The sequence below is a fragment of the Chiloscyllium plagiosum genome, unplaced genomic scaffold (genome assembly GCF_037043375.1).
Source record: "Chiloscyllium plagiosum isolate Xiang-an unplaced genomic scaffold, Cpla_swu_hap1 HiC_scaffold_3, whole genome shotgun sequence".
NCBI classification, from domain to species: Eukaryota; Metazoa; Chordata; class Chondrichthyes; order Orectolobiformes; family Hemiscylliidae; genus Chiloscyllium; species Chiloscyllium plagiosum.
Genome location: NW_028270141.1, coordinates 157,972,373 through 158,116,551, shown reverse-complemented (window position 1 = coordinate 158,116,551; position 144,179 = coordinate 157,972,373). Strand labels below are relative to the sequence as shown.

The 144,179-nt window shown below is 45.2% G+C and overlaps 1 long non-coding RNA gene across 1 annotated transcript; it reads right to left on the bottom strand.

Moving 5' to 3' along the window:
* Nucleotides 1-55,029: 55,029 nt before the first annotated feature.
* LOC148151793 (uncharacterized) lies at nt 55,030-128,310 on the bottom strand. Its single transcript, XR_015752034.1, has 3 exons — nt 128,217-128,310; nt 109,535-109,689; nt 55,030-55,156 (listed from the first exon to the last, which is right to left on the bottom strand). It is a non-coding gene; the product is annotated as an uncharacterized LOC148151793 (long non-coding RNA).
* Nucleotides 128,311-144,179: the final 15,869 nt, after the last annotated feature.

Sequence of the window (144,179 nt, the reverse complement as noted above, 5' to 3'; positions counted from 1 at the left end):
CTAAACACTTCACAATCAACTAACCAACTAAGTTTTTTGTGTTGTCTGCAAATTTCCATATCATACCTCCCACATTTATGTAAGAATCATTAAATTATACAACAAACAGCAATAGACCAAATACTGATTGCTGAGGAATGCTACTGGAAACTGCTTTCTGTTTGTAAAATCATCAATCAATTGTCCTCCTTTGTTTTCTGTCACTGAGTCAGTTTTTCATCCAACTCTGCTACATTCCCCTGTATTCCACACTTTTATGCTTTTGACCAGTGTCATGTGAAACATTGTCAAAAGGTCTTGCTAAGAATCCATGTAGATAACAACCACTGCACTACCTTCATCAATTCTTCAACTTGTTACTGTCACAAAAAAATCACTGAAGTTAGTAAGGCATGATTTTCCCTGTTTTCAGGTCTCAATCCTTTGCTAGTTTTAGTGAGGATTGGAAAATGATCCTCTGAGCATCTGTAATTTCATCCTGAGGTTCCTGAAATACCTGGGATACGAGCCTTGGTAATTTATCCACATTCAAACTTGTCAGTCCCTCCAGAACTCATCATGCACTGTTTATTGCATCTAATAATTGATATTCTTTATCTTAATGTGTCTGTATTATCACTCTCCTTTGTGAAGACAAAGTGTTTAATGAGAACCCTGCTCATGTTTTCCTTATCCACCTTTGTTCAAGGTACACAATTGATTCATCATCTTTGGGCCATGAGTGTTATCGTAAAGCTGAGCAATTATTACCCATCCTTAATTGCCCTTGAATTGAGTGTCTCACTCAGCATTTTCAGAGGTCAGTTTGAGTTAGCCACATTCCTGTGGATATGCAGTCACATGTAGGCCAGACAGAGTAGGAATGGCAGATTTTCTTCACTAAAGGGCATTAGTGGTTCAGATGGGTAACAATTAATGATAGTTTCATGGTCACCATCACCGAGGCATGATTTATAAATCTAAATAGCCAGAGCATTAGGTTGAGCCTCTGGATTACTATCTTTGAGGAGAAAGTGAGGTCTGCAGATGCTGGAGATCAGAGGTGAAAATGTGTTGCTGGAAAAGCGCAGCAGGTCAGGCAGCATCCAGGGAACAGGAGAATCGACGTTTCGGGCATAAGCCCTTCTTCAGGAATGAGGAAAGTGTGTCCAGCAGGCTAAGATAAAAGGTAGGGAGGAGGGACTTGGGGGAGGGGCGTCGGAAATGCGATAGGCGGAAAGAGGTCAAGGTGAGGGTGATAGGTTAGACTGGGGTGGGGGCGGAGAGGTCAGGAAGAAGATTGCAGGTTAGGAAGGCGGTGCTGAGTTCGATGGATTTGATTGAGACAAGGTGGGGGGAGGGGAAATGAGGAAACTGGTGAAATCCGAGTTCATCCCTTGTGGTTGGAGGGTTCCTAGTCAGTGTGAATTCTGCCAGCACTCTCTCAAATCATTCTCTGGCCTGGTGTGGGTTCATTCTGGCTGACAGTCACAAAAACAGAAAGAAGCCATCCGGCCTATCAAGTACTTGCTGGATCTGTGGACAAATTCAAGCTGTCCTATTACCAGGGATCATACACGATTATTTCAGTCAAGTGTTGGTGAAATCACAGGCAGTCAACAATATCAAAGGCTCCTGGTTCCATGTCAAAAACATCTGCATTTTAAAAATGTATTTAGAGAATGTGGGGGTTGCTGGCATTATGCCCATTCCTAATTGTCCTGGCGAAGGTGGTAATAAGCTGCTTTCCTGAACTGTACTCTTTCAGATGTGGATACACCCACTGTGTTGATAAGGAGGAGGGAGTTCCAGAACTTTGACCCAGAGTCACTGAATGAATGGTGATATGTTCCCAAATCAGGAAAGCTTGTGGTTTGAAGGAGGACTTGAGGTGGTGGTGATCCCATGTGCCTGCTGCCCTTGTCCTTTTCAAACAATAGTGTTTGTAGGTTTGAAGGGAGCTTGCTGAGTTACTTCAGTGGGTGAAAACAAGGACTGCAGATGCTGGAAACCAGAGTCTAGATTAGAGTGGTGCTGGAAAAGCACAGCGGTTCAGGCAACATCCAAGGAGCAGGAAAATTGATGTTTCGGGCAAAAGCCCTTCAGGAATGGAGGCAGGGGGCCTGAAGGGTGGAGAGATAAGTGAGGGTGGGGGTAGGGAGAAAGTAGCATAGAGTATAATAGGTGAGTGGGGGAGGAGATGAAGGTGATAGGTTGGGGGGGAGGGTGGAGTGGATAGGTGGAATAGAAGATAGGCAGGTAAGACAAGTCATGGGGACAGAGTTGAGCGGAAGTTTGGAACCAGGGTGACGTGGGGGAAGGGGGAATGAGGAAACTGTTGAAGTCCACATTGATGCCCTGGGGTTGAAGTGTTCCGAGGCGGAAGATGAGGTGTTCTTCCTCCAGGTATCTGGTGGTGAGGGAGCGGCGGTGAAGGAGGCCCAGAACCTCCATGTCCTCGGGAGAGTGGGAGGGGGAGTTGAAATGTTGGACCATGGGGCAGTGTGGTTGATGTTCCCTAAAGCGCTCTGCTCGGAGGCGTCCAGTCTCCCCAATGGAGAGGAAACTGCATGTGGAGCAACTGATACAATAAATGATTTTGGTGGATGTGCAGGTGAAACTTTGGATGTGAAAGGCTCCTTTAGGGCCTTGGATGGAGGTGAGGGAGGAGGTGTGGGTGCAGGTTTTGCAATTCCTGTGGTGGCAGGGGAAGGTGCCAGGATGGGAGGGTGGGTTGTAGGGGGGATGTGGACATGACCAGGTAGTCATGGAGGGAATGGTCTTTGCAGAAAGCGGAAAGGGGTGGGGAAGGTGAAACATCACCCTGGTGGTGGGGTGTGTTTGGAGGTGGCGGAAATGTCGGCAGATGATTTGGTTTATGCGAAAGATGGAAGGTGAGCATCAGGCGTGTTCTGTCCTTGTTACGGTTGGAGGCGTGGGGTCTGAGAGCGGAGGTGCGGGATGTGGACGAGCTGTGTTGGAGGGCATCTTTAACCATGTGGGAAGGGAAATTGCGGTCTCTGAAGGAGGCCATCTGGTATGTTCTGTGGTGGAACTGGTCCTCCTGGGAGCAGATGAGGTGGAGGAATTGGGAATACAGGATGGCATTTTTGCAGGAGGTATGGTGGGAAGAGGTGTAATCCAGGTAGCTGTGGGAGTCGGGGGGTTTGTAAAAAATGTCAGTGTCAAGTCGGTCGTCATTAATGGAGATGGAGAGGTCCAGGAAGGGGAGGGAGGCGTCAGAGATGGTTCAGGTAAATCTAAGGTCAGGGTGGAATGTGTTGAAGTTAATGAATTGCTGAACCTCCTTGCGGGAGCATGAGGTGGCACCAATGCAGTCATCAATGTAGGGAATACATTGACAGGGAATACTTGCGGACACAGAGATGGGTTCAAGTGCGTATACTTCAACGCAAGGAGTATCAGAAATAAGGTCGGTGAACTTAAGGCGTGGATAGGTACCTGGGACTACGATATTGTGGCCATCACGGAAACGTGGATAGAAGAGGGACAGGAATGGTTGTTGGAGGTTCCTGGTTACAGATGTTTCAGTAGAATTAGGGAGGGTGGTAAAAAAGGAGGAGGGGGGTGGCGTTGCTAATTAAAAATGGTATAACAGCTGCAGAAAGGCAGTTCGAGGGGGATCTGCCTTAAGAGATAGTATGGGCTGAAGTCAGAAATAGGAAAGGTGCAGTCACCTTGTTGGGTGTTTACTATAGGCCCCCCAATAGCAGCAGAGATGTGGAGAAACAGATTGGGAAACAGATTTTGGAAAGGTGCAGAAGCCACAGGGTAGTAGTCATGGGCGATTTCAACTTCCCAAATATTGATTGGAAGCTCTTTAGATCAAGTAGATTGGATGGGGCGGTGTTTGTGCAGTGTATCCAGGAAGCTTTTCTAACACAGTATGTAGATTGTCCAACCAGAGGGGAGGCCATTTTGGATTTGGTACTCGGTAATGAACCGGGACAAGTGATGGGCTTGTTAGTGGGTAAACATTTCGGTGATGGTGACCACAATTCTGTGACTTTCACCTTGGTTATGGAGAGAGATAGGTGCGTGCAACAGGGTAGGTTTTACAATTGGGGGAAGGGTAATTACGATGCTGTTATACAGGATCTGAGGAGCATAAGTTGGGAGCATAGGCTGTCGGGGAAGGATGTCGTGGAAATGTGGAACTTTTTCAAGGAACAGATACGATGTGTCCTTGATATGTATGTACCGGTCAGGCAGGAAAGAAATGGTCGTGTGAGGGAACCTTGGTTGACGAGGGAGGTTGAATGTCTTGTAAAGAGGAAGAAGGAGGCTTACATAAGGTTGAGGAAACAGGGTTCAGACAGAGCAGTGGAGGGATACAGGATAGCCAGAAGGGATCTGAAGAAAGGGATTAGGAGAGCCAAGAGAGGGCATGAAAAATCTTTGGCGGATAGGATCAAGGATAACCCAAAGGCATTTTATGCGTATGTGAGAAACCTGAGAATGACGAGAACGAGGGTAGGTCCAATCAAGGACAGTAGTGGGAGACTGTGTATTGAGTCGGAAGAGATAGGAGAGGTCTTGAATGAGTACTTTTCTTCAGTATTTACGAATGAGAGGAACCGTATTGTTGAAGAGGAGAGTGTGAAACGGACTGGTAAGCTAGAGGAGATACATGTTAGGAAGGAAGATGTGTTGGACATTTTGAACAACTTGAGGATAGACAAGTCCCCCGGGCCTGATGGGATATATCCTAGGATTATGTAGGAAGCAAGAGAGGAAATTGCAGTACCGTTGGCAATGATCTTTTCATCTTCACTGTCAACGGGGGTGGTACCAGGGGACTGGAGAGTGGCGAATGTTGTGCCCCTGTTCAAAAAAGGGAATAGGGATAACACCGGGAATTACAGGCCAGTTAGTCTTACTTCGGTGGTAGGTAAAGTAATGGAAAAGGTACTGAGGGATAGGATTTATGAGTATCTGGAAAGGCACTGCTTGATTAGGGACAGCCAACATGGATTTGTGAAGGGTAGGTCTTGCCTTACAAGTCTGATTGAATTCTTTGAGGAGGTGACCAAGCATGTGGATGAGGGTAGAGCAGTGGATGTAGTATACATGGATTTTAGTAAGGCATTTGATAAGGTTCCCCATGGTAGGCTTATGCGGAAAGTCAGGAGGCATGGGATAGAGGGAAATTTGGCCAATTGGATAGAAAACTGGCTAACCGGTCGAAGTCAGAGAGTGGTGGTAGATGGTAAGTATTCAGCCTGGAGCCCAGTTACAAGTGGAGTTCCGCAGGGATCAGTTCTGGGTCCTCTGCTGTTCGTAATTTTTATTAATGACTTGGATGAGGGAGTCGAAGGGTGGGTCAGTAAATTTGCAGATGATATGAAGATTGGTGGAGTTGTGGATAGTGAGGAGGGCTCTTGTCTGCTGCAAAGGGACTTGGATATGATGCAGAGCTGGGCTGAGGAGTGGCAGATGGAGTTCAACCCTGCCAAGTGTGAGGTTGTCCATTTTGGAAAGACAAATAAGAATGCGGAATACAGGGTTAACGGTAGGGTTCTTAGTGAGGTGGAGGAACAGAGGGATCTTGGGGTCTATGTTCATGGGTCTTTGAAAGTTGCCACTCAGGTGGATAGAGCTTGTAAAAAGGCCTATGGTGTATTAGCGTTCATTAGCAGAGGGATTGAATTCAAGAGTCGTGAAGTGATGTTGCAATTGTACAGGACTTTGGTTAGGCCACATTTGGAGTACTGTGTGCAGTTCTGGTCGCCTCACTTTAGGAAGGATGTGGAAGCTTTGGAGAGGGTGCAGAGAAGATTTACCAGGATGTTGCCTGGAATGGAGAATAGGTTGAGAGTGCTAGGTCTTTTCTCGTTGGAACGGCGAAGGATGAGGGGTGACTTGATAGAGGTTTATAAGATGATCAGAGGAATAGATAGAGTAGACAGTCAGAAACCTTTTCCCCGGGTACAACAAAGTGTTACAAGGGGACATAAATTTAAGGTAAAGGGTGGAAGATATAGGGGAGATGTCAGGGGTGGGTTCTTTACCCAGAGAGTGGTGGGGGCATGGAATGCGCTGCCTGTGGGAGTGGTAGAGTCAGAATCTTTGGTGACCTTTAAGTGGCAATTGGATGGGTACATGGATGGGTGCTTAAGCTAGGACAAATGTTCGGCACAACATCGTGGGCCGAAGGGCCTGTTCTGTGCTGTATTGTTCTATGTTCTATGTTCTATGTAGTGGAGGAAGAGGTGGGGAGTGGTGCCAGTGTAATTATGGAAGATCGACTGTTCTACGTAGCCGACAAAGACAGGCATAGCTGGGGCCCATACGCATGCCCATGGTTACCCCTTTGGTCTGGTGGAAGTGGGAGGATTCGAAGGAGAAATTAAGGGTGAGGGCCAGTTTGGCCAAACGAATGAGTGTGTCAGTGGAAGGGTACTATTGGGGACATCGGGAGAGGAAGAAACAGAGGGCTTGGAAGCCCTGGTCATGGCAGATGGAGGTCTCACCCCATAATTCTGAGCCTCTGATCATTGCCTGTAGTCGCAGTATTTAGGTGGCCAGTGCAGTTCAGTTTCTGATCAATGAATACTCTGAGGATGTTAATGAGAGAGATTCTACAATCATAATATCAATCAAAATCAAGGGAAAGGTAGTTAGATTCTCTCTTGTTGGAAACAGTCATTGCCTTGCAGGTTTGTAATGAAATGCTTCTTGCCACTTATTGGCCCAAGTCTGGATTTTGACAAGATTTTGCTGTATACAGACACAGATCCCTTCAGTACCTGAATCATCATGTTGATGAACATTTGATTAGTGAACATTCCCATTTCTCACTTCATGATAGAATTAAGCTCATTGATGAAGCAGCTGAAGATGGTTAAGCATAAGCCATTAATTACCCTTCAGAATTTCTTCAGCGATAACATTGAACTGAAATGATTGTCCTCCAACAACCACAACCTTTGCTATATCTAACTCCAACCACAGAAGAGGAACTCGAATGCTGAATCAGCACTTGGTGCCACACTCAGTTAAATGTTGCACTGGTGCCTATGAAAACCATTCTATGGTATAATGTCCTGGTCATACCATTTCTCACTGTGCATCACACAACTTTGTGAAAAGGGCCAGTCTCCCTCAGATGCCCCTGAAGTGTAAGGTATTTTGAGGGTTTGAGCAACAGGTAAACCTGGCTATTTCATGCTGCTACTATGAAGTGGTGTTTGCCACTAACACAGGTAATGTTGTAAATGAATTTCAGTGCTGATGTGAGGACAAGTAGGAATTCCATTCACCTCAAAGACTGGTAGATCATATGAATATTACGATCCATTTTACACAGACAAAGTACTTACTGTGAGAAAGTGAGGATGGCAGATGCTGGAGATCAGAGCCCCATGCCTGATGAAAGGCTCATGCCTGAAATTCTGCCTGAGCTGCTGTGCTTTTCCAGCACTCCACTCTCGACAAAGCACTGACTGTGTACCTAACCAGCCCCTAATTACATAACTCATAGTGTCCAATATTAGATGTCACCCAGTGTGTGCTAAGAATTATGTTGACTACCAAAGGATTTTCAGTTGGACTTCCAGTGTGGTGCACATGTATGTACTGGAAGCTTCTGATATTAATACATAGGGCCCGTTCATTACAGATAGGAAAAACATTGCCACAAAACAGGTGACAACCATTCTCTGGTTCATTGGTCAAGACTTGCCCTGAGTAATCAGAAACAACTTATCTCGGTTAAAATTTAAACAACGTTTGGTAGGTAACTGTCAATCATCATCTAATTGGTGCATTCCACATGGCAATGCCTATATCAGTCAGAACCAATTATAAGTCTTCTCATACAGTATAAAATATAATTTTTTTTATATATGGGCATTTCTTGCACACTGTCCTTGAAATAACTGCACAGAGGCCGAAATCCTATCACCAAGTCACCCTTTATTTACACATGCACAGTACATGGTTTCTGACCAGCTAGCTCAGAGCCAGTCCAAGAGTAAGGAGACTCTCTGAGACTCCTGTTTTTTTTTAAATGTTATTAAACAATGCAGTTTACATAGCAATTAACATTAACAGCTGTATATAAAGAAATAGCAATTTTACAAGGGAGTGGAGCTGCAAAGCCAGGCTCCAAACATCACTGGATTAGAGTGGTGCTGGAAAAGCACAGCAGTTCAGACAGCATCCGAGGAGCAGGAAAATCGATGTTTTGAGCAAAAGCCCTTCATCAGGAATAGAGGCAGTGTGGAGGACGTGGAGGTCCTGGGCCTCCTTCACTGCCGCTCCCTCACCACCCGACGCCTGGAGGAAGAATGCCTCATCTTCTGCCTCGGAACACTTCAACCCCAGGGCATCAATGTGGACTTCACCAGTTTCCTCATTTCCCCTTCCCCCACCTCACCCCAGCTCCAACCTTCCAACTCAGCAATGCCCTCATGACCTGTCCTACCTGCCTATCTTCTTTTCCACCTACCCACTCCACCCTCCTCTCTGACCTATCACCTTCATCCCCACCCCATTCACCTAATGTACTCTTTGCTACCCTCCCCCCACCCTCCTCTCTGACCTATTGCCTCCATCCCCTCCCCCACTCACCTATTGTACTCTATGCTACTTTCTCCCCACCTCCACCCTCCTCTCATTTATCTCTCCACCCTGCAGGCACCCTGCCTCTATTCCTGATGAAGGGCTTTTGCCCAAAACATTGATTTTCCTGCTCCTCGAATATTGCCTGAACTGCTGTGCTTTTCCAGCACTCTAATTGAGAATCTGGTTTCCAGCATCGGCAGTCCTTGTTTTTACCTATCCAAACATCACTGTTCAACCAGTTTTCAGGGAAATGAGGACAAACCTCAACTCCCACTTTCAGTCATCACAAAACAGTAATACATATAAGCCAGTCCAATTAGATTTTAAAAAGTGCATAGAAATGTTCTTGTATATATCAATCAGCCAGAGCCCTCTGATTGGCCCAGGTTAACAACCCCAATCAAGGGTCAATGAGATCCATTAGGCCACGGTTTCAATCACTACAGTTCTGTTGAGTGCAAGATGTAAAAAAAACAAAGTCTGTCTATTTTCAGCATTTGTGATGACCCTATTCAGGGAAATAGCTATATCATATTTTGTTAAGATCCCTTTCAGTCCAGTGTGAAACTAGGAAAATTCGGAATAGGGGCATAATTAGTTTTCTTGAGTATGAAGTAATTAAACTTATCAGACACGCTGATGTGTGATGTTGCTATGGAATGGAAGTTAAAACGCAATAAATCAAGATCTAAAAAAAAATCAACAGCTAAAAGAAGAATGGTTTACAACTGGTCCCCAACCTGCATTCAGAACAGATCCTGGTGAGAAGCAGGGAGAAGATTGTGAGAATAGAGCAGTTGCTGTGCAATTGATGTGTGTCAGAGAGTCATAGAGACATACAGCACGGAAACAGACCCTTCAGTCCAACTGGTCCATGCCAACCAGATATCCTAAATTAATCTAGTCCCATTTGCCACTATTTGGCCCATATCCCTCCAAACCTTTACTATTCATATATCCATCCAGATGCCTTTTAAATATTGCAATTGTACCAGCCTTCAAGACTTCCTCTGACAGCATATTCCATACACGCACCATCCTCCACACGAAAAAGTTGCCATTTAGGTCCCTTTTAAATCTTTCCCCTCTCACCTTAAACCTATGCCCTCTAGTTTTGGATTCCCCCATCCCAGGTAAAAGACTTTGTTTATTTACCCTATCCATGCCCCTAATGATTTTATAAACCTTTATAAGGTCATCCCTCAGCCTCCGACACTCCAGGGAAAATAGCCATAGGGTGGCACGGTGGCTCAGTGGTTAGCACTGCTGCCTCACAGCACCAGGGTCCCAGGTTCAGTTCCAACCTCAGGTGACTGTCTATGTGGAGTTTGCACATTCTCCTGTGTCTGTGTGGGTTTCCTCCAGGTGCTCCGGTTTCCTTCCACAGTCCAAAGATGCGCAGGTCAGGTGAATTGGCTGTGCTAAATTGCCCATAGTGTTAGGTGCATTAGTTAGAGGGGAAGTGAGTCTGCGTGGGTTACTCGTCAGTGTGGACTAGTTGGGCTGAAGAGCATGTTTCCACACTGTAGGAAATCTAATCTATATAGTCTGTTTACAATCTAATCTAATCTATTCAGTCTCTCCCTATACCCCAAACCTTTCAACCCAGGCAACATCCTTTTAAATCCTTTTTTTTAATCCTTTCAAGTTTAGGGTTAGGGTAAGAGAACTAAAGACTGAGAGACAATATCTTTGGGGAATCTGTGCCAAGAACACAGCCATGAACATAGCTAAAAAGGTGCTGCTGGAGTGTGTTGTTTAGTGTCAACTACTTCTGGTAAATTTGGATGGAAGAGCCAAAATCATTGAATGCAAAATGAAGATCCTACATACTGGTGGTTGAGTTGGAAGGTCTATGAGATGCTAAATATGTGTGAGGATTAACACAAGTGATTGTAATTATGTAAACTATTAGTGTGATATTGGCAGACTGTTATCTCCCACGCACTCTAACCACTCTTCTTTTGAACTTCCTGCACTCTGTTCTCTCTGGTCTAATTGTAAGATTATCATCAAGCCTGGTGTGTTATATCACAACCACCATTACTGAAGGTCCTGTATTATTCAGTTGTTTTTCAGTAAGATCCTTTGTCATGATGTCAGGGAAACCATTCTATGGTCTTGCAGATATAGCAGTCAGTTAGAGAACCGGAGTTACAGTGCTGTCACGTCAACTTTAGTCCTTGTACAAGTACAGCACTTCAATGAGCACTAAGCTGTGAAATCACTCCTTTAAGTTCTTAAGCTGGCTTCAATTTTTCCATCTGATGTCATTTCTGTCATCATATGGAGCTAACTAGTCCTGCATTAAACTTCACTGAACAGCTCAATAATTCTGGGATTCTTTTTGTAAAATGAATCAATTATTTCTTTCTCTCAGGTGGAGGTGCTGATAGTGTGCAAAGAAGAGGCACACCCACACATAATGTTCACAATTTTTCTGCTCTTCAAGCTACAATAAAACTGTACAGCAGGAAGAATAAGGCTCAAAGAGGAACCATTCTCACAAAATAGTGTTCATCAAACAACATTATGTTGTTCAGAAGAAGACCATACATCATAGACCTCATTCACACATAGACTGCACAGGTAGCAATATGAGTTTTAGATTAGATTACAGTGTGGAAACAGGCCCTTCGGCCCAACAAGTCCACTCCGACCCGCCGAAGCGAAACCCACCCATACCCCTACATTTACCCCTTACCTAACACTACGGGCAATTTAGTATGGCCAATTCTCCTGACCCTGCACATCTTTGGATGGTGGGAGGAAACCGGAGCACCCGGAGGAAACCCACGCAGACACGGGGAGTTATTCTGATTCATTCCTAATGAAATGAACTATTGCAATGAATATTTACAGCACAGAAATAAACCATTTAGCCAAATTCATTGAAAGATCAAAATTCTGTGGTTGCTAAAGATCTAAAATAAAAAGAAAATTACTGGAAATACTCAGCAGCTTAGTTGCTTAGCTTTGGAGAAAGAATCAGAATTAACTTCTTAGGTCTGTGAACTTTCTACAGATGCCTCACAGTGCCAGAGACTCAGGTTCAATTCCCGCCTCAGGCAACAATCTGTGTGGAGTTTGCACATTCTCCCCGTGTCTGTGTGGGTTTCCTCCGGATGCTCCAGTTTCCTCCCACAGTCCAAAAATGTGCAGGTTAGGTGAAATGGCCATGCTAAATTGCCTATAGTGTTAGGTGAAGGGATAAATGTAGGGGAATGTGTTTGGGTGGGTTGCTCTTTGGAGGGTCCGTGTGGATTTGTATGGCCGAAGGGCCTGTTTCCACACTGTAAGTAATCTAATCTAATCTAATCTAATCTAATCTGTAAACTGAGAAATGTAGAAATGTAATAGGTTTTCAGCTCGGGTAGGGTGAAACAATGCCAAAAGGAAGATGTGGGACACAGTGGAGAGATTGGAAAACACAAGAGTTGACCTTCCAAGGCTGAGAACAATGATGATAAGAGAAGAAAAGGAACAGCCTCAGCAGAGGAACGGAGATTCCAGGCAGCCACAGAGTGAGACATATCCTACTTTCAACAGCAGTCACCATTTTGTACTGTCTTTTGTTCTCCCTGCTTGGGAGCCTGGCATTACTCAAATGCCCACTGATGGCTTGCAGCAATCCGTGGCCTGCCAGGTCTGAGCCCTCAGGGCCATGACTCCTAACCCCCACAGAGGTGGTTTCATCTTTTCCAACTGTGCAGTTAGCTGAGGAAGAACATTAATTTTACAATGGGAATTAGGAGGAGTCAGATTGCCAACTGGAAACTCTGCTATTTGGGGCAAGGAGGCAATGCAGCCTGAAGCTATGAAGCTGGGGTGGGGGGAATGCTGGCCTGAGGATGATTCTGGAATCTGGTGGAAGCCTGGATGCTGTGGGAGTTGCTGGGTTGGGGAAGTGGGGCCAAGGCTTGGGGATTGGGAGTGGGCCTGGATTGAGGGTGAGGAAGGGCAGGGAAAGTGGGGCCAAGGCCTGAAGACTTGGAGCAGAGTGGAAATGGGGAGAGCATGAGTGATCTCAGACTAAGCCCCATGCTCTGCAACTGGATCCTCAGTTTCCTGACCCACAGGCCACAACCAGTGAAGACTGGGGACAATATTTCATTGTCACTAACACTCAACACTGGAGCCCCCGAAGGGTGCGTACTCAGCCCCCCTATTGTACTCACTGTATACCCATGACTGTGTCACCAAATACTAGATGAATGACATTTACAAGTTCGCTGATGACATCACCATAGTTGGTCGAATCTCAGATGGCGATGAAACAGATTACAGACGGGAGGTGGAAGACCTGGAAAAACGGTGCACTGAGAATAACCTAGCTCTCAATGCCGGTTAAACCAAGGAACTCATTATTGACTTTCGGCAGGATGTTACTCATGCCCCCTACACATTAACAGCACAGTAGTGGAACGAGTGGAGAGGGTCAAGCTTCTGGGAGTGGTCATCCACAACCAGCTTTCTTGGACTCTTCATGTGGACGCACTGGTTACAAAGGCCCAACAACGTCTCTTCTTTCTCAGGCAGCTGAGGAAATTTGGCATGACAGCGAATACCTTGCCAACATTTATAGGTGCGCCATCGAGAGCATTCTGTCTGGATGTATCATGTTCTGGTATGGTAACTGTACCATTCAAGATCAGAGACTGTTACAGAGAGTGGTGAACTCGGCCCCGACAGTCACAAAGGCCAACCTCCCATCTATAGAATCCATCTACCAGGCCCGCTGTCAAGGAAAGGCCGCCGGCTTTCTCAAAGATCCATCCCATCCTTGCAATGTTTTTCTACAACCTCTACCATTGGGGAGAAGGTACAGAAGCCTGAACATGTATCTGCTGGTTTCAAAACAGTTTCTACTGTTGTTAGAATATTGAGTGGACTCACAAACTCTTAACACTCGCCTGTATTTTTGTTTTTGCCGCAGTTTACCTATTATTTACTTATCTGTGCTACTTAACTCTGTGATCTGCCTGCACTGCTTGTAAGACAAAGCTTTTCACTGTGCCTCAGTACACGTGACAATAAATTCAATTCAATTCAACATTTCTTCTGTACTCATGGTAACTGGTTACAATGATGTGACTCAGAATATCAAGCTTGTTTTCAGTATTCTGCTGATTTCACAGATGTCAGTTTTGCAATAATACTTCCAACAAAATATCTCCATGTGAAAAACCACATCGTGTTTGAATGATGCATATTTATGTCACATCTTTAATTTAAGGAAAGGCATTTCAGAGAGGCATCATAAAATAATGTATAATACCAAGCCACAAAAGGAGCCATATGTCAGATAACAAAGACTTAATCATACAGGCATGAGCAATGAGCATCTTTGAGGTCCCCTCTCATTCTTTTCTGCTCTAAAGAAAACAACCTCAACTTACCCAGTCTCTCTTCTGCACTCCCTCCAGTGTAATCACATCCTTCCTACAGCGTGCATGCAGTACTCCAGCTGCGACCTAACCAAAGCCCTGACCAGCTCCAACATAACCTCTCGGCTCTTACAATCTATGTCACAACTGATAAAGGCAAGTGTCCTGTGTGCCTTCTTAACTATGCCATTAAACTAGCCTGTTCAGGATGTGTGGATATGCACCCCATAATTCATCTGGGTTTCCTTGTATCCTGCCATTCATTGAATTACTCTCTTGTTACTTCTTCCAAGATGTGTCACAACAGTTTTCAGGGGTAAATTTTATCTGCCACTGATCTGCCCATTGGACCAAACCATCTACATCCTCTTGTAACCTAAGACCTTCTTCCTTAATGTCAACCACCTGGCCAATCTTTGTATCACTCATAACCTTACTTATCATCCCCCCAACATTTTCTCCTATTTTGTTTATATATGTATATTATGATCAATAAGGGACCCAGAACTGATCAATACGGTATGTCACTGGACACCAGCCCAGTCAGACAAATGGCCTTTTACCATCATTCTCTGCCTCCTACCATGAAGCCAATTTTGGATCCAACTGCCAAGTTACCCTGGATTCCATGTGCTTATATCTTCATTATCAGGCTCCCATGTGGGATTGTGTTGAAGGCTTTGCTGAAGTCCACATAAACTACAGCAATCACACGACCATCTTCTCCACACCTGGTCACTTCCTCAAAAAATTCAATCAAATTTGTTAGGCGTGACCTCCATCTAACAAAACCATGCCAACTATTCCTGCTCAAACCTTGCCTCTCCAAATAGGAATTAATTCTATATTTAAGAATTATCTCCAAGAGTTTCCCTCCCACTGATGTGAGATTCACCCGTCTGCAATTCTTGGTTTATCTCTACCATCCCTCTTGAAAAGTGGAACCACATTAGCTGTTGTCTAGCTGTCTGGCACCCAGACAAGAGAGGAAATACAAACTTGGGTCAGCGCCTATGTAGTTTGTTCTCTCATCTCCCACAGCAGCCCGTAAGTCAACTGATCCAGACCTGGGGATTTGTCCTCTTGAAAGTCCACCAAAAGTTTTGTTGGGTAAGTCCATGACCAGAGGTGGCACGGGATGGCTGCCCATGAATTTTTTGTTAGAGACAAAAAAAACTACAGATGCTGGAATTCAAGATGGACAAGCAGGAGGTTGGAAGAACACAGCAAGCCAGGCAGCATCAGGAGGTGGAGAAGTCAATGTTTTGGGTGTAACCCTTCTTCAGGACTGAGGGTGGGTGTAAGGGGATCTGCAGGTAAAGGGGGTGGCAGGGTGGTGAAGTCAGAATAGGTGAAGACAGGCGGAGAATACGACCTGGTTTGACAGTGGGAGGAATGAATCCAGTTGGTGGCTGGAAGGAAGGGTTGGTCAGAGGAATGGAAGGGAGAGGGTTGGGCTGGGAAGGAGTCGAGAGATGGGATGGGAGGTTATTTGAAATTGGAGAACCCACTATTGAGTCTTCCGTGCTGGAAGCTGTCCAGGAGGAAGATGAGGTGTTGCTCCTCCAATTTGCGGTTTGGTTCATTGTGGCAATGAAGGAGGCCAAGAATGGTCATGTTGGAAAGGGAGTGGGAAGGAGAATTAAAATGGGCGGTGACTGAGAGGTCTGGTTGGCCCCTGTGAGCCCGGCTGAGATGCTCGGTAAACCATTCCCTAAGTTTACGTTCGATCTCCCTGACGTCGAGAAGACCACATCGGGAGTACCTGATGCAGTAAACGAGGTTGGAGGAGAGGCAGGTGAACGTCTGTCTCACATGAAAGGACTGTTTGGGGCCCTGGATGGAGGTGAGGAGGTGGTGTACTGGCAAGTTTTGCATCTTTTCCGGTTGCAGGGGAAGGTACCTAGGGGTTCAGGGGTGTTGGTTGTTGCCAATCCCTGGTTCGTATCACTCTCCCCACCTAAACTCAGGGCATGTTTCGCCAAACTTCTCAACTGGGCCCGCAGGGGCTGACCTGACCTCCAGTCACTGCCTATTTTAATTCCCCTTCCCTCTCCCTTTCTGACATGACCATCTTTGGTCTCCTCCACTGCCACAATGAACCAAACCAGAAATTGGAGAAAGAACACCTATTTTTCCTCCTGGGCAAGCTACATCCCAGAGGACTTAACAGTGAGTTCTCCAATTTCAAATAACCTCCCTTCCCAGCCCCTCCCCTGCCCTTCTCATCAACTCTTCCACAGCCATCAATCAGATTCATTCCTCTCGTCGACCAACCAGGTCATACCCTCCACTTGTGTTCATCTATCCCCACCTCACCACCCTGTCCTCATCACCCCCTTTATCTGCAGTTCCCCTTACATCCACCCCCCCCCAGCCTGAAGAAGGCTTATACCCAAAATGTTGACTCCTCCACCTCCTGATGCTGCCTAGATTGCTGTGTTTTTCCAGCCTCCTGCTTGTCTACCATGGATTTTTGGTTGGCAGGGTATGGCAGAAGAGATATTTGGCAGCAGTAACTGAATTGGCTTGCTGGGTTCAGAATTAAAGTGAAATCATAAGTTAGGACAACGGTAGCTTTGAGAAGAAAATAAACCTAAGATAGAACAAAGGATGTTACAAATTAAAATACAACAAGTTCTGCACAAACTCACAGCAGCAGATTTCTGTAAGACGCAGTCTGATAATAGATGTTTGGGAACAGGCAGCTTGACATTTGTAGTTTAGCAAGAATTAAAAGAAAAGTATGATTCCACAACAATAGAGACTGGTGTCAATAAACAACCTTGCAGGAACGTTTTTCTCCAACAGCAGGAGATAGAACAACAAAAGGGTATAAACCAGATACCTCATAATGCTACCAAGAGACAAATAAACGTGACAAATAAACATAGCAAGGGGAGGCAGAAACAATTGTTAAACAGGGTCACTATGATCTCAAGAGAATAAACAATGGCTGCTTCGAGCCGATCGAACAGCCTAAAAAAAAATCTGAGTAAGCTTCTTTTAATGACGTAATGAAGCTACAAAAGTGTTTGGATTTTGTTCCTATCATTGGGGTTGGAATAGGTGCCACATGAAGCGTATTTAAAATAAATTATAAAGTCCTTCCTGTTATAAAATTTCTGTTATAAACCATCTTTACAGCATGCAAAATAAAAGCTGTAAAAAGCAGCTGCTAGACTGAGGGGCTGAGTTTCTTTGATTTTTCCAAGTCAGGCATGAGGAAAGCTAAACTGCTCCTGAAATTGTTAGTTTTGTCACAGAATCAGAATATTCAACGTAACTATGTATACCTTAATAAATAAGTTTATGTTAGAGCTGATATTACAAATATTGTAACAGTTGGTAGAAATTAACATCCTTTTTAATCTTTGGTACTAAGGTCAGCAAACAATATGAATTGTATGACCAAATTTGAAAAGTCATTAGTAGTAAACTGAAATGATGCAGCTGGCAAGTGTCCAGGAAGGGACATATCAATCAGTGTTAAAATGTAAATTAATGGGGTATGTTGTAAGATCCCAAGGCCTGATGATGACAATGTCTGGTAAACATCATAAGATCATGGGGCACCTAACAAGAGAAGCGATTGCATGTTATTCTCTGATTACAACTGGATAAACAAGAATAAAACTCGGTGAGAACTATCCCATCCAGCTTGGCAACAGTGGAGAGGCATTGTCTGCAGATACTGTGGCTAACCTGTGATGTAAGGTGTGTGATTTATATATACAAATATACTATTTATTTCTGAGTTTAATTTTTTGAATTTTGAATGAGTGGCAAATGGAATTTCTGTGTCTCTGAAGAGGTTTAATGATTAGTCAGTATTTCTGTAGTCATGGTGGTGTCATTTAGAAAAATGTCTGAGAGAAATGGAAACAAAGACAGAAATTGCTGGAAAAACTCAGCAGGTCTGGCAGCATCTGTGGAGAGAAATCAGAGCTAGTGTTTCAGGTACAGTGACCCTTCCTCACAACACTGAGAGAAATGGTTTTGGAGACCAATCGGAGACTGTTTACATTAGGAAAGTTTACCTGAATAATGTAAACAATGTAGTGCATTAAGCTTTCAGATAGAAACTTATAGAATTTTTTTTCAGGCTGAAGGGAAACACCCTTGGAAAAGAACGTGGAAAAGAGCTTATTGGGTAGTTTTGCAGAACGTTTTAATTGAAGTTGATATGTAAAGCAATTGCTCTTAAGAAAGGGAGAAGATAGATTAGATTTTAGCTCAGTATAAGGAGTTTCGTTTATAAATTCAGAAGTGTTTGGTTAAAATCCTGAAGGGGTTTTGTGAAGCTAATGTCATGAAGTTGTAGGTGTACTGTATCTTTTAAGAGAGAGTGAAAACTGGCAAGGACTTAATAAGCAGAGAGTGTGCTGAAAGGTTTTAAAATACAACATATGGTTGTGAAACAAATAGCTGGCACTGAGTTGTTATGGTACATAACAAATTCAAATTTGGCCAGTTTAAATTATGCCCCAAGATACCAAAATCCATTCTCATTTGAATTTTACTGTTTTGACGACATCAAACCAATGTGACAATCCGATGTTTTGGTGTATAAAAATCAGGTATTTTAAACAGTTAGCCAGAGCAGCAAAGGGCATCAACAAACACAGACTGTCCACAGAACTGTTCTCTGAAATGTACAAAGATGAACGAAGAACAAAGAAAATTACAGCCTCTGTCTAAATCTGTCACCTATTTTCCAAGGATCTGTAGCCTTCTGCTCCAGGCCCATTTATGTATCTCTATAGATCCATCTTAAATGACGCTATAGTACCCACTTCTACCACCGTCACTGGCAATGTATTCCAGGCACCCACCACTCTCTGCCTAAAGAACTTTACATTATAATCTCCCCTAAACTTCTTCCCTCTCACCTTGAACTCGTGACCGCTAGTAATTGAATTCCCCACTCTGGGAAAAGGCTTCTTGCTATCTGTCGATACCTCTCATGATTTTGTAATCTCAATTATGTCCCCCCTCAACCTCCGCTTTCTAATAAAAATAATCCTAATCTACTCAACCTCCCTTCATAGCTAGCGGCCTCCATAACAGGCAACATCTTTGTGAACCTCCTCTGCACCCTTTCCAAAGCATCCATTTGGTAATGTGGCAACCAGAACTGTATACAGTATTCCAAGTGTGGCCAAACCAAAGTCCTATACAACTGTAACATGATCTGTAACATGGTCTGCGAACTCTTGTACTCAGTACCCCGTTAAATGAAGGAAAGCATGCCATATGCCTTCTTGACCACTCTATCAACCAGCTTTGCCCACCTTCAGGCTACAATGGACCTGAAAACCCAGATCTCTCTGTACATCAATTTTCCCCAGGACTTTCCATTTACTGTATAGTTCGGTCTGGAATTGCATCTTCTAAAATGCATCACCTCGCATTTGCCGGGATTGAACTCCATCTGCCATGTCTCTGCCCAACTTTCCAATGTATCTACATCCTGCTGTATTGTCTGACAGTCCCCTTCACTATCTGCTACTCCACCAATCTTAATATCATCTGCAAGCTTGCTAATGAGGCAACCTACACCTACCTCCAAATCATTTATGTTAATCACACACAACAGTGGTCCCTGCACGGATCCCTGTGGGACAAACATTGTTCACAGGTCTCCATCTTCCACTACTACTCTCTGAAACTTGCTGCCCAACCAGTTCTCTATCAATCTAACCAGTACACCTTGGACCCCATACAACTTCACCTTCTCCATCAGCCTACCATGGGGAACTTTATCAAATGCCTTACTGAAGTCCATGTATATGACATCTACAGCCCTTCCCTTATCAACCAACTTTGTCACCTCTTCAAAGAATTAAACTTCAAAAAAATGTAACTGTTCATATGAAATCTATGGAGCAGAAGACCGAAGAAAAGACCCGGAAAAATCTAGAGAAAGGTACAGAGGAGAATCAACACAGCTGATTGGTTTTGAAATTTGAATTATTTTGTAAAATGTAATTGGGGGGATGGGGGGGCGGGGGTTTATTGGATCAGTATAGTGTTGTAGAGTGGGAGGTAGATAAATTAATCAGAAGGAGGTTTATAGTGTGGATAGTTGTTTAATTTTTTTTCTTGGAGTTAAAGGATAAATTGTTAATTTTTTTCTTTAAATAGTGGGATTTGGTAAGTCTTTGTAACTCATACTTTTATAGATTACAAGGCGAGGTGAGCTTTTCTGTGTGTCTGGTTTAAATTAACAGAAGGGTTTACCCCTGTCATAACGGTTTGGAGGCTCACATCCGTGATTTGAACAGGCTTACATAGATACAGTCTGAGATTTGGACAGATTTGAATAGATTTGGGGTACAAAGAAAACCACTTGTAGGTTAGTATCCAAGATCTTTAAGTAAAACGTGAGTGAGACAATTTGTTTAATTTCGGTGACTTGTGGTTAGTTAAATTAAAAGTGAGAGAAATGGCTCTGAATATTGCGAAAGAGGTTCTGGGGTTTGAAGATGATTCCCAAATTTGCCAAGAAAGTTTAGAAAAGAAAGTAAAGACCATTCTCTTAGAATTGGCAATGAGGTTAGAATTGGGTTTAACCAAGGACAAAAGTAAAGCTGAAATTGTAAGGGAATTACTCAAACACTTAGGTGTGTCAGAGAAACAAACAATTACAGTAGAGTTAGAAAAACTTAAATTATAATTGAGGAAAATGGAGTTGGAAGATAAACAGAAAGAGTAGAGAGAAAGGAAAGAGAGAGGGAGAGAGGAAGAGAAAGACAGGGAAGAGAGAGAGGAAAAGAGAGATAAGGTTCTTAAATGAGCAAAGACAGAAAAATAGAGAAGATAGAGAGAGGAAAAAGAAAGAGAGAGAAGGTTCTTAGCTGAGTAAAACGAGAGAAAAAGAGAGACATAGAAGAAAGAGAAAGAGAAAAAGAGCGAATTTGAACTTGGAAAGTTACGACTTAATCAGCAAAGTCAGGTTAACAGGATGGAGATTAAAAGAGAAGGTATTGATATGTACAAGTATGTCAAAACTCTCTCACAGTTTGATGAGAAACATGTCGAAGCCTTCTTTATTTCATTTGAAAAACTAGCTAGGCAGATGGAGTGGTCCAGGGTTTAGATCAGAGTGGTGCTGGAAAAGCACAGCAGGTCAGGCAGCATCCAAGCAGCAAGAAAATCGACGTTTCAGGCAAAAGCCCTTCACCAGGAATAGAGGCAGGAAGCCTCCAGGGTGGAGAGATAAATGGGGGGGTGGGGCTGGGGAGAAGGTAGCAAAGAATACAATAGATGGATGGGGTGAGGGATGGAGGTGATAGCTTAGAGAGGAGGGTGGGGAAGGTAGCAAAAAGTACAATAGGTGAATTGGGGTGGGGATGGAGGTGATAGGTCAGGGGGGAGGAGGGAGTGGAGAGGTAGGAAGGGAGATTGGCAGGTAGGACAGGTCATGAGGGCGGAGGTCCTCCTGGGAGCAGGTACAGCGGAGGTGGAGGAATTGGGAATGTGGTCTCCACCATACCTGCTCCCAGGAGGACCAGTTCCACCACAGAACACACCAGGTGGCCTCCTTCTTTAGAGACCACAATTTCCCTTCTCATGTGGTTAAAGAAGCCCTCCAACGCCTCTCATCCAAATCCCGCACCTCCGCCCTCAAACCCCACCCCTCCAACCGTAACAAGGATAGAACCCTCCTGGTCCTCACCTTCCAACCTACCAACCTTCGCATTAACTGCATCATCTGCCGACATTTCCACCACCTCCAAACGGACTCCACCACCAGGGATATATTTCCCTCCCCACCCTTTTCTGCTTTCCACAAAGACCGTTCCCTCCGTGACTACCTGGTCAGGTCCACGCCCTCCAATAACCCACCCTCCCGTCCTGGCACCTTCCCCAGCCACCACAGGAATTGCAAAACCTGCGCCCACACCTCCTCCCTCACCACCATCCAAGGCTCCAAAGGAGCCTTCCACATCCATCAAAGTTTTACCTGCACATCCACCAATGTCATTTATTGTATCCGTTGCTCCCGATGCGGTCTCCTCTACATTGGGGAAACGGGATGCCTCTTCGCACAGCGATTCAAGGAACATCTCCGGGACACCCGCACCAATCAACCCCACCGCCCTGTGGCCCAACATTTCAACTCCCCCTCCCACTCTGCCGAGGACATGCAGGTCCTGGGCCTCCTCCACCACCGCTCCCTCACCACCCGATGCCTGGAGGAAGAACGCCTCATCTTCCGCCTCGGAACACTTCAACCCCAGGGCATCAATGTGGACTTCAACAGTTTCCTCTTTTCCCCTTCCCCCACCTCACCCCAGTTCCAACCTTCCAGCTCTCACTGTCCTCATGACCTGTCCTACCTCCCTTCCCACCTATCCTCTCCACCCTCCCCCGACCTATCGCCACTATCCCCACCCCATTCACCTATTGTACTCTTTGCTACCTTCCGCCACCCTCTTCCCTGACCTATCACCTCTATCCCCACCCCATTCACCTATTGTACTCTTTGCTACCTTCCGCCACCCTCTTCCCTGACCTATCACCTCTATCCCAACCCCATTCACCTATTGTACTCTTTGCTACCTTCCCCCACCCTCCTCTCTGACCTATCACCTCCATCCATCTATTGTACTCTTTGCTACCTTCTCCCCAGCTCCACCCCCCCCTCCCCCATTTATCTCTCCACCCTGGAGGCTTCCTGCCTCTGTTCCTGATGAAGGGCTTTTGCCCAAAACGTTGATTTTCCTGCTCTTCGGATGCTGCCTGACCTGCTGTGCTTTTCCAGAACCACTCTGATCTAAACTCTGGTTTCCAGCATCTGCAGTCCTCACTTTTGCCTAGATGGAGTGGTCTGAGAACTTGTGGATAACACTAATTCAGACTAAACTGGTAGGCAGGGCTAATGAGATATTTGCAGCGCTGTCAGATGAGGGGTGCAGACATTATGAAGAGATCAAACAGGCTATTTTAAGCACTTATGAATTGGTACCAGAAGTGTATTGACAGCGGTTCAGAAACATACAGAAGTAACCAAATCAGACTTATGCTGAGTTCAAAAAAAATAATCATAGTCATTTTGATAGATGGATGTGGGCCTTAAAAATAGATAAGACCTATGAGGCTCTAAGAGAGATTATTCTGCTGGAGGAGTTCAAAAACTCACTTCCAGGGATGATAAGAATCCACGTGGATGAATAGAAAATTCAGGAAGTGAGAAGACAGCAGAGTTAGCAGATGAATACTCATTGGTGCATAAGACAAGCTTCCGGCAAGAATTTCATCCTGTGAGGGATAGAAGTTGGGAGAAGGGGAGATCCTGCACGATGAAAAAAAGAGTAGGGAACACTGGTAAGTGTTTACCACAGGTTAAAAAAGAAGCCCAAGAGGGTGGAATGGAGGTGAAAGGCCTCAGGTTTTTCCGCTGTGGTAAAGTGGGACACGTAAAGTCATAGTGCTGATATTTTAAAAAAGGCACAGTGGGAAAACATATCATAAAAGAAGCTAAGCCAGTGGCATTAGTGAAAGTCGTAAAAGAAGCCCCAAGAAAAGTTGAGGAGCTGCAGGAGAGTGCACAGCGTATGCAGAGGCTGGGTATGGAGTAAGTGCCTGATCTCTATAAAGAATTTGCCTTTGTGGGTAAAGTTTACTCAGAATGAACAATTTTGCGAAGTCAGAGGCCATGGGTGGTCTCCTGAGCGTGTCTGATTCTGAAGACGGATCTCAATTCCCCTTTAGATGGTCACAGGAGGGCTTTCTCTACTTAGGTATATTTATTATTCCCATTTTTGATCAACCATTTAAAGCCAATTTTTCCCATTTATTCGACAGAATCAAGCAGGACCTTCATAGATAGAAGGTGCTTCTGATCTCTTGGTTCGGTCAGATAGCCCTCATTAAAATGAACATTCTGCACTACCTGCTGTATCCTATGTGAATGATTCCTCTGGTTTTTACTAAGCAAATATTTAGAAGATTGAATGGCTGATTCAGTGCTTTCATCTGGTATCGCAAGCACCCCCTAATTAAATTGACTAAATTGCAGTTCCCTTACAGACTGGGAGAAGTGGGCCTCCCAGATATCAGAAACTAACAGTTAAGCTCATTGCTATCTTATGTGAGTGGTTGGGCCCGGGGTGGGGAACCTTCACTCACTTTGGTTGGACATCGAAGTATCTCAGGCAAGATGCCCCCTTCTTAACCTGCTGTTCTTAAACAAAATGAGAACAGTTAAAGTATATTGCCATAGTCCAATATCATCAATACCGTCAAGGCGTGGAGGGCAATGTGTCAGGGTGAGAGCAATATTGCCAAAACATCATTTTTGACACCCATAGTGGGTATGCTGAGCTTTCAGCCAGGGATGATGGATTCTGGGTTTAAACAATGGGCAGTTTGGGGCGTGTCTTGCCTGGCTTATTTATTCAAAGGAGACATACTGATGTCTTTTGACCAGTTATCTCAGAAATATGAATTGCCAAGCAGGGACCTCTTTTGTTTCTTTCAAATTAGAAATTTGACACAAAAAGAGATCACACACTGCTAACTGATCATTATCGGTCCGACATGGAGAAGAGTGCTGAGGGTACATTATCTGTTAGCAACGCTTATCATGTATTGGGAGAGAGTCCCTCAAATGAGACCGAATGGCTCTGTAAGATATGGGAGAGGGAGTTGGGCATTGAGATCTTTTCTGAAATATGGGAGGATATCTGGGAAAATGCAAGAAGGATCTCGATTTGCAATGGGACACATGCCTTGCAATTGAAATTTCTCCACAGGGTCCATCTGGCCCCAGACCACCTCACTAAATTTAAAGTGGGAGCATCTCCAATGTGTCCTAAATGTAAAGTGAGCATAGGCTTCCTTAATCATTGTCTTTGGTCCTGCCACAGACTGCAGGCATACTGGAGCACTGTGGCAGGTAAAATAGAGAAGGCCTTGGGGACAGAGGTGGAGATGGGCTCGGTGTTTCTTCTTCTTCGCTTTGTTAATTTACTTTCATTAGATGAACACAAACAAAGGCTTTTCAATATCCTCACTTTTTGTGCCAGAAAGGACATTCTATGAGGGTGGGTATCAGAAAATCCCCCAGGGCTGAACAGCTGGCGTAAGCTGGTCATGGAGCATACCCCCTTGGACTTTCTTACGAGTATGAGCCATAGAGTTATAGAGATGTACAGCATGGAAACAGATCCTTCAGTCCAACCCGTCCATGCCCACCCAATCTAGTCCCACCTGCCAGCACCCGGCCCATATCCCTCCAAACCCTTCCTATTCAGATATCCATCCAAATGCCTCTTAAATGTTGCAATTGTACCAGCCTCCACCACATCCTCGGCAGCTCATTCCATACACGTACCACCCTCTGCGTGATAAAGTTGCCCCTTAGGTCTCTTTTATATCTTTCCTCTCTCACCCTAAACCTATGCCCTCTAGTTCTGGACTCCCTGACCACAGGGAAAAGACTTTGTCTATTTATCCTATCCATGCCTCTCATAATTTTGTAAACCTCTATAAGGTCACCCCTCAGCCTCCGATGCTCCAGGGAAAACAGCCCCAGCCTGTTCAGCCTCTCCCTGTCACTCAGATCCTCCAACCATGGCAACATCCTTGTAAATCTTTTATGAACCCTTTCAAGTTTCACAACATCCTTCCGTTAGGAAGGAGACCAGAATTGCACGCAATATTCCAACAGTGGCCTAACCAATGACCTCCCAATTCCTATACTCAATACTCTGCCCAATAAAGGAAAGCATACCAAATGCCTTCTTCACTATCCTAGCTACCTGCAACTCCACTTTCAAGGAGCTATGAACCTGCACTCCAAGGTCTCTTTGTTCAGCAACACTAACTAGGACCTTACCATTAAATGTATAAGTCCTGCTAAGATTTGCTTTCCCAAAATGCAGCACCTCGCATTTATCTGAATTAAACTCCATCTGCCACTTCTCAGCCCATTGGTCCATCTGGTCCAGATCCTGTTGTAATCTGAGGTAACCCTCTTCGCTGTCCACCACACCTTCAATTTTGGTGTCATCTGCACCATAAAAAGGAGAATTTCGATAAGATGTGGCAGCCCTTTCTGGACTACCTGGGGACAGATTTGTCTGCCATATTAGTAAGAGCCTTTATGTAGCCATGGCAATTCTATGTAACTACAAACATATGAATATGTATAAACCTATGTGCTTGATGATCGAGGGCTATTGTTTTGTTTTGCTGAGCTGTGTTATGGTTATTATCATTATTATTATTAAGATTTTCCTTTTTAAGCTTAGTTAATAGTTATTATTTATTTATGTAATTAGCAGGTTTGTTTTTTAATATTGGTTTGAATTGTTTGGTTTTGTACTTGTTGTAAGATTCAAAAGAAAAAATGTTTCTTTTTTTAAAAATATTTGAAAAATGTTTGATCTATTAAGCCAGGTTTTAGTCTGGGATTTGATTTGTCAAATAATAACATCAACTGGGATTATAATAAACATGTTACTTTTTATTTATTTATTCTTCTATGGGATGTGGGCATTGAACCCGAGTCCATTTCAGTGGGCAATAGAGAGTGAACCACATTGCTATGGATCAGGAATTGTGTACAGGCGAGACCAGGAAAGGATGACAGATTTTCTTAATTGAAGAGAACCACATGGGCTTTTAAAACAACTGACAATAGCTATATAGCCACCCATAGACCAGCTACAAATTTAGTTTCAAATACTATTGTGCAGAAATTTTGCCATGTACTACAGTGGGTTTCAAACCCAAGTCCACAGAACATTATCCTGGATATCTGCATTTCTAGCCCAGTGACATGATCATTAAACCAACACATCTCCACTGCAGACATGTTGAGATGGATGAGCAGGAATATCTATTCAAAGTTTGTGAGAAGATTTGTAGCTCGGGTGCTCGTTGCTGTGGTTCTGTTCGCCGAGCTGGAAGTTTTTGTTGCAAACGTTTCGTCCCCTGTCTAGGTGACATCCTCAGTGCTTGGGAGCCTCCTGTGAAGTGCTTCTGTGGTGTTTCCTCCGGCATTTATAGTGGCCTGTCCCTCTGATGTCTCCTCTATACCTTTTTCCTAATACCTTAAAACTAGGACACTTTGTACCTAGGGATCTATGTACTTGCACACCAAGATCCCTCTGTTCTTCCATACTGCCAAGAATCCTGTCTTTAATCCTATATTCAGTATTCGAGCTTGACCTTCCAAAATGCATCACTTCACATTTATCCAGGTTGAACTCCAGCTGCCATTTCTCAGCCCAGCTCTGCATCCTGTCAATGTCGTGCTGCAGCCTGTAATAGCCCTCGATACTATCAATGGCACCTCCAACCTTTGTGTCATCTGCAAATTTACTAACCCGCCCCTCAACCTCCTCATCCAAGTCATTTATAAAAACTACAAAGAGCAGAGGCCCAAGAACAGAGCTCTGCGGGACCCCACTCAACACTGACCTCCAGGCAGAATACTTTCCATCTACAACCACTCTCTGCCTTCTGTCAGCCAGCCAATTCTGCATCAAGATAGCCAAATCTCCCTGTATCCCATACTTCCTGACATTAATGAATGAGCCTACCATGGGGAACCTTACCAAGTACCTTGCTAAAGTCCATATACACAACATCCACTGCTCGGCCTTCAACGACCTGTCTCGTCACCTCCTCAAAGAACTCAATAAGATTTGTGAGGAATGACCTGCCCCTCACAAAGTCACGCTGACTGCCTTTAATCACGCTATGCTTTTCCAAATAGTCATAAATCCTATCCCTCAGAATTCTTTCCAAAACCTTGCTGACCACAGACATAAAACTGACTGGTCCCCTAAAACCCTATTCCCCTTCTTGAAAAGAGGAACAACATTCACCTCCCTCCAATCCTCCGGTATGACTCCCAGGCAATAAGTTCAAGGGCGTTGGAAAGGTGGTGATGGAGAGATAGATTGCAAGGCCCATGGGGTCACAGGTTAGCTTTTTGATGAAAGATGCCATGACAGCAAAGGAAAGAGGAACAACACTTTACACTATCAACTATCAGGGAGCAAAGGAGACAAAGTTGGATCGTCAGTAGCTTTTGTGGAACATGGATCAAGGAAACAGAAGGTGGGTCTCATTAACATGATGAACTCAGGGACTGGATAAGGACAGATAAACAAATATAAACTGGAATAGAAAGCCGATTCAGGAAGGGGATTTTGAAGGATATTTGGATGGGCTATTGGAAGAGAAGAAAGGATAGAGGCAATTGATTATATGACCATAGGGAGCAGAGATGGTGGGCGGCACGGTGGCACAGTGGTTAGCACTGCTGCCTCACAGTGCCAGAGACCCGGGTTCAATTCCTGACTCAGGCGACTGACTGTGTGGAGTTTGCACATTCTCCCCGTGTCTGCGTGGGTTTCCTCCGGGTGCTCCGGTTTCCTCCCACAGTCCAAAGATGTGCAGGTCAGGTGAATTGGCCATGCTAAATTGCCCGTAGTGTTGTTAAAAGGGGTAAATGTAGAGGTATGGGTGGGTTGCGCTTCGGCGGGTCGGTGTGGACTTGTTGGGCCAAAGGGCCTGTTTCACACTGTAAGTAATCTAATCTAATCTAAAGATTAGGATCATACCAGGCAGAACAGCCAAGGTGAGAGAGATAATTATTTTGTTGGGACTCAGATATCAAAAGTAAGATGAAAACAGAAAATAAGGAATGTTTATCTATTACAATTTCTTTCATACTTTGGGGGCCTGAAGAGGATACTCATAAGTCAATGTATTGCAACTTCACAGGTCCAACAGTGACAAAGAGATTGGAGCAGACATTTCCTGAGTGCCAGTAAACAGATATTTACTAAACAGCTCTTTTACAATGAGGTGTTACCAGTGTTGCTGTTTGCCCTCTGTGAATTAATTTCTTTCTCTCCCTCTCTTTCTGCAAGGGTTCAGGCCTGATGTCCATGGCTGGAGTGGAAGGAGCTGATCTGTTGTTAATGTTTCTGGCCTGGAAGCAAGAGTTGGGGGGAAGCGAGGCTGGGCACCTCTGGAATGTTCTGAGATAATGTTTCTAAGGGACCTGTGTGTGGCTCCTCCTCTGTCTGGGTGCTTGCGCATCCTGTCATTCTGAGAGGAAAGGGCACAGGAAGGAGGGTTAAAGTTCCAATGGATGGAGTGTACATTTAGGCAGAAATCCACAGACACTGACTGTGCAGGACCTCCATGGTGGTGCCAGCCTGTCTGTGGTCACATGCATGCCAAACCAACATGGAATTAAGAACTTTGGTGAATCCTCAATCCTTTGATCCAGTTTGGTGACTGACTATGATAAGCCTGCCTGATGTTGCTGAGCCTCCCTGTGGTTTTTGACAAAGTCATTAGTGTTGTTGAACAGAGAGATTTAGGGGTTCAGGTACATAGTTCTTTGAATGTTGTGTCACAGGTAGACCGAGTGGTTAAGAAGACATTTAGTACGTTTGCCTTCATTGTTCAGACCATTAAACTGTAATGTTGAGGTTGTACATGATGTTGGTGAGGCCATTTTTGCAGTACTGTGTACATTTCTGGTTGCCCAGCTTTAGGAAGGATATTATTAAATAGGAGAGAGTTCAGAAAAGATTTACCAGGATGTTACTGGAGGTGGAGGATTTGAATCATAGGAAAAGGCTTGTTAGGGTGGGACTTTTTTTTCACTGCAGTGTAGGATGTTGAGGGGTGACCTTACAAAATTTCATAAAGTCATGAGGGGCATAGATAAGGTGCATAGCAAAGGTCATCTCCCTATAGTTGGTGGGGGAGGGGTCAAAACTAGAAGGCATATTTTTAAGGTGAGGCGAGAAAAAATTAAAACGGGCCTCAGAGACAGCTTTTTCACACAGAGGGTTGCTTGTATGTGGAATGAACTGCCAGAGGAAGCGGTGGATGCAGATCAGATACAACATTTAAAAGACATTTGGACAGGAAAATGAAGAGGAAAGGTTTAGATTAGATTACCTACAGTGTGGAAACAGGCCCTTCGGCCCAACCAGTCCACACCAACCCTCCAAAGAGTAACCTACCCAGACTCATTTCCCTCTAACTATGCATCTAACACTATGGACAATTTAGCATGGCCAATTCACCTGACCTACACAACTTTGGACTGTGGGAGGAAACCCACGCAGACACGGGGAGAATGTACAAACTCCACACAGACCTGAGGCTGAGAATCAAATCTGGGAACCTGGTGCTGTGAGGCAGCAGTGCTAACCACTGAGCCACCGTGCCACAGGTATGGAAGAGTTTTCTTTTGAGGAGAGGTTATGTAGATTGTGCCTGTACTCACTAGAATATAGTGGAGTGAGAGGTGTTCCTACTAAAGCATAGAAGATTCTTAGGGGATTTGACAGGGATATGGGCCAAATGCAGGCAAGTGGGACTAGTTTAGTTTGGTCGGTATGGGCGAGTTAGACCGAAGGGTCTGTTTTCATGTTGTATGACTCTATGACTCAATAATAGTTGAGACCATTTCCTAGCGAGGGCTGAGCTAGTTCCTGGTTTCTGGCAGTCCACTCACTGGAGAGTCTATTCTGTAGTACTAATGTCACTATGCAACTAATGCAGAACATCTAGTGTTCTGAGGGCATGCGTTCAAATCCCATTATGGCAGATGGAGGAGTTTGAATTTTAAAAATCTTGTCTAGTGATGACCATGTAACCATTGCCAATTGTTGTAAAACCTCACCTGGTTCACTAAAGTTCTTTATGGTTACAAATCTGCTGCTGCTACCTGGTCTGGCCTAAATGTGATTCCTGACCAAAGCAACGTGGTTGACTGTTAAGTGACCTCTAAAATGGCCTAGAATGCCACTAAATCCTCAGCCATGCCCATATCTCCTGAGTGAATAATTTTATAAAAAGCAAGCTGGGATGGTTCTACCCTGACCAACTGCAGAGGAGTCAGTTCTGTGCTCACCAGACTGTGCTCCCAAGTATAAGCTAGATGGAGAACGCATTGAGATGAAATAGTCTGAGTTAGTGGAGGGTGCAGGTGAAAGTCGTGTTGGTGTATCCTCTGAGGGTTGAGTGGTTTCTTCCTCAGGGATGGGGCCAAATATGGATGGAACAGGATTCCTTCTCCACTAGTATTCAAAAACTGAGAATTACCTGTGAAATGGGGGTAAAAAGTTCAAGTAAGAGTGAGTTGGTACTGGTCTTAATGGGAGAGCGACTAGCACAGCACAGTACAGCACAATGAAGCTCACCAGTTGGTTGCTCATGGAGATCTCCATGACCCACTTCTCTGAATGACTGCAGCATTTTCTCCTGATACAAGGTGAAGAGCTTACTGTCTACCGCCGCTTCACCTGTTGTGGCCCTCTCAGCCCAGTTTTGAGAGAGTTTTTCCTGCAATCTGACAAAAGGAGGGATTGAGAATGATGGGAGCAGCATTAGTCGTGATGCAGGGACAAAAGCATGATGGAATGCCCTGACTGAATGAGTGAATAGAACACACAGAGGCTAGAAAGGATTGGAGTCATGTGGGAGGAAGAGGTGAGTAAAGAGCCATTCAGTGAACATGCTGCATGCTGCAGTCAGAGTTGCCGTCCACAAGCCTTGGTGGGAGGTGAATGCTACAACAGACTTAAAGTGAGTAATTAGAGTGTGAGGAAGAAGGTGGTGGCGCCACTTACCCCTGTGGAGCACTGAAGGTCACTAAACTTCTTTCAAAAATGCTCGCCATTTCTTTTCACTCAGGATACTTCACTGACTCAAGTAACTACCTGCATCCAGCCTGGCTCTGCCTGGTATCTTGGCCTCCTTTGGTGGTCTAGAGAAAACAGTATTGCCCTTCTCTTGATAACTCCATCCAACAGCATCTCTCGGTCCGTCACAGTGAAACAGGATGCTAGCTTCCATTTCAGCACCAATTGCTGAGTTCAAATGGTGCATAATCCCATTGTAAGGGTCAGTTCCAGGCTTGCAGCACCTGAAGTGCTATGGGGCTAGGTTTAAATATGTATCAATGTTGCAAAATCCCAACAGTGACAAATATTTCTGCACTCCGAGTCCATAATGCATAATCTGGGCACCAAAGTGGCCAGTTGAATAATGAATGAGCTGAAGAGCAGACAATTACATGAGAGAAGTTTACACTCACTCCAGCAGCTTACATGCCATGAATCCCTCCCCAAATAAACAAGAAAATTCAGACTAAAGGAGAGAAAATCTGCTGAATTCAGTTAGAGATTGGAATCATTAAGGCCAAGAAGTTATTTGTGCAGTGGCTGAAGGTAGCAGCAGTGAAGATGCAGTGATGAAGTGTAATCATATCTGGGAGGATGGTTGATAACAATGATTTTGAAAGAGAGGTCAGATGCAAGATTAGATGCTCAAAGTACAGCGAAAGGGATAAAAAAATTTCTGTTACCTTGGATACGTAGGATGCACTAATTGTCCAGTATTGTTTGTACGATTTGGCTCTGGTTGCAGAAACAACTTGCAGATCATACGGATTATAACGAGCTTTTGGGTCATCCTGAGCTCTTAATAGACAGTACAGAAAGTCTCCTCGGTCATTCGCTGGAATTGTGGCATCCTGCAGTGAAAAGTTAGACATCACTATATTTAGCAGTATATTGTGTAAATGTATACAGATGTGAACATATACATGCATATGTAAGGTCAAGAAAGCTAAAATCGGTCAGGGCCCATGAGGGATATGAGAAAAGCAGGAAAGAACGTAAACAGGAGATTAGGAGAGAAAGGAGGGGCCATGAAATGTTCTTGGCAAGTAGAGTGAAAGAAAATCCCAAGGCATTTTAAACAGAAATTAAAAATAAGAGGATAACTATGGAGAGGGTAAGACCACTCAAGGATAAAGGAGGGAGCTTGTGGTTGGAAATAGAGGATATGGACAAGATCCTAAATGAGTGTTTTGCATCAGTACCCCAGACCCCAGTAGGACCTACCCCAGGTTTTTGAGAGAGGTAAGAAAGGACATAGGTGGCACCTTGAGCAAGATCTTTGTACCCTAAATGCCCACTGAAGAGGGCCCTGTTGACTGGCAAACAGCTAAATTTGTTCCTCTGTTCAAGAAGGAAAATACAGAAATAACCCAGGAAATTATGGACTAGTAAATCTCACATCTGTGGTTGGGAAGATATCGGAGAGAATTCTTAGGGATAGGATTTATACGCATTTGCAAAAGCATGACTTAATTAGGGGCAAACCACATAACTTTGTTTTTTTTTTGGTTTGATTTTTATTGTGACGTGTACTCAAGTAAAGTACAGGAGTACAGTTAAAAGCATTGCTCATTAAGTTTGTAATTTCAACCAAACATGTTGGAGTATAACCTGGCATCATGTAACTTCTGACTGGAAGAAAAGGCTCCACAGAAATTCCTATCCTCAATGATGGGGAAACCTAGCACATTTGTGCAAAACATAAGGCTAAAGTATTCACAACAATCTTCAGCCAGAAGTGCTGAGTGGATGTTCCATCTTGGCCTACTCCAGAAGTCCCCAGCATCACAGAAGCCAGTTGTTAGCCAATTAAATTCACTCCATGCGATATCAAGAAATGATTGGAAACACTGGATCTTGCTAAGACTATGGACCCTGACAACATTCAGGCAATAGGATTGAAAACTTGTGCTCCGTAACTTGCAGCATCCCTTACCAAGATGTTTCAGTACAACTACAAAACTGGCATCTTCCTGACATGTGTAAATTTCCCAGTTCTGTCCCATATACAAAAAGCATGATTAGTGTACATAGTGAGCACAGATCGATGGGCCACAGGATCTCTTCTGTGCCATATCCTCTACGACTGTATGATTTGTGACTCAACGGGAAGTGAAGCAGCCCATGTCCAAGTGCAGCAAGACCTGGACAATATCCAGGCTTCAGGAGAAAGTGAGGACTGCAGATGTTGGAGATGAGAGTCAAAAAGGCTTCAGCTGACAAGTGGCAAGTAACAAGTTGGGTCACACAAATGCTCAGGAATTACCATCTCCAACCAAAGACAATCTAACCACCGCGCCTTGACATTCAATGGTGTTAGCATCACTGAATCCCACACCATCAATATCCTGGGAGTTGATCAGAAACTGAACTGGATTAGCCATGTAAATACAGTGGCTACAAACATAGGTCATAAATGAGGAATACTGCAGCAAATAATCCACCTCCTGACTCCCGTAAGACTGTCCATCATCTACTCAGCACAAGGAAGGAATATGATGGAATACTCCCCACTTGCCTGGATGGGTGCAGCCCACTTGATTTGGCATCACATTCACCAAAGCAATTCCTTCTGCTATCAATCGCAGCAGTGTGTACCATCTGTCAGGAACACCTCTGAAAGGCTCCTTAGACAGTACCTTTCAGACCCACAATCACTGCCATCTGAAAGGACAAGGGCAACAGATCCATGGAAATGTTACCCTCTGCAAGTTCCCCTCCAAGCCACTCACCATCCTGACTTGCATGCCACCTTTAAACAATTGTGAACCAGTTGTCATGAGATTCTTGTATGTTACTGACTTAGCCCCAGGTTGGATTTCATTGCAAACTATTCCATATAAACAAATATTTATGACCTGCAAGTGTATTACAAGTACAAAGTTGAAACTTTATTGCTGGAACAGCACAGCAGGTCAGGCAGCATCCAGGGAACAGGAGATTCGACGTTTCGGGCACAGGCCCTTCTTCAGGAATGAGCAGAGAGTGTGCAGCAGGAGAAGATAAAAGGTAGGGAGGAGGGACTTGGAGGAGGGGAGTTGGAAATGTGATAGGTGGAAAGAGGTCAAGGTGAGGGTGATAGGTCGGAGTAGGGTGGAGGCGGAGAGGTCAAGAAGAAGACTGCAGGTCAGGAAGGCGGTGCCGCCTTCCTGACCTGCAGTCTTCTTCTTGACCTCTCCGCCTCCACCCTACTCCGACCTATCACCCTCACCTTGACCTCTTTCCACCTATCACATTTCCAACTCCCCTCCTCCAAGTCCCTCCTCCCTACCTTTTATCTTCTCCTGCTGAACACTCTCTGCTCATTCCTGAAGAAGGGCCTGTGCCCGAAACGTCGAATCTCCTGTTCCCTGGATGCTGCCTGACCTGCTGTGCTGTTCCAGCAATAAAGTTTCAACTTTGATCTCCAGCATCTGCAGACCTCACTTTCTCCTATTACAAGTACAACCCCACCACAGACCAGTGCATATTCCAATACACTGTAAACATGCACTGGCTCTAATTTACATCCCAACCTACTTGGAAGTGTACCATCTCAATGCTTCAGCCATCCTTGGAATGCAGGCATGGGCAAAAACTGGGCCTAATCAATCCTAGTGTATGTCAATTTCCATGAAAATTCATCTGACAATCAACCCATCTCATATCCAATCATTTAATCTCATAGAAACAGGAGTAGGCCATTCAGCTCATTGAGCCTGATCAAACAATATTATCCAAGCTAAGGCAAGAAACCCAAAACTGCACACAGTCCTCCATGTCTCATCTACTAATGCACATATCCTGTCAACCTGATCTTGTGTCTGACTGACCATCAGAACTCACATCTAGCTGATCATCAACAGCACAACCAACCAACTTACCAAGTGTGCATGAAGGACGGTGCGATAGTTTGGAATGTTAATTTTCATTCATAAAGCAAGAAGTGACAAATATAGAAGTTCGACTGCTCCTCATTCTTTACACAGATTTCAGGATTTTATATCAGTTTTCACATTCCAGCTACATGAGATTTGCAGTAATGTTTGACTCAACTCACTAACGGAAGGTCAGTGTAAAGTTCAGTGCAATTTTTTGGTAATGTTTTTTCAGGAATTATACTGTAGCTTCCACCGCCCTCAGCTTTTATGCAAATTTACTGCATTGAATTTCCTAAAGATTGGTTGCCATGGCAAGCCTGTTCTGGTAACGATGCGGGAAAATGGCCTTGTTCAAGCAATGTATTTTCTCCAACAGAATGGCAAAGAACACTGAATGGGATATACAATAGCAGCAAGCATGGATTTATTTTCAAACTAAACTTCAAGTCTCATTTGCAATTAGATGCAATTAATTTGCAATTACATTCGAATAACATTCTACATATCGCAGCATCAATAGATCATCCGATCGCATACATCACTGACCATTATCAAATTTTGTGTCCAGATAACTAACAGATCACATGTCTAAATGCCCATCTCATCTCATGTAAAACTGATCATCAGATCTCATCTAAACTGACCACTACACTCATCAGATCTCACGGCCAACAGAGCATGAGTGCTCACATCTGACTGGCTATCAATTCTCATGCCTGACATTGACCAGATATCGTTTCTGATTATCACTTCTCAAGTCTCACTGGTCATCAGATTTGATTTTAGACAAATCATCACCCTAATGTCCTACTCACCATTTGATCTCTCCATCTGTCTGACTGGCCATGACAAACTGCATATTACACAGCCAATCAAATCTTATATCTCATTGACCACCAGCTCTCACGGCCAATTGGCAATCAAAGCACACATCTAGCTGACCATCAGAGCACAGGTCCAAGTAACCATTACTCTTATGTCTGGCTGGCCATCACTCCCATGTCCGACTTACCATCACGCTCATGTCCCACTTACCATTACGCTCATGTCTGACCGATCATCACCCCCATGTCCAAATGACTATCATTCTCATGTCCAACTTATCATTATCCTCATGTCTGACTGACCATCACTCTCATGTCCAACGAACTATCACTCTTATGTCTGCCTGACTATCACACACATGTCTAACTATCACACTCATGTCTGACCATCACACTCATGTCTGACAACCAGTTTAATGTCTGACTGACCATCACGCTCATGTTCCACATACCATCACTCTCATGTCTGACTTACCATCACTCTCAATTCTGACTGACCATCACTGTCATGTCTGACTAACAGTCTCATGTCCAACTTACCATCACACTCATCTCAGACGGACTATCACACTTATGTCTGACTGACTATCACACTCATGTCTGGGATAGTGTAGGGGGATGGGCTTAGATTAGTTCACAGGTCGGTGCAACAACGAGGGCTGAAGGGCCTGTTCTGTGCTGTATTGTTCTATGTTCTATGACCATCACTCTCAGGTCTGACTGACCATCACTCTCATGTCTGACTGACCATAAATCTCATGTCCAACTGGCCATCACTCTCATGTCTGACCGACCATTACTCTCATGTCCAATGAACTATCACTCTCATGTCAAACTGACTATCACACTCATGTCCCACGTACTATCACTCTCATGTCTGATTGACCATCACTCTCCTGTCCGACTATCACTCTCATGTCTATCACTCTCCTGTCCGACTGACTGTCACTCTCATGTCTGACTGTCTATCACACTCATTTTTGCCTGACTATCACACACGTCTAACTACCACACTCAGGTCTGACTGACCATCACTCTCATGTCTGACTGACCATTACGCTCATGTCCAATGAACTATCACACACATGTCAAACTGACTATCACACTAATGTCCCACTTACTATCACTCTCATGTCTGATTGACCATCACTCTCCTGTCCGACTGACTGTCACTCTCATGTCTGACTGTCTATCACACTCATGTCTAACTATCACTCTTATGTCTGACTATCACACTCATGTCTGACTGACCATCACTCTTATGTCCGACTGACTATCACACTCATGGCTGAGTGTCACACTCATGTCTGACTAACACTCTCATGTCTGACTAGTCTGTCTGACCATGACGCTCATATCCGACTGACTATCACTCTCACATCTAATTGACTATCAGATTCATGTCTATCATTCTCATGTCTGACTGACCATCAATCTCATGTCCGACTGACTAACGCTCTCATGTCTGACTATCACTCTCATGTCTGACTAGTCTGACTGACCATCACGCTCATATCCGACTGACTATCACTCTCACATCTAACTAACTATCAGATTCATGTCTATCATTCTCATGTTTGACCATCACTCTCATGTCTAACTGACCATAACTTACATGTCTGACTGACCATAACGTACATGTCTGACTGACCATCACTCATGTCTGACTGACCATGACTCTCATTTCCAACTGACCATCACTCTCATGTCTGACTGACCATAACATACATATCTGACTGGCCAACTTTTTCATGTCTGACTGACCATCACTCTCATGTCTGACTGACCATGACTCTTCTTTCTGTCTGACCATCACTCTCATGTCTGACTGATCATCGCTTCGTGTCCGACTGTCCACAAACTCATTTCCAACTAGCCATCACTCTCATGTCCGATTATCACTCTCATGTCTGATTATCACACTCATGTCTGACTGACCATCACTCTCATGACCCACTTACCATCACGCTCATATCCGATTGACTATTACTCTCACATTTAACTATCAGATTCATGTCTAACTATCATTCTCATGTCTGACTGACCATCACTCTCATGTCTGACTGACCATCAATCACATGTCTACCTGACTGACCATCACTCTCATGTCCAACTATCACTCTCATGTCTAATTATCACACTCATATCTGACTGACTATCACACTCATGTCCCACTTACCATCACTCGCATGTCTGACTGACCATCACTCTCATGTCTGATTGACCATCACTCTCATGTCTGACTGAGCAGCAGGTCCCATATCCAACTGACCATCAAATCCCATGCCAGTCTGTCCATCACATCCCAGATCTGACTGACCATCGCTGACAGGTCTGACTGACCATCTCTCTTGTCCAACTGACCATCACACTCATTTCTGACCTACCATCACCCTCATGTCTGACTGACCATCATTCTTATGTCTGACTGACCATCGCTCTTATGTCTGACTGCCCATACTCTCATTTCCGACTTACCATCACTTTCACATCTGACTGACCATCACTCTCCTTTCTGACTGACCATCACTCTCATGTCTGACTGACCATAACTTACATGTCTGACTGACCATAACGTACATGTCTGACTGACCATCACTCTCATGTCCGACTGATCATTGCTTCGTGTCCGATTGTCCACACACTCATGTCCGACTTGCCATCGCTCTCATGTCCAACTGACCATCGCTCTTATGTCTGTCTGACCATCACTCTCACTTCAGACTGACCATCACTCTCATGTCTGACTGACCATCGCTCTCATGTCCGACTGACCATCACTCTCATGTCTGACTGATCATCGCTTCATGTCCGACTGTCCACACACTCATTTCCAACTTGCTATCACTCTCATGTCTGACTGACCATCGCTCTCAGGTCTGTCTGACCATCGCTCTCATGTCTGACTGACCATCGCTTTCATGTCCGACTGACGATCACTCTCATGTCTGACTGAACACGCCCTTCATGCCCCATTGGCCATAGATCTCATGTCTGACTGAACATCGCCCTTCATGCCCCACTGGCCATCAGATCTCATGTCTGACTGAACATCGCCCATCATGCTCCACTGGCCATCAGATCTCATATCTGACTGAACATCGCCCTTCATGCCCCACTGACGATCAGATCTCATGTCCCACTTACCATCACTCGCATGTCTGACTGACCATCACTCTCATGTCTGATTGACCATCACTCTCATGTCTGATTGACCATCACTCTCATGTCTGACTGAGCAGCAGGTCCCATATCCAACTGACCATATGACGATCAGATCTCATATCTGACTGAACATCGCCCTTCATGCCCCATCATGCTCCACTGGCCATCAGATCTCATATCTGACTGAACATCGCCCTTCATGCCCCACTGACGATCAGATCTCATGTCCCACTTACCATCACTCGCATGTCTGATTGACCATCACTCTCATGTCTGATTGACCATCACTCTCATGTCTGACTGAGCAGCAGGTCCCATATCCAACTGACCATATGACGATCAGATCTCATATCTGACTGAGCATCGCCCTTCATGCCCCATCATGCTCCACTGGCCATCAGATCTCATATCTGACTGAACATCGCCCTTCATGCCCCACTGACGATCAGATCTCATGTCCCACTTACCATCACTCGCATGTCTGACTGACCATCACTCTCATGTCTGATTGACCATCACTCTCATGTCTGACTGAGCAGCAGGTCCCATATCCAACTGACCATATGACGATCAGATCTCATATCTGACTGAACATCGCCCTTCATGCCCCACTGACCATCAGATCTCATATCTGACTGAACATCGCCCTTCATGCCCCACTGACGATCAGATCTCATGTCTGACTGAACATCGCCCTTCATGCCCCACTGGCCATCAGATCTCATATCTGACTGAACATCGCCCTTCATGCCCCACTGGCCATCAGATCTCATATCTGACTGAACGTTGCCATTCATGCCCCACTGGCCATCAGATCTCATATCTGACTGAACGTTGCCATTCATGCCCCACTGGCCATCAGATCTCATATCTGACTGAACATCGCCCTTCATGCCCCATTGGCCATTAGATCTCATGACTGAGTGAAAATCGGCCATCATGCCGCACTGACCATCAGATCTCATATCTGACTGAACGTTGCCCTTCATGCCCTACTGGCCATCAGACCTCATATCTGACTGAACGTTGCTCTTCATGCCCCAATTGCCATCGGATCTCATGTCTGACTGAAAATCGCCCCTCATGCCCAACTGACCATCAGATCTCATGTCTGACTGACACTCAGATGTCTTGTCCAACTGACTAGGACTCTCATTTCTTACTGATCACCAGATGACCATCACACTTACCCCTGATTGACCATCAAATCTCATGTCTGAGTGATTACCAGCTCCTATGTTCAACTGATCATCAGTTTCCATATTCAACTAGCTATCAACCCTCACCTGTGACTGACCATCAGATCTCTTGTCTGACTGCCCAACACTTGCACATAGGACTATTAGGCCTCACTTCTAATTGACAATCAGATCACAGCTCCAACTGACCATAAACAGATCACATGTCTGACTAACCATCAGATCACATATCCAATTAACCATAAACAGATCACGTGTTATGGACTAGGCCAGAGCACTCAAAACATTCTTAAGCAGGCAGCCCAGACCATACCTTTGCAATTTGTTTCAGTAATTGTACAGTGAAAGGTACCCAGAGTAAGTTAAGAAAGTAAGGTCTGCAGATGCTGGAGATCAAAGTTGAAACTTTATTGCTGGAACAGCACAGCAGGTCAGGCAGCATCCAGGGAACAGGAGATTCGACGTTTCGGGCACAGGCCTGTGCCCGAAACGTCGAATCTCCTGTTCCCTGGATGCTGCCTGACCTGCTGTGCTGTTCCAGCAATAAAGTTTCAACCCAGAGTAAGTTAGCAAGGCTGACTACCAGTTTTTAAAATAGATAAAAATTTATTCACAAAATTAGACAAGGAAACATGAAAAACAGTATAAAAAACCCCGACAGAACTCAGTCTATCCAAACTAGACATAATTATGCTGTTCCCAATATACACAACAGTCCCAATAAGGAAACTCCTTGTAACACAGTTAAAAAAAAGGAACAGATACTAACTTGAAGTTAGAAGGGCAGAAAGAGAGAGAGATTCCACACAGCTCACTGTTGAACTCCTAACTAGTTCTGGACTGAACTGCTCAGATAGAGAGCTGACCACTCCTCTTTCATTATACAGATCACTTCTAAAACATGACCACTTTGGTCTGACATCTCATCTGTTTACAAGCAAACAAAAAGGCCTCTCAATACCCTTTAATCTCTGTACCATTCCAGTCTAATCAGCACCAGGAGCAGTTTATGACTCCTCTGGAAAAAAACAAGGGCACATTATCCTTGAGAAAAGGAACAGCTTTTAGAAAAAAAGGACCAGCTTTGTTACACCTCCCCTCTTAAAAGAAACCCATCAATACTAAAAGATGGCTTCATTTTTAAAACCCTTCAAAAACAAACTGGTTAGTAGTCCAAAACACACACATACATTATACTAACTGTACACATGCAAACATGCACAACTACATACAAATTCAGGCTGTAGTACACCCAGCACCGAACACCTCTGAATCTCATTCGAATCTCAATGATGAATCAGCATTCACGTTTTTGTGACCTGCCACATGCACAATTGTCAAACTGAATGGCTGCAACAACAATCTCCATCTAAACAGTCTGGCATTTTTGTCTGTAAATTTTTCCACAATTGTCAATGGGTTGTGATCAATGTATACAATTGTCTCAGATGCATTGCTAGTAATATAAACACTGAAATGTTGTAATGTCAACGCCATGCTTAAAGTCTTTTTCTCCACCGTTGAATATTTCATGTTGGTGAACCTTTAACTTTCTAAAAAAAATGCCCATTGGATCTTTCTATCCCTTCATCATCCTCCTTCAGGAGTACAGCACCGACACCCACATCACTGGCATCGATAGTCACCTTGAAAGACTTTGTTTAATCTGGTGTGGCTAATACTGGGGCAGTGGTTAATACAGTTTTTAGGCTGTCAAATGCCTTTTGAGAGTTCGCTGTCCACTGAAACCTCTTGCCCTTTTTTAACAATTTGGTGAGTGGAGCAGCCGCACTGCTAAAGTTCGGCACAAACTTTCAGTAAAATCTACTCCAACCCTGTAACCATAGTACTGCTTTTCTCATCTACGGTGTGGGAAATTCCCCAATTACATTTGATTTCACACCCCATGGGGCCATTTGTCTATGTCCAATAACATGGTCCAGGAAGGTGACTTGGGCTTTGGCAAATTCACTTTTAGCTAGCTTTACCGCCAAGCCTGCCTTCCGAAGTAAATCAAACAAGTCTGATAAATGCTGTAAATGTTCCTTCTATGAGTGACTAAAAATTACCAGGTCATAATTTACACCACACAGTTGGGTAATCTGGCAATGACCTTATTAGTCCGTATTTGAAATGTGGCTGGAGCAGTTTTCATACCAAATGGCATAACTTTGAACTGATATAGTCCATTTGGTATGATGAAAGCTGAAATTGCCTTTGCTGTCTCCGACAGAGGGACTTGCCAGTAGCCTCTGAGCAAGTCCCACTGAGAAATGTAAGTTGCTTGTCCCACTTTTTCGACACAGTCCTCCAACCGTGGAATTGGATATGCATCAGTCTTTGTAACGGTGTTGACGTTGTGATAATCCACACATAATTACTGGGTACCATCTGGCTTTGGCACCATGACTATGGGTGAGCTCCAGTCACTGTAACTCACTTCGATTATGCCATTTTGGAGCATGCGCTCTATCTCCTTCTGAACCTGTGCCAACTTTAGAGGGTTAAGCCCATGAGGATGTTGCTTAATCAGAACAACATCTCCTATTTCTACATCATGCACAATTAGATTAGTACTTCCCAGTTTATTTCTGCATATCTCCCCATGTGATAGAAATAACTCTTTCAGGTCATTTCAATTTTCTTGTGTAAGGTAACTCAATACTTTATCCCAATCTTTGACAACTTCCTCATTGTCCAATTTGATTTGAGGAATGTCCGACTCAGAATCCTCTAAACTTGATTCTTCCTTCTGTGTTGTAATCATTAACACCTTCTCCTCTTGCTTTCCTTCCCTATCAAAATACCTTTTGAGCATATTTACATGACACACTCTGTGAGATTTCTTCCTGTCTGGAGTCCTTATCAAATAGTTCATCTCACTCAATTTCTTCTCAATTTGATAAGGTCCACTAAACCTTGCTTTTAAAGGCTAATCTGTTACTGAAAGTAACACCAATACCTTTTGAGTGTGTATTGTAGGGTCTGCAGCTGCCAGGTTTGTTTACACACTGTCTGTGGGCAGCTGCAGCCTGTTTGAATTCTGCAGCAGGTGGATTGATACAGTCACTTTAGCCAAGGCTAGCTTCCATTTTCTGGACTCAAAGTCAAGTTCAATGACTTTAGGGCTTGAGCTCTCCCATGTCCTTACCCCAACACCTCCAAACCAGGCTTTGTTAACACAGTCTGTTATTACACACAATCCATTGTTAGACACCAACAGTCCCCATTAACAGTTATTCACCTTCCTAGCAAGATCATTTTCCACTGTCCAACTGTTCTGCTCTTTCTGGGCTCTATCCCCACCTATTGTTTACTCTTTACCCCTCCCCCCCACCCTATCTTTTGCATATAAACTGACACTTTCCTAGTGACCATCAGTTCAACCTAAAACCTGTGATAAGTTATCCTTATGATCTTCACTAAGATCTACCTTTCCCCTTCCACGGGAGGATTTCTCTTTGCCCCCAATTTCTATCCCTCAGGGACTGAAATTGATTCTGGAAACCAAACCATGTTTTATGGACAAGCTCATAATCATCAGCCACCTCAGCTGTTAACCTTGCTGTTTTAACTCTCTGCTCTTCCACATGAGTTCCACTACTTCAGGCAGTGAAGTTTTGAATTCCTCCAAAATAATTCCTCATTCTCTCAGCGGAGCAGGTAAGGGCTGTTTGGCAGTGGCTGCTTGAAGGCTCGGTGACGTTTGTTTAACGGTTTAAATTTGAAAGTTTTTTTTTTAAAAAACGCGGAGCGGACCCGGAAGCTGGTGTAGCACAAGCTTACCTGGGTAGGTTTTTTTTCCCTATAAAAGCGCGCAGGAAAGGAACCCGAGGCACTACAGAGGTAGTGCATCCCACCCGCCCTCCTCCTCTAACCTAATAATAAGACCCGTTGTGGTTAGTAGATAAGTGCTGCATTTTGCTTGTTCTATTCTTTAGACCGAGTTTTTTTTTATAAAAGGTTACTTTTAGAGGGATGGCAGTGAAGGCAGTGCAATGTTCCTCTTGCAAAATGTTTGAGGTGAGGGATGCCATGGTCGTCCCTGCTGATTACACTTGCAGGAAGTGCACCCATCTCCAGCTCCTCCAAGACCGTGTTAGGGAACTGGAGCTGGAGTTGGATGAACTTAGGATCATTCGGGAGGCAGAGGGGGTCATAGATAGGAGCTTTAGGGAAGTAGTAACTCCAAAGATTGCAGACAGATGGGTGACAGTGAGGGGGACTGGGAGGAAGCAGCCAGTTCAGGGACCCCCTGCGGCCGTTCCCCTCAAGAACAAGTGTACCGTTTTGGATACTTGTGGGGGGGACGACTTACCAGGGGTAAGCAATGGGGTTCAGGCCTCTGGCAGGGAGCATGTCCCCGTTGCTCAGAAGAGAAGGGTGGAGAAAAGCAGAGCACCTTGTCTGTGTGGGTTTCCTCCGGGTGCTCCGGTTTCCTCCCACAATCCAAAGATGTGCAGGTCAGGTGAATTGGCCATGCTAAATTGCCCATAGTGTTAGGTAAGGGGTAAATGTAGGGGTATGGGTGGGTTGTGCTTCGGCGGGTCGGTGTGGACTTGTTGGGCTGAAGGGCCTGTTTCCACGCTGTAATGTAATCTAATCTAATCTAATCTAATAGTTATTGGGGACTCAATAGTTCGGGGCACAGATAGGTGGTTTTGTGGGGGCGAGAGAGACTCACGTTTGGTATGTTGCCTCCCAGGTGCAAGGGTACATGACTTCTCTGATCATGTTTCCCGGGTCCTTAAAGGGGAGGGGGAGTAGCCCGAAGTCGTGGTCCACTTTGGCACCAACGACATAGGTAGGAAGAGGGCTGAGGATGATAGGCAGGCTTTCAGGGAGCTAGGTTGGAAGCTCAGAGTTAGAACAAACAGAGTTGTTGTCTCTGGTTTGTAACCCGTGCCACGTGATAGAGAGTCGAGGAATAGGGAGAGAGAACAGTTAAATGCATGGCTACAGGGATGGTGCAGGAGGGAGGGATTCTGGTATCTGGATAACTGGGGTTCTTTCTGGGGAAGGTGGGACCTCTATAAACAGGATGGTCTACACCTGAACCTGAGGGGCACCAGTATCCTTGGAGGGAGGTATGCTAGTGCTCTTGGGGGGGGTTTAAATTAACACTGCAGGAGTTAGACTGTAGCTTTAGGGTGCAGGACCTGGAGTGTAGGGAGGTTAGGAACATGGCATCAATCTCAAAGGAGGGTGCCTGTAAACAGGAAAGTGGCTTGAAGTGTGTATACTTCAATGCAAGAAGTATACGAAATAAGGTAGGTGAACTTGCAGCGTGGGTTGGTACCTGGGATTTCGATGTTGTGGCTATTACGGAGACATGGGTAGAACAGGGACAAGATTGGCTGTTGCAGGTTCCAGGGTTTAAATGTTTTAGTAGGGTCAGAGGTGGGGGTAAAAGAGGGGGAGGTGTGGCATTGCTTGTCAAAGATAGTATTGCAGCGGTGGAAAGGACAATGGATGAAGACTCGCCATCTGAGGTAGTTTGGGCTGAGGTTAGGAATAGGAAAGGTGAGGTCACCCTGTTAGGAGTTTTCTACAGGCCTCCTAATAGTCCTAGAGACATAGAAGAAAGGATTGCGAGGATGATTCAGGAGAAGAGTGAAAGTAATAGGGTGGTTGTTATGGGGGTCTTTAACTTTCCAGATATTGACTGGGAAAGCTACAGCTCCGAGTTCGTTAGATGGGTCGGTGTTTGTCCAATGTGTGCAGGAGGGCTTCCTGACACAGTATGTAGACAGGCCAACAAGAGGTGAGGCCATACTGGATTTGGTTCTGGGTAACGAACCAGGCCAGGTGTTAGAATTGGAGTTAGGTGAGCACTTTGGGGACAGTGACCACAATTCGGTGACTTTTACTCTAGTGATGGAGAAGGATAAGTGTGCACTGCAGGGCAAGAGTTATAGCTGGGGGCAGGGAAATTATGATGCGGTGAAGCACGACTTAGGATGCGTGGCTTGGAAAAGTAGGCTTCAAGGGAAGGGCGCAATTGATATGTGGAGCTTGTTCAAGGAGCAACTATTGAGTGTCCTTGATAAGTATGTACCTGTCAGGCAGGGAGGAAAGGGTCATGTGAGGGAGCAGTGGTTTAATAAGGAATTGGAATCCCTTGTTAAAGGGAAGAGGGCGGCCTATGTAAAGATGAGGCGTGAAGGTTCAATTGGGGCGATTGAGAGTTATAAGGTAGCCAGGAAGGATCTGAAGAGAGAGCTAAGAGCAGCAAGGAGGGGACATGAAAAGTCCTTAGTTGGTAGGATTAGGGAAAACCCAAAGGCTTTCTATAGGTATGTCGGGAATAAAAGAATGACTAGGGTAGGAATAGGTCCAGTCAAGGATAGTAGTGGGAAGTTGCGTGTGGAGGCTGAAGAGATTGGGGAGACACTGAATGAATACTTTTCGTCAGTATTCACTCAGGAACAGGACATTGTTGCCGATGTGAATACTGAGTCACAATTAATTAGAATGGACGGCTTTGAGGTATGTAGGGAAGAGGTGTTGGAAATTCTGGAAAGGGTGAAAATAGATAAGTCCCCTGGGCCTGATGGCATTTATCCTAGGATTCTCTGGGAAGCAAGGGAGGAGATTGCAGAGCCATTGGCCTTGATGTTTATGTCCTCGTTGTCTACAGGAATAGTGCCAGAAGACTGGAGGATAGCAAATGTGGTTCCCTTGTTCAAGAAGGGGAGTAGGGATAACCCTAGTAACTATAGGCTGGTGAGTCTCACTTCTGTTGTGGGCAAAGTCTTAGAGAGAATTGTAAGGGATAGGATTTATGAACATCTGGATAGGAATAATGTGATCAAGGATAGTCAGCATGGTTTTGTGAAGGGCAGGTCGTGCCTCACAAACCTTATTGAATTCTTTGAGAAGGTGACTAAGGAGGTGGATGAGGGTAAAGCAGTAGATGTGGTGTATATGGATTTTAGTAAGGCGTTTGATAAGGTTCCCCATGGTAGGCTGCTGCAAAAAATAAGGAGGTATGGCATTGAGGGTGAGTTGGAGGTTTGGATTAGGAATTGGCTGGCTGGAAGAAGACAGAGGGTAGTAGCTGATGGTAAAGATTCATCTTGGAGTGCAGTTACTAGCGGTGTTCCGCAAGGATCTGTTTTGGGACCATTGCTGTTTGTCATTTTTATAAATGACCTGGAGGAGGGGCTAGAAGGTTGGGTGAGCAAGTTTGCGGATGATACGAAACTTAGTGGAGTTGTTGACAGTGAGGAAGGATGTATCAGGTTACAGCGGGATATAGATAAGTTGCAGAGCTGGGCAAAAAGGTGGCAAATGGAGTTCAATGTAGGTAAGTGTGAGGTGATTCACTTCGGTAAGAGTAACAAAAAGATGGGGTACTGGGCTAATGGTCAGATACTTGGTAGTGTGGATGAGCAGAGGGATCTTGGTGTCCATGTACACAGATCTCTGAAAGTTGCCACCCAGGTAAATAGTGCGGTGAAGAAGGCATATGGTGTACTGGCTTTTATTGGTAGAGGAATTGAGTTCCGGAGTCCTGAGGTCATGTTGCAGTTGTGTAAGACTCTGGTGCGGCCGCATCTGGAGTATTGTGTGCAGTTTTGGTCACCATACTATAGGAAGGATGTGGAGGCACTGGAACGGGTGCAGAGGAGGTTTACCAGGATGTTGCCTGGTATGGTAGGAAGATCGTATGAGGAAAGGCTGAGGCACTTGGAGCTGTTTTCATTGGAGAAAAGAAGGTTTAGGGGTGACTTGATAGAGGTGTACAAGTGATTAGGGGTTTAGATAGAGTTGACCATGAGAACGTTTTTCCACGTATGGAGTCAGCTATTACGAGGGGGCATAGCTTTAAATTAAGGGGTGGTAGGTATAGGACAGATGTTAGGGGTAGATTCTTTACTCAGCGAGTCGTGAGTTCATGGAATGCCATGCCAGTAGCAGTGGTGGACTCTCCCTCTTTATGGGCATTTAAACGGGCATTGGATAGGCATATGGAGGATAGTGGGCTAGTGTAGGTTAGGTGGGCTTGGATCGGCGCAACATCGAGGGCCAAAAGGCCTGTACTGCGCTGTATTTTTTCTATGTTTCTATGTTCTAATTACCTCTCTAAGGGCATCACAGGTTTGCTCAATTTTTAAAGCTCTTATCCATCTATCAAAATTACTCTTTTTGATCCTTTCAAACTCAATATAAGTTCAATTAGATTCCTGTAACAGTGTCTATAGGCTTCTGGTACAAGCTCAAATGCACCTAAAATGGCTTTTTTCACCTCCTCATTATCCCCAGATACCTCCTCTGAGAGGGATGCGAATACCTCACTCGCCTTACCGACAAGTTTCATTTGGATCAACAAAACACACATTGCTACTGGTCACTGCACTTGTTTAGCCACCTTTTCAAATGAGATGAAAAAGGCTTCTACGTTCTTCTCATCAAATTTAGGTAATGCTTGAACATACTTAAATAGTTTCTCACTAGGCTTCTGACTACCAGGGGCTTGCTCATCATCACTCTCTTCCTCACTAAGCCCACCCTGAGCCTTTATCTCCAGCCTTTTATGCTGACTTTCCTTAAGTGTCAATTTTTGAAGTTCAAAAGCTCTCTCTTTTTTTCTTTCTCCTCTGCTGCTGTCTCCTTTTGTCTCAGTTCTGCTGCTCTCTCTTTTTCTCTCTGTTTTGCTTTTAATCGTAACTCAAACTGTTTCATTTCTGCTGCCCTTTCCTTACCTCTCGCCTCTAACTCAAGTTGCTTCATTTGCAATTGAATTCTTGCCATCTCTATAGATTCTGATGATTTCTCCAACAAGTTTAATTGCTGAGCTGCTGCTGTAATTACCTCTCCTTTCCTCACAGAAGCAGGCAGTTCCAATTCCAGCTTCTCTGCCAATTCCTGCAGTTTGGTCTTATTCACCTTTTGCAAAACTTCCAAAGTCACCGCATCCACTTCCAGAAAACGTTTGGCGACTGAAAGAGCCATTACTATCCCAAGCTTTGTCTACCCAACCAAACCAATGCCCGAAAGAAAGACACTAGCACCTACCACTCACTGTTTAAAATCCCGCAAAAAGCCCCAAATCTGTTATGGACTAAGTCAGGCCACTCAAAACATTCTTGAGCAGATAACCCAGACCATAACTTTGCAATTTGTTTCAAAAAGTGTACAGTGAAAATTACCCGACGTAAGTTAGCGAGGTTAACTGACAGGTTTTAAAACAGACAAAAATGTATTCACAATGAAACACAATGAACAGAAAAATGAACCCCTACAGAACTCAGTCTATCCAAACGAGATTTAATTATGCTGTTCCAAATATACACAACAGTCCCAATAAGCAAACCCCCTTAAAACATAGTAGAAAAAAGGAACAAATACTTACAGGTTGAAGTTAGAAGTGCAGAAAGAGTTTCCACACAGCTCACTGTTGAACTCCTAACTAGTCTGGACTGAACTGCTCATCTAGAGAGCTGACCACTCCATTATACAGGTCACTTCTAAAACATGACCACTTTGGCCTGACGTTTCATCTGTTTACATATAAACAAAAAGGTCTCTCAATACCCTTTAATCTCTATACCAAACCAGTCTAATCGGATCCAAAAACAGTTTACGACCCCGCTGGGAAAAAAACAAGGACACATTATCCTTGAGGAACGGAACAGCTTTTAGAAAAAAGGGACCAGCATTGTGACACATGTCTTACTAACCAGCAGATCACATACCCAACTGACCATAAACCGATCACATGTCTTACTACCCAGCAGATCACATATCCAACTGACCATAAACCGTTCGCATCTCTTACTAACCAGCAGATCACATATCCAACTGACCATAAACCGATCGCATGTCTTACTAACCAGCAGATCACATATACAACTGACCATAAACAGATCGCATGTCTTACTAACCAGCAAATCACATACCCAACTGACCATAAACTGATCGCATGTCTTACTAACCAGCAGATCACATATCCAACTGACCATAAACTGATCGCGCCTTACGAACCATCAGATCCCATATCCATAAATACCATGAAAAATAGGAACAGGAATAGGCCCCTTGGCCCACTCAGTTTCCCTCACCACTCAAAAAAATCATGGTTGATCTAACATTGCTCACATCCACTTCCCTATGATAACCTTTGATTCCCTTGCTGATCAAAAATCTATTTATCTCAGCCTTAAATATACACAAAAACTCTGTCTACACAGCTTTCTGTGGCAAAGTGTTCCAAAGACACACAATTCTCTGAGAGAAGAAACTCCTCCCCATCTCAGTCTTAAATTGACATCCCTGAACATGAAGCACCCATGAGCCCATGAGCCCAGCCTGGAGCCCAGTTACAAGTGGAGTTCCGCAGGGATCAGTTCTGGGTCCTCTGCTGTTCGTAATTTTTATTAATGACTTGGATGAGGGAGTCGAAGGGTGGGTCAGTAAATTTGCAGATCATACGAAGATTGGTGGAGTTGTGGATAGTGAGGAGGGTTCTTGTCGGCTGCAAAGGGACTTGGATATGATGCAGAGCTGGGCTGAGGAGTGGCAGATGGAGTTCAACCCTGCCAAGTGTGAGGTTGTCCATTTTGGAAAGACAAATAAGAATGCGGAATACAGGGTTAACGGTAGGGTTCTTAATGAGGTGGAGGAACAGAGGGATCTTGGGGTCTATGTTCATAGATCTTTGAAAGTTGCCACTCAGGTGGATAGAGCTTGTAAGAAGGCCTATGGTGTATTAGCGTTCATTAGCAGAGGGATTGAATTCAAGAGTCGTGAAGTGATGTTGCAACTGTACAGGACTTTGGTTAGGCCACATTTGGAGAACTGTGTGCAGTTCTGGTCGCCTCACTTTAGGAAAGATGTGGAAGCTTTAGAGAGGGTGCAGAGAAGATTTACCAGGATGTTGCCTGGAATGGAGAATAGGTCGTACGAGGATAGGTTGAGAGTGCTAGGCCTTTTCTCGTTGGAACGGCGAAGGATGAGGGGTGACTTGATAGAGGTTTATAAGATGATCAGAGGAATAGATAGAGTAGACAGTCAGAAACTTTTTCCCCAGGTGCAACAGAGTGTTACAAGGGGACATAAATTTAAGGTGAAGGGTGGAAGGTATAGGGGAGATGTCAGGGGTGGGTTCTTTACCCAGAGAGTGGTGGGGGCATGGAATGCGCTGCCTGTGGGAGTGGTAGAGTCAGAATCTTTGGTGACCTTTAAGCAGCAATTGGATAGGTACATGGATAGGTGCTTAAGCTAGGACAAATGTTCGGCACAACATCGTGGGCCGAAGGGCCTGTTCTGTGCTGTATTGTTCTATGTTCTATGTTCTATGAACAGATCCCAAATCTCATGGGCTATCAGATCATACATCTGACTGCTCGTGGACAGATCCCAAGTCTCATGGATGATCAGATCACATATCTGACTGCCCATGAACAGATCACATGTCTCACTAAGCCATCAACCTCATGTCCAACTAATTGCCACTCTAATATCTAACTGGCCAGCTGATCACATGCCCCACTGAAAATCAGATTTCAAGCCTCACTAGCAATTAGATCTCAGGACCAATCAATCATCTGATCTTGTGCTGATTAACTATCACCATCCTCATGTGCAACTAACCATCAGATCCCTTACCCAGCTGATAATCAGATCAAATCTCATATCTAATGACCATGTGTTACAGACCATGCCAGACCACCTCAAATCATTTCAAGAAGGTAGCCCTGAGCCTAACTTTGCTAGTTGTTTTAAGCAGGTGTCAGTGGGTATTCTAGGAGTGATGCAGCTGGTTGAACCATGTAGTTTTAAACAATACAAAATTTATTTACAAGATTGCTGAATACAACATGAACAACAGAAAACAGGATACTGAATAACTTAACCTCTCCGAAAACCCAACAGATCATCCCAGCTTAATAATGCTGTTCCAAATACTTGCAACAATCCCCATAAATTCCACTTGGTACAAAAGGTAAAATCAAACACACATTCTTGCAGGACAGAAGTCAGAGAGACAATACCAGCTTGGACCTGCTTCTTTGGGTCAGGCAGCTCTTTTTTTCACGCACTACTGCTAAAAACAAATCAAACCAGAGAAAAGCTGAGCTGGGAGAACTGGCCACACCCCTTTCATTGTGCAAGTGGTTTTCATAAAACTTGAAAGATTTTTGCCTGAGGCAGTATCTGTTAGCTATTATCAACTTGGTAAAAACAATGACTGCAGATGCTGGAAACCAGATTTTGGATTAGTGGTGCTGGAAGAGCACAGCAGTTCAGGCAGCATCCGAGGAGCAGCAAAATCGACGTTTCGGGCAAAAGCCCTTCATCAGGAATAAAGGCAGAGAACCTGAAGTGTGGAGAGATAAGCTAGAGGAGGGGAAAACTCTTCACCTCCAGACTTTTCAGAGTCTGTGTCGGTTATGACCTCTCTGAAAAAAAACCAAGGACTGCATAACCTTGTTAAAGGAATGGCTTTGTCAACCATCAGATCTCATGTCTGAGTGACCATCAGCAGATCTTTTTTCTGATGGTCCATCAGTTGTTGTATCTCACAGAGCATTAGCTCTCATGACTCATTGGCCATCAGGACTTATGTCTGATTGACTATCTGGTCTCATGTGCAACTGACCACCAGATCCCTTACCCAGCTGATGAGTTGATCACATGTCTCACTGGCCATCAAATCTCATATCTAGCTGACCATCGCCATCATGTCACATTGACATCAATGCTCATGTCGACCTATCACTCTCACAGCTGACCATCAGCTCTCATTAACCATCTGAATTTGATTCTAGATTGTACAACAAAAGAGGTATTCTAAAAGAGAAAATGGAGAGGGGCAACTAGACAGGGGTGTCCTTGTACAGCAGTCACTGAAAGTAAGCAGGCAGATGCAGCAGATGGTGAAGAAAGAAAAATGGTATGTTGGCAGAAAAGTGGCAGATGGACAATGTGGAAAAGTGTCAGGTAATGCACTTTGGTAAGAAGAATTGAGCCGTAGTCTATTTTCAGAATAGGGAAAAGCTCTGGAAATCTGAAGCACAAAAGGACATGGAAGTTCCAGTTCCGTATTCTCTTAAAGTTAGCATGGTGGTTCAGTTGGCAATTAGAAAAGCAAATACAATGTTGGCATTCACTTCAAGAGGGCTACAATACTTATGAAGAAATGTACTGCTGAGGCCATACAAGGCTCTGGTCAGACGGCATTTAGAATATTGTGAGCAGTTTCGGACCCCTTTTCTAAGGAAGGGATTGAAGGGAGGTTTTGGAGAGGATCCAGAGGGAATTTACATGCATGATCCCAGGGATGAAGGGTTTGTCATATGAGGAGCAGTTGAGGACTCCAGTTCTGTACTCAATGGATTTTGAAAGGACAAGGGAAAATCTGAATTGAAACTTACAGAAATCTGAGAGGCCTGAAAAGAATAGATGGGGAGAAAATGTTTCCACTAGTAGGGGAGACCAGGACCTGAGGGTGCAGCATTAGAGTGAAGGAACAACCGTTTAGAACTGAGAAAAGGACAAATTTCTTCAGCCAGAGAGTGGTGAATCTGTGGAACTCATTACTGCAGAAGATTGTGAAGGCCAAGTCATTGAGTCATATTTAAGGCAGAGCTAGATCGGTTCTTGATTTGTAAACAGATTAAAGATTATGGGGAGAAGGCAGGAGAATGGGATTGAGAAACACATCAGCAATGATGGGCCAACTGGCCTAATTCTACCCTTGTACCTTATGATCTTCAGAGCAATACAATTTGAGTATAGGAGCAGGAGTATCTTGCTGCAATCGTATAGGGCCTTGGTGAGACCACACCTGGAGTGTTGTGTACAGTTTTGGCTTCCTTCCTGAGGAAGGCTATGGTGGGAGTGCAATGAAGGTTTACCAGATTGATAGCTGGGATAGCAGGATGGAAGTGGGAGCAGGGACTAGATCAGTTAGGGTTATATTCATTGAAATTGAGATATGAAGTGGAATATCATGTAATATTCTAACAGGACTACACTAGTAAACACAGGAAGGATATTTCCAATGGCCTATCAGCCCAGGACTAGGGGTCATTGTTTAAGAATATAGGTAGGCTATTTTGGGCTGAGATGAAGAGAGATTTCTTCACCCGGAAAATCGTGAACTTATTGAATGTTCTTCCACAGAAAGTGGTTGAGGCCAAACATTGAATGCTTTCAAAAATGGGTTGGATATAGTTCTTTGGACTGAATGGATCAAAGGGTATGGGGAAAAGTAGGAACGGGAGACTGAATTGGGAGATCAGCCCATGAACAAGTTTAATGAATGGCACAGCAGCATTGTGCCCTTATTTTCTATATTTTTATGTTCCATGGGATGGACTTGATGTTTGCTTACCTTAATGTTTTGATCTGCATGCTTCTTTAATCGTGGTCCATGGCTTGGTAATTCTGTAGGCCAGCCAAGTGCATTCCGTAGCCTCAGGATATGATGCAGGGCACCATCATCATATTCATCCTCTAGTGCTGATTGAAAGAGTACAGCATCAGGATCATACATCAAACTAGATTCACCAGAGAAAAAGAATAACAACGTCCATAGCTTTTATTCCTGATGAAGGGCTTTTGCCCGAAATGTCGATTTTGCCTGTCCTCGGATGCTGCCTGAATTGCTGTGCTCTTCCAGCACCACTAATCCAGAATCTGGTTTCCAGCATCTGCAGTCATTGTTTTTACCTAGATGTTGCACAATGTTTGGGAAACCCACACAAGGGATGACTCCATCAAGGATAGAAAGGGTGAAAGAAAAGACAAGGTAAATGAGGAAGTAGTGATCAGCATTATAATTAGGATTAACACAGAAGGGAGGCTGTTCAGCCCTTTGTACCTAGAGTAGTTATTTTAAAAACTATCCATTTAGTTATCCTCCCTTGTCCTTTCCCCAAAACACTGCATTTTCCCCTCCAGCTATTTATCCAATTGCATTGAGAAAGAGTGATTGAATCTCTGCATGAACTGGTCAGGCTGTGCATTCCAGATCCAAACAGCTAACAGCTGGAAAATCTGATTTTAAAGAATGATGCCTCGAAAAGGGAGAGAAGAAAGAAGGAATCTATCGCAGAAATGCACAATTTTGAATTTTTTTATCCGTTAATATGCTGTGGCATTGCTGGAGTTATACTGCTGTTACAATATAACAGCATAGATTAATACACATTACAAATAGCAAACCAAAAATGTTGATAAAAGCAAATTACTGCGGATGCTGGAATCTGAAACCAAAAGAGAAAATGCTGGAAAATCTCAGCAGGTCTGGCAGCATCTGTAAGGAGAGAAAAGAGCTGACATTTCAAGTCTAACTGACCCTTTGTCAAAGCTCAGTTAGACTCAAAACATCAGCTCTTTTCTCTCCTCAAAAATGTTGATGATTTGTTAAGCTGAATGTACAAATAACAGGAAAAGTTCAATTATAATGGATGGAAGATTATTGTGGATATATAGGAATGTAAGTACAGGTTAAATCTCAATCAACGACATTCTTTTTCGTAGAACCCCTACAATGTGGAAATAGGCCATTTGGCCCATTGGGTCTATACCAAGCCTCCAAAGAACATCCCACCCCCCATTACCCTATAACTCTCCATTCCCTATGACTGACCCACCTAGCCTGTACATACTTGGATTGTGGGAGGAAACCCACGCAGATGCCGGGAGAATGTGCAAATTCCACACAGACAGTCATCCAAGGCTGGAATCAAACTTGGAGCTGTGCAACAGCAGTACTGACCACTGAACCATCGTGCTACCCACGAATGGCAGAACAGGCTCAAAGGGCTAAGTGGCCAACTCTTGTTTACATGTTCCTATAAAAGAACACCTGGCTTTTTCCTGTGAAATTCTGGGGATAATGGTAATGTAGATAACAAGTTTTAATTTCAATGTATAATCATACTCAAACTATTGGGCAACATCAAGGTCACACGGATTGAAATAAGTTTCTTCATACCCTAGGAATAAACACATGCCACTTTTTCAGAACTTAATTTGCTTTCATTTAGTGGTGCTTGAAAAAACTCCATGAAGGCCTGAATCCATCACCAGGTCACCCTTGATTTCCATGTGAATAGTACACTGACACTGACCCATTGAGCTTAGAGCTGGCTCCTAAAGTGAGCATAACCCCTGAGACTCCTGCTCATATCTGTCAGCCAGGACTCCCTCACTGTCCCAGGTTAACAGACCCAATCAGGGACCTCATATTCTATGAGATCCACCTAGCTGACATCATTCCAATCACTACAGTTTTTGCCTTTTTTTTTGTTAGTTTATTTTTAGGCTGTTGGCACTACTGGCCAGATTAGCATTTATTGCCTATCTCTAACTGTCCTGGTGGCGATGAGCTGCCTTCTTGAAGTGCTGCAGTTGTTGGAATGTAGGTACACCCGCGGTGCTACTCGGAAGGCAGTTGCAGGATTTTGACATAGCGACAGTGAAGGAACAGTGATGTAGTTCCAAGTCATCATGGCAGCTTGGAAATGAACTTGCAAGTGATGGTGCTGCCATGCATCAGCTGTCCTTGTCCTTCCAGATGGTACAGATTACAGATTTGTAAAGTGCTACCAAATTAGTCTTGGTGAGTTTCTGCAGTGTAACCTGTAGATGGTACATGTTGCTGCTGCTCTGCAGCTATGTTTGAGAGAGTGAATGTTCAAAGTGGTGGATGGATGCTGATCAAACGGGCTGCTTTGTCCTAGATGGCGTCAAGTTTCTTGAGTGTCCTTATAGCTTTACTGATTCAGGTAAGTGGGAAGTATTTCATCCCATTCTTGACTGTGTCCTTTAAATAATCAGGAGGTGAGTTACTCCTCACAATATTCTCATCCTGTGATTTGCTCTTCTAGGCAGTATTTTTATGGCTGATGCAATTAAGATTCTGGTCAATGGCACAATATCGATGATGGTAATGCCATTAAAAGCCAAAGGTCGATGATTAGATTTGCTTTTGTTGAAGATGACCTGACAACCGCCTCAAGCATGAATGTTGCCGAGGTCTTGCTACATTTGCTCAAAAATGCTTCAGCATCTAAGGAGCTTCAAATGATACTGAACAGTGTATGATTAACATTGACCTCAACCCTACAGAGTTTCCACAATCCTCATGAGCTTCAATCTGATTAGGGCACCTTGTTGCTACACAATTAAATGATGCAATCCCTCCCACCTCATCTGTGGAATTTGTTCTTGGTGAAACAAAGGCTTTGCTGAGTTTGGCTCTGAGTAGCATGGGCATAACTAAACCTGTGTGTTAGTGAGCAGAGAAATGCTGAGTAAGTGTCACATTATTGTACTGCCACTCTCCATCATTTTGCTGATGATTGACAGTAGTCTTTCAGGACGGTAATTGGCTAGGTAAGATTGGTCCGACTTCTTATGGAAGGATATATGTTAACAATTTTCATATTGTAGTTAAATGTAGCTGAACTGTAACAGTTTGGTCAAAGGAGTGGCTAGTTCCGGAGCACAAGTCTTCAGTAATACTTGTGGGAATTGGAATGAAGATGGGCGATGAAATAAGGTAAGTGAGGTGAAGAGCCTACATTCAGAGAAAGGTTGTCATTACATTAATAGCATTTTCTGTTTGAGAAGGATTACACCCAAAACGTTGACTTCTCCACATCCTGATGTTGCCTGGCTTGCTGTGTTCTTCCAGCCTCCTACTTGTCTACTTTGGAGCCCAGCATCAGTAGGTTTTTTTTTTGTCTCTAATTAGGTTAAAAGCAGCTGAATTTACTGAAGAAAGGCATAAGTAATGAAAATGACTTTGCAAGTCACAGCAGGCAAGTGTAGCTTATCCTTTTCCCTGAATAGATGGGACCAGAGAACAGCTTTGCAATAGTGCTACTGTTATCACCTTCAGTTCATTTGGACACCATCTTACATCTGGAACAACATGTTAGACTTGTCACAATCTATAACTGAGCAACACTGGGCAAGAGATAGATAGTGATGGATATATGTTTGCTCGCTGAGCTGGAAGGTTTGTTTCAGACGTTTTGTCACCATACTAGGTAACATCATCAGTGAGCCTCCGGTGAAGCATTGCTGTTAGTGACCTGGTTTCTATTTATATGTTTAAGTTTCCTTGGGTTGGTGACATCATTTACTGTGGTGATGTCATTTCCTGTTCTTTTTCTCAGAGGATGGTAAATGGGGTCCAAGTCAATGTGCTTGGTCATGGAGTTCCAGTTGGAATGGTATGCTTCTAGGAATTCTCATGCATGTCTCTGTTTGGCTTGTCCTCGGATGAATGTGTTGTCCCAGTGGAAGTGACGCCCTTCCTCATCTGTTTGTAAGGATATTAGTGAGAGTTGGTCATGGCTTTTTGTGGCTAGTTGATGTTCATGTATCCTGGTGACTAGTTTTCTGCCTGTTTGTCCAATGTAGTGTTTGTTACAGTTCTTACAAGGTATTTTGTAAATGACATTAGTTTTGCTTGTTGTCTGTATAGGGTCTTTCAAGTTCATTAGCTGCTGTTTTAGTGTGTTGGTGGGTTTGTGGGCTACCATGATGCCAAGGGGGTCTGAGTAGTCTGGCAGTGTGGTGCCAGAAAGCACAGCAGGTCAGGCAGTATCCAAGGAGCAGGAGAATCAATGTTTCGGGCATAAGCCCTTAATAAGGAATGAGGTCATTCCTAATAGAACATAGAAAGAAAAAAATAGAATATAGAAAAAATACAGCGCAGTACAGGCCCTTTGGCCCTCGATGTTGCGCCGATCCAAGCCCACCTAACCTACACTAGCCCACTATCCTCCATATGCCTATCCAATGCCCATTTAAATGCCCATAAAGAGGGAGAGTCCACCACTGCTACTGGCAGGGCATTCCATGAACTCACGACTCGCTGAGTAAAGAATCTACCCCTAACATCTGTCCTATACCTACCACCCCTTAATTTAAAGCTATGCCCCTTCGTAATAGCTGACTCCATACATGGAAAAAGGTTCTCATGGTCAACCCTATCTAAACCCCTAATCATCTTGTACCATCTAATGAAGAACTTATGCCTGAAACGTCATTTCTCCTGCTCCTCGGATGCTGCCTGACCTGCTGTGCTTTTCCGTCAACATACTCTTGACTTTGATCTCCAGCATCTGCAGTCCTCACTTTCTGCTAAGTAGTCTGGCAGTCATTTCTGAGAAGTCTTTGATGTAGGGGAGAGTGGCTAGGATTTCTGGATGCGTTTTTGGACAAATCTTCTCAAAACTCGCAGATAGATGGTGAGTTTGCTGAACTCCAACATGGCTGAACAGCCTCAGAAGGGGCCAATTTAAAATGTAAGAGGGTTGTAACAGCAGTGTATTCTTTTGAGTGTGTGGGTAAGGCAAAGGGGGCTAACATTGCAAGATGCTGCACATTTAGTAATTTAAAATCTGTAATAAGACCCAAATCCACAACATCTTCCAGTGCTGTTCCAAATATAGAAACTGACCAAAGTCAGAACAACACTGGAAGCAATCTTTTCCAATGAACCAATTAAAGAAAACGCTTGAGATTGGGAAGGCCAACATTTATTAGTCAGCACTGATTGTCTTTCAGAAGGTGGTGGTAATCCACCTTCTGGAACTGTAGTAGTTCACATTGAGTAAATTTATCCACAGAACTGTTAGGTGGTGAGTTCTGGGCCATGACTCGGTAACAATGCGGGAATAAGGATAAGATTCCAAGTCAGATAGTGTTTAACCTGAATGAAAGCCGACATCCCATTAATCTGCTGCACTTATTGTTCTACGTCAATTCTAAGTGGTAGAGGCATCAACTTTGGACAGTGGTATCAACCCAATTTCCAAAAATACAAAGGGATCTTGTGTTATGGTACATGAATTCAATGAGGTTGGTAGGCAGGCACAGCAAGCAATTAGGCAAATGAACTGTTGTCATTCATTGAAAGGAGAGTGGAGCGTAAAAGCAGATACGTTTTACTGCAACTGTACAGGGCATTGGTGAGACCACACCTGGATTACTATGCAGGTGCTTACTACTTAGATCATAGAACAGTACGGCACAATATAGGCGCTTCGGCCCTTGATGTTGTGCTGATCTTTTACCTGACTCTAAGATCAGATTAACCTACATACCCTTCATTGTAGATCTTCCATGTGCCTATCCAAGTGTCACTTAAATGTCCCTAACGTATCTGAATCTACTGCCACTGCTGGCAGTGCATTCCACACACCCACCACTCTCTGTGTAAAGAACTTACCTCTGACATCTCCTATGAACTTTCCTCCAATCACCTTAAAATTATGACCCCTTGTGATAGTCACTTCTGCACTGGGAAAAAGTCTCTGACTATTCACTCTATCTATGCTTCTCATCATTTTGTACACCTCCATCAAGTCACATCTCACCCTTTTACACTCCAATGAGAAAAGCCCTAGCTCCCTCAACCTTTCTCCAATCCAGGCAGAATCCTGGTAAATCTCCGTTGCACCCTTTTTGAAGCTTCCACATATTTCCTATAATGAGGCAACCAAAACTGAACACAGTGTTCCAAGGGTAGTCTAACCAGGGCTCTATAAAGCTGCAGCATAACCTTGCGGCTCTGAAACCCAATCCCCTTGCTAATGAAAGTCAACACACCATGCACCTTCTTAACAACCCTATAAACTTGGATGGTAAATTTGAGGGATCCACAGATGTGGACGCCAAGATCTCTCTGTTTCTCCATATTCATCCATAGTCAGTCATCCACTTGAGATTGTCATGGTCAGGGTCTGGGTCCTCCTGTGTGGTGGTCACTTTTACTCATACGGTCATGGTTAGTTGTAGCTGTGTGTTAGTGGCAGGAAGACTAGTAAGGATGAGGTCAAGTTATTTTTTTCTTTTTTGTTATGTCCCTCACCACCTTGTAATTAGATAGATAGTCTACAGAGTGGAAACAGGCCATTCGGCCCAAAATGTTCACACCGACTCTCTGAAGAGTAACCCACCCAGATCCATTTCTCTCTGATTAATGTACCTAACACTATGGGCAATTTAGCATGGCCAATTCACCTAACCTGCACATCTTTTGGATTGTGGGAGGAATTCAGAGCACCCGAGGAAATCCACACAGACACTAGGAGACGTGCAAAGTCCACACTGTCACCTGAGGAGGGATTGGAACCCAGGTCCCTGGTGCTGTGAGGCAGCAGTGTTAACCACTGAGTCACCATGCCACAGACCCAGTCGAGCAGCTATATCCTTAAGGACTTAGTCATTCAGTCAGCAGTGGTGCTAACATGCCACTCTTGGTGATGGACATTAAAGTTTCCTGGACATTCCGTGCTGTTGCCACCAATCAATACTTTTCCCAAGTATTGTTTCACTGGCTGATGGAGGGAGGTACAGGTTACTCAGCGTTCCCACGAATACTCATTTGAGCTGCACAGGCCTCTGAGGTCTTTGTGAGGCAGTGACTTACAGAAGCAATCCGCAGCCTAGAGGGAATGTTGGTGCTAATCAGCACGAGGTTTCCTTGCCCATATTTGACCTGATGTCATAAGATTTCATGGGATCCAGAGTCATTGTTGAAGGCACCTAGAGCAACTCCTTCACAACTTTGTACACTAGAAATGGAATAGGACATGCTCAGGGATGGTAATGGTGATGGTGATGTCTAGGACATTGTCAGTAAGGTATGAGTCCATGGGTATGACTATGTCAGGCTGCTGACAATGTCAGGATGATCCTCATCCAACAATTGTCTTCTTTCAACAGCCTGGATGATTCTGGGTTTGATCTTGCCCCCTCAGCTGTCTGATCAGCTTCCTTGTTGGGCTGGGATTTTGTCTCTGCTTGTGCTATTGTTATCCAAAATTTATGGATTGTGGGTCTCGTGGGAATTACATCTATAACTATGAGCAAAGATGGAAAATGCAGAAAATTAACACAGATATAAAGACTAATCCGTTTCCAGACATCACAGACTCTGCCTTCCATTGGATTTTTAAAAAATCTCTGCTGGTTATCCACAGATGAAATAGAACATAGAACATAAAACAGTACAGCAAAGTACAGGCACTTTGGCCCACGATGTTGTGCTGAGCATTTATCTTAAATCTTAAGATCAACCTAACCTACACATCCCTCAATTTACTGCCATCCATGTGCTTGCCCAATAGTCACTTAAATGTCCCTAATGTCTTTAACTCTACTACCGCCACTGGCAGTGCATTTTATACTCTGTATAAAAAGTCAACCTCTGACATCTCCACTATACCTTCCTCCAATCACCTTAAAATTATGAATCTTTGTGACAGCCATTTCTGCCTTGGGGAAAAGTCTCTGGCTATCTACTCTATTACATTGTACATCTCGATCAAATCACTTCTCTTCCTTCTTCTCTCCAGTGTGAAAAGCCTGAACTCACTCAACCTCTCTTCATATGACAAGCCCTCTAATCCAGGCAACATCCTGGTAAATCTCCTCTGCAACCTCTTCAAAGCACCTACATCCTTCCTATAATGAGGCAACCAGGACTGGACACCAGATTCCAAGTGTGGTCAAAACAGGGTTTCATAGAGCTACAGCAAAACCTCACAACTCTTAAACTCAATTCCCTTGTTAATGAAAGCCAAACCATCAAATGCCTTCTTAACAACCCTCCCCTCTGGCATTCATCTCCTCACCTCCCTCTGACATTCAGTCTCTCACCTCCCCTCCAACATTCACTCCCTCACCTCCCCCTGGCATTCAGTCCCTCACCTCCCTCCAACATTCACTCCCTCACCTTCCCTCCAATATTCACTCCCTCACCTCCACTCCAATATTCACTCCCTCACCTCCCCTCCAATATTCAGTCCCTCACCTCCCCTCCAACATTCACTCCCTCACCTTCCCTCTGACATTCACTCCCTCACCTTCCCTCCAACATTCACTCCCTCACCTTCCCTCCAGCAATCACTCCCTCACCTCCCCTCCAACATTCACTCCCTCACCTTCCCTCTGACATTCACTCCCTCACCTCCCCTCCAATATTCACTCCCTCACCGCCCCTCCAACATTCACTCCCTCACCTTCCCTCCAACATTTACTCCCTCACCTCCCCTCCAACATTCACTCCATCACCTTCCCTTCAATATTCAGTCCATCATCTTCTCTCCAACATTCACTCCCTCCCCTCCCCTCCAACAATCACTCCCTCACCTCCCCACCAACATTCACTCCCTCACCTTCCCTCCAGTATTCAGTCCCGCACCTCCCCTCCAATATTCAATTCCTCAACTCCCCTCTGACATTCACTCCCTCACCTTCCCTCCAACATTCACTCCCTCACCTCCCCTCTGACATTAAATCCCTCACCTCCACTCCAACATTCACTCCCTCACCTTCCCTCCAATATTCAGTCCCACACCTCCCCTCCAATATTCAATTCCACACCTCCCCTCTGACATTCACTCCCTCACCTTCCCTCCAATATTCAGTCCCGCACCTCCCCTCCAATATTCAATTCCACACCTCCCCTCTGACATTCACTCCCTCACCTTCCCTCCAACATTCACTCCCTCACCTTCCCTCCAACATTCACTCCATCACCTCCCCTCTGACATTAAATCCCTCACCTCCACTCCAACATTCACTCCCTCACCTTCCCTATGACATTCACTCCCTCACCTCCCCTCCAACATTCACTCCCTCACCTCCCCTCCAACATTCACTCCCTCACCTTCCCTCCAACATTCAGTCCCTCACCTTCCCTCCAACATTCAATTCCTCACCTCCCCTCTGACATTCACTCCCTCACCTTCCCTCCAACATTCAATCCCTCAACTCCCCTCTGACATTCACTCCCTCACCTCCCCTCCAACTTTCACTCCCTCACCACCCCTCAAACATTCACTCCCTCACCTCCCCTCCAACATTTACTCCCTCACCTCCCCTCCAACATTCACTCCCTCACCTTCCCTCCAATGTTCAGTCCATCACCTCCCCTCCAACATTCACTCCCACACCTTCCCTCTAATATTCAGTCGCTCAACTCCCGTGACATTCACTCCTTCACCTCCCCTCCAATATTGACTCCCTCACCATCCCTCCAATATTCAGTCCCTCACCTTCCCTCCAATATTCACTCCCTCACCTCCCCTCCAATATTCAGTCCCTCACCTCCCCTCCAACATTCACTCCCTCACCTCCCCTCCAACATTCACTCCCTCACCTTCCCTCCAATATTCACTCCCTCACCTCCCATCCAATATTCAGTCCCTCACCTCCCCTCCAACATTCACTCCCTCACCTCCCATCCAATATTCAGTCCCTCACCTCCCCTCCAATAATCAGTCCCTCACCTTCCCTCTGACATTCACTCCCTCACCTCCCCTCCAATATTCACTCCCTCACCTCCCCTCCAACATTGACTGCTTCACCTTCCCTCCAACATTCACTCCCTCACCTTCCCTCCAACATTCACTCCCTCACCTCCACTCCAACATTTACTCCCTCACCTCCCCTCCAATATTCACTCCCTCACCTCCCCTCCAATATTCACTCCCTCACCTCCCCTCCAACATTCACTCCCTCACCTTCCCCCTGACATTTACTCCCTCACCTCCCCTCCAATATTCACTCCCTCACCTCCCCTCCAACATTCACTCCCTCACCTCCCCTCCAATATTCACTCCCTCACCTCCCCTCCAACATTCCTTCACTCACCTTCCCTGCAACATTCACTCCCTCACTTTTCCTCCAACATTCAATCCCTCACCTCCCCTCCAACATTCACTCCCTCACCTTCCCTCTGACATTCACTCCCTCCCTTCCCCTCCAACATTCAATTCCTCACCTCCCCTCTGACATTCACTCCCTCACCTTCCCTCCAACATTCACTCCCTCACCTTCCCTCCAACATTCACTCCCTCACCTCCCCTCTGACATTCACTCCCTCACCTCCCCTCCAACATTCACTCCCTCACCACCCCTCAACCATTCACTCCCTCACCTCACCTTCAACATTTACTCCCTCACCTCCCCTCCAACATTCACTCCCTCACCTCCCCTCCAATATTTACTCCCTCATCTCTCCTCCAACATTCACTCCCTCACCTTCCCTCTAATATTCAGTCGCTCACCTCCCCTGACATTCACTCCCTCACCTCCCCTCCAACGATCACTCCCTCACCACCCCTCCAACATTTACTCCCTCACCTCCCTTCCAGCATTGACTCCCTCACCTTCCCTCCAATATTCACTCCCTCACCTCCCCTCCAACATTCACTCCCTCACCTTCCCTCTAATATTCAGTCGCTCACCTCCCCTGACATTCACTCCCTCACCTCCCCTCCAACATTCACTCCCTCACCACCCCTCCAACATTTACTCCCTCACCTCCCCTCCAGCATTGACTCCCTCACCTTCCCTCCAATATTCACTCCCTCACCTCCCATCCGATATTCAGTCCCTCACCTCCCCTCCAACATTCACTCCCTCAACTTCCCTCCAATATTCACTCCCACACCTTCCCTCTAATATTCAGTCGCTCAACTCCCGTGACATTCACTCCTTCACCTCCCCTCCAATATTGACTCCCTCACCATCCCTCCAATATTCAGTCCCTCACCTTCCCTCCAATATTCACTCCCTCACCTCCCCTCCAATATTCAGTCCCTCACCTCCCCTCCAACATTCACTCCCTCACCTCCCCTCCAACATTCACTCCCTCACCTCCCCTCCAACATTCACTCCCTCACCTTCCCTCCAATATTCACTCCCTCACCTCCCATCCAATATTCAGTCCCTCACCTCCCCTCCAACATTCACTCCCTCACCTCCCATCCAATATTCACTCCCTCACCTCCCCTCCAATAATCAGTCCCTCACCTTCCCTCTGACATTCACTCCCTCACCTCCCCTCCAATATTCACTGCCTCACCTCCCCTCCAACATTGACTGCTTCACCTTCCCTCCAACATTCACTCCCTTACCTTCCCTCCAACATTCACTCCCTCACCTCCACTCCAACATTTACTCCCTCACCTCCCCTCCAATATTCACTCCCTCACCTCCCCTCCAATATTCACTCCCTCACCTCCCCTCCAATATTCACTCCCTCACCTCCCCTCCAACATTCACTCCCTCACCTCCCCTCCAATATTCACTCCCTCACCTCCCCTCCAACATTCCTTCACTCACCTTCCCTGCAACATTCACTCCCTCACTTTTCCTCCAACATTCAATCCCTCACCTCCCCTCCAACATTCACTCCCTCACCTTCCCTCTGACATTCACTCCCTCCCTTCCCCTCCAACATTCACTCCCTCACCTCCCCTCCAACATTCACTCCCTCACCTTCCTTCCAACATTCAATTCCTCACCTCCCCTCTGACATTCACTCCCTCACCTTCCCTCCAACATTCACTCCCTCACCTTCCCTCCAACATTCACTCCCTCACCTCCCCTCTGACATTCACTCCCTCACCTCCCCTCCAACATTCACTCCCTCACCACCCCTCAAACATTCACTCCCTCACCTCACCTCCAACATTTACTCCCTCACCTCCCCTCCAACATTCACTCCCTCACCTCCCCTCCAATATTTACTCCCTCATCTCTCCTCCAACATTCACTCCCTCACCTTCCCTCTAATATTCAGTCGCTCACCTCCCCTGACATTCACTCCCTCACCTCCCCTCCAACGATCACTCCCTCACCACCCCTCCAACATTTACTCCCTCACCTCCCTTCCAGCATTGACTCCCTCACCTTCCCTCCAATATTCACTCCCTCACCTCCCCTCCAACATTCACTCCCTCACCTTCCCTCTAATATTCAGTCGCTCACCTCCCCTGACATTCACTCCCTCACCTCCCCTCCAACATTCACTCCCTCACCACCCCTCCAACATTTACTCCCTCACCTCCCCTCCAGCATTGACTCCCTCACCTTCCCTCCAATATTCACTCCCTCACCTCCCATCCGATATTCAGTCCCTCACCTCCCCTCCAACATTCACTCCCTCAACTTCCCTCCAATATTCACTCCCACACCTTCCCTCTAATATTCAGTCGCTCAACTCCCGTGACATTCACTCCTTCACCTCCCCTCCAATATTGACTCCCTCACCATCCCTCCAATATTCAGTCCCTCACCTTCCCTCCAATATTCACTCCCTCACCTCCCCTCCAATATTCAGTCCCTCACCTCCCCTCCAACATTCACTCCCTCACCTCCCCTCCAACATTCACTTCCTCACCTTCCCTCCAATATTCACTCCCTCACCTCCCATCCAATATTCAGTCCCTCACCTCCCCTCCAACATTCACTCCCTCACCTCCCATCCAATATTCACTCCCTCACCTCCCCTCCAATAATCAGTCCCTCACCTCCCCTCCAACATTCACTCCCTCACCTTCCCTCTGACATTCACTCCCTCACCTCCCCTCCAATATTCACTCCCTCACCTCCCCTCCAACATTGACTGCTTCACCTTCCCTCCAACATTCACTCCCTCACCTTCCCTCTGACATTCACTCCCTCACCTCCCCTCCAATATTCACTCCCTCACCTCCCCTCCAATATTTACTCCCTCACCTCCCCTCCAACATTCACTCCCTCAACTTCCCTCCAATATTCACTCCCTCACCTCCCCTCCAATATTCACTCCCTCACCTCCCCTCCAATATTCACTCCCTCACCTCCCCTCCAACATTCACTCCCTCACCTCCCCTCCAATATTCACTCCCTCACCTCCCCTCCAACATTCCTTCACTCACCTTCCCTGCAACATTCACTCCCTCACTTTTCCTCCAACATTCAATCCCTCACCTCCCCTCCAACATTCACTCCCTCACCTTCCCTCTGACATTCACTCCCTCCCTTCCCCTCCAACATTCACTCCCTCACCTCCCCTCCAACATTCACTCCCTCACCTTCCTTCCAACATTCAATTCCTCACCTCCCCTCTGACATTCACTCCCTCACCTTCCCTCCAACATTCACTCCCTCACCTCCCCTCTGACATTCACTCCCTCACCTCCCCTCCAACATTCACTCCCTCACCACCCCTCAAACATTCACTCCCTCACCTCACCTCCAACATTTACTCCCTCACCTCCCCTCCAACATTCACTCCCTCACCTCCCCTCCAATATTTACTCCCTCATCTCTCCTCCAACATTCACTCCCTCACCTTCCCTCTAATATTCAGTCGCTCACCTCCCCTGACATTCACTCCCTCACCTCCCCTCCAACGATCACTCCCTCACCACCCCTCCAACATTTACTCCCTCACTTCCCTTCCAGCATTGACTCCCTCACCTTCCCTCCAATATTCACTCCCTCACCTCCCCTCCAACATTCACTCCCTCACCTTCCCTCTAATATTCAGTCGCTCACCTCCCCTGACATTCACTCCCTCACCTCCCCTCCAACATTCACTCCCTCACCACCCCTCCAACATTTACTCCCTCACCTCCCCTCCAGCATTGACTCCCTCACCTTCCCTCCAATATTCACTCCCTCACCTCCCATCCAATATTCAGTCCCTCACCTCCCCTCCAACATTCACTCCCTCAACTTCCCTCCAATATTCACTCCCTCACCTCCCCTCCAATATTCACTCCCTCTCCTCCAATATTCAGTCCCTCACCTCCCCTCCAACATTCACTCCCTCACCTTACCTCTGACATTCACTTCCTCACCTCCCCTCCAATATTCACTCCCTCACCGGCCCTCCAACATTCACTCCCTCACATTCCCTCCAACATTCACTCCCTCACCTCCCCTCCAATATTCAGTCCCTCACCTCCCCTCCACCATTCACTCCCTCACCTTCCCTCCAATATTCACTCCCTCACCTCCCCTCCAATATTCACTCCCTCACTTCCCCTCCAATATTCAGTCCCTCACCGCCCCTCCAACATTCACTCCCTCACCTTCCCTCCAACATTCACTCCCTCACCTTCCCTCCAACATTCACTCCCTCACCTCCCCTCCAACATTCACTCCCTCACCTCCCCTCTGACATTCACTCCCTCACCTCCCCTCCAACATTCACTCCCTCACCTCCCCTCCAACATTCACTCCCTCACCTCCCCTCCAACATTTACTCCCTCACCTCCCCTCCAATATTCACTCCCTCACCTCCCCTCTGACATTCACTCCCTCACTTCCCCTCCAACATTCACTCCCTCACCACCCCTCAAACATTCACTCCCTCACCTCCCCTCCAACATTTACTCCCTCACCTCCCCTCCAACATTCACTCCCTCACCTCCCCTCCAATATTCACTCCCTCACCTCCCCTCCAACATTCCTTCACTCACCTTCCCTCCAACATTCACTCCCTCACTTTTCCTCCAACATTCAATCCCTCACCTCCCCTCTGACATTCACTCCCTCACCTTCCCTCTGACATTCACTCCCTCCCTTCCCCTCCAACATTCACTCCCTCACCTCCCCTCCAACATTCACTCCCTCACCTTCCCTCCAACATTCACTCCCTCACCTTCCTTCCAACATTCAATTCCTCACCTCCCCTCTGACATTCACTCCCTCACCTTCCCTCCAACATTCACTCCCTCACCTTCCCTCCAACATTCAATCCCTCACCTCCCCTCTGACATTCACTCCCTCACCTCCCCTTCAACATTCACTCCCTCACCACCCCTCAAACATTCACTCCCTCACCTCACCTCCAACATTTACTCCCTCACCTCCCCTCCAACATTCACTCCCTCACCTCCCCTCCAATATTTACTCCCTCATCTCTCCTCCAACATTCATTCCCTCAACTTCCCTCTAATATTCAGTCGCTCACCTCCCCTGACATTCACTCCCTCACTTCCCCTCCAACATTCACTCCCTCACCACCCCTCCAACATTTACTCCCTCACCTCCCTTCCAGCATTGACTCCCTCACCTTCCCTCCAATATTCACTCCCTCACCTCCCCTCCAACATTCACTCCCTCACCTTCCCTCTGACATTCACTCCCTCATCTCCCATCCAATATTCACACCCTCACCTCCCCTCCAATATTCAGTCCCTCATCTCCCCTCCAACATTCACTCCCTCACCTTCCCTCTGACATTCACTCCCTCACCTCCCCTCCAACATTCACTCCCTCACCTCCCCTCCAGCATTGACTGCTTCACCTTCCCTCCAACATTCACTCCCTCACCTTCCCTCCAACATTCACTCCCTCACCTCCCCTCCAACATTTACTCCCTCACCTCCCCTCCAATATTCACACCCTCACCTCCCCTCCAACATTCACTCCCTCACCTTCCCCCTGACATTAACTCCCTCACCTCTCCTCCAATATTCACTCCCTCACCTCCCCTCCAACATTCACTCCCTCACCTCCCCTCCAATATTCACTCCCTCACCTCCCCTCCAACATTCCTTCACTCACCTTCCCTCCAACATTCACTCCCTCACTTTTCCTCCAACATTCACTCCCTCCCTTCCCCTCCAACATTCACTCCCTCACCTCACCTCCAACATTCACTCCCTCACCTTCCCTCCAACATTCACTCCCTCACCTTCCTTCCAACATTCAATTCCTCACCTCCCCTCTGACATTCCCTCCCTCACCTTCCCTCCAACATTAACTCCCTCACCTTCCCTCCAACATTCAATCCCTCACCTCCCCACTGACATTCACTCCCTCACCTCCCCTCCAACATTCACTCCCTCACCACCCCTCAAACATTCACTCCCTCACCTCCCCTCCAACATTTACTCCCTCACCTCCCCTCCAACATTCACTCCCTCACCTCCCCTCCAATATTTACTCCCTCATCTCTCCTCCAACATTCACTCCCTCACCTTCCCTCTAATATTCAGTCACTCACCTCCCCTGACATTCACTCCCTCACCTCCCCTCCAACATTCACTCCCTCACCACCCCTCCAACATTTACCCCCTCACCTCCCCTCCAACATTCACTCCCTCAACTTCCCTCCAATATTCACTCCCTCACCTCCCCTCCAACATTCACTCCCTCACCTCCCCTCCAATATTCAGTCCCTCACCTCCCCTCCAACATTCACTCCCTCACCTTACCTCTGACATTCACTCCCTCACCTCCCCTCCAATATTCACTCCCTCACCGCCCCTCCAACATTCACTCCCTCACCTTCCCTCCAACATTCACTCCCTCACCTCCCCTCCAATATTCAGTCCCTCACCTCCCCTCCAACATTCACTCCCACACCTTCCCTCCAATATTCACTCCCTCACCTCTCCTCCAATATTCACTCCCTCACCTCCCCTCCAATATTCAGTCCCTCACCTCCCCTCCAACATTCACTCCCTCACCTCCCCTCCAGCATTGACTCCCTCACCTTCCCTCCAATATTCACTCCCTCACCTCCCATCCAATATTCAGTCCCTCACCTCCCCTCCAACATTCACTCCCTCAACTTCCCTCCAATATTCACTCCCTCACCTCCCCTCCAATATTCACTCCCTCCCCTCCCCTCCAATATTCAGTCCCTCACCTCCCCTCCAACATTCACTCCCTCCCCTTCCCTCCAAATTCACTCCCTCACCTCCCCTCCAATATTCAGTCCCTCACCTCCCCTCCAACATTCACTCCCTCACCTTCCCTCCAATATTCACTCCCTCACCTCCCCTCCAATATTCACTCCCTCACCTCCCCTCCAATATTCAGTCCCTCACCTCCCCTCCAGCATTGACTCCCTCACCTTCCCTCCAACATTCACTCCCTCACCTTCCCTCCAACATTCACTCCCTCACCTTCCCTCTAATATTCAGTCGCTCACCTCCCCTGACATTCACTCCCTCACCTCCCCTCCAACATTCACTCCCTCACCACCCCTCCAACATTTACTCCCTCACCTCCCCTCCAGCATTGACTCCCTCACCTTCCCTCCAATATTCACTCCCACACCTTCCCTCCAACATTCACTCCCTCACCTTCCCTCTAATATTCAGTCGCTCACCTCCCCTGACATTCACTCCCTCACCTCCCCTCCAACATTCACTCCCTCACCACCCCTCCAACATTTACTCCCTCACCTCCCCTCCAACATTCACTCCCTCACCTTCCCTCCAATATTCACACCCTCACCTCCCCTCCAACATTCACTCCCTCACCTTCCCCCTGACATTAACTCCCTCACCTCTCCTCCAATATTCACTCGCTCACCTCCCCTCCAACATTCACTCCCTCACCTCCCCTCCAATATTCACTCCCTCACCTCCCCTCCAACATTCCTTCACTCACCTTCCCTCCAACATTCACTCCCTCACTTTTCCTCCAACATTCAATCCCTCACCTCCCCTCCAACATTCAATCCCTCACCTTCCCTCTGACATTCACTCCCTCCCTTCCCCTCCAACATTCACTCCCTCACCTCCCCTCCAACATTCACTCCCTCACCTTCCCTCCAACATTCACTCCCTCACCTTCCCTCCAACATTCAATCCCTCACCTCCCCTCTGACATTCACTCCCTCACCTCCCCTCCAACATTCACTCCCTCACCACCCCTCAAACATTCACTCCCTCACCTCCCCTCCAACATTTACTCCCTCACCTCCCCTCCAACATTCACTCCCTCACCTCCCCTCCAATATTTACTCCCTCATCTCTCCTCCAACATTCACTCCCTCACCTTCCCTCTAATATTCAGTCGCTCACCTCCCCTGACATTCACTCCCTCACCTCCCCTCCAACATTCACTCCCTCACAACCCCTCCAACATTTACCCGCTCACCTCCCCTCCAACATTCACTCCCTCAACTTCCCTCCAATATTCACTCCCTCACCTCCCCTCCAACATTCACTCCCTCACCTCCCCTCCAATATTCAGTCCCTCACCTCCCCTCCAACATTCACTCCCTCACCTTACCTCTGACATTCACTCCCTCACCGCCCCTCCAACATTCACTCCCTCACCTTCCCTCCAACATTCACTCCCTCACCTCCCCTCCAATATTCAGTCCCTCACCTCCCCTCCAACATTCACTCCCACACCTTCCCTCCAATATTCACTCCCTCACCTCCCCTCCAATATTCACTCCCTCACCTCCCCTCCAATATTCAGTCCCTCACCTCCCCTCCAACATTCACTCCCTCACCTCCCCTCCAGCATTGACTCCCTCACCTTCCCTCCATTATTCACTCCCTCACCTCCCATCCAATATTCAGTCCCTCACCTCCCCTCCAACATTCACTCCCTCAACTTCCCTCCAATATTCACTCCCTCACCTCCCCTCCAATATTCACTCCCTCCCCTCCCCTCCAATATTCAGTCCCTCACCTCCCCTCCAACATTCACTCCCTCACCTTCGCTCCAAATTCACTCCCTCACCTCCCCTCCAATATTCAGTCCCTCACCTCCCCTCCAACATTCACTCCCTCACCTTCCCTCCAATATTCACTCCCTCACCTCCCCTCCAATATTCACTCCCTCACCTCCCCTCCAATATTCAGTCCCTCACCTCCCCTCCAACATTCACTCCCTCACCTTCCCTCCAACATTCACTCCCTCACCTTCCCTCCAACATTCACTCCCTCACCTTCCCTCTAATATTCAGTCGCTCACCTCCCCTGACATTCACTCCCTCACCTCCCCTCCAACATTCACTCCCTCACCACCCCTCCAACATTTACTCCCTCACCTCCCCTCCAGCATTGACTCCCTCACCTTCCCTCCAATATTCACTCCCTCACCTTCCATCCAATATTCAGTCCCTCACCTCCCCACCAACATTCACTCCCTCAACTTCCCTCCAATATTCACTCCCTCACCTCCCCTCCAACATTCACTCCCTCCCCTCCCCTCCAATATTCACTCCCTCACCTCCCCTCCAACATTCACTCCCTCACCTTACCTCTGACATTCACTCCCTCACCTCCCCTCCAATATTCACTCCCTCACCGCCCCTCCAACATTCACTCCCTCACCTTCCCTCCAAATTCACTCCCTCACCTCCCCTCCAATATTCACTCCCTCACCTCCCCTCCAACATTCATTCCCTCACCTTCCCTCCAATATTCACTCCCTCACCTCCCCTCCAACATTCACTCCCTCACCTTCCCTCCAACATTCACTCCCTCACCTCCCCTCCAACATTCAATCCCTCACCTTCCCTCTAACATTCACTCCCTCACCTTCCCTCCAACATTCACTCCCTCACCTCCCCTCCAACATTTACTCCCTCACCTCCCCTCCAATATTCACTCCCTCACCTCCCCTCTGACATTCACTCCCTCACCTCCCCTCCAACATTTACTCCCTCACCTCCCCTCCAACGTTCACTCCCTCACCTCCCCTCCAACATTCACTCCCTCACCACCCCTCCAACATTTACTCCCTCACCTCCCCTCCAGCATTGACTCCCTCACCTTCCCTCCAATATTCACTCCCACACCTTCCCTCCAACATTCACTCCCTCACCTTCCCTCTAATATTCAGTCGCTCACCTCCCCTGACATTCACTCCCTCACCTCCCCTCCAACATTCACTCCCTCACCACCCCTCCAACATTTACTCCCTCACCTCCCCTCCAACATTCACTCCCTCACCTTCCCTCCAATATTCACACCCTCACCTCCCCTCCAACATTCACTCCCTCACCTTCCCCCTGACATTAACTCCCTCACCTCTCCTCCAATATTCACTCCCTCACCTCCCCTCCAACATTCACTCCCTCACCTCCCCTCCAATATTCACTCCCTCACCTCCCCTCCAACATTCCTTCACTCACCTTCCCTCCAACATTCACTCCCTCACTTTTCCTCCAACATTCAATCCCTCACCTCCCCTCCAACATTCAATCCCTCACCTTCCCTCTGACATTCACTCCCTCCCTTCCCCTCCAACATTCACTCCCTCACCTCCCCTCCAACATTCACTCCCTCACCTTCCCTCCAACATTCACTCCCTCACCTTCCTTCCAACATTCAATTCCTCACCTCCCCTCTGACATTCCCTCCCTCACCTTCCCTCCAACATTAACTCCCTCACCTTCCCTCCAACATTCAATCCCTCACCTCCCCTCTGACATTCACTCCCTCACCTCCCCTCCAACATTCACTCCCTCACCACCCCTCAAACATTCACTCCCTCACCTCCCCTCCAACATTTACTCCCTCACCTCCCCTCCAACATTCACTCCCTCACCTCCCCTCCAATATTTACTCCCTCATCTCTCCTCCAACATTCACTCCCTCACCTTCCCTCTAATATTCAGTCGCTCACCTCCCCTGACATTCACTCCCTCACCTCCCCTCCAACATTCACTCCCTCACCACCCCTCCAACATTTACGCCCTCACCTCCCCTCCAACATTCACTCCCTCAACTTCCCTCCAATATTCACTCCCTCACCTCCCCTCCAACATTCACTCCCTCACCTCCCCTCCAATATTCAGTCCCTCACCTCCCCTCCAACATTCACTCCCTCACCTTACCTCTGACATTCACTCCCTCACCGCCCCTCCAACATTCACTCCCTCACCTTCCCTCCAACATTCACTCCCTCACCTCCCCTCCAATATTCAGTCCCTCACCTCCCCTCCAACATTCACTCCCACACCTTCCCTCCAATATTCACTCCCTCACCTCCCCTCCAATATTCACTCCCTCACCTCCCCTCCAATATTCAGTCCCTCACCTCCCCTCCAACATTCACTCCCTCACCTTCCCTCCAAATTCACTCCCTCACCTCCCCTCCAATATTCAGTCCCTCACCTCCCCTCCAACATTCACTCCCTCACCTTCCCTCCAATATTCACTCCCTCACCTCCCCTCCAATATTCACTCCCTCACCTCCCCTCCAATATTCAGTCCCTCACCTCCCCTCCAACATTCACTCCCTCACCTTCCCTCCAACATTCACTCCCTCACCTCCCCTCCAACATTTACTCCCTCACCTCCCCTCCAACATTCACTCCCTCACCTTCCCTCCAACATTCACTCCCTCACCTTCCCTCTAATATTCAGTCGCTCACCTCCCCTGACATTCACTCCCTCACCTCCCCTCCAACATTCACTCCCTCACCACCCCTCCAACATTTACCCCCTCACCTCCCCTCCAACATTCACTCCCTCAACTTCCCTCCAATATTCACTCCCTCACCTCCCCTCCAACATTCACTCCCTCACCTCCCCTCCAACATTCACTCCCTCACCTTACCTCTGACATTCACTCCCTCACCGCCCCTCCAACATTCACTCCCTCACCTTCCCTCCAACATTCACTCCCTCACCTCCCCTCCAATATTCAGTCCCTCACCTCCCCTCCAACATACACTCCCACACCTTCCCTCCAATATTCACTCCCTCACCTCCCCTCCAATATTCACTCCCTCACCTCCCCTCCAATATTCAGTCCCTCACCTCCCCTCCAACATTCACTCCCTCACCTCCCCTCCAGCATTGACTCCCTCACCTTCCCTCCAATATTCACTCCCTCACCTCCCATCCAATATTCAGTCCCTCACCTCCCCTCCAACATTCACTCCCTCAACTTCCCTCCAATATTCACTCCCTCACATCCCCTCCAATATTCACTCCCTCCCCTCCCCTCCAATATTCAGTCCCTCACCTCCCCTCCAACATTCACTCCCTCACCTTCCCTCCAAATTCACTCCCTCACCTCCCCTCCAATATTCAGTCCCTCACCTCCCCTCTAATATTCAGTCGCTCACCTCCCCTGACATTCACTCCCTCACCTCCCCTCCAACATTCACTCCCTCACCACCCCTCCAACATTTACTCCCTCACCTCCCCTCCAGCATTGACTCCCTCACCTACCCTCCAATATTCACTCCCTCACCTTCCATCCAATATTCAGTCCCTCACCTCCCCACCAACATTCACTCCCTCAACTTCCCTCCAATATTCACTCCCTCACCTCCCCTCCAACATTCACTCCCTCCCCTCCCCTCCAATATTCACTCCCTCACCTCCCCTCCAACATTCACTCCCTCACCTTACCTCTGACATTCACTCCCTCACCTCCCCTCCAATATTCACTCCCTCACCGCCCCTCCAACATTCACTCCCTCACCTTCCCTCCAAATTCACTCCCTCACCTCCCCTCCAATATTCACTCCCTCACCTCCCCTCCAACATTCATTCCCTCACCTTCCCTCCAATATTCACTCCCTCACCTCCCCTCCAACATTCACTCCCTCACCTTCCCTCCAACATTCACTCCCTCACCTCCCCTCCAACATTCAATCCCTCACCTTCCCTCTAACATTCACTCCCTCACCTTCCCTCCAACATTCACTCCCTCACCTCCCCTCCAACATTTACTCCCTCACCTCCCCTCCAATATTCACTCCCTCACCTCCCCTCTGACATTCACTCCCTCACCTCCCCTCCAACATTTACTCCCTCACCTCCCCTCCAACGTTCACTCCCTCACCTCCCCTCCAACATTCACTCCCTCACCACCCCTCCAACATTTACTCCCTCACCTCCCCTCCAGCATTGACTCCCTCACCTTCCCTCCAATATTCACTCCCACACCTTCCCTCCAACATTCACTCCCTCACCTTCCCTCTAATATTCAGTCGCTCACCTCCCCTGACATTCACTCCCTCACCTCCCCTCCAACATTCACTCCCTCACCACCCCTCCAACATTTACTCCCTCACCTCCCCTCCAACATTCACTCCCTCACCTTCCCTCCAATATTCACACCCTCACCTCCCCTCCAACATTCACTCCCTCACCTTCCCCCTGACATTAACTCCCTCACCTCTCCTCCAATATTCACTCCCTCACCTCCCCTCCAACATTCACTCCCTCACCTCCCCTCCAATATTCACTCCCTCACCTCCCCTCCAACATTCCTTCACTCACCTTCCCTCCAACATTCACTCCCTCACTTTTCCTCCAACATTCAATCCCTCACCTCCCCTCCAACATTCAATCCCTCACCTTCCCTCTGACATTCACTCCCTCCCTTCCCCTCCAACATTCACTCCCTCACCTCCCCTCCAACATTCACTCCCTCACCTTCCCTCCAACATTCACTCCCTCACCTTCCTTCCAACATTCAATTCCTCACCTCCCCTCTGACATTCCCTCCCTCACCTTCCCTCCAACATTAACTCCCTCACCTTCCCTCCAACATTCAATCCCTCACCTCCCCTCTGACATTCACTCCCTCACCTCCCCTCCAACATTCACTCCCTCACCACCCCTCAAACATTCACTCCCTCACCTCCTCTCCAACATTTACTCCCTCACCTCCCCTCCAACATTCACTCCCTCACCTCCCCTCCAATATTTACTCCCTCATCTCTCCTCCAACATTCACTCCCTCACCTTCCCTCTAATATTCAGTCGCTCACCTCCCCTGACATTCACTCCCTCACCTCCCCTCCAACATTCACTCCCTCACCACCCCTCCAACATTTACCCCCTCACCTCCCCTCCAACATTCACTCCCTCAACTTCCCTCCAATATTCACTCCCTCACCTCCCCTCCAACATTCACTCCCTCACCTCCCCTCCAATATTCAGTCCCTCACCTCCCCTCCAACATTCACTCCCTCACCTTACCTCTGACATTCACTCCCTCACCGCCCCTCCAACATTCACTCCCTCACCTTCCCTCCAACATTCACTCCCTCACCTCCCCTCCAATATTCAGTCCCTCACCTCCCCTCCAACATTCACTCCCACACCTTCCCTCCAATATTCACTCCCTCACCTCCCCTCCAATATTCACTCCCTCACCTCCCCTCCAATATTCAGTCCCTCACCTCCCCTCCAACATTCACTCCCTCACCTCCCCTCCAGCATTGACTCCCTCACCTTCCCTCCAATATTCACTCCCTCACCTCCCATCCAATATTCAGTCCCTCACCTCCCCTCCAACATTCACTCCCTCAACTTCCCTCCAATATTCACTCCCTCACCTCCCCTCCAATATTCACTCCCTCCCCTCCCCTCCAATATTCAGTCCCTCACCTCCCCTCCAACATTCACTCCCTCACCTTCCCTCCAAATTCACTCCCTCACCTCCCCTCCAATATTCAGTCCCTCACCTCCCCTCCAACATTCACTCCCTCACCTTCCCTCCAATATTCACTCCCTCACCTCCCCTCCAATATTCACTCCCTCACCTCCCCTCCAATATTCAGTCCCTCACCTCCCCTCCAACATTCACTCCCTCACCTTCCCTCCAACATTCACTCCCTCACCTTCCCTCCAACATTCACTCCCTCACCTTCCCTCTAATATTCAGTCGCTCACCTCCCCTGACATTCACTCCCTCACCTCCCCTCCAACATTCACTCCCTCACCACCCCTCCAACATTTACTCCCTCACCTCCCTCCAGCATTGACTCCCACACCTTCCCTCCAATATTCACTCCCTCACCTTCCATCCAATATACAGTCCCTCACCTCCCCTCCAACATTCACTCCCTCAACTTCCCTCCAATATTCACTCCCTCACCTCCCCTCCAACATTCACTCCCTCAACTTCCCTCCAATATTCACTCCCTCACCTCCCCACCAACATTCACTCCCTCAACTTCCCTCCAATATTCACTCCCTCACCTCCCCTCCAACATTCACTCCCTCCCCTCCCCTCCAATATTCACTCCCTCACCTCCCCTCCAACATTCACTCCCTCACCTTACCTCTGACATTCACTCCCTCACCTCCCCTCCAATATTCACTCCCTCACCGCCCCTCCAACATTCACTCCCTCACCTTCCCTCCAAATTCACTCCCTCACCTCCCCTCCAATATTCACTCCCTCACCTCCCCTCCAACATTCATTCCCTCACCTTCCCTCCAATATTCACTCCCTCACCTCCCCTCCAACATTCACTCCCTCACCTTCCCTCCAACATTCACTCCCTCACCTCCCCTCCAACATTCAATCCCTCACCTTCCCTCTAACATTCACTCCCTCACCTTCCCTCCAACATTCACTCCCTCACCTCCCCTCCAACATTTACTCCCTCACCTCCCCTCCAATATTCACTCCCTCACCTCCCCTCTGACATTCACTCCCTCACCTCCCCTCCAACATTTACTCCCTCACCTCCCCTCCAACGTTCACTGCCTCACCTCTCCTCCAATATTCACTCCCTCACCGCCCTCCAACATTCACTCCCTCACCTTCCCTCCAAATTCACTCCCTCACCTCCCCTCCAATATTCACTCCCTCACCTCCCCTCCAACATTCATTCCCTCACCTTCCCTCCAATATTCACTCCCTCACCTCCCCTCCAACATTCACTCCCTCACCTTCCCTCCAACATTCACTCCCTCACCTCCCCTCCAACATTCACTCCCTCACCTCCCCTCCAACATTCAATCCCTCACCTTCCCTCTAACATTCACTCCCTCACCTTCCCTCCAACATTCACTCCCTCACCTCCCCTCCAACATTTACTCCCTCACCTCCCTCCAATATTCACTCCCTCACCTCCCCTCTGACATTCACTCCCTCACTTCCCCTCCAACATTCACTCCCTCACCACCCCTCAATCATTCACTCCCTCACCTCCCCTCCAACATTTACTCCCTCACCTCCCTCCAACGTTCACTCCCTCACCTCCCCTCCAATATTTACTCCCTCATCTCTCCTCCAACATTCACTCCCTCACCTTCCCTCTAATATTCAGTCACTCACCTCCCCTGACATTCACTCCCTCACCTCCCCTCCAACATTCACTCCCTCACCACCCCTCAAACATTTACTGCCTCACCTCCCCTCCAGCATTGACTCCCTCACCTTCCCTCCAATATTCACTCCCTCAGCTCCCATCCAATATTCAGTCCCTCACCTCCCCTCCAACATTCACTCCCTCACCTTCCCTCCAATATTCACTCCCTCACCTCCCCTCCAATATTCAGTCCCTCACCTCCCCTCCAACATTCACTCCCTCACCTTCCCTCTGACATTCACTCCCTCACCTCCCCTCCAATATTCAATCCCTCACCGCCCCTCCAACATTCACTCCCTCACCTTCCCTCCAACATTCACTCCCTCACCTTCCCTCCAACATTCACTCCCTCACCTCCCCTCCAACATTTACTCCCTCACCTCCCCTCCAATATTCACTCCCTCACCTCCCCTCCAATATTCACTCCCTCACCTCCCCTCCAACATTCACTCCCTCACCTTCCCTCTGACATTCACTCCCTCACCTCCCCTCGGATATTCACTCCCTCACCTCCCCTCCAATATTTACTCCCTCACCGCCCCTCCAACATTCACTTCCTCACCTTCCCTCCAACATTCACTCCCTCACCTTCCCTCCAACATTCACTCCCTCACCTCCCCTCCAACATTTACTCCCTCACCTCCCCTCCAATATTCACCCTCACCTCCCCTCCAATATTCACTCCCTCACCTCCCCTCCAACATTCACTCCCTCACCTTCCCTCTGACATTCACTCCCTCACCTCCCCTCGAATATTCACTCCCTCACCTCCCCTCCAATATTTACTCCCTCACCTCCCCTCCAACATTCACTCCCTCACCTTCCCTCCAATATTCACTCCCTCACCTCCCCTCCAACATTCACTCCCTCACCTCCCCTCCAATATTCAGTCCCTCACCTCCCCTCCAACATTCACTCCCTCACCTCCCCTCCAGCATTGACTCCCTCACCTTCCCTCCAATATTCACTCCCTCACCTCCCATCCAATATTCAGTCCCTCACCTCCCCTCCAACATTCACTCCCTCAACTTCCCTCCAATATTCACTCCCTCACCTCCCCTCCAATATTCACTCCGTCCCCTCCCCTCCAATATTCAGTCCCTCACCTCCCCTCCAACATTCACTCCCTCACCTTACCTCTGACATTCACTCCCTCACCTCCCCTGCAATATTCACTCCCTCACCGCCCCTCCAACATTCACTCCCTCACCTTCCCTCCAATATTCACTCGCTCACCTCCCCTCCAACATTCACTCCCTCACCTCCCCTCCAATATTCAGTCCCTCACCTCCCCTCCAACATTCACTCCCTCACCTCCCCTCCAGCATTGACTCCCTCACCTTCCCTCCAATATTCACTCCCTCACCTCCCCTCCAATATTCAGTCCCTCACCTCCCCTCCAACATTCACTCCCTCACCTTACCTCTGACATTCACTCCCTCACCTCCCCTGCAATATTCACTCCCTCACCGCCCCTCCAACATTCACTCCCTCACCTTCCCTCCAAATTCACTCCCTCACCTCCCCTCCAATATTCAGTCCCTCACCTCCCCTCCAACATTCACTCCCTCACCTTCCCTCCAATATTCACTCCCTCACCTCCCCTCCAATATTCACTCCCTCACCTCCCCTCCAATATTCAGTCCCTCACCTCCCCTCCAACATTCACTCCCTCACCTTCCCTCCAACATTCACTCCCTCACCTTCCCTCCAACATTCACTCCCTCACCTTCCCTCTAATATTCAGTCGCTCACCTCCCCTGACATTCACTCCCTCACCTCCCCTCCAACATTCACTCCCTCACCACCCCTCCAACATTTACTCCCTCACCTCCCCTCCAGCATTGACTCCCTCACCTTCCCTCCAATATTCACTCCCTCACCTTCCATCCAATATTCAGTCCCTCACCTCCCCTCCAACATTCACTCCCTCAACTTCCCTCCAATATTCACTCCCTCACCTCCCCTCCAATATTCACTCCCTCCCCTCCCCTCCAATATTCAGTCCCTCACCTCCCCTCCAACATTCACTCCCTCACCTTACCTCTGACATTCACTCCCTCACCTCCCCTCCAATATTCACTCCCTCACCGCCCCTCCAACATTCACTCCCTCACCTTCCCTCCAAATTCACTCCCTCACCTCCCCTCCAATATTCACTCCCTCACCTCCCCTCCAACATTCATTCCCTCACCACCCCTCCAACATTCATTCCCTCACCTTCCCTCCAACATTCACTCCCTCACCTTCCCTCCAATATTCACTCCCTCACCTCCCCTCCAATATTCACTCCCTCACCTCCCCTCCAATATTCAGTCCCTCACCTCCCCTCCAACATTCACTCCCTCACCTTCCCTCCAACATTCACTCCCTCACCTCCCCTCCAATATTCACTCCCTCACCTCCCCTCCAATATTCACTCCCTCACTTCCCCTCCAACATTCACTCCCTCACCACCCCTCAAACATTCACTCCCTCACCTCCCCTCCAACATTTACTCCCTCACCTCCCCTCCAACGTTCACTCCCTCACCTCCCCTCCAATATTTACTCCCTCATCTCTCCTCTAACATTCACTCCCTCACCTTCCCTCTAATATTCAGTCACTCACCTCCCCTGACATTCACTCCCTCACCTCCCCTCCAACATTCACTCCCTCACCACCCCTCCAGCATTGACTCCCTCACCTTCCCTCCAATATTCACTCCCTCAGCTCCCATCCAATATTCAGTCCCTCACCTCCCCTCCAACATTCACTCCCTCACCTTCCCTCCAATATTCACTCCCTCACCTCCCCTCCAATATTCAGTCCCTCACCTCCCCTCCAACATTCACTCCCTCACCTTCCCTCTGACATTCACTCCCTCACCTCCCCTCCAATATTCAATCCCTCACCGCCCCTCCAACATTCACTCCCTCACCTTCCCTCCAACATTCACTCCCTCACCTTCCCTCCAACATTCACTCCCTCACCTCCCCTCCAATATTCACTCCCTCACCTCCCCTCCAATATTCACTCCCTCACCTCCCCTCCAACATTCACTCCCTCACCTTCCCTCTGACATTCACTCCCTCACCTCCCCTCGAATATTCACTCCCTCACCTCCCCTCCAACATTCACTCCCTCACCTCCCCTCCAATATTCACTCTCTCACTTCCCCTCCAACATTCAGTCCCTCACCTCCCCTCCAACATTCACTCCCTCACCTTCCCTCCAACATTCACTCCCTCACCTTCCCTCCAACATTCACTCCCTCACCTTCCCTCTAATATTTAGTCGCTCACCTCCCCTGACATTCACTCCCTCACCTCCCCTCCAACATTCACTCCCTCACCACCCCTCCAACATTTACTCCCTCACCTCCCCTCCAGCATTGACTCCCTCACCTTCCCTCCAATATTCACTCCCTCACCTTCCATCCAATATTCAGTCCCTCACCTCCCCTCCAACATTCACTCCCTCAACTTCCCTCCAATATTCACTCCCTCACCTCCCCTCCAATATTCACTCCCTCCCCTCCCCTCCAATATTCAGTCCCTCACCTCCCCTCCAACATTCACTCCCTCACCTTACCTCTGACATTCACTCCCTCACCTCCCCTCCAATATTCACTCCCTCACCGCCCCTCCAACATTCACTCCCTCACCTTCCCTCCAAATTCACTCCCTCACCTCCCCTCCAATATTCACTCCCTCACCTCCCCTCCAACATTCATTCCCTCACCACCCCTCCAACATTCATTCCCTCACCTTCCCTCCAACATTCACTCCCTCACCTTCCCTCCAATATTCACTCCCTCACCTCCCCTCCAATATTCAGTCCCTCACCTCCCCTCCAACATTCACTCCCTCACCTTCCCTCCAACATTCACTCCCTCACCTCCCCTCCAATATTCACTCCCTCACCTCCCCTCCAATATTCACTCCCTCACTTCCCCTCCAACATTCACTCCCTCACCACCCCTCAAACATTCACTCCCTCACCTCCCCTCCAACATTTACTCCCTCACCTCCCCTCCAACGTTCACTCCCTCACCTCCCCTCCAATATTTACTCCCTCATCTCTCCTCCAACATTCACTCCCTCACCTTCCCTCTAATATTCAGTCACTCACCTCCCCTGACATTCACTCCCTCACCTCCCCTCCAACATTCACTCCCTCACCACCCCTCCAGCATTGACTCCCTCACCTTCCCTCCAATATTCACTCCCTCAGCTCCCATCCAATATTCAGTCCCTCACCTCCCCTCCAACATTCACTCCCTCACCTTCCCTCCAATATTCACTCCCTCACCTCCCCTCCAATATTCAGTCCCTCACCTCCCCTCCAACATTCACTCCCTCACCTTCCCTCTGACATTCACTCCCTCACCTCCCCTCCAATATTCAATCCCTCACCGCCCCTCCAACATTCACTCCCTCACCTTCCCTCCAACATTCACTCCCTCACCTCCCCTCCAATATTCACTCCTCACCTCCCCTCCAATATTCACTCCCTCACCTCCCCTCCAACATTCACTCCCTCACCTTCCCTCTGACATTCACTCCCTCACCTCCCCTCGAATATTCACTACCTCACCTCCCCTCCAACATTCACTCCCTCACCTCCCCTCCAATATTCACTCTCTCACCTCCCCTCCAACATTCATTCCCTCACCTTCCCTCCAACATTCACTCCCTCACTTTCCCTCCAACATTCAATCCCTCACCTCCCATCCAACATTCACTCCCTCACCTGCCCTCCAACATTCACTCCCTCACTTTCCCTCCAATATTCACTCCCTCACCTCCCCTCCAATATTCACTCCCTCACCTTCCCTCCAACATTCACTCCCTCACTTTTCCTCCAACATTCACTTCCTCACTTTTCCTCCAATATTCAATCCCTCACTTTCCCTCTGTCATTCACTCCCTCACCTTCCCTCCGACATTCAATCCCTCACCTCACCTCCGACATTCACACCCTCACCACCCCCCAAACATTCAATCCCTCACCTCCCATCCAACATTCACTCCCTCACTTCCCCCCAACATTCACTCCCTCACTTTCCCTCCAATATTCACTCCCTCGCCTCCCCTCCAATATTCACTCCCTACCTTCCCTCCAACATTCACTCCCTCACTTTCCCTCCAACATTCAATCCCGCACCTTCCCTCTGTCATTCACTCCCTCACCTTCCCTCCAACATTCAATCCCTCACTTCACCTCCGACATTCACTCCCTCACCACCCCCCAAACATTCAGTCCCTCACCTCCCCTCCAACATTCACTCCCTCACCTCCCTTTCATCATTCACTTCCTCACCTCCCCTCTGGCAGTCTCCTCCAAATCTCAGACAACAATGACTCGTCCTCTGGTATCAAGCTATTAACCTCTCCTATGGCATTCACCCAAGATTTCTTAATCAAGTACCAAGTGTTCTTAGAACATTTTGGATCAAGGTTATGTTTAGCTCTATATCTAAGTGATTCTGGCAATTGATCATACAACTAAGGACTGGATTTATTGTTAAGGAGGACATTACAGCAGTAATTGATTGGGTCAAATATTTTTTCAGTATCTTTTGGATATGACACAGGTGGACACATCTTCCAAACTTCTAGTTAGATGTTACAACTTGGCTATAGGAGCAGTTAGTCCTAATGTCTTCAGCACATCAACCAGACTGTTATCAGAGCCCCAACTCCTTTGCATTGTGCAGTATATGCAGCAACTTCTCCCATGTGGAGTGAACCCCATGGTTTGAACCTGTTAAAATAGGGACCGCACAAAAAGCCATGCACAATCATCCTCCAAGACTGTTTGGCTGCAGCTGCTTACATGTATTGCTGCCTGGTCTTTTGCCACCAGCATGCTGGGCTCCCTCATGATGAAGGTAGGTCTTTTCATGTAGCCCCCTGCCTCTGCTAATGATTTGATTATTTTTCATTGTTCTTGGCAGTACATGGGAGGGCTGCAAAACATTAACTTGATCCTTTAGCCATGGGACCTTTTAATTTGATCTACAGCGTACTGCTTCTGGTGCTTAGCATGCACGTAGCCCTATGTTGTCATTCACCAATTTGAACGTGTTCTTCTAAGATTCTGCTGATGTTTCTCTATAATCAGCCCTGCATCCACTCAGTAATGCAGCACCATACAAAGTACTGAAGCTGAGTGAAAAAGGGCAGGATTAGTTGAAGAGTAATTGATAGAATATGTGGCATTGCTTCCAGCTTACATAAGAGAACCCGAGAAAATAAGTCACCAACTATATAAAATGCACTGTTCCAATGACACCTGTTTTTCCTCCAACTATCCAGAATTTTTAAAATTTAATCAATGGTTTATAATATACCACAGACAATTGGAAATCAAATAAGCAAAAGATTTGTCCATCAAAAATGTTCTTTCTCATCCAATAAGCAGCAGGCTTGCTGCACTGCAGGGAAATCTTAAATGGCCATGAAATAGCTGAAGTGTGGTGTATGTTTAATTGATTTCAAGGAACCATCTGGTCTGGCAACAGGGGAAACGTCTGTCATTTATCATTTTGTCTTTAGACAAAGGCACAGCATCAGAAAGCAGCATTTTCAGATAACTAACTGAATTACTAAAAACAATCAAATATTCACAAGTAAATGTCAGCCAACTCTTTGTCAGGCAAGCATCTTAAGAAGTTGCATTATTTCAGTTGCTTACATCATTGATCTCCTTCAATAAAACATTTTTTTCTCAAACAGTTCCAGATCCTTCCTTACAACACATCACACTCAGTCCATGTAATTATCAACTTCTCAGTAGACTATCCAACACAAAGACTAACACATGGTCATGAATTTCATTTACTGTTCTCTCAGAATCTTACTATGTACCATCATCCTCACTTAGACTTAGAGTCTCTCCAAAAGTAGCTCATGGAATCCACATTTCCAAGAAGAATGGAAAGTCAGTTCTGTGTTTCCTTGTACGCGTCTTTTTGGTTTTATGCTTTTTAAAATTGTAGACTGAAATAAGAAAGTGCTGTTTTCAAACCCAGGGGTTTCCAAGAATGTTGCATTTTGAAGGTGAGGAATTTGATAACTGCTGTGAATTCTCTGTAGCTGGGGATTTCAGCAGTGTGCTGATGATCTGGAACCAAGCAATTGGTTACAAATGAAGCAGATTGGTTTGTAGACTGGGGAACAGTTATTAATGAGAAAGGTCCTCTAACTGCCAACAACAAGGTGATTAGGTGTCAGGAACCTGGACAGCTTGTTCGCAGGACAGAGAGACACTTGTCAGACCAGAAAGGAAAGCCAGCAGGCTGCAGCAGCCAAAACATTCTCTCTCAGTTCTCTGAAGTGAGCATTTCCAAGATGGTGGTAGACTAGGGTTCCGGTGCTTGGACCCATGTGCTCCAACTGCATTCCTTTTCCTTTTTTTCTCCTTTGTTGTGTTATGGACTAAGCCAGATGACTCAAACATTCTTAAGCAGGCAGCTCAGACCATAGCTTTGCAATTTGTTTCGCTAAGTGTACAGTGAAAATTACCCAGATTAAGTTAGCTAGATTGACTACTAGATTTTAAAACAGACAAAATCTCATTCACAAAATTATGCAATGAACTACAAAGAACAGAATAAAGAACCCATACAGAACTCAGCCTATCCAGCTAGACTTAATTATGCTGTTCCGAATATACACAACAGTCCCAATAAGCAAACTCCCTTTAAAACCCAATATAAATGGAACACATGCTTACAGGTTGAAGTTGAAGGGCAAAAAAAGAGACAGAGTTTCCACACAGCTCCCTGTTGAACGTCTCCCCAGTTGAAGACTGAACTAAAACTGCTCAGCTCAACTAGAGAGCTGACCACTCCCCTTTCTTTATACAGGTCACTTCTAAAACATGACCACTTTGGCCTGAAGTCTCATCTGTTTATACATAAACAAAAAGCCTCTCAAAATCCTTTCAGCTCTGTACCAAACCAGACTGATTGGAGACCAGCCGGTCAAGGATAGGGTCTCCTTGAGCTAAGCAACAGCTTTCTAAAAAAAACTGGACAAGCTTTGTGACACTTGTTCTTTTCACTTGATATTGAATGCCTTTTACTACCATTGAAGGTGGTGATAATCCAAGTGTGGAGCTTGTGGTAGCAGTGAGTGGGCTCAGTGTGGAGCTCATGGTAGCAGTGAGTGGGCCAGTGTGGAGCTCATGGTAGCAGAGAGTGGGCCCAGTGTGGAGCTCATGGTAGCAGAGAGTGGGCCCAGTGTGGAGCTCATGGTAGCAGTGAGTGGGCTCAGTGTGGAGCTCATGGTAGCAGTGAGTGGGCTCAGTGTGGAGCTCATGGTAGCAGTGAGTGGGCTCAGTGTGGAGCTCATGGTAGCAGAGAGTGGGCTCAGTGTGAAGCTCATGGTAGCAGTGAGTGGGCCCAGTGTGGAGATCATGGTAGCAGAGAGTGTGCTCAGTGTGGAGGTCATTGTAGCAGAGAGTGGGCTCAGTATGGAGCTCATGGTAGCAGTGAGTGGGCTCAGTGTGGAGCTCATGGTAGCAGTGAGTGGGCTCAGTGTGGAGCTCGTGGTAGCAGTGAGTGGGCCCAGTGTGGAGCTCATGGTAGCAGAGAGTGGGCCCAGTGTGAAGCTCATGGTAGCAGTGAGCGGGCTCAGTGTGGAGCTCATGGTAGCAGTGAGTGGGCCCAGTGTGGAGCTCATGGTAGCAGTGAGTGGGCCCAGTGTGGAGCTCATGGTAGCAGTGAGTGGGCTCAGTGTGGAGCTCATGGTAGCAGTGAGTGGGCTCAGTGTGGAGCTCATGGTAGCAGTGAGTGGGCTCAGTGTGGAGCTCATGGTAGCAGAGAGTGGGCTCAGTATGAAGCTCATGGTAGCAGTGAGTGGGCTCAGTGTGGAGCTCATGGTAGCAGAGAGTGGGCTCAGTGTGAAGCTCATGGTGCAGTGATGGGCCCAGTGTGGAGCTCATGGTAGCAGAGAGTGGGCTCAGTATGGAGCTCATGGTAGCAGTGAGCGGGCTCAGTGTGGAGCTCATGGTAGCAGTGAGTGGGCCCATTGTGGAGCTCATGGTAGCAGTGAGTGGGCCCAGTGTGGAGCTCATGGTATCAGAGAGTGGGCTCTGTGTGGAGCTCATGGTAGCAGTGAGCGGGCTCAGTGTGGAGCTCATGGTAGCAGTGACTGGGCTCAGTGTGAAGCTCATGGTAGCAGAGATTGGGCCCAGTGTGAAGCTCATGGTAGCAGTGAGTGGGCCCAGTGTGAAGCTCATGGTAGCAGTGAGTGGGCCCAGTGTGGAGCTCATGGTAGCAGAGAGTGGGCCCAGTGTGGAGCTCATGGTAGCAGTGAGCGGGCTCAGTGTGGAGCTCATGGTAGCAGTGAGTGGGCTCAGTGTGAAGCTCATGGTAGCAGAGAGTGGGCTCAGTGTGAAGCTCATGGTAGCAGTGAGTGGGCCCAGTGTGAAGCTCATGGTAGCAGTGAATAGGCTCAGTATGGAGCTCATGGTAGCAGAGTGGGCCCAGTTCAGTGTCCATGGTGGCGGTGAGCTGGCATTGGAATTACTGGCTGTAACCTCGGTGTATGCAACATTGGTGATCGAGGCCAAGCAGCGAAAGAAGGTGCTTAAGGATTGGCGACTCCATCACTGGTTGAGTCCAGTACTGGTGGCAGCAAAGCGGTCGTGAAAGGGCATCACAGCAACATCGATGTGGTGGACCTAATGGCTGGCCGTTGCAAGCATCTGTGAGGCGGTGGCGGAGGAGAATCTGCCCAGCAGTGAAAGATGGTGCCTGAAGAGTGGTTATTGGGTCCAATATTGATAGCAACGAGGTCATGGAGGAGGGATGGAGGCACATGCACCATTGATGATGAGTTGGCTCAGGATTGATGGACTCTCTTTAAGCTATAGCTTACTTTCTTTATTCTTAAAACTATTCAAAATGGTGCCAATCATGGCAATAGCAGAAAAGCTTTTCACTGTATTTTACTGTTTACCTCACCATAAAATACACATGACAATAAAATCATTCGTTCACTTTATACCTGAAGAAACCAAGCTTATCTTTCCTTCAAAAGTTGCTGCAAGTTGAATTGAATAAGTCAGAGATCTTTTATAAGTGTAACAGCGACCCTGCACCTTTTGCAAACCAATAGAAGCATTCATAAAAAGGAAAGCCAAGGAAAAACCTTCAGATCAACAAGAAACAATCCAACAAATATCAGGGATAATAACTACAAAACTGTTTTCCCCTCTTTATGTTTGTATGTCTATGTGTGTGAAAACAGGATTTTTTAGGTAGTTTAGAATTTTAACTTACAAAAGTAATTTCATTATTTGATAGAATATAATTACCTGTAATAAATAGCGATTGTTATTATTGACAAATTTCCTTGAATTTTTTGAAAATATGACCAGTTGAGTGGACAAGGGTGAATCAGAAAATGTGTATCTGGACTTCCAAAATGTTTTTGACCAGGTTCCGCATGAGATATTAGTAAGGGAAATTAAAGCTCATGATTTCGGAGGTAATTTATTGACATAGATAGAGAACTGGATGGCAGTCAGGAAGCAGAGAATTGGAATACATAGGTGCTTTTCAGAGTGGCAGGCAGTGATGAGTGGGCTACCGCAGTGCTGGGACCCCAACTGTTCACAATATACACTAATGATTTGGATGAAGGAATTGAATGCAATATCTCCACATTTACAGATGACACTAAGCTAGGTGGCAGTGTGTGCTGTGAGGATGATGCTAAGAGGGTACAGGGTGACTTGGACAGGCTGGCTGAGTACGTAAATACTCAGCAAATGCAATCCAATGTGGCTAAATGTGAGGTTAACCACTTTGGTCACAAAAACAGGAAGGCAGATTATTATCTGAATGGTGGCAGTTTAAGAAAAGGTGAGGTGTAACGAGACTTGGGTATCATGGTGGAACAGTCGCTGAGGCTTGGCATGTTGGTGCAGCAGACGATGAGGAAAGCTAATGACATGATGGCCTTCATAGCAAGAGGATTTGAGTATTGGAGTAAGGATGTCTTACCACAGACATACAGGACCTTGATAAGGCCATACCTTGAGTGTTGTGTGTAGTTTTGGACTCTTAGTCTGAGGAAGGACATTTTTGCCACTGAGGGAGTCCAGCAAAGGTTCTCCAGACTGATTCCCGGGATGGCAGGGCTGACATATGAGGAAAGACTGGGTCGACTAGGTTTGTATTCACTGGAATTTCATAAAATAAGGAGGGAGATCTCATAGAAACATATAAAATCCTGGTGAGACTGGACAGGCTAGATGTAGGAAGAATCTTCCCAATATTGCGAAGTCTAGAACTAGAGGTCACAGTCTAAGAGTAAGGGCCATGATGTGGAGGTGCCTGTGTTGGACTGGAGTGGACAAAGTTAAAAATCAGACAACACCAAGTTATAGTCCAACAGGTTTATTTAGAATTACAAGCTTTCGGAGTACAGCTCCTTCTGAAGGAACTACCTGACAAAGGCTTGTACTGTTGGACTACAATCTGGTGTTGTATGATTTTTAACTAAGAATAAGGAGTAAGCCATTCAGGACTGAGATGAGGAAAAGTTGTGAACGTGTGGAATTCTCTCCCACAGAAACCTGTTTGGGGCCAGTTCATTAGATATATTCAGGAGGGAGATGGACATAGCCCTTGAGGTTAAAGGGATCTGGGGGTACATAGAGAATGCGGGAATAGGATACTGAGATTACATGATCAGCCGTGATCATATTGAGTGATGGTACAGGCTCAAAGGGCCGAATGGCCTGCTCTGCACCTATTTTCTATGTTTCTATGTTTCTATTACATACAGAAACCTGGTCCATGCTTTCTATCAACCTAGGACTGAAACTCGGGTAGTTTAGGGATTTTTCCATAATTTCTTTCAAATATTTTAACTTCTCTGGAATGATTCCAGAAAAGATGGGGCTTGATTTCCAGTGTGCTATCTCACAGAATTATGAGAGTGTCAAATAGATGAATTTCAGAACTATGACACCAAATCCCTCTCTACCAGATGGCAGGAGTACAATTTGGTAGGGCAGCACATACGGATCTCCTCAATCATCCTGAAAATGTACTTCACACAGAATTGACAGCATGGCATGATCTGCAGTTGTCACACTGTGAGCTCCCAAGACATAAATTTGAGACTTGGGTCACATAGTACTAAAGTACTGAAAAATTGAATGAATTCTTATTGCAGCTCCTGGTATTTACATACACAGCCTATAATTGCAGGTGATTGCACGTCTGGGCTCAAGCTAAGCAATTCAGGTGTATTATAGCACTCTTTGTTCAGCATGCCACAGTGAACCAGGTCAGGTGTCAGATCTCTCAGTGGGAGAGCATTTCGGTGACAGTGATCACAACTTCCTGACCTTTACTATACTCATGGAGAAAGATAGGAGCAGATGTTATGGGAAAGTATTTAACTGGGGGAGGGGGAATTACAATGCTATTAGGCATGATTTGGAGATGCCGATGTTGGACTGCGGTGTACAAAATTAAAAATCACACAACACCAGGTTATAGTCCAACAGCTTTAATTGGAAGCACACTAGCTTTTGGAGTGACAATCACCTAATGAAAGAGCGTTGCTCCGAAAGCTAGTGTGCTTCCAATTAAACCTGTTGGACGATTACCTGATGTTTTGTGATTTTTAACTTTGCTATTAGGCAGGAATTGTGGAGCATAAATTGGGAACAGATGTTCTCAGGGAAATGCATGACAGAAATCTGGAGATTATTTAGGGAGCACTTGCTGATAGTGCTGGACAGATTTGCCCCACTGAGGCAAGGAAGGGATAGTAGGGTGAAAGAACCTTGGATGACAAGAGATGTAGAACATCTAGTCAAGAGGAAGAAGGAAGCTTACTTAAGGCTGAGGAAGCAAGGATCAGACAGGGCTCTACAGGGTTACAAGGTAGCCAGGAAGGAACTGAAGAATGGATTTAGGAGAGCTAGAAGAGGCATGAAAAAGCTTTAGCAAGTAGGATTAAGGAAAACCCCAAACCCAAGAGTTGTGAACCCAACAGTAGCCAGTGGCTGGCTCTGCTGTACAGATGGGCAGGGAAAAGAGTAGAAGGGCTATAGTCATAGGGGACTTAATTGTAGATAGACAGTTATGTGGTCAAAACAAGACTCCCAAATGGTATGTTGCCTACCAAGTGCACAGGTCAGGGATGTCTCAGATCGGCTGTAGAACATTCTGAAGGGGGAGGGCGTACAGCAAGCTGTCATGGTGCATAGAGGCACCAATGATTTAGGTAAAAAACAGGATGAGGTCCTACAAGAAGAATTTAGTGAGTTAAGAGCCAAGTTAAAAAGTAGGACCTCAGAGGTAGTAATTTCAGCACTTGCTACCAGTGCCATGTGCCAGTCAGAGTAGACATGAAAGAATTGGCAGGATGAATGCGTGGTTCAAGAGAAGTGCAGGAGGGAGGGTTTCAGAGCTTTGGGACATTGGACCCGGTTCTGGGGGAGGTGGGACTATTACAAATGGGACGGTCTACACCTGAGCCGGACTGGAACCAATGTTCTTGGGAGTGCTTTTGCTAACGCTATTGGGGAGGGTTTAAACTAATATGGCAGGGGGATGGGAACCAAATGAGGAGGTTAGTGGACAGTAAGGAGGTAGTAAGTAAAGCCCGTAAGGAACTAGTTCATGAAGTCAGCGTGAGTAATGGGAAGAGAAGGCAGGGAGCAGATGATGAACACGAAGGGACTGGTGGTCTGAGGTGCATTTGTTTTAACGTGAAAAGTGTAGTAAGTAAGACAGATGAACTTAGAGCTTGGATTAATACCTGGGAGCATGATGTCATTGCTATTACTGAGACTTGGCTGAAGGAAGGGCATGATTGGCAAATAAATATCCCAAAATATAGATGCTTCAGGCGGTACAGAGAGGGAGGTGAAAGGGTTGGATGACTTGCATTACTGGTCAGACAGAATATCACAGCTATGCTGAAGGAGGGCACTATGGAGGACTTGAGTAGTGTGGTAATATGGGCAGAGCTCAAAAATAGGCAGGATGCAGTAACAATGTTGGGGCAGTACTACAGGCCGCCCATCAGCAAGTGTCAGATAGAGATACAAATATGAAAACAGATTTTGGAAAGATGGAGGAGCAACACTGCAGTGGTAATAGGAGATTTTAATTTTCCAACATTGGCTGGAATTCACTGAGCCTTAGAGGTCTAGATGGAGCATAATGTGTAAGGAGCATCCAGGAGGGTTTTATAGAGCAGTATGTAAATAGTCCAACACGGGAAGGGGCCATACTGGACCTGGTATTAGTGAATGAGCCCAGCCAGGCGGTTGAAGTCTCAGGATGGGATTACTTTGGGAATAGTGATCACAGTTCCGTAAGTTTTAGAATACTCGTGGACAAAGACGAGAGTGGTTCTAAAGGAAGAGTACTAAACTGCGGTAAGGCCAAATATAGCAACATTCAGCAGGAGCTGGGAAATGTGGATTGGGAGCAGCTGTTTGAAGGTAAGTCCACATTTGATATGTGGGAGGCTTTTAAAGAGAGGTTGATTCAAGTGCAGGACAGACATATCCTGTGAAAACGAGGAATAGAAATGGATAGATTAGGGAACCATGGATGACAGATGAAATTGTGAGATGAGCTAAGAGGAAAAAGAAAGTATACATAAGGTTTAGGTGACTGAAAACAGATGAAGATTTGGAAGAATATCGGGAAAGTAGGACCAATCTGAAACGAGGAATTAAGAGGGCCAAAAGAGGTCATGAAATATGTTTAGCAAACAGGATTAATGAAAATTCCAAAGCCTTTTATTCATATAAGGTACAAGAGGGTAACGAGAGAAAGGGTTGGCCCGCTCAAGGACAAAGGAGGAAAGTTATACGTGGAGTCAGAGAAAATGGGTGATATTCTTAATGAACATTTTGGATTGGTATTCACCGAGGAGAGGGATTTTGGGGTTAGGGATAGCTGTTTGATTACTCTAGATCAAGTCGGCATAAAGAGAGAGAGAGAGACTTTTTTACTTACTTACAGTGTGGAAACAGGCCCTTCGGCCCAACAAGTCCACACCGACCCACAACTCACCCAGACCCCTACATTTACCCCTTCACCTAACACTGTGGGCAATTTAGCATGGCCAATTCACCTCACCTGCACATTTTTGGACTGTGGGAGAAAACCAAGCACCCAGAGGAAACCCACAGAGACACAGGGGGAATGTACAAACTCCACACAGTCACCTGAGGTGGGAATTGAACCCGGGTCTCTGGTGCTGTGAGGCAGCAGTGCTAACCACTGAGCCACCGTGCTGTGAGGAAATGTTCACTATCCTAAAAGGAATTAAGGTGGACAGGTCCAGATGAGATCTATTCCAGGTTACTGAGGGAAGCGAGAGAGGAAATAGCTGGGGCCTTAATAGATATCTTTACAGCATTTTTAAACATACGTGAGGTCCTGGAGGACTGAAGAATTGCTCATGTTGTCCCCTTCTTTAAGAAGGGTACAGGGATAATCCAGGTAAGTACAGATCGGTGAGCCTGACGTCAGTGGTAGGGAAGCTGCTGGAGAAGATACTGAGGGATAGGATCTATTCCCATTTGGAAGAAAATGGCCTTATCAGTGATAGGTAACATGGTTTTGGGCAGAGAAGGTCATGTCTTACCAACTTAATAGAATTCTTTGAGGAAGTGACAAATGAGGAAGTGATGGATGACAGGAGGGCTGTGGATGTATTACACATGGACTTGAGTAAGGCATTTGCTAAGGTTCCCCACTGTAGGCTGATGGAGAAGGTGAAGTCGCATGGGGTCCAGGGTGTAATAGCTAGATGGATAGACAACTGGTTGGGCAGCAGGAGACAGAGAGTAGTAGTGGAAGGGAGCTTCTCAAAGTAGAGACCTTAGACCAGTGGTATCCCACAGGGATCCGTGCTGGGACCACTGTTGTTTGTGATATACGTAAATGATTTGGAGGTAGACATAGGTGGTCTGATTAGCAAGTTTGCAGGTGACACTAAGATTGGTGGAGTAGCAGACAGTGAAGGGATCTGTAACAGAGAATACGACAGAATATAGATAGCTTGGAGAGTTGGGTGGAGAAATGGCAGATGGAGTTCAATCCAGGCAAATGCAAGATGATGCATTTTGGCAGATCCAATTCAACAGCAAACTGTACAGTAAATGGAAAAGCCCTGGGGAAAACTGATGTACAGAGAGATCTGGGTGTTCAGGTCCATTGTACCCTGAAGATGGGCAACGCAGGTCAATAGAGTGAACAAGAAGGTATATGGCATGCTTTCTTTCATTTAATGGTGTACTGAATACAAGAGTTTGCAGGTGATGCGACAGTTGTATGGGACTTTGGTTCAGCCATACTTGGAATACTGCGTACAGTTCTGGTCGCCATATTACCAAAAGGATGTGGATGCTTTGGAGAGGGTCGAGAGGAGGTTCACTAGGATATTGCCTGGTATGGAGGACGCTAGCTATGAAGAGAGATTGAGGGGTGACCTAATTGAGGTCTATAAAATCATGAGAGGTATAAACAGGGTGGATAGCAAGAAGCTTTTTCCCAGAGTGGGGGAACTCAATTACTAGGGGTCGCAAATTCTAAGTGAGAGGGAAGAAGTTTAGGGGAGATATGTGTGGAAAGTTCTTTAGCCAGAGGATGGTGGGTGCCTGGAACACGTTGCCAGCAGAGGTGGTAAAGGTGGGCATGATAGCGTCATTTAAGATGAATGTAGACAGATACATGAATGGGTAGGGAATGGAGGGATACAGATCCTTAGAAAGTAGGTGACAGGTTTAGATAGAGGATTGGGATCAGCACAGGCTTCGAGGGGCAAAGGACCTGTTCTTTGTTCTAAGGTGTTCTACACTTAAGTGAGGAACATAAGGATGGCCAGAGTGAGGATAGGCTGGTCAGGGATAGTGGAGGAAACTTGCGCCTGTTGTTGGAGGAAGTAGGGGAGGTCCTTAATGAATATTTTTCTTCAGTATTCACTCCTGAGAGGGACCTTGTCGTTTGTGAGGGCAGAGTGAAATAGATGGATACACTGGAACAGGTTGATGTTAAGAAGGAAAAGGTGCTGAAAATCTTGAAAAACGTGAGGGTAGATAAGTTCCCTGGACCAGACAGAATATCCCTTAAATTATTACAGGAAGCAAGGGAAGAGACTTCTGCGCCTTTGGCAATGATTTTTGCATCCTCAGTGTCCACTGGAATAGTGCCAGACGATTGGAAGGTGGCAAACGTTATTCCCTTGCTCAAGAAAGGAAATAGAGATAACCCTGAGAATTATAGACAGTAGGTCTTACGTCTGTGGTGGGAAATGTATTGGAGAGGATTCTAAGAGACAGGATTTAGGATTACTTGGAAAGCCATTGTTTGATTAGAGTTAGTCAGCATGCTTTTGTGAGGAGCAGGTCATGCTGCACAAACCTTATTGAATTATTTGAGGATGTAACAAAACACGTTGATAGAATATAGAACATAGAAGAATACAGCGCAGTACAGGCCCTTTGGCCCTCGATGTTGCGCCGATCCAAGCCCACCTAACCTACACTAGCCCACTATCCTCCATATGCCTATCCAATGCCCGCTTAAATGCCCAGAAAGAGGGAGAGTCCACCACTGCTACTGGCAGGGCATTCCATGAACTCACGACTCGCTGAGTAAAGAACCTACCCCTAACATCTGTCCTATACCTACCACCCCTTAAATTAAAGCTATGCCCCCTCGTAATAGCTGACTCCATACGTGGAAAAAGGTTCTCACGGTCAACCCTATCTAAATCCCTAATCATCTTGTACACCTCTATTAAGTCACCCCGAAACCTTCTTTTCTCCAATGAAAACAACCCCAAGTGCCTCAGCCTTTCCTCATACGATCTTCCTACCATACCAGGCAACATCCTGGTAAACCTCCTCTGCACCTGTTCCAGTGCCTCCACATCCTTCCTATAGTATGGCGACCAAAACTGCACACAATACTCCAGATGCGGCCGCACCAGAGTCTTATACAACTGCAACATGATGAAGGTAGAGCAGTGGATGTGGTGTATATGGATTTTAGCAAGGTGTTTGATAAGGTTCCCCGTGGAAGGCTAATTCAGAAAGTGAGGAGGCATGGTATACTGGCTGTCTGGATACAGAATTGGCTGACCCATAGAAGGTGGTAGTAGATGGACAGTATTCAGCCTAGAGCTCGGTGACCAGTGGTGATCCACAGGGATTTGTTCTGGGACCTCTGCTCTTTGTGACTTTTATAAATGACTTGGATGAGCAAGTGGAAGGGTGGGTTAGTAAGTTTGCCAATAATACAGTGGTTGGTGGAGTGGTGGATCGTATGGAGGGCTGTTTTAGGTTGCAACCAGACATTGACATGGTGCAGAGCTGGACTGATTGTTCCACATTCCTTGTCACCCAAGTTTCTTTCACCCTACCATCACTTCCTTGCCTCAGTGGGACAAATCTGTCCAGCACTATCAGCAACTGCTCCCTAAACAATCTCCACATTTCTGTTGTGCATTTCCCTGAGAACATCTGTTCCTAATTTAGGCACCCCAGTTCCTGCCAAATAGCATTGTAATTCTCCCTCCCCCAATTAAATACTTTTCCGTACCATCTGCTCTGATCCCTCCCCATAAGTATAGTAAAGGTCAGGGTGTTGTGATCACTGTCACCAAAATGCTCTCCCACCAAGAGATCTGACACGTGGCATGGTTCGTTGCCAAACACCAAATTCAATATGGCCTCCCTCTAGTTAGCCGATCTACATATTAAGTCAGGAACCAACCCTGGACACACCTGACAAACACTGCTCCATCCAAACCATTTTAACGAAGTACATTCCGAACAATATAAGGAAGTTAAAGTCACCCATGACGACAAACCTGTTACTTCTGCATCTTTCCAAAATCTGCCTCCCCAATCTGCTCCTCTGTGTCTTTGTTGCAACTGGGGGTCTGTGGAAAACTCCCAGTAAACTGACTGCCCCTTTCCTGTTTCTGACTTTCACCCAAGCCCTCCTCGATGACCTTCTTTCCTACAGCTGTGATACTATCCCTAAGTAGCAATGCCACTCCACGCTTTCTTTTACCTCCCCACCATTCCTTTTGAAACCTCTAAACCCTGGAACATCCATCAAACATTCCTGCCCCTATGATATCTATGTCTCCATAATGGCCACAATATCATAGTTCCAAGCACTGATCCATGCTCTGAGTTTGTCTCCCTTAATCTTAATATTTATGGTATTAAAATAGACACCCTTCAATCCATCACACTGACTGCAACTTTGCCCAGTCAAGTGCCTATCCCTCCTCACAGACTCTCTGCATGCAATATCTCGCTGTTCGTTCCCACTCCAACGTCTCATCCATAGTTCAGGTTCCCACCCCCCTGCCAATCTAGTTTAAACTCTCCCAAAGAGCTCTAGCAAACCTCCTGACCAGTATATTGGTGCCCCTTCAGTGCAAGTGCAACACGTCCTCCTTATACAGGTCCCATCATCCCCAGCAGGTTTCCCAATGATCCACATACCTGAAGCCCTCCCACCTACACCAGCCCGGCAGCCACCTGTTTATCGCTCTCTTTTCCTAGCCTCATTAGTCCCTGGCACCAGTAGCAATCCTGAGATTGCTACTCTGCTCGTCCTGCCTTCTAGCTTCCAAGCTAACTTCCTATATTCTCTTGTCAGGTCCTCCTCCCTTTTCCAATCTATGTCATTGGTACCAAAATGTACCATGACTTCTGACTGCTCTTCCTCCAGGATCCTGTAGATTCTGGGGAATCCAAGATGGCTGCGATCTGATACGTCTGCTGTGCTCGGGGTCTGCATCAAAACCCAAGTAAGATGAGTTTTCAGCACCCCACCCCGGTAGTCAATTATAAGAAACGTTTGTTAAAATAACATATAAAGTACCTAGAACCTTTTAAATTTGCATCCTTACGATCTGGGAATAAGATGAAGTTTAATAAAGGAAAGGGAGCCAAAGGATCGCAGCAAACAGGGCACTCCCTTATAGTGCAGGAAGCACCCACGGCCACAGTCCTGACTCTCGCAGCACCTTTCAACCTGTTGGAGCAGCAGAATCTAGTCTCAGTTTGTTAAACTGCAAGAGAGAATCGACTCAGCATTGAAACTGATCTCTGCCATGCTGTAAAAGCATGAGCAGGAGATCCAAGCATTGGATCGACGCGTCAAGCTGGTCGAACAAAGGAATGGCGGCGGAGAGCATGGCGGAGAATTCGGAGGTGCTGATCCGAACACTGGAAGATCTGGTTCGGGCCCTGTTGGATCAGGTCGACAAACTCGAGAATTGAGGTCAGAGGAAGACCTTACAAATTGTTGGGCTCCTGGAGCGTGAGGAAGGTGAGAGCCTGGTTACCTTCCTGGAATAGTGGCTCCCACAGCACCTGGGGCTGGAGGTCGAGTTGAGCCGGGTGTGTATGGAGCAGGCCCACTGGATCGCGATGTGCCCCCGCCTAGTCCTAGTGGGACTCCAGGATTATAAAGAGAAGCAGCTGATAATGGAAGCCTCTAGAAGACTGGGAAGAGATTCACAGGCCCTGGTGTACAAGGATTGAAAATTGTTTTCTCAAGACTTCTCTGGGGCCATAATCACAGAAAGGAAATCCTTTGATGACGTCAAGAAGAAATTGAGAGACTTGAATGTCCAATACTCTGTGGTACCCGGCAGTACTGCGCTTTAGTCGTGGAGGGTCTATTTATAATTTTGACTCGGCAGAAAAAGCAAGTAACTTTTTGGACTGTCTGAAATAAATGATCTGGGTCAGGCAAAATAAACAAAGACAATAATGGACAATGGTGACAGGTGGAAGATGAATGGGGTCAATGTATGGAGGGGACGGGGTGGGCGCCATTGTTAACTCCCATGTGTAAATAATAAGTTTTCTTTGTCTTGGTATTGCTTGGGTCTGGGGCACGGCCTTTGCTGGAAGGAACCAGGATGGTTGTAAGGTTTAGGATGAATGGCCCCTATGGGCAAGGAGGGAAATCTCCGGCCATTCGTTATTTATATGTTTGCTTGGTTAAGTATAGTGGTTAGTGTTTTTTTTAGTCCTAGTAATATTTGTAAGGATAGGTTTTAGATCTTTTTTTCACTCGGCGCACCATGAATAAGTTTCTTCCTCTTGGGGGACCGCAGGCTGCTATGTGCAGTCATGGCTAGTGGTTCATTTAGATGGTGCACCTGGAATATAAAAGGTGCCATTCTCCGAATAAAAGGAAGAAGTGCTCTCAAACCTTAGAAAGGAAAGGGTTGACATCGCTGTGCTGCAGGAAATACACTTAACTAACAGGGAACATTTGAAGTTGCAGCAGGAAGGATTTGGTAGGGTATTCTTCTCCTCTTTCAACTCCAAGAGTAGAGCAGTGGCGATACTAGTACAAAGGAAACTCCCATTCCAGATAGTAGAACAAATCAAGGATGAATATGGGCGGTTCATCATTCTCAAAGCCTTAATACGCGAGGAAGAGTATGGCATCCTGAACATCTTTTGTCCCCTGGCGCACACCCTTAAATTCTTAATTGACACAGTCTCTAAATTAATGGCTCTTGGTGTGCGCCATATGATCATAGGAGGAGACTTTAACGTCTCATGGACCCCGAGGTGGACAGGATGCCAAGGGGTCTCTTGGGTATCTCCCTGCAATCTAAACAGTCAATGGATTTGTGTGGGGAGTTTGAGCTGGTGGATGTGTGGAGATGTCTCTATCCTATTGGTAGGGATTTTACTTTCTACTCCAACCCGCACAAGTGCCTCACGAGAATTAATATGTTCTTTGCCCGATTGGTCTGTTTGGATTTGGCATTATCTTGCAGGATTGGGAACATTGCTATTTTGGACCATTCAGCAGTGTACTTGGATGTCAAGATTAAGGGTAATGGAATAGACATGCAACACTGGTGCATGGATCTGTTTCTTTTGAAAGACTGGAAATTTATGGAGTACCTCAAAAGGGAGTTTGAGGCATTTTGGGACATAATTCGGGTACAGCCAGTAATCCGTCAGTGCTTTGGGAGACTACCAAGGCGTACTTAAGGGGTCTGATTATCTTATATTCAGCAACCAGGGAAAGGCAGAGAAGAGAGCAGCAACAGATGCTCCGGGCCGGCCAAAAGCAGCTGAGTCAGCATATTATGACAGACCATCTCCTGTGGTGAAGCTGCAAACAGTCACAACTCTCCGGGCTGCTCTGAATTCAGTGCTTACACGGGCAGCGAAGAGAGAGGTCTCCCTTGCAAAGCAAAAGTTATTTGAATACGGGGATAAGCCAGGTAGATATCTGGCTTGTCTGGCTCGGAAGAAAAATGCTCCGCAATCCACGAGTCGAAAAAGATTAATGCCATATTTCAGAAATTTTAAGTGGAATTATACCAGTCAGAGTGCTGTGAGGATGAGGTGGCAAGAATGGAATCCTTTTTTGAGAGCATGGACCTCCCCAGTATAACCGAAGAGCAAATCTCCCTTTTAAATGCACCCTTAACAACACAGGAGGTACAGGAGGCGGTAAGACAGTTCCAAAGCACCTGGCCCAGAGAGGTTCCTCAGTGAGTTCTACAAGGTATTCATAAACATGTTGGCTGATCCAATCCTGAGAATGTATAATCACTCATATAACCAGGACCACCTTCCATCCTCTCTTCGGGAGGCCAATATCTCCCTCATTTTAAAGAAAGGAAAAGACTCTGAGGACTGTGCCTCATATAGACCTACCTCATTGCTGAATATAGATTTTAAAATCCTGTCAAAGATGCTGGTCCTGACATTGGAAAAGGTGTTGCCCACTATTTTTATCCAGGACTGTAGCTCTTCCAATAACATTAGGAGGGTGTTGAATATAGTGCAGATATGCCAGCAGAGGTTAATTCCAGGTTTGGTGGTCTCCTTGGGTATGAAAAAGGCATTTGATCAGGTAGAGTGGGCGTATCTTTTTGGTGTCCTAGAATAAGGTGGTCTTGGGGGTCTTTTGCTAGGCAGTGCTATATCGGGGCCTCAAGCCGGTGGTTCTTACAAATGGTGTTAAATCGGATAATTTTAGCATTGGGAGAGGCAGCCGACAAGGGTTTCCCTCGCCTTGACGCATTATTTACCTTAGTAATTGAACTGTTGGCAGAGGCCATTTGGAAGAACCCTGAAATAGTGGCGCCAAAGGTAGGAATGTGAGAGCACAAAATTACTCTCTACACTGATGATGTCTTTGTTTTTGGCTAATCCGGTAAAGTTCGTACCCCAGCTAATACAAAAAATTAAATTATTCGGCATCTTCTCAGGATATAGAATAAACTTTACAAAGTTGAAAGCTATAACCCTGGTGGGCTTGGTGGGAGTGCCTGACCTGGAGGATGGAACACAGTTTCCTTTTCGATGGCCGCAAAAAAGGTTTCTTTTCTGTGGGTATTTTTATTAACCCCATTTTCCATCAGCTATACAGAGCTAATTTTGTGCAATTGTTTGATAAGATAAAGCAGGATCTACAGCAGTGGGAAGGGTTACCAATATCATGGTTAGGCTGAATAGCCTTGATAAAAATGAAGGCTACTATATCCGATGAGTATGCTCCCGTTGTTGCTGCCCAGATAGGTGCTGCGGAAATTAAATGGCTGGTTGGGTCCTTCATCTGGTGTCACAGATGGCCTCTCATTATATTTACTAAGTTGCAGCTCCCACAGGGTATAGCGGGGTGGATCTCCCAGATCTAAAGCAATATCACATAGGTGCCCTATTGTCATGTGTGCGTAATTGGGTGCACAAGGATGCGAGGTTGATATGGCTTGACCTCGAGGCTTCTCAGGTAAGGTGTTCCCTCGTTAATTTATTGTTTATGGATAGGATGATATCCTTGGTTGAGCATTGTAAAAGCCCGATTATCTTAAGTACGGTCATAGTGTGGAGAATAATGCGTCAAGGTGAGGGAAATTCACACAAGACCTCACCATTCACCCCTGTAGATGGAGCCCCAGGATTTAGATCAGGGTCAATGGACTCTAGCTTTTAGGCATGGAAGGTCAAGGGAGGCTCCTCAATTGGGAGATTTATTTGAGGGAGATGTCTGGTGTCTTTTAATGAATTGAGTCACAAATATGCGCTACCTGGTAGAGAGCTCTTCCGTTATTTCCAGATTAGGGACCACATTTTTGGCTCAACCCTACAAGTCTGATATAGAGAGAAGAGTGCTCCAGTGTGCGGGCAATCTCTCAGTCAGCACCCTATACCATTTACAGAGGGATTTGGAAAGGAGAATTTAAGAATTAATGAAATTAGATGTTACCATCTGTTTAAAAGTCTGTAAACTTGTGTTTTGTGAAAATAGTTTGAGTTTATTCCATTTTGTCTTTATTACTTTGACTTAATAAATACTGTTTTATTGATAAAACCAAGTTCAGCAATATTGCATTCTTGTATCTCAGTGAGACATCACTTTGTTAAAACCAAACAAAACAAACTTTGACCTATCAATCAGACTTAATTCTGGCATTTGACTTGTCCAGTAATAACATCAACTGAGACATAACATGTGCCTCTTTTTGTTTTTCCATTCATGAGAATGTGAGTATAGCTGCCTTCTTGAACCACTACAGTCCATCTAACGTAGGTATACACACAATGCTGTTAGAAAGGAGCTTTACGATTTTATTCCAGTAGCAATGAAGGAACAGAAATATCCCAAGTTAGGATGGTGTGTGATTCAGAGAAGGACCTGCAGGTGTTGGCCATGCATTTACTACCCTTATTCTTCTTGAGACGGAGTTCACAGGTACTGAGTGCTGCTGGAGGGCATCTTGTACTGCTGCTGCCACTGTGCAATGATGTGAGAAGGAATGAATGTTTAGGGAGATACATGGACTGCCAATTAAACATTGTTTTGTCCTGGATGGAGTTGGGTTTCTTGAGTGTGTTTAGAGCTACACTCATCCAATCCAATTCCACTCATTCCATCACAGTCCTGATTGTGACTTATAAATGGAGACAGGAGGTGAGTTATCCACCACAGAATTCCGAGCTCTGACTTGGTCCAGCTAAATCTTTGGTCATTGGTAACTTCTCTACAGGATGATGCCCGTTAGAATTCAGAAATGTAATGTCACTGAATGTTGTGGGGAGATGTTTAGAATCTCTCTTGTTGGAATTTGTCATTACCAGTTCCCTTTATTTCATGGGATATGGGTTCTACTGACAAGGACAGCAGTTGTAACACATGTGATTTGCCCTTGACTTGAGTAGCTTGCTGGGCAATTCAGAGCAGTCACATTGCTAAACGTTTGGAGTCACAATGAGGCAGACTACAGGTTTCTTTCTCAAAAAGCATTTCATGAACTAAGTGAATTTTTACACAATAGTTACATTGTCTGACTTTCAATTCCAGATTTATTAAGTGATTTTAAATTCCAGTTTTGAACCTGGTTCCCAGAACACTAGTCAGTGAACAAGTAATCCAAAATTTCAGAGTAATTATTCTGAGGATCTGGGTTTAAATCCCCCCATGTCAGATGGGGAACCTTAAATTCAGTCAAATTCTAGAATGAAAAAACTAGCCTAATGGCAACCGTGTAATCACTGTCAATTGTGATAAAAACCCATCTGATTTACTAATGTTCTTCAGGGATGGAAATCTCACTCTTTCCTGGTCTGACCTATATGTTACTCCAGACTCATGTAACTCCATGTCAATGAAGCTGACTTTTATCTATCCCCTGGAGAAATAGCAATGGGCAACAAATATTGGCCTCGCCAGCGACACCCACATCTAAAGGACAGATAAAAAAAATCAAGATCACACCCTATCACTGTGTTAAAAAATGGCCCATCATCCTATCCTTAGCTCTTCTTAGTCCTATGAACTCTGTTTACCAATTAAAATGTCCTTACCAGTGAGAATAGTTTATCCATATTAATGAAAGTTAATTGTGATTTTAATATCTCTACATTTTTTGTGAACTTTCTCTGTTCTAAAGGGAAAAACACTATTTTCAAGTCTTTTTACAGAATTGAGGCCCTCCAGCTCTTGTACTACACTAGTAAATCTTTCCATAGGATGATGGGCACCTTCTCTAAGGCATTTCTCTGAAGTGTGGTGTCTAGAGGTGTGGGAGCGGCATGGGGGCTCAGTCATTAGCACTGCTGTTTCACAATGCCAAGGAACCAGGTTTGATTCCACCCTTGGGTGACTGTCTATGTGAAGTTTACACATTGCTCCTGTGTCTGCATGGGTTGACTCTGGGTGCTCTGCCTTCTTTTCGCAGTCCAAAGATATGCAGGTTAGGTCGATTGGCTATGCTAAATTATGAGAAAGTGAGGTCTGCAGATGCTGGAGACTTGAAGAAGGAGACCACATCCCAGAGCCCTTCATCAGGAAACTTGGCACTGACCCTTATAGAAAGCTGACCAAGTGTCTCCAGCAGAAATATTAGTACAATTCGATCATAAGATAGAGGAGACAGGGGACGAACCGTCTACAACACAAATTCCCAGCTCAGCCAACAGAACCACAACAACAAGCACCCGAGCTACAAATCTTCTCACAAACTTTGAATAGAGGAGCAGCCCATCAAGTCTGTGCTACTATTCGATCATGACTGACATGTTTCTCAAATCCATTTTCCTGACTTCTCCCCATAATCCTTGATTCCTGATGAAGGGCTCCAGCCCAAAACGTTGATTCTCCTGCTCCTCAGATGCTGCCTGACCTGCTATGATTTTCCAGCAACACACTCTCGACTATGCTTATTATTTATCCTTAGTGTTTAGGGATGTGCAGGGTAGTTAGATTAGCCATATGGTTACAGAGTTAAGGGTGGATGCTCTTCAGAGGGTCGGTGTGGACTCGATGGGCTAAATGGCCTGTTTCCACAGTGAAGGGATTCGAGAACTGGACACAATACTCCACTGGCCTATTCGGCAATTTATAAATGTCTAAGATAACCTGCTCACCCTTATGCTCTATGCCTTTATCAATAAAGTTAAGAATCACATGTTTTAACAACCTTCAACAATGTGTGCATACAATCCCTTGCTCTCTCTAATCCTGTTCCCTTTAAAATTGAACTATTCATTTTACATCTGTTCTCCTCAATCTTTCCATCAAAATTAATTACTTCACAGTTATCTACATTAAATGTCATTAGCCATGTATGAGAGAATGCTGTGTTGGAATTGTCATGGTTATGTCAGTTCGTCCCCAAATACCGAGTTCCTTGTCTCAGCTGGATTGTCATGTGGAGGTACAATCTGAATTCAACGGAGTCAGAACTCCTATAGTCTGACAGTTATTTTAGGAACTGGATGAGGGCTACCCTCAGTACAGAAGCTGTTGGCACTTTCAACTTTAGAAGCAGCATGGGAAACATCTTCAGCATTCCTGGCAGACACAGGCTGGCTGTCCCCATTATGGTGACTAAGGACAGAACCTCCACCTCAATGGATAGCTCAGAGTTCCATTGATAGGAAAGGAACTCCCTGAACTGTGAAATCCAAATATCAAAAAGTCAATTCAACAGATGCAGGCACTGACCCTTATAGAAAGCTGACCAAGTGGATCTCCAGCAGAAATATTAGTACAGTAAGATCATAAGTTATAGGAGCAGAATTAGGCCACTCAGCCCATCGAGTCTGTTCTGCCATTCGATCATGGCTGATATGTTTCTCAAACCCATTTTCCTGACTTTTCCCCATAACCCTTGATCCCCTTACCATTCATGAACCTATCTATCTATGTCTTAAGTACACTCAATGATTTGGCTTCCACAACTTTCTGCGGCAATGAGTTCCACAGATTCACCAGCCTCTGGCTGAAGAAATTCCTCCTCCTCTCAGATCTAAACATTGCCTCTTCACTCTGAGGCTATGCCCTCAGGTCCTAATTTTTCCTACTAGTGGAAACATCTTCTCCACATCCACTCTATCCAGGACTCTCAGTATTTTATAGGTTAAAATGGCATCCAAACTCATCCTTCTAAACTCCATCGAATACTGACCCAGAGATTTCAAGCACTCCTCATATTGACAAGCCTTTCATCCCCGGATCATTCTTGTAAACCTTCTCTGGACCCTCTCCAAGACCAGCACATCCAACAATTGACACAAGGACAGCTCGACGTGCTCTGCTCTACATCAGGGAAAGATGTTCAACAATCCAAATATTTAGAAATGAAGGCAAAATTCCTGAAAGTACTGCACTAGTGATTTGTCTTATCCAAAATGTATAACACACTTGCTGTTTTATACAGAAGGAAACTTGTAAATTAAGTGGTTACCTTTGTCATCAGTGTACTGTTCCACATGTTCATGTACTTTGTCTTGAGACTGAAGCTCAGATTCCAGATTTTGTTTGGTGTCAGAAACAGAGTCCAGGTGTTGTTCTACCTGCTCTGAGGGATGTAGTTCCTGTATTCCTTTTAGTGGTTTAAGCCTACACAGGGAAATGGATAGGAGAAAAATGTGCTTATAAATACTATACTTGCATTAAAATAATCCTACGAATAAAGCAGAGCAAACATGTTTCCAAGTTGCTTAACTTACACTAATTTTTAGTGAGAAATCTTCACTTGCTCTTTATGAAATCAAAAGATTGTTTCAGATACCAAGACCACATACTTCCATCAAAGCTAAAGCAACAAATCAAGGGACAGTTCTGATTTTTAATATGGTGTGGATTCCACTTAAATAGAATCAGTTTAATCAGAAGATTGTGAGCAGTTTTGGTCCCCTTATCTGAGGAAGGACATTTTTGCTATTGAGGGAGCATAGCAAAGGTCAACCACATTGATTCCTCAGATGGCAGGTCTGATATATGAGAAGAGATTGAGTTGGTTGGGATTATGTTCACTAGAGTTTAGAAGAATGAGAGTAGAATATCATAGAAACCTGTAACTATCTAATAGGACTAGACAGGTTAGATCCAGGAAGGATGCTCCTGATGGTAGGAAGTCCAGAACCAGGGGTCATAGTTTAAGGATAAGGATAAACCTTTTAGGACTCACAGTGGTGAGCCTGTGGAATTCACTACCAAACAATCTTGTGGCTAAAGGGAGTAAGGCATATGGTGTGTGTGTGTGTGTGTGTGTGTGTGTGTGGGGGGGGGGGGGGGGGGTGGAAGCAGGATGAGGGTACTGAGCTCGATGATCAGCCACAATCATATTGAATGGCTGAGCTAGCTTGAGGGGTCAAAAGGCCTACTCCTACTCATGTCTTCTATGTTTCTCTATGTTTCCATGTTTGGAAACATAGAACCAAAGATATGATACAGCCCAGAAGGAGGTCATCCAGCTCTCTTGTCCATACTGACCCAAAGACACACAGATGTCCTTTCTAATGCTATCTTTCTGCACACAACCAATCCAACTTAACCACCAACTCATGCAGTGAATTCTAGACACCCACTACCCTTTGCATAGAAAAGAAGTTCCTCATGTCCCCTCTAATTCATCTGTCAGTTAGTTTGAATCAATGATCCCAGGTTTTTTAACTCTCTGCCAAGGGAAACAGGTTTCTCCAGTCTACCATATCACTACCAATCACCATTTTGTATACCTTGATTATATCACCACTCAGCCTTCTCTATTTCAAGGAAAACAACCCCAACCTCTCCAATTTCTCCTTGTACCCACAATCCTCCAGCCCTGGCAACATTCTAGTCAATATTCTCTGCACTCTCTCCAGAGCAATTATGTCCTTCCTGTAATGTGGTAATCAGAACTGCACACAATACTCCAGTGCAGCCTCACTAATGTATCAGTGTATCCCTACTATTGTATTCTATACCTCTGCCAATGAAGGAGAACATTCCATAGCCTTCTTTACAAATATATCTACCTGTACTGTTACCTGTGCACATACACACCAAGAGCTCTCACTTCATTCACCCCTCTCCGTATATTCCCATTCATTGTGTATTCCTTTTCCTGTCTGACCTCCCTTAACGCATTACCTCACACTTATCAGAGTGGAACTCCATCTGCCACTTTCCAGCCCACTCCACCAACCTGTCTATGCCATTTTGGAGCTTACAGCTATCCTCTGCACTATCCGCTGCTTGGACAATCATCTGCAAATTTTCCAAATGTCCCCCCCATGTTCAAGTCCAAACTGTTAATGTCCTAAGGCCGAATGCTCTGAAACACCTTTCTATTGGGAAGAACAGCCATCGGTCATTCCCTTTTGTTTCCTGTTACAAAGACAATTTTGGATCTAATTTGACACATTACCCTGTATCCCATGAGCTTTTACTTTTTTGACCAATCTATCATGTGGGATCTTGTCAAATGTCTTAATAAATCCATGTAGAAAACATCCACTGCACTAACCTCAACAGTCCTGTCTGTCACTTCCTCAAAGAATTCAATCAAATTGGCAAGTCGCTTAAGAGAAGATGCTGGGTTACTGAGGCCTTGCTTCTTTGGTGAGAGGAGAGGTCCCAGAAGACTGGAGAATAGCCAAAAATAATACTTTGTTTAAGGAGGGCAACAGGGACAATCAAGGAAATTACAGTCCACAGAGTCTTACGTTGGTGGTAGGGAAATTATTGGAGAAGATTTTTAGGGATAGGATTTACTCACATTTGGAAAGGTCTGGACTTATTAGTGATGGGCAGTATGGCTTTGTGCAAGAAAGGTTGTGTCTCACAAACTTGACTGAGTTTTTTGAGAAAGTGACAAAGAGGATTAATGAGGGCAGGGTGGTAGATGTTGACAATATGGACTTTATCAAGGTTTTGACAAGGTCCTCCATGGCCGGCTAATACAAAAGATTATGTCATATGGGACCAGGGTGAGCTGCTAAGATAGATACAGAACTGGCTTAGTCACAGAAAACAGAGAGTAAAATGGAGTGGTATTTTTCTGACAAGAGATGTGTGGCCAGTGATGTTCTGCAGAAATCAGTGCTGGGACCCCTTGAGTTTATAGTATACACAAATAATTCGGAGGGGAATGTAGATGGCCTGATTAATAAGTTGGCAGCTGACACGGATTGAGGGAACTGTGGATGGTGAGGAGGATTGCCAAAGGATTCAGCAGGATAAAGGCAGGCTGGAGATTTGGGTGGAGAAATGGCAGATGGGGTTTAATGCATAGTGATGTATTTTGGAAGATCTAATGCAGGAGGGAAGTATACAATAAATGGCAGAACACTTAGTAGCATCAACATACAATGGGATCTCAACATATAGGTCCACAGTTCCCTGAAAGTGCCAACACAAGTGGATAAGATGGTCAAAAAGGTATATAACATACATTGCCTTCATCGGTCAGGGCATAGACTATAAAGATTGGCAAGTCATGTTGCAGCTGTACAGAACTTTAATTGGGCCACATTTGGAATATTGTGTACAGTTCTGGTTGCCACATTACAAGAAGGATGTGGAGACAATACAGATATGGTTTACCAGGATGTTGCCTGGTTTGGAGGGTATTATCCATAAGGAGAGATTGGACAAACCTGGTTTGTTTTCTCTTGAACTTCAATGGATGAAGGGTGACCTGATAGAAATTTTCAAAATTACGAGAAGTGTGGATAGAATGGATAATCAGAGTCTTTTTTTTCCCCTGGGTAGAACTATCAATTACTAGGGGACATTGGTTTAAAGTAATAGGCGTTAAGTTTAAAGAAGATGTGAGAGGCAAGTTCTTATGATCCTAAAATTGTACACACACAGATACAAATGAAATAACACTGGTTTTCTGGGTGGATGGGGGAAAAAAAGGCAGACAACAGTTCAATGGCACCAGTTTGCAGGATTCTCTAAAATGATCCTTTTGTTTGCAAGCAATTTCTGCCATTCAATCTCCTTTTTTCAGATTCCTTTCACTTCTTCACAGGAGCCAGAGGACAGTTAGTACACTAACTACAAAGTCTTACAGTTTCTGGATAAAGAAGACCACTTTCACATCTAAAAGCTGTTCAGCCACCCAGGAATTAATCAGAGAGTTGTCATCAGATTGATGACCTTTAGCATCTATGCCTGGTCAAAACTGCATAATTTATCAGTTCCTTGTTCCTGACAATATCTCACTCTGTACACATCCCTGGTGTTGTGCCACTGACAAACAAGCTCCCCCAACGCTTGAACACAGAAACAGTGTAAGCTCCGCACACAATAAGATTCAGTAACTTTCTTTTCGGTGTGCTTTTCCACAGTCATTTGGTTTTAAACCAATCCTTTTTTCCATTTTGGTCCACAATCAAAATTAAATACATAAACTGACATTGTTTTTACATGCCTCCACCAGCAATGATTCCTACTTTTTAACATCCACATGAACAGTCATCCTAATCTCATGTGCCAAGTCCTGCTCCCAAACACAGCATCTGATTACAATCTGATGTGTGGTATCTGAGCTTCTCAGTGTCAGGGGGAGATATTCCAGGTGAGGAGAGAGAAACAGATAGACACACATTGACCAACAGACAGAGAGCGACAGGAAGGTGTTCAGATTTCCAACAGGCATCCGATCAGATCAGTCTTTGATTTAAAAATTGAACATTTTCTTGGTTAAAATAGTTTGTTGGGTAAATTGTGAAGAGGACATAAGGGGTATTCAAACTGAGTGACACAGAGATAGTAAGTCAGTGGATCTCCCAGCCTTATGATCCTCAAGGTGAAGCCTGGCCTGGTCTGGAACAAAGGCCCAGTGCAGAGTGAAGGCTAGGTACCAGCATAGTATGTGTTGGAAGACTGCAGTTCTGGGCTTTTATTTTTGCAATGCTGGGCATTTTACTGCTCTATTTTCTAAGACTTAGTAACTAAAGAAACTGTACCTAGGTACCTTTGTAGCCAAGATGGTGCTGTAAGTGGCGACATATAAACTTTTCACTGTACTCTTTGAGTATATGAGACTATAAAACTAATTCAAAACATTCATGAAATGAAACATCTTTTCCAAAACTTGTATTCATCACAAAGTGTGTGACACGCAACAAAACACAAGACTTATTTCCATTCATCCTTAACCCTATCATATACAACCTTAAACAATCAATCAGCATTTTAAAAAAACTTTTAACTTATAATAGCATTTTACACTTGGAACAATACAACTACAATTACATAATTGGTTCCACAAATGTGAATAATCTGTCTATAGATTATTCACAATGTGCATTAAATTGTTAATATTTACATTAAACTTTTCAATGAATAAGTATATCAGGAATAAAAGAACAACTAGAGAATGATTAGGGCCAATCAAGGATAGGAGTGGGAAGTGGCACGTAGAGTCTGAGGAGATAGTGGAAGCACTAAATGAATATTTTTTTGTCAGTGTTCACACTGGAAAAAGACAATGTTGTTGAAGAGAATACTGAGATACAGGCTACTAGATTAGAAGGGAGTGAGATTCACAATGAGGAGATGTTAGCAATTCTGGAAAGTGTGAAAATAGATAAGTCCTCTGGGCCAGATGGGATTTATCGTGGGATTCTCTGGGAAGCCAGGGAGGAGATTGCAGATCCTTTGGCTTTGATCTTTGTCGTCATTGTCTCCAGGAATAGTGCCAGAAGACTGGATGATAGCAAATGTTGTTCCCTTGTTCAAGAAGGGGAATAGAGATAACCTCGGTAATTATAGACCAGTGAGCCTTACTTCGGTTGTGGGTAAAGTGTTGGAAAAGGTTATAAGAGATAAGACTTCTAATCATCTAGAGAGGAATTGGTTGATTAGGGATAGTCAGCATGGTTTTTTGAAGGGTAGATCGTGCCTCATAAACCTTTCTGAGTTCTTTGAGAAGATGACTAAATAGGTGGATGAGGGTAAAGCAGCTGATGTGGTGTACATAGATTTCACTAAGGCTTTTGATAAGGTTCCCTACAGGAGGCTATTGCACAAAATACAGAGGCATGGGATTGAGGGTGATTTAGCAGTTTGGATCAAAAATTGGCTAGCCGAAAGAAGAGGGTGGTGGTTGATGGAAAATGTTCATCCTGGAGTTCAGTTACTAGTGGTATACCACAAGCATTTGTCTTGGGTCCACTGCTGTTTGTGATTTTTATAAATGACCTAGATGAGGGCGTAGAAGGATTGGTTAGTAAGTTTGCGGATGACACTAATGTCGGTGGAGTTGGGGATAGTGTCGAAGGATGTTGCAGGTTACAGAGGGACATAGATAAGCTGCAGAGCTGGGCTGAGAAGTGGCAAATGGGGTTTAATGAGGAAAAGTGTGAAGTGATTCACTTTGGAAGGAGCAACAGATGTCAGGAGTAGTTTCTTTACTCAGAAAGTAGTAGGAGCGTGGAACGCACTGCCTGCCACAGTGGTAGACTCGCCAACTTTAAGAGCATTTAAATGGTCATTAGATAAACATATGGATGAAAATGGATTAGTGTAGTTTAGATAGGCTTCAGATTGGTTTCACAGGTCGGTGCAACATCGAGAGTCAAAGGGCCTGTACTGCACTGTAATGTTCTAGTGTTCTATGTTCTAAATGCTTCACCCTTATCTAATGCAGTCACTTAATGAGCTCTGCCTTTATTGAGAATAGGAATATTCTCCAACTGGTTGTTTAATTATCCACCATTACTCACAATGGGATGTGGTAGGAATGCACAACTTTAATCTGCTGTGTTGTTTGTGTGATTGATTAATTCTATAGACAGTGTCATGTCCACAAGACATGAAAAGAGAGCATAAAATAAATTTAAAATCCACACTTTCTGACTTAGGTTTGTTTGAAATTAAATTTTCTGGATTAAAGAAACTGGATTGCCACCATTCTGGAACACTCCAATCAGCAGTTACCAGGACAAAGTTCAGGCATCTCCCCAGCTAGTTCTGTATGACAGGGAGTTATTGGAACTCACACGCCTGAAGAGGCAAAAACAAAAAAACATTTATCTGATACAAATGAATAATAGATCTTGACCAGGAAATATAAGACCTGAAGCTCATTAAACCTATGTTAATCAGTCCATCAAAATCCTCTATCCTCATGTGAATATTGGAGCCATGGCTATTGATTATGTTAGGGGACTCTCTAGTCTGAGGTACAGACATTTCTGTGGCCAGCAGCAAAAGATCAGAATCAAGGATGTCTCAGAGAGGGTGCAGAATGTTCTTAAGGGGGACAGGGTGTAGCAGGAGGTCATTGTACACATTGGAATCAACGACATAGGAAGAGAAAAGGATGAGATTCTGAAGGGAGAATATAGAGTGAGGCAGGATTTAACAAGATCCTCGAGAGTAGTAATATCTGGATTACTCCCGGTGCTACGAGCTAGCGAGGGTAGGAATAGGAGGATAGAGCAGATGAATGCATGGCTGAGGAGCTGGTGTATGGGAGAAGGATTCACATTTTTGGATCATTGGAATCTCTTCTGGGGTAGAAGTGACCCGTACAAGAAGGATGGTTTGCACCTAAATTGGAAGCAGTCTAATAGACTGGCAGGGAGATCTGCTCGAACTGCTCAGGAAGATTTAAACTAGTGAGGAGGAGGGGTGGGACCAGGGAGATAGTGAGGAAAGAGATCAATCTGAGACTGGTATAGTTGAGAAAAGAAGAGAGTCAAACAGTCAGAGCAGGCATGAACAAAGCAGAGAACAAGGTAGGTCTGATCAATTATACAAACGCTAGTGCGGCCACACTTGGAATATTGAGTACAGTTTTGGTCGCCATATTTCGCGAAGGATGTGGAAACATTGGAAAAGGTGCAGAGGAGATTTACCAGAATGTTGCCTGGTCTGAAGGGAATGTCTTATGAGGAAAGGCTGAGAGACTTGGGTCTGTTTTCATTGGGAAGAAGAAGGCTATGAAGGGATTTGATAGAGACATACAAGATGATCAGAGAATTAGATAGGGTCGACAGTGAAAGTCTTGTACGAGGGGGCATAACTACAAACTGAGGGGTGATAGATTTAAGACAAACATCAGAGGCAGGTTCTTTACACAGAGAATGGTAAGGGTGTGGAATGCCCTACCTGCTAATGTAGTCAACTCAGCCACATTAGGGAGATTTAAACAATCCTTAGATAAGCACATGGATGATGATGGGATAGTGTAGGGGGATGGGCTGAGAATAGTTCACAGGTCAGCGCAACATCGAGGACCAAAGGGCCTGTTCTCCGCTGTATTGTTCTATGTTCTAATTAAACTGCATTTATTTCAATGCAAGGGGCCTAACAGGGAAGGCAGATGAACTCAGGGCATGGTTAGGAACATGGGACTGGGATATCATAGCAATTACAGAAACATGGCTCAGGGATGGGCAGGACTGGCAGCTTAATCTTCCAGGATACAAATGCTACAGGAAGGACAGAAAGGGAGGCAAGAGAGGAGGGGAATGGCGTTTTTGACAAGGGATAGCATTACAGCTGTGCTGAGCGAGGATATTCCTGGAAATACATCCAGGGAAGTTATTTGGGTGGAACTGAGAAATAAGAAAGGGATGATTCCCTTATTGGGATTGTATTAATAACCCCCTAATAGTCAGCAAAAAATTGAGAAACAAATTTGTAAGGAGATCTCAGTTTTCTGTAAGAATAATAGGGTGGTTATGGTAGGGGATTTTAACTTTCCAAACATCAACTGGGACTGCCATAGTGTTAAGGGTTTAGATGGAAAGGGATTTGTTAAGTGTGTACAAGAAAATTTTCTGATTCAATATGTGGATGTACCTCCTGGAGAAGGTGGAAAGCTTGACCTACTCTTGGGAAATAAGGTAGGGCAGGTGACTGAGGTGTCAACAGGGGAGCATTTGAGGCCAGCGACCATAATTCTATTAGTTTTAAAATAGTGATGGAACAGGATAGACCAGATCTAAAAGTTGAAGTTCTAAATTCGAAGGAAGGCCAATTTTGACAGTGTTAGGCAAGATCTTTCAAAAGCTAATGGGGGGGCAGATGTTCGCAGGTAAAGGGACGGCTGGAAAATGGGAAGCCCTCAGAAATGAGATAATGAGAGTACCCAGAGAAAGTATATTCATGTCAGGGTGAAAGGAAAGGCTGGTAGGTATAGGGAATGCTGGATAACTAGAGAAATTGAGGGTTTGATTAAGAAAGAGAAGGAAGTATAAGTCAGGTATAGACAGAATAGGACGAGTGAATCCTTAGAAGAGTATAAAGGCAGTAGGAGTATACTTAAGAGGGAAATCCGGAGGGTAAAATTGGGACATGAGATAGCTTTGGCAAATAGAATTAAGGAGAATCCAAAGGGGTTTTACAAATATATTAAGGACAAAAGGGTAACTCAGGAGAGAATAGGGCCCCTCAAAGATCAGGAAGGCGGCCTATGTGTGGAGCTGCAGGAGTTGGGGAACATACTAAACGAGTATTTTGCATCAGTGTTTATTGTGGAGAAGGACATGGAAGATATAGAATGTGGGGAAATAGATGGTGACATCTTGAAAAACTTCCATTTTACAGAGGAGGAAGTGCTGGATGTCTTGAAATGCATAAAAGTGGATAAATCCCCAGGACCTGATTAGGTTTACCCTCGAACTCTGTGGTAAGCTAGGGAAGTGATTACTGGGCCCCTTGCTGAGATATTTGTGACATCGATAGTCACTGGTGAGATGCCGGAAGACTGGAGGTTGGCTAACGTGGTGTCACTATTTAAGAAAGGTGGTAAGGACAATCCAGGAAACTATAGACCAGTGAGCCTGACATCAGTTGTGGGCAAGTTGTTGGAGGGAATCCTGAGGGACAGGATGTACATGTATTTGGAAAGGCAAGGACTGATTAGGGATAGTCAACTTAGCTGTGTGCGTGGGAAATCATGTCTCATGAACTTGATTGAGTTTTTTGAAGAAGTAACAAACAGGATTGATGAGGGGTGGATGTGATCTGCATGGAGACGGTGAGGTCTGCAGATGCTGGCGATCAGAGTTAAGAGTGTGTTGCTGGAAAAGCACAGCAGGTCAGGCAGCATCCAAGGAGTGGGAAAATCAACGTGTCAGGCCGGAGCCCTTCATCAGGAATGAGCAATGATCTATACGGACTTCAGTAAGGCGTTTGACAAGGTTCCCCATGGGAAACTGGTTAGCAAGATTAGATCTCATAGAATACAAGGTGAACTAGCCATTTGGATACAGAACTGGCTCAAAGGTAGAAGACAGAGGGTGGTGGTGGAGGGTTGTTTTTCAGACTGGAGGTCTGTGACCAATGGAGTGCCACAAGGATCAGTGCTGGGTCCACTACTTTTCGTCATTTATATAAATGATTTGGATGTGAGTATAAGAGGTATAGTTAGTAAATTTGCAGATGACACCAAAACTGGACATGTAGTGGACAGGGAAGAAGGTTACCTCAGATTACAATGAGAATATGATCAGATTGGCTAATGGGTTGAGGAGTGACAGATGGAGTTTAATTCAGATAAATGTGAGGTGCTGCATTTTGGGAAAGCAAATCTTAACAGGACTTATAGACTTAATGGTAAGGTCCTAAGGAGTGTAGTTGAACAAAGAGACCTTGGAGTGCAGGTTCATAGCTCCTTGAAAGTGGAGTCGCAGGTAGATAGAATAGTGAAGAAGGCGTTTGGTATGCTTTCCTTTATTGGTCAGAGTATTGCGTGCAGGAGTTAGGATGTTGCATCTGTACAGGACATTGGTTAGGCCACTTTTGGAATATCGCGTGCAATTCTGGTCTCCTTCCTATCGGAAGGATGTTGTGAAACTTGAAAGAGTTCAGAAAAGATTTACAAGGATGTTGCCAGGGTTGGAGGATTTGAGCTATAGGAAGGGGTTGAATAGGCTGGGGCTGTTTTCCCTGGAGTGTTGGAGATTGAGGGATGACCTTAGAGATTTATAAAATCATGATGGGCATGGATAGAATAAATAGACAAAGTCTTTTCCCTGGGGTTGGGGGAGTCCAGAACTAGAGGGCATAGGTTTAGGGTGAGAGGGGAAAAATATAAAAGAGGCCTAAAGGGCAACTTATTCACGCAGAGGGTGGTACGTGTATGGAATGAGCTGCCAGAGGATGTGGTGGAGGCTGGTACAATTGCAACATTTAAGAGGCATTTGGATGGGTATATGTATAGGAAGGGTTTGGAGGAATATGGGCCACATGCTTGCAAGTGGGAGTAGATTAGGTTGGGGTATCTGGTCGGTATGGACGAGTTGGACTGAAGGGTCTGTTTCCGTGCTGTACATCTCTATGACTCTATAAAAAAAAGTGAAAAGAGTGTGGCCTTTCAGTTTTGTGTTTTTATAAATTGTGGACTGAAATGGGGAAGAACCATTTTGAAATCGGTGTTGTAAAGGATGGCTGCATGTTTTGTTAAAGTAATTTCCCTGATACTTACGGCAAGCATGACATGAACCGGTATTTGAACAAGCAGTGATTGAAGGGGTTGCAAGTAAATTGGAGTCAAGGGGGTTCTGTGTCCGCTTGCAGCTGGCTGATGACAAGAAATTGGTTGGTCAATGAACTAGTAATCAGTTATCAGTGACAAAAGAGTTTTGCCTGTATGTGATTGGTCGATGGACTAGTGACCAGTTATCAGTGACAAAAGAGTTTTGCTTGTATGTGATTGATTTTCAGACAATTGAAAGCTTAGGCTAGGAAGAAGATGGAGAGGAGAGTTTTTATTTCCACCAGAGATCTTTTATAACCAGCCACCTAGTTTCTCTAGCTTCTGGGAAAAAGTGACAGAGAAGCAAAATTATGACCAGTATCAGAACAACAAGGATTATCTCAGCAACCTGTGAAAAGGAGCCACTGGACGTCCTCCCATTTTCGTCTGCCCACAACCTAGTCCCCTGTCTGTATGTGTAAGGAGGAATTTGTATGGGGATTAAAGTTTTAATTAGTAGCTTTCATTTACCCATGGTTAGAGGTAAAGTGCTTTCTATCAACCTTATTCCTAAACAGGGCTTGACTTCAAGCATGTTCCTCCAGTGAGTCGTGACATTAGACACCAATTGTTGATTTGAAAATGACTCTTTAATGTGCAGGTCATATGAGCAAACAGCCTTTGTAAACTCTATGTAGCCTCACAGACACCACTGCAACAGTTTGGTAAGAATCTAGCTAATGTTAACATCATAATAAAACAGAAAGTGCTGGAGAAACTCAACAGGTCAACAGTATCTGTTGGGAGAGAAATTGAGTTAACATTCTGAGTCCAATATTATCCTTTTTCAGAACTCATAATGTTTACATTTATCTGCTAAGAACATAAAGCCTGCTAACAACACAACCAGAATCCAGGCTTAGTTAAATCTGCTTCAATCCTCAACTCCTTTGAAGCTTCATTTCCGGAATAAATCTTATCTTCATCTGAAAAGTGGACTAACTTCATATTGCTACACCTTTGACATTTTGCTAAAGAAAACTCCCGCTTCCAATCAAATGCACCCTCCTGACTCTGCATTCCTGCAGAAAACAGCTTTCACTGAACACTATGACAAAAATTACAAGAATTAATGACCATCTTTTTGAGTTATAATTTACTCTTAATTATAGACATTTCCTTTCCACCTGGTCCTTAATTACAGTTCATTTCAAAAGGAGAGAAAGGGAAAAAGGGAAAAGAGATAAGAAAAAAACCCTCTGCTTAAGGAAGAAGAGGAGAAAACTAAATTAATTCAATTTACTTATCATCCCCACCTGGAACAACAGGAGGTTTTTTTCTGCTGTTTAGCATGACTGTAATCTTTGACTTTGATTACATTAGATTGGCACCTCATTCTGCTGCTGCTCCTAAGATGCTCCTCTTTACCTTTTAAATGAGGACTGAGACCTCACTCTGCATTCTGGAAAAAGAGCTGTTTGCAAATTATCATAGGCCTCAGACACATGCAGCAGCTCATCAGCAATTAATGGCTGGACCTCAGTCATGATTTGGAGGTGCCAGTGTTGTACTGGGGTGTACAAAGTTGAAAATCACACAGGTCCAGGTTATAGTCCAACAGGTTTATTTGGAAGCACTGGTTTTTGGAGTGCTGCTCCTTCATCAGGTGGTTGTGGAGTATAAAATCATAAGACACAGAATTTATAGCAAATGTTTACAGTGTGACGCAACTGAAATTATATATTGAAAAAGACCTGGATTGTTTGTTAAGTCTCTCATCTTTTAGAATGACCATGTCTGTTTCAGTTCTTTCATATGTAAATCTCAGAACATTTTTTTAAAAGTTACATTCTCAAATGAACTTTAACAGTAACAGACCCATACACTCACGCAGATCCTCTCTCATGCTTAAGCTCTGTCTCATATGCTCACACATACACACCTATACTGATACTCACACACGCACCCTCTCACAGACTTATACCCCTTTAAACTCATAGTCACACACATACACATACACACACCCTCTCACAGACACTCATACCCCTTCACACACAACACATATACAAGTTTGTGGGGTGAATTTGTACTTGCAGAATTACATTTTATTTTAGGGTGTAGGTTTGCTCGCTGAGCTGTAGATTTGATATCCAGACGTTTCATTACCTGGCTAGGTAACATCATCAGTAGCGACCTCCAAGTGAAGCGAAGCTGTTGTCTCCTGCTTTCTATTTATATCTTTCTCCTGGATGGGGTTCCTGGGGTTTGTGGTGATGTCATTTCCTGTTCGTTTTCTGAGGGGTTGATAGATGGCATCAATAGATATGCGTTTGTTTATGGCGTTGTGGTTGGAGTGCCAGGCCTCTAGGAATTCTCTGGCATGTTTTTGCTTAGCCTGTCCCAGATAGATGTGTTGTCCCAGTCGAAATGGTGTTTTTTTTTTCATCCGTGTGTAGGGCTATGAGGGAGAGGGGGTCGTGTCTTTTTGTGGCTATAGATCATAGCCACAATAATCCAGGTCTTTTTCAGTTGCATCACACTGTAAACTTTTGCTATAAATTCTGTGTCTTACAATCTTATACTCCAAAACTACCTGATGAAGGAGCAGTGTTCTGAAAGCTAGTGCTTCCAATAACTTTGGACCTCAGTCAAATAGTTTATCCTAAGCCCAGCAGAAATCTCCAGGTACCCAATTCCCAGCTGTCATTTAAACCAATTTGATAATTGAAAATAATCACACTCCCCGAGGATCAATAATCAAATTCTATCAAAGATTTGAACCCAATGAAAGTTTTCCGCTACAATAGTTTCACTGAGGCATCAAGGAAATGTTTTCCTTGGTTATCCTGTGTGTTAAAATGACAAATATTTATCTGGTTAACAAATAAGCAGGAATCTGTGTGTCTTTTAGACAGATGTACACATAATAATCAGCACAGGCATTTCCCTTCTGCAGACCACCCTCCTTCCGATTAGACACTGGTTTTTATATATGTTTCCTCACCTCTCCCTGGTTAACATTGCTCATTATCACAACTTCAGCATGCACATATTGCCCATCTCTTTCTTCCATGTCCATATCATTACAGAACATAGAATATAGAACAGTACAGCACAGAACAGGCCCTTCAGCTCTCGATGTTGTGCCCAGGATTAATCCTAATCTAAAATAAAATAACCTAACCTAGGCACCCCTCAATTCACTGCTGTCCATGTGCATGTCCAGCAGTCGCTTAAACGTCCCTAATGACTCTGCTTCCATCACCACCGCTGGCAATGTATTCCATGCATTCACAACTCTCTGCATAAAGAACCTACCTCTGACTTCTCCTTTGTACCTTCTTCCTAACAGCTTAAAACTATGACCCATCATGGCAGTCAATCCTGCCCTGAGGAAAAGTCTCTGGCTATTGATCCTATCCATGCGTCTCATTACCTTGTACACCTCGATCAGGTCATCTCTCTTCCTCCTTCTCTCCAGAGTCAAAAGTCTGAGCTGAGTCAACCTCTCTTAGTAAGGCAAGCCCTCCAGTCCAGGCAGCATCCTGGTAAACCTTCTTTGCACCCTCTCCAAAGCCTCTGTACCTTTCCTATAATAGAGCAACCAGACATGGACACGATACTCAAAGTGTGGTCTCTCTAGGGACTTGTACAGCTGCAGCAAAACCTTGCAGCTCTTAAACTCGATTCCCCATTAATGAAAGCCAAAACACCATATGCTTTCTTAACAATCCTATCCACTTGGGTGGCAACTTTGAGGGATCTATGCACTTGAACACCAAGATCCCTCTGTTCCTCCACACTTCGAAAAATCCTGTCTTTAATCCTATATTCATCACTTTGCATTTATCCAGGTTGAACTCCATCTGCCATTTCTCAGCCCTGCTCTGCAACCTGTTTATGTCGTGCTGTAGCCTGCAACAGCCCTCGATACTAATCAACAGCACCTCTAACCTTTATGTCATTGGTACTAAGCCACCCCTCAACCTCCTCATCCAAGTCATTTATAAAAGCTACAGATAGCAGAGGCCCAAGAACAGAGCCCTGCGGGACACCACTCAACACTGACCTCAAGGCAGAATACTTTCCATCTACAACCACTCTCTGCCTTCTGTCAGCCAACCAATTCTGCATCCCGAGAGCCAAATCTCCCTGTATCCCATACTTCCTGACTTTATGAATGAGCCTACTGTGGGGACCTTATTAAATGCCTTGCTGAAGTCCATATACACCACATCCGCTGCTCGACCTTCAACGACCTGTCTTGTCACCTATTCAAAGAACTCAATAAGATTTGTGAGGTGTGACCTGCCCCTCTCGAAGCCGTGCTGACTACTTTTAATCACACTATGCTTTTCCAAATAGTCATAAATCCTAACCCTCAGAATTCTTTCCAAAACCTTACTGACCACAGAAGTAAGATTGACTGGTCTGTAATTGCCAGGGATTTCCCAATTACCCTTCTTGAAAAGAGGAACAATATTCACCTCCATCCAATCCAGCACGACTCTCGTGGAGAGTGAAGAAGCAAATATGTTCGCCAGCAGCTTAGCAACCTCCTTTCTCGCTTCCCCGAGCAGCCTAGGATAAATCTGGTCTGGCCATGGGGACTTATCAATCTTAATGTTTGCCAAAAGTTCGAGCATATCAACTTCCTCAATCTTGATCTGGTCAAGCATGCTTCCCGGCTCTTCAAAGTTCTCATTCACAACAAGGTCCCTTTCCTTAGTGAAAACTGATGCACAAAACCCAATTAGAGCTTCCCCTATCTGCTCAGACTCCACGCACAAGTTCCCTACACTATCCCTGACCAGCCCTAGCTTCTCCCTGATCATTCTCTTATTCCTCAGATATGCCTTTGGGTTCTCCCTAATCCTTCCCAGCAAGTCTTTTTTGTGCCCTCTCCTGGCTCTCCTCAGTCCATTTTTGAGCTCCTTTCTAGTAAGCCTGTAATCCTCTAAAACTGCAAGATCCTTGCTTCCTCCATCTTCTTCCTTTTAACGAGAAGTTCCTCTGTTCTCATCATCCAAGGCTCCTAAAGATTCCCCCTTCTTACTTGTCTCAGAGGAACAAATTTATGTATCACTCGTAACAACTTTTCCTTAAGCAGTTTCCACATTTCTGTTGTGCCCTTTCTTTGAAACAATTGCTCCCAATCTGTACTTCCCAACTCCTGTCTGATAGTGTTATAATTTCCTCTTCCCCAATTATCCCATGGTAATTGCTCCTTTCCCTCTCCATGGCTATGGTAAATGTGAGGCAGTTGTGATCACTGTCACAAAAAAGTGTTCTCCCACCACGCGATCTGACACCTGTCCTGGCTCATTGCTGAGCACAAATCCAAAATGGCCTCTCCCCTCATCAGCCTGTCCATATACTGAGTAAGGAAACCCTCCTGAACTCACCTGACAAAAACGGCTCCATTCAAACCATCTGCACTAAGGAGGATGCAGTCAATATTGGGAAAGTTGGAAGTCACCCATAACAACCCTGCTGCATCTGCATTTTTCCAAAATCTGCTGGCCTATGAGTTCTTCATTCTCCCTATTGGTATAAAGGGGTCTGTAGAAAATCCCCAATGAGGTGGCTGCTCCCTTGCTTTTCTTAACTTCCACCCATAATGACTCAAATAGACAAACCTTCCTCGCCAACCTTCATTTCTGTAGCTGTGACACACTGTCTGATTAGCAATGCTACACCCCCTCCTCTTATACCCACTTCCCTGGTCTTTTTAAATGTTCTAAACCCTGGAACATCTCGCAACCATTCCTATCCCTGTGAAACCCACGTCTCCGTTATGGCCACAACATCATAGTCCCAAGTACTGATCCACGCTCCTTGCATTAAAGCAGACACACTTTAACCGAAACCTTTGTTTTATCACATGAAAAACCTTCCTGATAGATTCAATACATCCTGTCATTGCTCCGTCTACAACGACCCCCTTCTCAGATATGTAGCTCTGGTTCCCCCCCCCCCCCCCTCCCCTGCCAAACTAGTTTAAAAACTCCCAAACTACACAAGCAAATCTCCCACCCAGGATATTTGTGCCCCTCCAGTTCAGGTGCAACCCATCCTTCATGTACAGGTCCCACCTACCCCAGATGACATCCCAATGGTCTAGATATCTGAAGCCTTCCCTCCTGCACTAGCTGCACAGCCACGTGTTAAGCTGCATTCGCTGCCTGTTCCTCACTTCACTATCTCGTGGCACTGGTAGCAAACCTGAGATCGCTACTCTACTCATCCTGCTCTTCTGCTTCCAACCTAGCTCTCTGTTATCACTTCTCAGATCCTCAATCCCTTTCCTGGCTATATCATTGGTGCCAATATGTACCACGATTTCTGGCTGCTCACCCTCCCCTTCAGAATCTTGGAAACCCGACATCCCAGACCCTGGCACCAAGGAAGCAACATACCTTCCAGGAGTCCCGTTGACCACAAAATCTCCTGTCAATCCATCTAACTATTGAGTCCCCTACCATTAAGGCTTTTTTATTCTCCCCCTTCCCTCTGAGCCACAGTGCCAGGCTCAGTGCCAGAGACCTGACAACTATGGCTTTACCCTGGTCGGCTGTCCCCACCAACAGTATCCAAAACGGTATACTTATTGGTGAGGGGAACAGCCACAGGGGATCCCTGTTCTGTCTGTTGGTTCCCTGTCCTCCCCTTGACTGTAACCCAGCTGTCCTTATCCTGTGTCTGAGGAGCGACCACCTTCCTGCACATCCTCTCAATTTCTCCCTCAGCAGTTCAACCAGCTCCAGCTCCAGTTCCCTAACTCAGTTTTCAGGGAGCTGGAGTTGGGTGCACGTCCCGCAGATGTGGTCAGCAGAGACATGTGTTGGTCTTTCACCTGCCACATTCTGCAGGAGGAACATGCAACTGCCCTATCAGCCATATCCCACTAATGAGAAAGTCCATATAGGACTAAACAAGGAAGAGAAAAAAGGAAGAAACCCTGAAGAACTGGTTTTATGTCCATTCATAGTTATCCCTGGAGGGACAGAAAGAGAGACAGAGAGTAAGAGAGAGAGAAACTGCACTATCCACTGGTATTCTTGAGGCCTTTGGTGACCAGTGGACACCACAAGAACTGAACTGCATCAATCTCCCTGAAAAAACATTTTAAATGAGTATGACAAATTTCTTTTGATGATTCAATTTGTTGTTACAATGCCATTTAACTAATTTTTTAAATCAGTTTTTTATATATATATATATATAGAGAGAGAGAGAAACTTTTTCTACTGCTGACTTGCCTCTTCAATGTAGGAGCAGGTAGTAAGGAAACACACAATTGGCTTCCGTGTGCATGTATATCCCTCAGGAAAGACTGGCTAGCTGGGGTTCTTTGTCGACATAACAGAAGACCACACAATGACCTAAGAAAGGTCTTCAACATTACAAAAGGGTTTGATAGGGTAGATCCAAAGAAGATATTGTCATTTCTAGGGACACTAGAACTTGGAGCAATGAAAATAAGATAGTAACTGATCAGTCAATTAAGAAAGTCAAAGCAAGAAGAGATTAAGTTTAGAAGATGGAATATGCTACCTCAAGAAGTAGATGAAGTCAATAGCATAGATGTGTTTAAGGATTCCAGAGCAATGTATAAGGGAGAAAAGTTTGTTAAGAGGCTTAGATGGGTGGAAGGAGACTCATGGAGAACATAAACGATATTCTATTGAGCTGTACTTTCTATTAACCATACTTGTTAAAGCGGAAAGTTTTTCCTCTCTCCTTCCACTTCGTCCAAATCTCCTGTCTATTAGGAATGTCCCTTCTGTAGATGGGCGTTCGAAGAGAGCAAGCACTGCTGTTAGGAAGCTCTTCAGTGGGAATTGCTGGGTGAAAACCCTAAAAGAAAGCAAGCATTATCCATTTTAAACTTTGAATTGACAACATGTAAGGATCTGATATTGAGAGCAATTATTCAAAGTTAGTAATTATCATTAAATAATTCTGCAATATAGATTGGTGGTTACACAACAGGACTGAGAACTGACTTTGATACAAGGGAAAAAAATGACATTCAAAAGTAATTACAGTAATTATCACTGCTTTTATAATCACTTTACTGCGTGTCAACCACAGGAATGCATCCAACCCAAGAGGTCATAAGTAGGAGCCACAAAACAAATAATGCATATTGTGTCCAACAAGTTACAGTGAGACAGACTTTACACTCTATGCTCTTTACGCAGTCAGATACAACCAAAATTTAGCCTCAGTTCAATCTTACAATTAACTTTAATAGATTTAAGACAAGTTAAAGTGTCTTCAACATAGAATACATGTGCTGAGGTGCTACACAGTGGCATCATTGAAGGGTTCCTCAACATATGTTAGACAGGATTGTTAAGAAGGCATTTAGCAGACTGGCCTTTATTGCTCAAACTTTTGAGTTTAAGAGTTGGGACGTCATGTTGAGATTGTACAGGACGTTGGTGAGGCCCCTTCTGGAGTACTGTTTACAGCACTGGTTGCCCTGTTTTGGGAAGGATACTACTAAAGTGAAGAGAGTTCAGAAAAGATTTACCAGGATGTCGCTGCGAATGGAGGGATTGAGATATAAAGATAGAATGGAAAGGCTAGGACTTTTTTCATTGGAGCATAGGAAGTTGATGGGTGACCTTACTGAGGTTTATAAAATCATTAGGGACATAGGTAAGGTGAAAGACTAGGGTGGGGGAGTTCAAAACTAGGGGCATATTTTAAGGTGGGAGGAGAAAAATTTAAAAGTACGATGGGGACAACTTTTTACACAGAGAGTGGTTCGTGCGTGAAATGAACTGCCAGAGGAAATAGTAAATGCAGGTAGTTACAACAGTTAAAAGACATTTAGATAAACCAAGTACAGGAGCAGAGTGAGGGGAAACTCAAGTCCCGGAGCAGAGTGAGGGGGAATCCTGAGTCCTGGAGCAGAGCAAGGGGAAGTGAATCCTGGAGCAGAGCAAGGGGAAGTGAATCCTGGAGCAGCACAACTTACCTTGGGGCAGCTGAGTGTCAGTGTGGAGTGGACTGGAGGCTCAGAATGGAACGGGACATTTGTTGGACTGGGATCTGGCAAAATGCTGAGCTGCTGCTATTTGAAATTCTTTACCAGACAGTAATGTCAATCCTTTAACTATGTTATAAATATCTTATTTCTAACTTAATTTTTAGACACTATAAATAATGTTACTACTTTTGCTTTTATTCCTCTTTTGTATCCAAGATTTGTACCTAGGTACTTGGGGGTCAATTTAACTCAGTTGGCTGGATGGTTGATTTGCAGAACAGTTTGATGCCAACAGCATGGGTTTAATTCCCATCACCGGTTTGAGGTTACCATGAAGGACTCTCCTTCTCAACCTCTTCCCTCGCCTGAGGTCTGGTGGTCCTCTGGTTAAATCACCATCGGTCACTTCTCTCTAATGAGAGAGCAGCCCCTACGGTCGCGAAAGACAATAGTGACACAACAGCCTCGGTACTTGTACCTGAAATGGCACCATTAAAGGCAGCCATTGTAAAAACATTTCACTGTACTCCTGTACTGGAGTACATGTGACAATAAAAGATATTCTGTTCTATTCTATTCCAAGTATAAACTTTCTCCTTGCTTTCCTCATCACTCGTTGTACCTGCATGCTTTGCCTGTGTGTATCTTTGAATAGTGTGCTGGGAGTTGTTGATGAAAGGAGTTTGGGGAAGAGGGGAAGTAGCTGCTTCTTTATTTTTTATAACTTATTTAGCTTGGGAATTGGTTATTCCTTTATAGAGGAAGAAGGTTTAATGAATATCTGCTCAGTGGTTAAGTTCTATACTGTTCCTAATATAAAATATAATAGGAACTGGTGGTACAATTAAAATACTGTAGAAATGAAAATAAATAATTCAGTAAACTAAGTTAAGTAATTAATTAAAGACATTAAGGATGACAGGATAGGTGATGTGTCACAGCTGCAGCATGTATTAGCTCCTGGAAAAACACATCTGCAGTGTTTACTGCTTGAGGAGCTTCAACTCAGAGACAATGAACCTGAGGCTGAGCTGTTACTGCTACAAACCAAGGAGAGAAAATATTATGTTAGAATGACAGATATGAAAATATGAGATGGAATATAATGTGCAGAAATCTGAGGCTATGCACTTTGACAGGAAGAATAAAGGATTGGAATATTATTTAAATAAAGAAAGACTGCAGAAAGAACAGCCATAAAGCTCAGTTATAGACAGGCAAGTATTTTGCCTGACGTGAGCCAAAGTACAAGACCAGCAATGTATCACATGTTGTATCACACTTTCCAAAAGGTTTTGTTTAAAATGAAGTTCTAATATCTTTTAATTGACCTTTTAAAAAGAATTATTCAGGCATCTCCACATAGTTTCTCAAATGTACCAAAAACACGAGACATCAACACTCTTAACATGGAATTCAGAGCAGAAAACTGCTGACTTCAGTCATTGCTGGCTGCAATAAGCTTTCATGTTGTTCAGCATCTCAGGGCAAGATCCATGGCACCAGTCACATTAGCCCCTCATTCGTGGGCATTGGTATCTAACACATGTCATCTTCTCATGAATGGTTGTAAATTGAAAGAGGGCAATGTGCAACAAGGCCTGGGTTTCCTTGTACATCAGTCACTGAAGGTAAGCATGCAAGTGCAGCAGAAAGTCAAGTAGATAAATGGTATATTGGATTTTATAGTGATAGGAGTGGAGAACAAGAGCAAGAATGTCTTGTTGCATAGAAATAAGGCCTTGGTGAAACTACACTAGAGTACTGTGGCAGTTACGGTCCCCTTATCTGAGGAAGGATGTTCTGGCAATGGAGGGAGTGTAACAAAGGTTGACCAGACTGATTCCTGTGATGGCAGAACTGATACATGAGGAGAGATTGGATCGACAAGTACTATATTCACTGGAGTTTAGAAGAATGAGGAGCTCATAGAAACCTATAAAATTTGAACAGAACGAGACAGATGCAGGATGGGTGTTCCCAATGGTGGGTGAGTCCAGAACCACGGGTCACAGTAGAAGGATAAAGGGTAAAGAATTTAGTATGAAGATGAAGAGCGGTAACCTGTAGAATTGGCTAACTTGCAAAGAAGTCAAGATTAAAATATTGCATGCAATGCTTCCAAATAAACCTGTTTGACTATAACCTGGGGTTGCATGATTTTTAACTAAGTTTAGTTAAGGTGAACCAAAAAAAAAGTCCCAATTGGTTAATGGTATAAGTTTACTAACATAAGCATGTATATTGGTTTTGGGCAAGAGATAAGAGGGTAGAGTATTTGAGGTAGAACTGTTTTACACAATAAATGAAAATGACTTAGAGTCATAGAGATGTACGGCACAAAAACAGACCCTGCAGTCCAACTCAGCCGACTAGATATCCTAAATAAATGTAGTCCCATTTACCAATGTTTGGCCCATATCCCTCGAAACCCCTCCTATTCATATATCCATCAGATGCCTTTTAAATGTTGTAATCTACCCCCAGCCTCCACCACGTCTTCTGCATCTCATTCCATACACGCACCACCCTGTGTGTGAAAACATTGCCCTTTTTTCCCTCTCACCTTAAACTTATGCCCTCTAGTTCTGGACTCCCCTATCCTGGAGAAAAGACCTTGTCTATTTTTCTTATCCATGCCCCGCATAATGTTATAAACCTCTATAGGGTCATCGTTCAGCATCCAACTTTCCAGAGAAAAATAGCCCCTGTCTATTCAGCCTCTCCCCATAGCTCAAACCCTCCAACCCTGTCAACATTTTTGTTCATTTTTTCTGGACCCTTTCACGTTTTACAACATCCTTCTATAGCAGGGAGGCCAGAATTGCACACAGTATTCCAAACGTGATCTAACCAATGTCCTATACAGCCGCAACATGACCTCCCAACTCCTATGTTCGATGCACTGACCAATAAAGGCAAGCATACCAAAAGTTTTCACAATCAAGGAAGAGAAGGTGGTTGAGACAATAGGTAGACTAAAATTTAATAAAGGTTGGGGGGAGTGGGTGGTATTAGATAGGCTAGCAATATTTAAAGCTGATGTCACCAGCAACAGATGTGATGCATCAAAAGATCTGAAGGAAATAAGGATGGGAATTGCAGAGCATGGGTCTTAATTTTCTAATCCACCATGCAGAGGGATATCAGAGGCTGAAGAACTGCAACAGAACTAACAGTCACTTTTATTAAAGGCAAATTGTATTTAACAAGCTACCTTGTGTTTTTGTTTGTTACAGAGAAGTAACAGAGAGAGCAGATAATGTTAATATGATGTTCATGGAATACTAAAAGCATTTGACAAAGTGTCACATAATGGGCTTGTCAGCAAAGTTAGAACCATGGAATAAAAGGGACATTGGTAGCATGAGTTTGAAATATGGCTGCATGACAGGAAGAGATTAGTGGTAAATGATTATTTTGTAGATTGAAGGAAGTGGGGTTCCTCAGGATGTTAGCACCTTTCTTTTATCAATGTTTAACAAAGACTTGGGTGCACATGGCACGATTACAAAATTTGAGGGTGACACAAAATTTGGAAACCATACTTCTCACGATCGAGTTAAAAATCACAAACACCAGGTTATAGTCCAACAGATTTATTTGGAAGCACTAGCTTTCAGAGCGCTGTTCCTTCATCAGCTGACAACCATCTGATGAAGCTAGTGCTTCCAAATAAACCTGTTGGACTACAATCTGGGGTTGGGTGATTTTTAACTTTGCCCACCCCAGTCCAACACTGGCACCTCCAAGCCTCAGGATTGAAGTTAGGAAACGTTTTTAGATGCAAAAGATGTTAAACAAACTTTCGAGGGCACAAAAATTATGAGCTGTATGCTATTGTGCCTGCAAGTGGAATTTCGTGTTCAAGAAATTATTAGATTTTTGTGTGCTGTATTGGATCCACAGCCATTGATAATCTGATTCTTGATGTAAAACTCGACACACAGAAAGAAGGCAGCTATCACATTTAGCCTACTCATGAAATGTGTGTGAAAATACTACAAGCTGTTCATAAGGACCAAAATATCTATGAGGCCTCAGTTCTCAGCATCTTGTTGTATTGGCTATGAAGCTTTAATGGCTTAATGTTATCAAGAAAGAAAGCTCAACAATGTTTCTCCCGTGGCGCATTACCCCACCATGATACACCAGGCTATTGTGTTCACACGGTCACTAATTCCATTTCATTCAGTAATCTTACCCCCACTGCCTCCAAGCTCATAGCCCCAACCCTGCACAGCCCCCTTAGAGTCATATAATCATACAGCATGGAAACAGATCCTTCAGTTCAACCAGCCTATGCTGACCATGTTCCCAAACTAAACTAGTCCCATCTGTCTGCACTTGGCCCAAATCCCTCCAAACCTTTCCTATTCATGTACCTATCCACATGTGTTTTAGATGTTGTAACTGTACCTGCTCCTACCTTTTTCTGGCAGTTCATTCCACACTCAAGCCATTCTCTACATTAAAAAAAAGTTGCCCCTCATGTCCTTTTTAAATCTTTCTCCACTCATCTGAAAAATATGCTCGCTAGTTTTGAACTCTCCTATCCTAGGGATTCCCTGACCTTAAGTGGCTCAAGCAGATAACTAAAACTGGCCAAGCTCATGGAATGTATACAGATCTTACTACTGACAATACCAGAAGCCCCTGATAGAAGGAAGTCGCATCTTAATTGGACTGAGGACTAGCGCTGCCTAGATTCTGACATGGCTTTTTGATTGACTAAATGAGGAGTGAATTTGCCATGCAGGCAGCAGGCACAGCCTGTACCTGTTACACTGATGGCTTGGTGTGCTGTTCCTAAAGACAACCTCCCCTGACAGCTGCATAACAACAAGCAACCTGTGTGTGTGTGTGTGTGTGTGTGCACATCACACACAGCACATCAATGCGGCTGTACTGATAGCATTTGGCTCTGGCTGAAGTTCCAATGCAGTAAAAAGTAAGGCATAGCATGGCATGGGAAGGCAAAGCATGGATGTTGCAAGCATGCAAGTTGGAGCTAGGTGAACAAGTGCTAAGAGAGAAAGCAAGCAAGCAGTCCTGTGATCCACTCTGACGATCTGGGTGCCTGTCCATGTGCCTGTCCTTGCAGCAGCTTTCCAAAGCTATTTGCCCTTGATGAAGGGCTTTTGCCCAAAACGTCGACTTTCCTGTTCCTCGGATTGCTGCCTGACCTCTGCACTTTTTCAGCGCCACACTTTCGACTCTGACTCTGCAGTCTTCACTTTCTCCTATTTGCCCTTGTGCCCTACAATTTGCCCTTGTGCCCTACAATGAGCTTCCTAAGTAAATTGTACAGAGGTGCCATGACTGTCATGGGATTTAGGCAAATGTTGGATGCCAAGGTCCTTGAATGAGGGGTGCATGCCGCAGGTGGCCATGATCATATCCTGAGATGCTATTTGGTGCTGAGCAACATGGAGGCTCCTCACAACCAGTGGAGACCTGAGATCACCAGGTACCCTGCTTTGGCTTCTATGTTGAGAATTTTCAATGTCCAGCTTATTTGTCATGTTTGGTAAGATTGGAAGCTGAATATTACTTAATTAGCTGGTTCATAAGGTGATTAGTAATCTATGGTCTTCCCATTTGGCAACTTGTTGCTGCCTTGCCAGTTCCCAAATGCATAAAAGATGCAGCAAGTTGTTCCCGATGATGAGATTTTTCATTTGTAACTGAATCTGAGCTAATTCTAGTTATGACACACCAAGTTCAGGTTTCAATTCATTTAACTTCAAATACTGAGTTATCACTTTAGGCATCACAGCCTTTTGAAATCCTGCTTTTACTCCTACCTTCTATTTTTCTGCTAATCCTCTCAGTGTTGCCTTTGTCAAGGGTATCAGATAACCCATTGTTACATGTTTTCCTTCCAAAAAAGTTTAACAAAAGCCAAAGCCATTTCTCAAATCCAAACTGTGTAATATATTTCACAAAACATTCTTGATTTTATGCTCAGTACCTCCGAATGTTTGTCTTTAAAGGTTCACAGAACTCTCAAATTAGATTAGATTAGATTACATTACAGTGTGGAAACAGGCCCTTCGGCCCAACAAGTCCACACCGACCCGCCGAAGCGAAACCCACCCATACCCCTACATTTACCCCTTACCTAACACTACGGGCGATTTAGCATGGCCAATTCACCTGACCCTGCACATCTTTTTTTGGACTGTGGGAGGAAACCGGAGCACCCGGAGGAAACCCACGCAGACACAGGGAGAACGTGCAAACTCCACACGTCAGTCGCCTGAGGCGGGAATTGAACCCGGGTCTCAGGCGCTGTGAGGCAGCAGTGCTAACCACTGTGCCACCGTGCCGCCATTTTGTATAATTTCAGTTACATCACACTGCAAATTTTTGCTATAAATTCTGTGTTAGGATTGAGCCCTCCATTATCACCTGATGAAGGAACGTTGCTCCGAAAGCTAGTATGCTTCCAATTAAACCTGTTGGACTATAACCTGGTGTTGTGTGATTTTTAGCTTTGTACACCCCAGTCCAACACTGGCATCTCCAAATCATGACTCACTTGAAAGACCATTGTTTAAGTTTTGTTGTTTGTTTACCATGGTGGTCAATCGTTGTATTTACTCATGAGATGCTGCTAATGTATTTACAACAAAAGAACTTCAGAATTTATGACACACAAATGAGAAAAACACAAATTACACTGTACAAGTACTCAAAATTATTTTATTACAAAGATCCAAAACAAGGATTCAAACATTTTACACTCAGCAAAAATCTTCTAGAAATTTAACCCTTGGTGAAGGGTCATTTTGAGTCAAGCAATTCCTTGATCAATTGGCACAGCTGTAATTGTTTTGTGAAACATTTTTCTTATTAACACTTACAGAAAGAAACACATGGGGTTTCCACATCTTCATCACCTTGCAGTCTTCTGCTTCTGGAGTTTTCTTTTTAGTCACTCAGGACTTTTTTCCAGCCCTTACTTTTTGGAGAATGTTGAACAACCTTTTTCCTCTGACTGAACCTGCAGATACAATCTTCTGAACAATTCTATCTTTTTGTGATGCTGCAATCCTGTCTCCAGATATCAGTATGTTTCTTTTTCTCATCTACATTTTTCCTAAAGCACTGAACTGTTCACCTCAAGCTCTACTCCAAGGCTATGAACCCTCATTAAGAATGCATGTATCAATACCATGTCACTGCCTTAAAACAGATCTAAAAGACTAAAATCATGTCTCCCTTTCACATTATAGAAATCAAATTCAAATATAAAGATATACACACAATCCAAGTTTCCAAATAATAATGAATTCATGTATATATTAGTATGTGTGCACATGTTTATATATGTATTTGAATAATATCGGTATATATGTGTTGTGTGAATAACTGTGAGAAATACAGGCAGAGTAAGAGAGAACGGTACTGTGAAATTTAATTACCAGCAAGATGTTGGAATCTCCATCTGTGCATATAATGAAAATAAACTAGTACCTAGATGAGGAATATTGACTTGGAGATAAGGAAAAGAGAAAAAACAATTGCACAGAACAGATTTTCTGACTTCATTTCTTTTTATACTGGCTGTCTATATATTCATCTTTATTTCAATTCAGTCATGAACACAATGAATTGAATGGTCAATATTACTATATGTTGGGATCATACATCACTAGTCACTTAAACTTCAGAGTTAACTTACAGTAGGTGTCATAAATGCTTTCAAGTCTCCAGACTTCAGGTAAATACGGGATGTAAAGTCGGGATCATCCTCGATCGTCATCCGGGTAACGTAAGGGGAAAAGTCCTGTTTATACATGGAAAACAGTGCAATGTAAATTTTCAGAATTTCCACAAGAGCAGAAGATTCCCGCTTACTATATCAGCCATTTTCTATTACATGATAGAACTGTGTCATCCAAATATATCTGGCCTGAGAAACTATGACATTGAAACAATTTCCAATAACAATAAAAACTGTCAATTCTAAAAATCTGAAACAAAATCTAAAGTGTGACAATTACGCTGTAGTCCATAATAATAAGACCTGAAGACCATATGACATAGCAAAGTAGGCCAGTGAGCTCATTCAGTCTGATAATCCTCAACTCCACTTTCTACCTTTTTCTAACACAGGGGGCCAACACCTTTAACATATTGTCTAGCTATCACCACTGTTAACAGCTAACCCGAGAATGCAACTTTAAAAAAAAGATTTTGTGATTTACACATGAAAGAAGTGAAACTATCACTGTATTCTAACAGATGAAAGGCTTAATAGACAATCAATTTTTCAATGTATAATTTCAGTTACATCACACTGTAAATTTTTGCTATAAATTGTTACGATCGAGCCCTCCACTATCACCTGATGAAGGAGCGTCGCTCCGAAAGCTAGTGTGCTTCCAATTAAACCTGTTGGACTATAACCTGGTGTTGTGTGATTTTTAACTTGGTACACCCCAGTCCAACACCGGCATCTCCGAATCATACCTTTTTCTCACTTTCCTTGTTTCCATTACAGATTAAAAATATGTCTATCTCAGCCATGAATATATTTAATGAACCAGTTCTACAGATTCACTAAACTCTGAGAGAAGAATTTCTTCCTCATCCCTGACTTAAATGTGTGACCCTTTATTCTGAATGTGCATTGGTACTGGAAGAGTTTAACTCTGGAAATTCATAATTCTGGAAATTTTACATATAAGGAAAGAAAACAATGACAGTTTTTATTTATAGCACACCTTTAAGGTAATAAAATGTCCCAAGGCACTTCATAAAGGCAAAATGTGGTGCGAAGCCAAACAGGAGGTTCACACAATTCATTCCAGCGATGGGAGTGTTATCATGTGATCACATTTTGAACACTTCAGGTTTCTCTCAGTTGGCATTTAGAATATATGCTACCTTATTGAAACATATAAGATCCTTAAGTGACTTGATACAGGGTAAATTCTGGGAGGACATTTATTCTTTTGAAATAGAATTAGAATATCCTTTATTGTCACGTGTACTCAAATAAAGAAGTACAGGAGTGCAGTGAAACATTTACAATGTCACTCTATATGGTGCCATCTTAGCTACAACTACCCAGGGACAGATATAAAATAGATATAAAATACAGAAATTAGATATAAAATACAGAAATAATGAGAAAAAGAAAGGAAAAATAAGTTACATTACTTACAATTGTTCATAATACAAGTTAGAAAAATGCGAATAAAATGAAAAGGATAAGCATTGCAGTCTTTCCATAAAGGGCCTACAGTCAGTCAGCACCGAGGCTTCCATGTTATCTGCCTGGGCTCGCAAGCCGCTGACCATCCACACTGGTCCCCACTCCAAGGACCGTCCCCACTCCGCAGGAGTCTACAGTCCTCTGGCTGTTATCACCTCACATTCTAGTCCCCTCCAATAAGATCAACATAGAAATTCTCCCAAACATGGAACATTTCCCCTGCCTGGGAAGCTGACATTGACGCGAAGATTCAACATAGCATCCCTGCCTCAAGTGCTACCTTTAGACACGTAGGAATAAAAGTCTATAACAAGCATGACATCCGCGCTTATAGCAAGATCCTTGTGTATAAGGCAGTCATCCATCCGACTGCCTTGCAGTTGCTTTGTCCTCTCCTTAGTACGTTTCTTTTTCCTCGAGATGATGTTCTTGGGATGTGCCTCCCGAATTATCCCCAGAAACTCCTGCTATTGCTGCTCTACCATCTTCCCAGCTGGACTCCTCTCCCAATCAACACTGGCCAGCTCCACCCTCAAGCACTTGTCGTTACCTTTCCATTAGTAAAAGTGGATTTTAGATTAAAGGATCAAAACATGCAATCAGTTGTGTGGAGCTAACAAAAATAGCAAGGGGCAGCAAACATTGGTAAAGGTTCCACTCCCTCCTTTCAACACCAACCTCACCATCAAACCAGCGGATAAGGAGGGTGCTGTGGTAGTTTGGTTCACCTGTCCTCGGATGCTGCCTGAATTGCTGTGCTCTTCCAGCACCACTGATCCAGAATCTACACTGCTGAAGCCAGGCACCAGCTCGGAGACACCACCTCATACTGCCCCCTTGACCACGACCTCACCTCCCATCACCAAAACATCATCTTTCAGACCATCAACAACCTTATCACCTCTGGGAATCTCCCATCCACAGCTTCCAACCTTATCATCCGCAAACCCCATACTGCCCAATTCTACCTCCTCCCCAAGATTCACAAACCTGCCCTGGTCAACCCATTGTCTCAGCCTGCTCCTGTCACACCAAACTCATCTGTGCATACCCTGACACCATCCTGTTTCCCCCTTGGTCCAGGATCTCCCCACATACATTCGGGACACCTTCTACGCCCTTCACTTCCTCCAAGACTTTCCTTTTCCCTGACTCCAAATCCTTATCTTCACCGTGGACACACAGTTCCGCTACACATCTATCCACCACGACAAAGGCTTCCAAGCTCTCCGTTTCTTCATCTCATGCCAACCCAACCAGTACCCTTACACAGACACTCTCATTTGTCTGTCTGAATTGGTCCTCACCCTCAAAACCTTCTCCTTCCAATCCTCCCACTTCCTCCAAACCAAAGGGGTAGCCATGGGCACACACACGGGCCCCAGTTATGCCTGCCTCTTCGTTGGCATGTGGAACAGTCCATCTTCCGCAACTACACCAGTGTCATTCCTCACCTTTTCCTCCATTACATCGATGACTGTATTGGCGCCACCCCATGCTCCAACAAGGAAGTTGAACAGTTCATCAACTTCACAAATATCTCCAACTTTATTCTCACATTCACCTAGACCATCTCAGACACCTCCCTCCCCTTCCTGGAACTCTTCATCTCCGCTTCCAGTGACCGTCTCAAAACGGACATTTACTGCAAACCCACGGACCCCCACAGTACCTAGACTACACCTCCTCCCACCCAAACCCAAATGCCATCCCTTATTCCCAAATCCTCCACCTCCACCGCATCTGCTCCCAGGAGGACCAATTCCATCATAGAACATCCCAGATGGCTTCCTTCTTTAAAGATCGCAATTTCCCCTTCCACATGGTCGATGATGCCCTCCAGTGCTTCTCCTCTGCCCTTGAACCCCCACCCCTCCAATCGCAACAGGATAGAATCGCTCTGGCCCTCATCTTTCACCTCACCAACCTTTGCATACATCGCATCATCCTCCGTCACTTCTGCCACCTGCAAACAGACCCCACCACGAGGGATATATTTCCCTCCCCATCCCTATCAGTGTTTGGAAGAGACCATTCCCTTCCACGATTCCCTTGTTGGATCCACGCCCTCCACCAACCCACCATCCCCTGCCACCGCAGAAGGTGTAAAACCTGCACCCACACCTCCCCCCTCACCTCTGCCCAAGGCCCCAAAGGATCTTTCCACATCTGACAGAAATTTACCTCTACTTCCACGCACATCATCTACTGTATCCATTGCACCCGATGTGGTCTCCTCTACATCGGGGAGATAGGATGCCAACTTGCGGATCGTTTCATGGGGCACCCGCACCAACCAACCCTACCGCCCTGTGGCTGAACAGTTCAACACCCCCTCCCACTCCATCAAGGACATGTAAGTCTTGGGCCTCCTCCAATGCTAAACTCTTACTACCCAATGCCTGGAGGAAGAATGCCTCATCTTCCACCTTGGGACCCTGCAAAAACATGGGATTAATGTGGATTTCACCAGTTTCCCTATTTCTCCTCCCCCCAACTTATCCCATTCCCAAGCCTCCAACTTGGTACCATCCCCTTGACTGGTCCTACCTGTCCATCTTCCTTCTCACTCATCTGCTCGACCCTCCGCTCCAACTTATCACTTTCACCACTACCATCATCGACCTATCGCATTCCCAGCTACCTTCTCCCCAGCCCCACCCCCTTCCCAGTTATCTCTCAGCATCCCCCCCACCTGCCTCATTCCTAGTGGAGAGCTTATGCCCGAAACATCAATTTTCCTGCTCCTCGGATGCTGCTTGACCTGCTGTGTTTTTCCAGCAACACACTCTCGACTCTGATCGCAAGCATCTGTAGTCCTCACTTTCTCCTCCTCAAAAGTTCCTTTTTGCACATTTGCAATTGGTGACCAGCATTAAATGTTGGCTCAGCCATTGATGCCCACACCCCAAGAGTGAATAATATTCTTCCAAATCATTACCTGCTGCATTCACCATTACAATATTTCTTCCAGCTCAGCACTATCCCCAGGACTTGTCCTACCTGCCTATCTTCCTTTCCACCTATCCATTCCATCCTTGTCTCTGACCTATCACCTTCATCCCCACCCCCATTCACCCATTGTACTCTTTGCTATCCTCCCCCAACCTCCTCTCTGACCTATCACCTCCAACCCCACCCCCACTCACCTATTGTACTCTAAGCTACTTTCTCCCCACCCCCACCCTCCTTTCATTTATCTCTCCACCCTGCAGGCACTCTGCCTCTATTCCTGATGAAGGGCTTTTGCCCGAAACATTGATTTTCTTGCTCCTCAGATGCTGCCTGACCTACTGTGCTTTTCCAGCACCACTCTAATCCAGAATCTAGTTTCCAGTCATCTGCAGTCATTGTTTTTACCCTATTACAATATTTCTATCAGAGTCCACTTGCCACCCACTTAGCGTTCTCCTCTTATACTGTATACATTGTTTTAATCACCTTTATTTGATTTCTTGAAAACTGTCCTGATGAACCAAGACAAAACTATTTGACAAAATGTATCCTTTCAGCAATCCTGAACTATATGGTGATAGTGCAGGAAAATATTATTGAAATGGATGACCAGCCATGATCTAGTTGAATGGGTGCAGGAATTTTGATGGGCTAATTGGTTTACTTTTATTCCTATATAAATATACATTATTGTTGCATTCTCTTCCACTTGTTATAAAGACCAGCATCCCATTAGCCTTTCTGATTGTTTTCTGGACCTGTTCAGAACACTTTAATAATCTATGCACATGGATTACTAAGGTCTTTGGTCTTCCATTGCTTCTCACTTTTCACCACATAGAAAGTACCCTGTTCTACCATTTTCTAGGTCCACACAGCTGCCCCATATTTGCTACAATTTTGCCTGTTTATTTAATCTATCAAAATCACTGTATGATTGTATGCTGCCATCTGCATTGCTTCCAATGCTGTCTGTCTTTATATTATTGGCAAACTTGGGTATGTGATTCTCCATCTCATTATCTAAATCATTCATAAATATTAATTGTGGTAATTAGGCACAAACTGTCAGACAAACATCAGATGTTGCCTCTCGTAAGGAACAATCTCAAGGAGGGGCTGAGAATGTGGGTTCAGTTCCCCTCATGCACTATGGCTTATACATGGAAAAGCACACCTGTATCTGAGAGACAAAAGATAGTTTCAGTTCTGATAAAGGCTTTAGAGTTGGGATTTCCTCCCAATACTTTTCTCTTGTCATCGCAGAAACATCAATATCACCAATGAGATTCCAGAGGGTTTCAATGGCTGCTCCTAATTTCCACTGAATGAGCAAGCTGACAGAATGTTTCCAACACTAATCCTAGTCTCTATTAGCATTTTCCATTAACACCTTTCTTTGCTCATCCCACTGAATGAGATTACTCCAAAGGGTGACATTCAGATCTACCTGAATTTAGACAGTGTATCTTCTGCAAGATCCCCTCTCTTTCCTGTACTGTCACTTCCAGACTGCTCCAAGGAACCAATTTCAGCTCCTCCCTTGGACAATCAAATAATAAAGCCCTGTCTTTTCTTTCCAACACTTCTTTAAAACCCTCAACAGCGTCCATACTGTCAAACAACATGATCATAGATGAGTTACAACTTTCCCCAGTTCAACATCCAGAAGACAAATGCCAACGCTTGTGAATCATTTATAATCCCGATACCCTCTCCAATTCTGAGTTGATCTTTATAGCCAACATTCTATTGGTAAGACTATCTACTTTCAATTTCAAAACACTGTCCTCCTCAGTTCCTGTGCCATCAAGTATGCAATTACAGAGGTCTTACTGACATCTCAATCTGCCTCAACTTGCAACATCTCCCAACATATATTACATTCTAAACTAAGTCCCACTCACCTATCAGACCACTATGACTATTAAAGTTACATTGATTTGAAAAGTTTCTTCTATACCCACCATGTGGCTTTGCCAATGCAGTCTCCACCAGCTCATACATGTGTAGTATTATGGACAAGACCAGAACCCCTCAAAATTGGTTTACTTTTATTCCTATATAAATATACATTATTGTTGCATTCTGTTCCACTTGTTATAAAGACCAACATCCCTTAAGGTGATAGCCTAGGCCCCAACTTTTTCTTAGTTTTAAAGGCATTGTGTTCTGGATGCAATTTGATTAGTCAAACTATCAGGCTTTAGTCTTATACTATGGTTAAAATACAAACAAAAGAAAGAAGAATTAGAAGAACAACTCTATTGGAAAACTCAACAAAACAATAGATGGCTTAACTACGAAACAGCAACTGTTCCAATATGGTCTGTTCTGATATAATGCAACAGTTCTACTCCGGTGCGGTGCTGCATTATATGAAAATTGTGTAATAGCAGCACCATTTAAACCAATGGGACCGGAATCACGTTATAGCCAATATAGATGAGGAAAATTCACATTCTACAAATAACAGTCTAAATTCTTCA